The sequence below is a fragment of the Oenanthe melanoleuca genome, chromosome 5 (assembly GCF_029582105.1).
Source record: "Oenanthe melanoleuca isolate GR-GAL-2019-014 chromosome 5, OMel1.0, whole genome shotgun sequence".
NCBI classification, from domain to species: Eukaryota; Metazoa; Chordata; class Aves; order Passeriformes; family Muscicapidae; genus Oenanthe; species Oenanthe melanoleuca.
In genome coordinates, this window is record NC_079339.1 from 46,557,837 (window position 1) to 46,702,015 (window position 144,179).

General features: G+C 41.1%; 2 protein-coding genes and 1 long non-coding RNA gene across 6 annotated transcripts in view; all 3 read right to left on the reverse strand.

Annotated features, from left to right (window-relative positions):
• Positions 1 to 5,038: 5,038 nt before the first annotated feature.
• CLMN (calmin) lies at positions 5,039 to 79,193 on the reverse strand. The gene is made up of 13 exons (XM_056492291.1): positions 78,984 to 79,193; positions 30,468 to 30,529; positions 27,895 to 27,990; positions 26,330 to 26,413; positions 23,731 to 23,823; positions 22,294 to 22,481; positions 20,334 to 20,527; positions 19,289 to 19,371; positions 16,802 to 18,112; positions 15,425 to 15,687; positions 14,092 to 14,149; positions 13,014 to 13,075; positions 5,039 to 11,542 (listed from the first exon to the last, which is right to left on the reverse strand). The coding sequence occupies exons 1-13, from the start codon at positions 79,063 to 79,065 to the stop codon at positions 11,389 to 11,391; spliced, it is 2,730 nt and encodes a 909-aa protein (XP_056348266.1). The 5' UTR covers positions 79,066 to 79,193; the 3' UTR covers positions 5,039 to 11,388.
• A 22,850-nt stretch (positions 79,194 to 102,043) lies between these two features.
• LOC130254329 (uncharacterized) lies at positions 102,044 to 110,356 on the reverse strand. The gene is made up of 2 exons (XR_008840678.1): positions 103,037 to 110,356; positions 102,044 to 102,919 (listed from the first exon to the last, which is right to left on the reverse strand). It is a non-coding gene; the product is annotated as an uncharacterized LOC130254329 (long non-coding RNA).
• Positions 110,357 to 112,568: 2,212 nt separating this feature from the next.
• The window catches only part of SYNE3 (spectrin repeat containing nuclear envelope family member 3), a 61,644-nt gene continuing 30,033 nt past the window's right edge, over positions 112,569 to 144,179 (reverse strand). For all 4 annotated transcript variants that reach the window (XM_056492136.1, XM_056492138.1, XM_056492135.1 and 1 more), the window contains exons 6-18: positions 143,675 to 144,019; positions 142,399 to 142,535; positions 140,347 to 140,494; positions 139,447 to 139,629; positions 139,073 to 139,216; positions 137,984 to 138,118; positions 136,886 to 137,047; positions 136,024 to 136,187; positions 135,028 to 135,154; positions 134,711 to 134,866; positions 133,931 to 134,083; positions 132,658 to 132,696; positions 112,569 to 123,282 (exon numbers count right to left, since the gene is read on the reverse strand). In XM_056492136.1, the coding sequence (XP_056348111.1) occupies positions 123,085 to 123,282; positions 132,658 to 132,696; positions 133,931 to 134,083; positions 134,711 to 134,866; positions 135,028 to 135,154; positions 136,024 to 136,187; positions 136,886 to 137,047; positions 137,984 to 138,118; positions 139,073 to 139,216; positions 139,447 to 139,629; positions 140,347 to 140,494; positions 142,399 to 142,535; positions 143,675 to 144,019 (2,091 nt within the window). In that variant the 3' untranslated portion in view covers positions 112,569 to 123,084. The remainder of the gene's footprint in view (positions 123,283 to 132,657; positions 132,697 to 133,930; positions 134,084 to 134,710; positions 134,867 to 135,027; positions 135,155 to 136,023; positions 136,188 to 136,885; positions 137,048 to 137,983; positions 138,119 to 139,072; positions 139,217 to 139,446; positions 139,630 to 140,346; positions 140,495 to 142,398; positions 142,536 to 143,674; positions 144,020 to 144,179) is intronic.

Genomic DNA, 144,179 nt, shown 5'->3' on the forward strand with positions numbered 1-144,179 from the left:
ATAAACAATGCCACTTCTGGCCACCACTGCCCTTGTAAGCTGTGTGGAAGGCAGTGTGTTTTCAGTGGAAGATCTGTTGTTGGACATCCAGCTTCCTCCTTCCATCTGCTCTCTACCAGGGACTTGCCATTGTAACGCAACCGTGCCTACAAAATGAGTATGAAAAAGTAAAGCTGACTGGAGCCATCCTAGGGTTCATTTAAAACAACCGGAGTAAAATTCAGATTCAAAGTGATCTAGAGGCCGGGGATATTATCAAATTAAGTATTTTCTTGGCACAAACCTCTGCTGCTTTTTAGAGCACATCTTCTGTAATGCCTGCCATTATGTTGTTAAATGTTACAGTACTAGGTATTTTTATAGGATTGAAAGGGCATCCTTCTGTTTCTTTTATGGATGGAAGAATAATTATATCCCATGACAAAAGCTGAAGAAGAAGAGCAGCTGTTCAGTCTTATCCAGTGGGAACTGTCAGAGCATATGGGTCTATTTTTCCAATTTTAGCTGAAGTACTGAAGGAAATTGGCATTCTTGATTCATTCTAACATAAAATAGAGCAGAAAGAAACCCTCCTTAGTGCAGGCCATGGTTAAATAATGAATTTTATCCATTTCAAGTAGGTTCAAAGAGAAAGCAACAAGAATACTTAGAAAATAAAACAGACAAATGCCAGGAGAATTCTGGAAGTTATTTTCTTATAAAATCGGGTGTCTTTTTCCACAGCTATTTCCTCCTCCAGCCTGCCTGCTGACAGGAGTTTTTTATATAAAAGCACAGGATACAATCTGTGCAGTTCCTTACAATCCTTTCCCCACTACCCTCTCTCCATTCTATGAAACAGATATTTGATGTCATGTATTTGTGTAATCAGATCTAACCTTCAGAATTTAAGCCCAAATTAAAAATTTACTTTTATGTTGATTTCACAAATGCCTTACAAAGATTTTTAAAATGAGATTAAGTCATCAATGTGAGATACAACTGAAAAAATTCCACATATTTCAAACTGGTTGCCATTCAGAGTTTGGTAAAAAAGCCCACAACCAATCATAAAAACAAAGCAAACAGGCTGTGGGATGAAAAGGACATACTGCCTAACTATTAAAATCTGGAAAAGAATAAGTAACAATGTACCAGTAAGAGCCTTCCCTGTATCTTTGGTACTACAAACACTGATATTTATTTTTTGGGGTAACAGTTGTTAGACAGCATGAAAATAGAGATATTTATCTCAGTAACAGACGGAGAATCGAGGCTTTTCTTGTTTTTTTTCTATTGACTAAGATTAAAAAAATATTTTGTTTGGGTTAGAAAAGAGGGAAACTGGCATTAAAAATCACTTTGTCCCAATGAATTGTCTTTGCTCATGCTACAGAACTCTCTAATCACTCTGGTGGAAAGCAGGTGTTTTGGCTCCACTTGTCACATCAGGTTCTGAAAGGGGCTCAGAAGAGATTCCTTGCTGCGAGACAATGGTGAGCTGTGTTGTTCCCAGCTGTTGGTACCAGCCACGATGTCACTGGTTCAGTAGCGCACTTTGAGACAAGCTGGCACTTACTGAGGAAATCCTGCCCAAATGTTGCATTCTAGTTTCTGGCCAGGAAAGGATGTGTCCATTCTGCACTCCACTCGGGAAATTTTTCCTTGAGGCTTTCCTCTTAAGAAGTCCCTAATCTGGCTACCAGGTTTTCCAGCTGTGAAATCACTGCAGGAAAGAGCAGTTGCAAACATTTTAAACCACAGTGCTAATAATAACACCTGCAATGTATTATGGGAAAAAGAGAAGGAAGCTGGAAGAAAGAAAGAACCTTATTTGAACAAATTCCATTTCTAAAACTGAAGCTTAGATTTTAACAAGGTGTTAGGTTGCATGAATCTTTGTCTCACCCTAAAATGCATTAAAAAAAATAATTGGCATGCTTTCCCACTTCAATGACCCAGAGGATAATTCCGAGGATATTTTCCATAGTGCAAGAGAAATTTCAATGATTTTTTTTTTTTTTTACCTCTTTAAATTGCTGACATGAGGATATAAGCTGATGTAGTTTGGAAACTGACTCCTCTCTCTCCTGGCAACATTTCCCAGGAAAAGTTCCCTGCTTTTTCCTTGGATTTCTCCAGACTGATGACCTCCTCCATCATCTTCTACTTACAGTCTCTAGAGAGTCTCTATCACAGTGACATATCACTAAAGAAACTAAACAAATTTAAATCAATGGTAAGGAAGAAGGATGAAGAAAAATTAAAGTTATGTTAGGAAAGAAATCCCTTTTGGACCCACTATAACTACCAGTGGATAAAAAAAAAAAATGGGGAACAAAATTTATGTCAACCACAAGATTTTTATTCAACTCTGAACTTGTAATTGTGTTTCTGTTCTGGAATGTCTCACAGAGAGAGAATATTTTTAAACCAAAATTGGTTTCCAACTCCTCTAGAAATAATTTTTGGCTTATTTTGATGCCATCAAGCCTACAAAGGGTTTGGATGCTGTGAATAATTTTCCTATAAATTTAGAAATACGTGAAAAGCAGAAAGAGGAGGGAGTCACAAAAGACTTTGGTGTGGCTAAAAATATCTGAACATAGGCAGCAAGAAGGAAAAGTTCTGCTCAGGTTTACTGATGATGTCAGCCCTTGAAGAATTGAGCACTGCACTGTTTCCTTTCACGTTTGTGCCAGTAGGGAACCCAATGGGCAAAGGGGAAAGGCTCTTCCTTTCTACCTTTTCTAAAAATGGGTGCAAGGTTTCCCTTTTTCCAGTCACCTGGAACTTTACCTGATGGGTTTTTTTACTGAAAGAGGGGAACAATTTCACAATTAACTGCAATGGCACAGTGCAAAAGATCTGTCATACAACAGTTAAGGGAAGTTCCTAATGGCCTTGAGATATACCCTTGTTAATGCTCATTTATGCCTGAAAACCAAGAAATACCACTTTACAATGTATAAATCTATATTTATGTAGATTCTTGATAACATGTAGAAAATACATAACAGCAGAGCAACCATAAAAAAGAAATATAAAAATAATCAATTTGAAGTATTTACAGCAGATGGAGCTATACATTTTGTTTTGATCATATGTTATGTGATATTCCAAGATAAGGTATAGTTTGCCAAGGACTGTGGTAAGCCAGTGGTACTGTCTCACCAAGGAATGCAGGTAGTCACAGAAGGCATCTCATAAATTGCTGCAATTAGCTCTCCTGGAAATAATCCTTATAACATCAGTAGAAATAGCAGCTCAAGAAAAGATTACCACTGTGTATTGGTGTCTTAATGGAGATCACAGCTCAAGTCAAAGGCTTTGCTATATCTACTCACCAGTTTGAAGTTCTTCTGCTCCTGCTGGCTTTTCTTTACCAAGAGGTAAAATGAGCCCTGAAGAGAGGATGAAGGTTTTGGCTTACACTACCAACAGGACTATGTGTGATGGCCACAGGTATCCTAGGGAGGTCTGAGCTCCTGCACAGCCCAAGTGTAGGGCTCCTTATCTGAAATGAACCCTGTGCTCGTCTTTGTTCCTGCCAAGATCCAGATGGATCCAGGCTGTTTCCAGCACTGAATGTACATCATCTTCAAGCTACAAAAACTGTGATTACACAGCAAGGATAAGGGAGATTATTCTTGATTTTCTGTCAGACTTACATTTATCCCACAGTAGTTTAAAGAAAACCAGTCCTATGGTTCCTGTCTTACTATGTTTGAATTTGAACTGAAGTTTGGATCTCATACAATTATAAAAGTTTACTCTGCTTCCACACGCTGAAATGACCCACCTTGCCTATTTGAACTTCACATCCTCCCCAGTGCAATTGCAAGTTCCTAACTACAGTGTCAGCAGAAAAAAAAAAAAAAAAAAAAACCCATAAAAACCCAATTAAAGAAACAAAAAACAAACAAACAAACCAACCAACCAAACAAAAAACAAACAAACCCCCCCTCCCCCCAAAACAAACAAAACACGAAGCAAAGTGTATTTAGAGATTTTAAAATTTTGGTAATGAAAAATGGTAGATGCTCTATCCCTGGAAACATTTGGTCAGACTGTAAAGGTGTCTGAGCAACCTGATTTGGTGGAGGTGCTCATGGCAGATCAGTTAGACTGGATAATATTTAAAGATCTCCTCCAGCCCAAACCATTCTATGATTCTGGAAATCTGCAATGCTGACAGCACTGGACCCAAGTATCCCAAATTCTCAACAGCACCATGAATATTCTCTTGCTATGTATGCTTATCTATGTAGGAGGGTGGTCCAATAGGCAGGTATAGCTACTCAGGAGTGGTTAGAAACACTTTAAAAGCATGTGGGATGATTTGATTTCGTAGAAGGATTACAGGGATATTTACAAGTTCTAAAGCATGATACCTATGAAGCTTTTAGAGAAGAATCATTCCTATATCTTTCCCATAGGCTATTTCCTTTCTCTGTGTTTATCCAATTTAGATGTATTTTTCAGGACACACATCATGAAGCTGATTCTGAACTGTATTGCAGCTCTATTGTACTTTTTTTTTCCTCATATACTGCAAAGGGAATTAAAGTGTAGGGGGAAATACATAGTAACTATGAATTGGTACTGCAGCTAGTAATTTACTAATTCCCAAGTTTTAACATGTATATAGAAATAGTCCAGATAAACAAATTGCAAGAACAGTAAATAATTAAGCATAAATGTTTTTGTAAGCTTTCCCATGGCTTCCCTTTATAATGCCAATTTCTATGCATTAATAAATTAGTAATTATTCCCCTTTATAAAAATTTAAAACCCATTTGTTTGTTGACCAGAAAAAACTTTACATTCTTCCTCCAAAATGAAAAGTCACTTTTTGCATAAGTGGGAAAAAATGCACTTTCTGAGTTTGCAGTCTTTACTGAGGTCTTCTCTCCTAAAAAGTGCATTTATTTTCTGGGCATGAAAATGTGTAAATAGATAAAAATAATATATATAATAGGTACAATATTTAATAATAACAATTAATAAATTAAACCATTTGAATCCACAAGGACAAACCCACAGGTAACAGATTAGGTACAGGAAGCCTGTCCATTTATTTCAAAATTGGAGATTCTGTAAAATAAATTGGAGCTATTCACTAGTAAATACTGTTTTTATTACAGCATAACAGTTTCTAAAAACATTTTGTTTACCAGCTGTACAGAAGAATTGAGTTCTTTCTCACAAAAATTAGCTTTGATCAACTAGTGCAAACATCCAATACAAGCCCCTGACTGAGTGTTCAGAAGAAACGTATTTGAAAGTAAATGAAAATGCATTTCCTTCAGTATATCTGGATACCACTCAAATCTTCCCAGCATTTGTTCTCATTTTAAAAAATCATTATTCCTCACCACTTGCCAAAGAGAAGCATGTATTTTAAATATTACATTCCTTACTAAGAAATTATTTATTTAGGATGAAGTCCCTCATTACCTGTTTAACCATCTAGCACTTTACATTTTAAACTAGAGAACTTTAGCAAGAAAGGTAAACAAGTTTATTCAGCTTTTTACACAGCAGTATACAATAGCACAAGCTGGTATGCCTACTAAAATGTTTTGTTCAAGACAAAAGTACTAGTTAAATTTTTTATTACAGTAAAAATACTTCTATGAGTTGTGTAACTTATTTGGCATTAAAATGTGACTGCATTGTTTCTCTTAAGAACTCAGTAGCATATACATTGAAAGTTACTTGATTCACATCAGACCAGTCATTTTGAAATAAGAGTGATTTTCTGTTACAGTCTTAATAATGGCCATTGACCAGGGACCCACCCCCCTGTACAAACTGGTCCTTGGACACAGAAAATCTGTTCTGTGAATCAAAGAGATTCCAGAAAGGCCCAGTGAAAATAATGAAACTATTAGGGGAATAAGATATTACATGGCCTTAACATAGCAGCAATGACCAGAACTAGACTTTCTTGGAATGGTTAGTTTTAGTTGTTTCTTTTAGTTATTTTAGTTATTTAGTTATTTTTTTAGTTATTTCTTACTAAGGTAAAATAATTTTTAATTGGTCCTTCTAACCTTTTCATGAAGAAAAAAATGTATTAATCACTCAGGGGCCAATTTTATGTTCCAGAGACATAAACTTAGACATTTCTCCCACTATGGGGAGAAAATAACATGGGTCTCATTTTCCAGTAGCAGCAGTAGCAGCTGCTTGGAAAGAAATTGTCAAAGGTGCCACTGAGGTGGAAGGAGGTTTTCCATGTCTTACATTTAGTGGAGAAAATAAATACTTCGATGTTCCACAATTTCAGTTAAGATAACCCTGAAATGATTATGGCACTTGAAAAAATAAAGATTAATTTTTCCCCCTTTGTGAGCTCTGGAGTTGTATGAAGCAATGGACAGAGAAAGTGAGCTACTCCACAGGGAACATGACTTTTCCATATCATTTAATATGCATGTATCCCATTCTCCTGCATGAGTGGCTTCATGGGCTGGTATGGGTGAGGACAAGCCATACTGTGTGTCCTGTTTATATACAAACCTGGAACATGAACAATGGTAAGTTGGGCAGCTGTAAATTGGTGTTACCAGTGGTGTGCCAGGAGAAGTTGTTTGCCTGACAAAAACCTGCACAATGCAGAAATACAAAGGATTTAGTGGTTTTTACCTCCATTCAGATCTGTTACCTATAAGCTCAATGGAAACAGCAGGCAGCCTATTGTCAGAGTCTGAGCTTGCAACTGTAGCAGTTTGGGAACTTCCATGGCCATAGCCCACCCTGAAACCTCACTGTTTTCCAGTTATTTGTTCCCTGCTGCTGTTCTCTTAATTGAAGATAGAAGTAGATGTTAACTTCCTCTCTTTGGAGGGTTGATTCTGCAGGATTTAGGCACACAAATGCTGTGTATAAAATGTAGGTAACTGAAGTGAGTGGTGTATGGTTGGTGTAATTGGATTTGCATGGGCATTGCATAGGCTTCAGCAACTTCCTGGCCTATGCGGTTGGTGTTGATTGAAGTGCCCTCAGGGCCAGATCTTGTAGTGTGTGCTTAGCACACAGATGTGTTGCACTGACTTCCACAGAAGTAGAGGAACTGAACACATCACTGGATGCATTCATGTTTGTGTTTGGCAAGAAGGGACTCCCAAGTATTTAAAGCTAGTATAAGTGATAATGCACTATTATACTTATTTGTATGTTAGATGGCTGAATGTGATTAATCTCCTAAAGCTTGGATTCTTTGAGGATTAGTGCAGAGAACCCTAAAAACCCCCAGTGGATATGGCATGTACCCTTGTAAACTCAGCGGAGCACTACTTGAATAAAGAAGTTACAGTCATACTGAACAGGAGTAAACTGAGAGGGTCCAGAAAATATACGGGATTTAAGTGGGTTTAGACACCAAATATCAACATGTAGAAATTTCAGCCTTAGGAAGTTTTAATGGAAGAAAGTAGCTCGATCACTCAGTATATTTTGCCACTTTAGCTGAAAGTTTAACATCACAAAATGACATATTGCTATGCAGCTTTAAGAATCACACAAATGTATTCAATCATTTCCTCTGATTTTCAGATCTGCTGCTCATTAAAAGCTCTTTGCAGTTTCCAGTTTTCAAATGGATGACACAACCAACGCATAGCTTAATGTTCATTCTCATTAATCATAATTAATAAATAATCGTATCACATACATAGAATTTTACAAGTACTCTTAAAATGGTTTTACAGTTCTATTAAATATAGAGATAAAATAATCACTGCTATATAAAAAATCATTTTAAAACAGCTGAACTCTCAAGCTTTGCATAAAATTCTGTAGACACATTCATTACAATCTAGAAACTCAATAAAAATACATTTTAGAGCTCAATCTCTCAAAAATATTCATGGCACTGAAAATTGATTGTCGTTTTTTACTGTAGTCTGTGCTTGCCCTGCCTTTGCCTGATAATTTCCTACAATTTGGCAAAAGCTGTATTCTGGTCAGTTTGTAGGTTATGTGACAGTTTAACTCGGTTCCTCATCTCTAAGTCATCTGCCCCATAAATGTTTAGTGGGATTCTGTCTTTAATAGTGTATCATTCCTTGCACTTTCTATAAAATCACAATTAAACACTTTGCAGTTAAGTTACATGACTACAATGACATTGAACCATCCTATTACAGTTGCCACTCAGTCTTTAATGCTGCTTCTGTGAACACCAAACATCCTTTATCCAGTGATCCTCAAGGCACTTCCTGACACACTTCACAATGCTCTGCTACCCACATTTGCTCAAAACCAGGAGGTTTTAGAAAGAGTCTTAACAGATCAGTACCCCGGTGTATCTGAATTCAGCTGCTAAATCAATATACCAAATGTGGGCAGTTCAAGCTTAGCATTTTCAACCCAAGCAAAAGCTCAGCAAAAACTTCTGTATTGAGACAGTGCATATATCTGCTGGATAATGGGTAGACAATGGATTGCCCACCAGGGTTTAAACCCTCCACTATTGCCAGCCAGTCCTCTGGGCAGCAAGTTAAAATAGGCTTTGCCATAATAAATATTTCACAATCAGGCTTTCAGGCAGCAGCTCAGAATAAGCCACAAAGCCCAAAACCTAGCAGTGTTTTCAGAACAGGGCACTTGCATTAAGGAATTGGATCTTGTACTGTGGAAGAAGAGATGCAGGCTCACAAGTCAGTTTAACTGGGGGAAGCTGCTGCTTGTGCAGATGTCAGTCTTTACAGTTCCAGGTAAAGGCATAACTCTTGAAGAGTTCAGTCTTTTTTTTAAGCACAATTGACAACACCAGTATAATCATTCTTAGTGCTTCACCCTGGATCTTTTCACCCATGGAATGTCTGGGTAAGGTACACTGCTTCTGTTACAGCACACCCAACAAAAACCCAAAAATTAAAAGCAATGTAATACCAAGTATCATGGAATGGCTTAGTATTTTTTTTCATCTATTTTGGATGGAAGAAGCAATCTCTCTCAATGGGATAGGCTGGGAAAGCATACATCAATTGAAACATTGGCTGAGATGACCAATTGCAGGATGCTGTTTGACATTTAAACTGCTCATTTCAATGTATCAGTCACTGCTCATCAGTGGCAAAAATACTGTGTAATGACATTTCTGGCATCAGCACATTCCCGTTCACCTTTCCATTCTTCATGGATGTCAGTTGTTTAGCTAAGACATCCAAAGAGCTCCCTATCCTGATTAACTTTCTTATCAGGAAGAAAAGAAGAAGGGAGCATACTTGATTGAACTTTAAGAGCTGCAAAGCCCTCTAAAGAGACTATAATCCAACTCCAATTAGCCTCTGCTGAAGATTAATAAACATGGAAGAATCAGAGTAAAGATACAAAGGGTCAGAAAAAGTTATCATAAACCAAAGAAGCCTATGAAAAGTGGAACATATTGAAAAGCTGTCAACAGTTTTGCTCCAAACTTGCTGCTATTAAATAGATGCCATACCCTAGCCTGGTATTCTCTGGTTTTCAGGATAAGAGTAAAAGGTTTCTTATCTTTTATTCTTTCAGAGGAAAAGCACTAACCCTTCAACTTTCTATTTTAGCCTACTTCCAGAAAGCACCTGCAAAAATTCATATGTAGGTTTTCTTTTGGAAGAAAATATCACTCATCCACAACAAGCACAAACAGGTTCATGGATCACAAAATCAGTTGACTCAAAATCTTGACAGTTTTTGTGAACAAGATGAAAAAAATTTTTATTTTTCTTTTTTACTTAAGCTGATTTAAACCAAATTGAATTGAGACATTTGGATCTCTTCCTCAAAAAGAAAAATGGATCTTATTTCTAGGTTCATGGGGTGAGTCCAGCTCTAGTCAAGTGTCAGAACAGAATAGGAAAGATTTCAGCTTTGTTAAAAGGTGTTCAGAATTTTATCTCCAATGTTTAAGATCTGTCATTCCTTACTTCTCTTGAATTCTAACTGCAGCTCTGTTGCTATGTATTTTGATGTATCTTTATCCCAGGTGCTATTAGTTCAGCTGAAAACTTAGCCAGGGTAGGGATACACCTTATGCTACAACAGAATATGTAAAAGTTATAGCCATGTTATTTAATTTTCACTCAGAGTAAAATTACTCAGAGTAAAATTCATTTCAGGAAGCACACTGCAGTCAAGCTTCTGAATTTTCAGGTGAAAGCAGCAATGTGATGCAGTCTCATAAAGCATATGGAGAAACTAAAAATTTGCCAATGAGAAGTAGTGACTTCACTAAAAATCACATGAGAAAAGTTACTGCTATGAAATTGAAGACTTCTCTTTTGTCCTACAATACATGGATTACACGTTCTCTGGCAAAAATCCTATATCAAATATCCTAAAGTAATCATTGATGTGGATAAATATTACAAGAGGCAGAAGTAACTCAACTGTGCCCATGGATAAGCCACAGGAATCTCTTCAGTTGTGCTAATTGTCAGCATTTCTCTGTACTTAGTTTTACATCTGTCATTTCTTTCTCAATTAAATTGGACACTTAAAAGATATTTCTAATTCTTTTACCATGCCTTAGTGCCTTAACAGTAGCCTCAGCAAAGCTGGTTACCTATTATTTTTTGTATCTGCAAAAGACAGAAATCTTTATGCAATCTGTAAGTAAAAGCAGCAAAGAAATTGAAGCAGAAGCAGACTCAGAAGCACTGAGGTACTTTTAAAAAAACTTTAGTTTCTGGCCTGAGATTTCCCATGTAAATTCTCCTAAGAAGCAGTAGCATGTATGTTCTTCACCATACCCAGTTTATTCCTGCAAATTAAGAATACAAAAGGTGCAGGATAAAAATTACTTTAAATCCTAAAAAAAAAAAAAAAAAAAAAGCAAACTTCCCTACTCCAATATACCCTCAATCTCATTTTGTTGCTTCACTGGATTTGCTGTTGGAACTGTAAAAAATTCCTGGTGTGAGTTTCACTACCTGTAGCTCTGCTCTGCTTCCAACTCTTTCAAATGGAAAATGGGAAGAAGCATTTCTAGCCTTGCCCTTGCAAGTGGTCAGATCCAGAGGTAAGTCAACACCATCCCTCTTCCACAGCTATCAGGCCCTACATAAGAAAATGAAGCCAGAAGAATAATTTTTGAAGACTAGAGCTCTGAATTGTTCATACCTCTACTGATAATTATCTTGTTTTATTTAGCATCTTATAAAGCAAGGCACAAATGTACAAAATCGCATCTACTAAATCAGGTAATTTTTATATATATTTACACAATTACCATAATATAAAACGTGCTTTGACACTGTCATAGCACAACAGTAGCGGAATTGAGGCCAACCTGATAATAAACACAAATACCAGGTCCTGGATTTCTGTTTGTGCTTCACCTGAAGGAACATACTCGTTTGCAGATACACAAAGCAATCCAGCCACTATCCCTTTATTTTCCACACCTCACACAGATCAAACTTTGTTGCTAAGAAGCTGTGGAAGGAGTAAAAGGCAGTAGACCAGCACCCAGAAGAAAATGACAAAGTAGAATAGCTCTGGCTGCTCAAAAATCGTTATCTCATGAGTTGGTGCTGGAGTCTCTCTTGATTCCAAGTCCTTTTTCTTCCTGAAAACAGGAGAGAATTCAGTAAGAGGCAAGGAAAATAAGAAGAAACCTTCAGTGTTATTAATTACCGTGCAGATCAGAGGATGGACTAAAAGACTCCAGTTTAATGAACCTTTTCAGTCTAGTCAGTTGGAGTGCCCCAGCTAGACTAGGAGAGGCATACTGGGTGTTAGCAATGTGTTCATTCCAGAGTCAATATATGTAAGAATCAATCTTCTGAAAACTCCAGAAAAATTCGCAGGTAGTTTAAGTAAGTGGCATTACAGCACAGCCCTCTGATGTAAGGAGATTTCCACCTGTCAAAAAGATGCCCTTTTGTTTTCAGAACAGTAAATTGCACTGGGCAACACATCTCACACTTCCACAGTTTTGTTTATACATTGGATCTGACTTGATATATGTTCCCCAAATCATCTACTTTCAGAGCCCCTTGTGTTAGGCACTAGAATATTAAACAGAAAAAGTCCAAGACCTCCAATGAAGAAATCAACTAGCAGTTGGGGGTTTGCAGGACAACTCCAAAATTTCAACTTTACAAATTTCCGTCTGTGGTTCATAAGGGCAAAGCCTGATGGGTTCTCTCAGCACCACTGAGCTCTCACACAGACGAGAAAAGATCTTATTTTAAAAGGCACAAGATCGTACAATCATTTTCTAGTATTGTAAGAAAAACACTCCAGTAAACTGTTTTTAGTCTACTTTTGGAGAAAAATTGTGCTTTTCTGCTTGGGGCCTCCTACTGGATATATACCTGAGTATTACAAAAAATTCAATTAATATCAGCAAATTATACAACTGTAACAGCTATTTGTGTATTTTTTTTTTTTTTAACAGAGAGACAGGCCAGTGGATCCTGATAATATTTTGTGTGTTTTCTGCATCTAAATACAACAACCATTTTACCTAGTTCTGAGAGGTACTATTCAGTATCAACTAAAAGGCAAAACATGAAGTAATCCTTGTTTCTTATAGATATTTAGACCCTAATACCAAAGGGATGCACACTATGTGTTCATGACCCGTCACCCTAAGTCTAAAAATTATCAAAACTCATAGAAGCTCCAACAGAGGCCAGTCCTCCACTGAAGTAATTGACTTTCCCTGGCACGGATCTCACTAAAAATTGTTTCGACAGTCTTCCAAACCTGGAAAGACTCATCACTGCCGGAGTAACATCTGAAGTTCTCCCACTCTTCTATCAGCCTGGCATACCCACCACGTGGGGAAAATACTCAGAATCTTGCTTAGACAGCTGAATCTTTCAGGTCAAGAAAAAGCATTTTAGTCAAGTGACAGATTGAGCACGAGGGAAATTTTGTATTTTACACCTATGGGAAACAGGGACTCTGAGCCATTACAGAAGACAGTTGTTACCATTATAATTAATTTCCAGCTCCCTTTGTATCACTGCTAGTAGTACCTAGGAGTTATGGCTTGCTTGCAAAAGTCAGTCTGAATAAGAAACACTCACCCGATGATTAAAGGATTTTCACCCATATCTGTCATCTTCTGCTCATTTACACCATAGGTTTCCTTGAACAAACCAGGAATAGATTAGATAACAAAAATAAAATTCAGCATCTCACAAAGGTGGTAATTGTGTATTTTATTGTATCTAATTGTATTAATTGTATCTAATGTTTGCTCAAATAAAATGGAAAGTGTGCTTATAAACATATTTCCTGTTGGACATCCAGCACTGCAGTCTGTTGCACACACAGAAAAGGAAAAAAGTTGTGATATAAGGTTTTTTGCTTTCAACTGCTTTCATCAGCTGAATAAAACTCCCCTCATTCCTATGTATTTCTAGTAGCTCTGACAGCGTTGCAAAACTAAAGCATCTGTGTGAAACCACCCTTTCATTGAATACTGGTGGCAGCATTTTTTCAAAAATTTTAGGTTTTTGTTGAAAAAAAGCCATATTCCTGTCCTTGCTCAGCATGTCCAGATTGCTGATGCTGTCCCTTCCTTCTGACTTTAAAAATAAAAATCCAGACTTCAGCTGTATCATGTGCTCTCACAAAGCCAGTATGAATCATACCTGTCATTAGTTTCACATTACAACTAAAATTCTTTTAGGGTTAGCTGCTGCTACTGATAATATAATACACTGCTGCTGTGAGGAAAAGGGACAGGGCCAAATTTTTCAGAAACAATGCTCTTCAGGAGACACCCAGCATTTTTGCAGGATGGAGACCAACATCACACAGAGAATGCAAGAACAAAAAGAAACTGGGGCAGCAAACAAAAGCAGCTTCAAACAAGAAAATATTGCAGCTGTACAGGTATGATGAAGTAAGATTTAAAGTTACAATAGATTGTATTTGTGCATTTGTGAATTTGTTCAAGGTTCAGTAAAGTTTAGTATGTATTTTTGAAAGTTCAGTAAAACTTTGCAACTGTGCCTGGTTTTAGCACTTAATTATTATTTAATTAAAATTAGTAGAAGTAACAAGACTTTCATACTATCACAGGACTTTTTACAGTGTGTAAACTTCTGGAGTTTAAGAGAACCAGAGAAACAGCAATAAATAAATGTTCATGCTTACCTCCTCGGAAGCATTACGAGAAAACCTTTTTCGGAGATGAATGTCACTGTCACTGCTTCTGTATGTAAAAACAAAGTTTTTAAATTCATAAAGTTAAGTTAAAAAGAGACACTGCAAATGGACGTGACGGGTTTAAGCTACACAAAACCACAAATATGCACTGTTGCATGTATTAGAATATGGACTGGAATTTATCAGTAACATTAGAAAAATTACTTTGGGAAAATGTGACCCACAATAAAAAATTCATATGCTCAAAAAAGAAATCTTTTCTGAAAAATTGTATCTGAGAGCATTTTTGCACCTTTGACATCACTGACATTTGAGTGAGAGTGTACCCAAGTTTTATGGCCATTGATATAAAAAAAAATTGCACTGACAGGGAACAGAAAGCTTGAAGAGACAACAGGTTTTTCTATGCAAACTCTCAAATTCATTAGAGTTCTCCAGTGATAAGCATCAACAAATTACAGTTCATGTCCTGCTCAAATAGATTACCTAAAAATAAATTAGAACGTTTTAAAAGAAACAGAAGTAAATGGAGCAAAAACAGCTAACTGTCTCTGTACTGGGCCTGGCTGGGCTGCAGTTAAATTCCCTGGAGCAGTGGGCAGGGGTTGGGCCTGGCAGGGACACAGCCAGGGGAGGTGACCCAAACTGACCAAAGGGCAGTGACACAGACACACACACAGACACACACAGACACACAGAGACACACAGACACACACACACACAGACACACACACACACACACGTGTTCTTATATCTGTCTTCTGAAGCAGCCACTACACCCTGCTTCCCAGGAAGTGGCAGGACACTGCCATGCTGATGGGAAGTAGAGAATAAATAAATTATTTTGGGTCTTCTTCTAATTTGCTTCCACACATGACCTTTGCCTTTTCATTAAAATGTTTTTTACCTCCATCCATGAGTTATTAATTTTCTCTCCAACACCTCATTTACTTGTTCATAATCAGAAAAAAAAAATCCAAAAAGTATCTACTGAAATCAATGTGTCATGCTTCCACATAGTGTCACAATGTACATGGACTATTCCATCTGCATTACAAAATACTCTCTCTGTTAGAAAAGCAATTATAACACTTCCATGTTGAAAATGCACTGGGCTTCCACTTGGGTTTTGTGTGGCAAAGTTTGTAGCATTGTCAAATCAAGTCCCACTGAATCACTTGACATAGTTAAGAGAAACACAGGAAGAAGCCAATGAATCCCAATACTTCTTCTTAAAACAAGACTACAACAAACATCCAATGGACAGGGCAATTTCAAAAGACCAGTTAGCTGTATTTAAGACAAAATTAATGTGAAATACCTGGTAAATTCCTGGAATTCAGCATTTTCTTCCAGGTCATCTTGTGATAGAGTAGTAGTAGCAACTTCTGAGATCTGCAAATTTTCTTCAATCATATTTTTTTCTTCCTCCTCCCCATTACTATTTTTTTCAATCATATTTTTCTCTTCCTCCTCCCCATTACTATTTTCTCCAATCATATTTTTCTCTTCCTCCTCCCCATTACTATTTTCTTCTGGTGTCTTTATGGCTGTTGGTAAATCCTCTGGATGTTCTAGTATGGCCTGTTGAAATTACAAAAGTTTTGCTTTAGACAACAAGACTGATTCCCCACCCCTCCAAATATCCTAGTGGTGCAGCCTACTCAGACACTCAATTGCAGATAGTATGAGACTGAATGAAAGTCTCACTGAAGAGAATAAAAAAGCAATGAATTTCTTGAAAATGTTTTGGGATACAGGAAATCATCAGTTTAACACATATACATAAATACAGTTGGAAAGTCAGATCTTTCTGTTAAGAAGTCATGACATGAATCATTCCACTAGAGTTTTTTAAATCTACCCTCAATTAGTCCTTCAAGTTAACAGCAAACTGACTTCACTGCTGTAGTTAGAGTCAGGACCAAAATATGTTCAAGCAATGTGTCTAAGCAACATATAGAGCAGCATTAAATGGACACCCATTCCTGAAAAATGGTGTAAAAAATTACTGTGCTGGAAAACATGAAAGGCATTTCAAAACTGGTGTCTGCAAGAAGAGATGCAGGAGCAAACTGTCTAAACCAAATACCCCAAAGTACCCACTTCTTTCTCCTGTCCAGTGCAGACAAGCCTTCACTTTACCCATGTAATGTATACTACTCAAATTGTTTTTCTGAGGTTTTGTAGGCAAACTTACTTGGATAGAGAAAAAAAATATCATTGCCTGCATCCTTTCTTTAGAAGCAATATTAATTTCTATTCATCTCATTACAGATTATTAAAAATACCCTCTCTGGTAATCTGTTATACCTAAGGATTATACAGTATCTTCTAACTATTTTAAAACACAATAAAAATTCACATTTTTGCTGTACTTTTAGGTAATATTTTATGCTTAGGATTTTAGGGATTACAGAAGCCTCAAATTATTTTAAAACATAATATAAAATCACATTTTTGCAGTGCCATTAGTATAAGGACTTCTTTTCTATTTTAATGTTAGATCTTCTCAGGGATCTGCAATTCCATTCATTCCAGTAGGGGGCTGTGGCAAACAGTGTAATGGAACAGGAAACCAAGTACATTTTAAGTATTTCTCCCAAACATTGTAAAATGAAAGCAAATGAAAACCACTGGGTTCTGATGCTAAGCCCATGTATACACACAAAGAAATGCTGGTAATAGAATAAAATACCTCAGGATGTTGTGGAATAGCAGAATCTTCATGGTTGGTGGCCTTATTGCCATCTTCTTCTATTTCTAACTCTTCTACTATTAATGGCACTTCCTTTTCATCAGAAGAATTCACATGACTGCTTGTTTTTGTAGTTTCCTCCTCGCTGTTCTCAGTGTCTGTTTCTGATGGAGAGGTACCTAGCTTATTCTCCAAGTCTGGCTCTGGAGCATCTTCCTTGTGGTCCTGTTCTGGTAAGTTCTGGTCATGTAAAACATCTGTTACTGTTTCAGAAGAAGCTTTTTCATTTCCTGTATCATAAGCTTCAATACAAGGCTCGAGATAAGCATTCAGAACTGCTGATATGGGAACATTATAATGTGGATAATAAAAGAGATCATGGGGTATCACAGATACTTTCGAAGAACTGGGTATCACTTCAGCTGCAGACTCAATTTCATCACAGCTGTCCAGGTCCTCTGGAGTTTTAGGAACATCTGAGAGAGAGTCATCAGATGTTTCATGCTGTGTAGATAGTTCTTGGCTTTCGAGATTAGAACCGCTGGGTGAACAAGGGTTCGTTTCTATTGTCTCCAGGACAGGTGATTCCTTTGTATGTTCATCTTGTGGAAGTGTCTGTACTTCCTCATTTAGAAGGTGGAGAATGTACTTCTGTGTATCTTCTTGTTTTGATGTATCTTCTGGTAAAAGAATTGAAGACTGAGGTTTGCTTTCTTCGACTTTATTGATAGAATCATCTGTAAGTATACCTGAAGTCCAGGATAATGGACTCAAAGAAGAAGTATTGGCTGAAAGGCTCTTGGTTTCATTGTCATATTCAGTAGGTGTTTCCTTAGTTAATTCTTCAGAGTATTCTTCAAAAGAGTCAACAGAATTTTTCTGATCTGTCAGAACAGCTGGAGAAAGGTCATCATTCTGTTTCAGTGGATCATCAGAGATGCTGCCTTCACCTGGCATGAATTTATCATTTAGAACCTCCCAAGAGGAATTGGATTCAAAACTGACAGGTCCCGTAATTTTCAGTGAGGTAGGCCTTTGAGGCTCCTCTTCAGACATTCCCTGTAAATCATCTAACACTTGACTCAGTTTCCCATTACAATTTTCAGAAGTTTCTGATGGGATTCTCTCAGGGATGTCATGAATATGGACCTTTGGAGGAGCTGGATGGCTCCTCTCATGATTAACAGTATACGTGCTTTCTTCACTTTCACTTAAAATCAAGATTTTGCCTTCCTTTTCTGACGGTGTGTCTTTGATGTGGACGTAAGTGGACTCAATTGGAAGCTCCTTGTCAGGATCTGTAAAGTCTTCCTGTAAGTGATGATATACCATTAGAAGACAAATCCTAGCTCAGATACCATTTTACATTTCCCAACCACGGTGGAAAGAATAAATACCTAGTCTTTCAGTCCATTACCTCATGAATGGCCAATTAATGACTCACCTATTTTGAAAGTAGGAAAACTAATTTGGCAAGTCAAGTGCCTTGAACAAAGCTCAGCATCAAGGCAGTGGTACAGGAAGATCAGAATGCAGACAAGCCTACTCCTCAATTGTTAATGTATTTATCTCTCTCTGCTGCACCCATGGAGACAACTGACTTGGTTTTTTGACAAAATCCCAAACCCTGGGAATAACATAAACCTAACAACTCCAATAAAAAGTGAAATTTATTGATATACCAGATTATTTCCTTCCAACAGACTGTTAAAAGAAATAGAATAATAAAAGAAAGGTAGTTTTTAACTTTGTCCATTAAAATGCCAAGTCTTTATGTCAACCAATCTTATTGCTCATCTAATCTAATAATAATAATTAGAGTATTTTAATAATTTTAATTCCAATTACTTTAATAATGACCACCAATTTTATCAGCTACAAAATATATCCCAACTCTAGCCTTTAGTCAAGAAATGAGAGAAAATGCCTGTTTCTCCAAAAGGCCTTTCCCAGTTCTTGACACTGTCAGCCCTTGCTTAATCCTCAATTCTTTATTTTTGCATTCAAGCCCTGGTCATTTAAACTGCAGTTTACTTCATGCTTATAATGAGTGCTTTTTACCACTCTATTGACAAGATTCAGCTTTCGGTATCTTGTGTCTCATACCTGCTAAATTCAGATTGATCATGGCCCTCAAACTTGAAGTAAAAATTAAATTTGAAGTCAAATTAATCATTATAGATAAAGGAATAAATTTCAGCCTTATTTAAAATCAATATAGCAAAGCAGTAGAATCTTATGAAACCAGTTCTAATGTCTGAAAGTTACAATTTAAATTTAAATTTAAAAAAGCACTGTTCTACCTAGGCATTTTAGCAGTCATCAATGAAAGCCCATTTCACCCATTTAACAGAAATGTGAAAAATTAAATCCAGGTTTTTTGTTTATTTTAAATAGCTTAAGAAGAAACCTAGAAAATAAATCTGACTTTGTTACGTACACCAAGGCAAATTAAAGAAATGACATGACATAGCAGTAAACACATACCCCTTCCAGCTCTGGGAAGTGCTCCAGAAATTGTGCCACATATGTCACGATTGACTGTTCATCAGGTGACTCCACCATGATATCTGTGGAGACAGACACGAGGGGTTTGAGCACACACAGCTCTGAAACACTCTTGCTGAGGAACAGATTGTCAGACATTTATCCTGCCATTATGGTCACAGAAATAACAGCTACAAACACTTCTTTTTTTTTTTCTGACAGATAAGAGAGATGCTCTTCACTGCTGATGGCACTTGACAGCATTCTCAACATCCTATTCACGTTCATTTTTTCCTATTCCAAGCACATACTGAACCCTGATCAGAATTCCCTTTTCATTCAGTTTTATACTGCCATTTATGCTGTTGTCACTAGACAGTTGATGGTTGTTGAACGACAATACAGAGGTTTATTTTTAACAGGATGGCCCAGTCTTCTAACAGGTGACAAAAGTGCAATTGTGCTTTCAATCGTGTCACCAAGGCCTAGCACCAGTCTAGTAGGGCTCAGTAAAGGGAACGACAAGAAAACCACTTACCCATGTTTTATATACACATACACACTTAGGTTTATGTGTGTAAATCTTGTGTGTATATATGCACTGCAAAGGGAAAACTGGGAGATGCAGATGCATTTGAATGGGTATCTCTCCATTTGCCTGGTATGGCAGCCTCGCACAGTTCATCCCAGAGTGACATTTATTCTCTGCAGCACAGGACTTACAGAGCAGTGGTAATGCACTGAGACAGCCCTCAGCACAACAATTAATGTCCTCTAAGAATGCAGACGTCACAAAGCATCTTCAGCATGAACCAGGACTAGTGTACATAGCTAAAACTATGGTAAGATCTTTGACCTCAAGGAGCTTACGAATGTGACTGGAAGCATACAATTAACCCACTGACCATTTTTATTTTTCTTATCAGAAAGCTCAGCACACTGATCCCATCAGCAGCCTAATCACTGGGAGGTTTTTGGTATGTATCCCAGTGCAATATCCATGAATTCTTTGTAGTCTGTTACCCAACAAAGTTGATGTGTTTACCTTCTGGTTCGAGGAGCCGAGGGACACCCAGTTTATTCTGCGCTATGCTGAAAGCATCCTCCAGGTTTTCTCGTGCTGATTTCTCCAGTGCATGCTTCATGTCTACCAAAGTACAATCTATGGCTTTTATGACGGCTAAGAAAGCAAGGCCACTCCTCCAACTACTTGTAAAGTCCTGGACTGCAACGCCATACCTAAACAGAATTACATACATTTTACATGGGTGGTTTGTTACAAAATCCAAAGTAAAGGCATCATCATTTTCAGATTTCTGAAAGTTAAAACGTAAGGTTGCTGAGTAGCATTTGTCACGTTTGAGATATTTTTGGATTTAAAATCTAGAAATACATTTAGAAAACACATGGGTTCACAAACTGAATTGGTGTGGCTAACAGCTAACACCAACCTGCTTGTAGGAAGTAGTTAGTAAAAACAAAGCCCTTAAGAATTCAGCAACCACATTTAACATTCACAAAACCAAATGTCTCTGTGATTCTTGTTTCTGGTGCTCTCCAGCATTTTAATGTCATAGCTTGGGAAAACTTCCAAGATTTAAATATTTAAACACATAAGCATAAATGATTCACATTCCTGTGTACTTGGCCTTCTATAGCACATAATCTGCCAAATGAAAATGGTGTCAGCATATGCACAAACCACAAGAGTTTTAGATGCCCAAAGTTTTGGAGGAAAAACAGCCATCAAACTTGCAATGGAAGACAGCCCCAGAATAAAAAATTCTGCACAGATTATGGGATAACAGGATTATAATGATGCTATTATGTTTTAAATACTGCAGTTGCAGGAACAATTTTCTCTTATTAGATCTTTTCAATTTGCACTCTTTGACTGGGCTGAAAAGTCTTGGTGGCCTTTACTTCTCAGGTGGTCACTTTCTTTGTACCACCTATTAATGATGACATCAGCATTATTTTGGACTAAAACTGTCCTTCCTCTATGGTTTGTACTGGCAGCAGTGAACTACAGATCTCAAAGGGACAAGTTTATCTGCTCTACAGGCACCCTTAGCATCACTGGAGATAACCAAGGGATGATGCGGTCCACAGGACCGAGTATTCAAGATGTACATTTTTGTCCTCAACACTAGACACAGAAAATTTGTGTTCAAAGGCAAGATATAAATCCTGAGACAAAAATGCCAAATATTCAGTTAATACTCAACCAACCTGTATAAGCAACTTTTGACACATGCCCTCTTTAAAACTCTCTGCCAGTCACTACTCCAAATAGCAATTAATGTAAAATACACTCCAAGCATTTGCATGTGCATGAGACACCTTACACTACAGTTTTTTAATCTGACAGTAACTCTGCCAGGATAAAGCATTACTACACAAAATGCTTTGGTGAAAGCTTTTTTGTTAAAGAGGAGAGAGATGTGCAGTGGAAATGAACTCAAATGTTGTAAGTTCAAGAGAAGTTACTAAGTTTCACCCACTTCCTCTCTTCAATTGAGGAAGGATGGACTCTAGTAGGGGCTCTGTCCTTCAAGGCACTCTGCAGCACACAGAGTAGCTTTCTCTGGGCTACTGTTTTATTTAAAAGGCTGCTGATAAAGTCGTTCACACATTTATTTTTTCAGTTCACTCCTTGGTTATACCTAACCTTTAATCAGCAAAAGATGTCAGATAGACTGCATGAAAGCCAGGGTCTAGGGAGTACAGAATGATCCTGTTTTAAACAGCACCAAGCAGGTTAGTGCAAGTTAACATTTAACATTCAAACCATGAAGCCAGCAGCAGCCTGCAAGGTCAGATGGCTGCTGTAAACACATGGCCATAGTGAAACACCCCTCTGCAGAGACCCTGTGCTCCCAAACTGCAAAAGCAGAAGCCACAGCACATGGTAACACACCCATGGGGCAGGACAGAGAAAAGAGACTCAGCTTCAAAGGGGCAGGTGGCAAGACATTGTATTGTTCAAGGGTTTGTTAGCTTACTTTCTGGTTTTCCTCTGAACCCAGATTAGAAGGGCCCTGATGGCTTTCCGCTGATCCTTCACTGTAATGGACATGTTTCTCTCCACGCTGGGAGTGCTGGGGGATGTGTCTGATTCTGGACCACTGGGCCCAGAGGACAGGCTGGAGGAGGAGGAGTTCCTGTTGAGGTTGCCTGTAAGTTCCTTAATCTGTAATAAAAGGTGAAATACACAGTGTTCTGCTTTATCACTGGCTGCATCGTGTCCTTGTTTTCATGCAAACTTTAAAGACATCAGTGCCATAACTGAATTTTTAGTGATAATTATAAGCCTGTTCATTTTAACTCTCAACTTGTATTTTACAATCATGACAGCCAGCAGCACCCCAGGCAACAGAAAGGGCAAGCTACCAGTTCAGGCCAAACTGCTCAAATTAAACAAAAAGCAGAGAAACATGTCCTTGAAAGAAAAGTTAGTTTAACTGAAATTGTTCTCTTCGCAGGAATTGCTTGAGTGAAATATTTTTCATCAAGAAACGGTGACCTGCAGCAGCACTCCTGTCCTTGGTCTGCACTGACATTCGAGGCTCTGCTGCTTTTGGGCCCCTGTGCCCTCTGCTGCCAGGGTGACAGGTTCTGGTCACACCATCTTTGCTGTGAGTCTGCCTGGCCAAACTGGTTCTGTGCAGCACTGTTCAACCTAAGGAGCCCAGCCATGGAGAGAAGCCACAGTGCAATTTTGAGACCATTTTTTTAACCTTATAGCCATTTTTTAAATCAGACCAAGAGAATGAAAGGGCCTCACAGTCTTATGAGAGTTGCAGAACCCTCACTCCATCTCTCTCTGTCCGTTACAATTTGAGATTGTCTAGAAGGTAATTTTCAAACTATGTGTAGGTTAGGGAGCAGTTTTAATCTAAGCCTGGGATAAATCAATTTTCAGGCTCAAATATGTGTTATCAGTTCCAGGTCCTTTGAGATCTTTCATATGACCATGTATATCAGTTGCAAATTTTTGCCATGTTGAGTAAGTCTCCAGAGAGAAGTGATTCTAAATGGAATTTCCCACCACATTGGACCAAATCCAGTAAAGGTTATTGAAAATAAACTGTGACCTGGAACCATACCCAGGACATTGATTCAGATCCAGGGAATCTGGAACAGAACCCTGAAAAGGCACAGGAAAGAAGGGGAAGTAGTAATCTGAAGCTCTAGTTCAGGTCCAAGTTAAATGAGGGCTTAAATTGTCTCCAATTTACATTAAAATAGGTCCAATGAAGTAAAATGAAAGCAGCTGCAAGTATAAAATTAGTGTACATTAGGAGGGGAAAAGCTCAGGTTTAGCATGATTAATTATGTTCTTTAGGATTAAAAATCAATTTAAAAATCAGTGTTCAGCTGGAATAGATGGATACCATGAAGACTGATTACTTATGGTTAAAGTATTCAAATTCTATTACCTGAAAAAACAAGATAATATTCCATATTAGTCCAAGTACCAGAGAGGAATTTCCATCTGCTATTTCTGCTGCATCAATGCTAACAAGCTTTACCTGTAGAAGAGATCATAAATTCAGAGCCAAACTTAAAGCAGCAAGGTATACACAAAAAATGCACTGAGACTACTGGATATGTCCATACCACTGCTGCCACTAACAGGCCAGCAAAAAAACCAATACTGCAACCTTGTACTAATGAAAATTTGCCCTAATCACAATCACCCTTCTCCTGGAATTCCTCTCTGAGATCCCCAGCATAGCCTGCAGAACAGAAGTGAACTCACTTCTGCAATTTTGGGACTACAAATGCATTTCCTCCATACAAAAATGGAAGAAGATGGGACCTCCCTCCAGTGGCCCCACTCATAAATAGAAGGGAGTCATTTCTCATACAAAAATCTAAAACCCTAGTAAGATCTGCTTACTTCTTTTTTTCTGTGCATCTCCTTTCTCCTTCCTTATCCCACCTTAAACAGCTTGTCACAGAGCTCTGATTAAATCAGTTAGCAATGGATAGGGTTGCCTAATCCAAGCAAACTCTAGACTTTCCCACACTGAAGTTTTTTCCAGCTGATAACACCAGGATGTTATTCTCTTAGACAACTGAGACTCAGTTTTGGCAAAGGTCACGGAGGAGGGAGGAAGCAGGGAAGCTGTCAGTACTGCACATGGCCCAGGCTGAGTTAAAGCCCAGCAGCCCATTTATTTATCAGGGAGAAGTCCTGGACGCAGTGAATCACTCAGCAGGCTCCCAGTTCCACAGGAGCAGACTCTGTCGGGTTCCACCCACTGTGGTTTAATATCTAACCCTGGAGCTCTTGGCAGCCAAGGCATTTTGCCAACACTTTCATCATCACCCTTCACTAACCAGTTAGGTTAAGCTGAAAAAAAGAAAGCAAAATAACTTTTTTTTTATCTACTGGTTTGCACAACATTTTCAGTCTTAGCAAGAAGACACCTCTAGTTGTCAGATTTCAAGGATCAGATTTCTTGCTAGCTCCAAGGTATTTGGCATGGGAAAACCTTTAAGACTAAGTACATTGGAATAGCAGTTTCTCCAAAATGGGGAACAGGTTGCATTTATCATTTCAGTGCTCAGAGTGAGCTCTGTCCTCTTACTGCAGCTTATGTTTGTCACCCAGTCCAGCAGAGATACTCAGCTAGAAGATATTGACTCCTTACTCTTAAGGGAACAGGAAATCTTTAGGAAATTAAAAAGCCATCTGCATTCAAGGTTCCTCCTTCCTGGACTTGCTGACTGAGGACCTAGTAAGGTCCTGGCAACCAGATAAGCTTCAATTGCAGCTCTGCCAAGTGCTGGTATCAACAGAAAAAAATAATCTCATCTGCCAGTGGGCCTTAGCTGGATTTGGGTAAAAAACATCAACTGGGAAACTGTTAAGAAATACGTGAATATATATAATATTTCTTAGCAGTTCTACAGTGGGATGTGTAGATGTACACATTTAGGGCAAGATCAGCCCCTACTGATGGAGTTTCCATAGGGAGGCTGGAACACCTGGAAGTTACTGGAAGTTCTTGACCTTTCACATCCTCTCCTGGGGAAAGAGGCAAAGGATGTTAAACCTCCCACATCTACAATGGCATAAGAGATGTGCTAAGACCTCACATCATGCTCATCCCTACACTGGGGTTTGCAGCAACTCTCCTGTAGACAAGTGCTGCTGCTGGAGCAGGAGCTAAGCTCAGTGCAGGGCAGCAGCAAAGTGACACCAGGTGCTGTTGGAGCATCCCATACAAGGCAGGGTTTTGCACACACTGATCCCTCCTCACCCATAAAGTTTAACTTCACTGGAGTAATTTATAGGAAATAGCCCAATATCTGTTTTCTCTTTCTGGAAGATCTAGGTATTCCATGGATATGAATTGTTACATGGCTGGGGCTTCTTCTTGATCCCATTACTCTCAACAATGGAATAAACCCATCACAGGAAAAATAAAAAAAAAGAATGAATTGCTTCCAGCTACAGGGTCTGATCACACTTGGTCACTTAAAACCGTAGGAAGTGATGCTGTGGTAGTGCAACACTATGAGGGAAGTTATATCCCTGTAAGGCTTTGATTCCTGGAATTGTGCATTTATATCATGTTCCCAAATTTCACTTTCACTTGCTTTTGACTCATGATCAGCTGCTACAGCTATCAGTTTACCAGATAAATGATTAACATGATTTCTAATAGTGAAAATATTTCTGAGAAAAGAAAGTCATCTATCATCAGTGTAACTGAAGTAATGCCACTAAGACCCAGATCATAAAAATTACTTGCATTTCTTTTTATCTTCTTTTAATATTGGATTCCTGATCCTTTAATCCCATTGAACTTTACCATATAAAATGAACAAATAATCCTTGTTTTAGACTCTGTAGGTGTTCTTGTGCATTTTCATGTGGCTTTTCAGCCTTGCTGCTAAGGTAAGTCACAGCCTCTTGAGCAGTACACCTCTCTTGCATATATGCAGCACATCAGATTAGCAACGATTACAATTTGCAGCATACATCAAAAGAAAATATTAAGACCAGTCTTTGAAAATACTCACGTTACTGTCCTCCAGAAACTTAAGTGCTTTGGCTATGTTGTTCAAACGAAAAATGCGATGGGTTGAGGATTTGTATTCGTGCATCTAGAAAAAAGAAGTGCCACACTGTTTTTAAAACTGGTGGAAACACACACCACATCATTCAAAGCTTAAAACACTACAAGCACTGAGGCAAAATAAAACTAGGGAAATCTATTTATGAAAAATTGTTGCCATCTTTTGTGAGCAGTAAAATGCTTCAACTGCACGATTGTAGCAAAACAGGGCTAGCAACCAGCTCTCCTGCTCTCCAGATGTTATCACTCTCTTGGACCTGCCACATTGATTATTTATGTAATCACTCCCCAAGCATGTTCAGTCACAGGATCAGATTTGCCTGAAAATTCATAATAACAGATTTTCTTTTGTTTTGAATTAAATTAAATTGTCCTAATTAGGAAGCATGAGCACTTTTAATAGCAGGCACAGGCAGGTGGGAGGCAAAAACCTTCACTTTGGCAGAAATGAAAGATTTTGCATGTCTGTCTCCCTGCAATTCCACTTTGACACACTGTTTTTATCCCTTGTGTGCAGCAACAGCTAACAAGAAATTCAGCCTGCTGACCTTACCCCCTTCTCTCACCTCCTCCCTGACCTCCCAAAGCATAGCCTAGGGTTTACCATGATGTATCTCTCCCTTCAACTCATTTCAAGCCTGGCCCTCAATGTGTGAATGCACATAGAGACACTGCTCCCTCTGCTGCAGCTCTGCCAACCTTCAAGAATATTAAAAAATACTCTTGACTGTGAATGTGTGAGCACACATTAGGGGCCATTCCTGCTGCAGGGTGTGCAGGTGGTCAGTCACTACAGAGCATCACCAGGTATATCTGCAGTGATGAGACAGCTGCTCCTCCCACCCAAGTGTGATAGCCACACACAGGAGAGTTCTGATGACAAGATTGATGGAGAAAGAAAACACTAAAGTCAACTGGGCATTTATATTTGCATTGGGTGTTCCATTTCTGGTATGTGGAACTTTACACAGCTCTTACAAAGAAAGGAGGAGAGAAGAAGTTTCTGATTAGTAAAGCTTTGCCCTGCTGATTTAGAATGTATTAGTAAGACTAATAAAACCTGAGCCAGGATACCAGAATGAAACTCAGACCTACAGCAGGCATCAGAAGACCTACTGAATGTCATAATGATTTTAGACAAAATAGAAATAGAACTTAGGGATTAAAAAAATTATATAGCAAATATGTTTTCTTGGTAATGTGACTTGGGTAATCTCCAAATGGAATGTGTGAGCATTAAAGTATTACAGTCTTAAAAACCCTGAGGGGTAGGAGCATTAACAGTGATCACACACCATTTACACCTCATTGTTATATTTCCTTGAAATCTACATTATAGCTCAGGACACTGCCTGTAACACAAGGAAATTACAACAAAGTTGCTGAAATTCTTACTACATTATGCAAGACATGGGCCCAAATTCATCCTTATTCCTTGGATGTCCAGGCACTCTTGCTTGTAACATACTAAGCTCCCAGATATGGAGGTTCCTCCCTCTCTGTACATACCAGCTTTTGTCCTGATAGGACTTCCAGGAGCGCCATCAAGATTTTGCCATCTTGTATATCAATAAACAGGTCTTTCACTTTCAAAGGAGGCTTGCACTGTGAAGAAGAGAAACCAGGTAGTTTTTAAAGCACTGCTTTTTGATCACTGTGACTTCAGAGAGGTGGAAGGAGAATTTTACAAGACAGAGATACAAGAAGTAAATCATAGCCTGCTGTAATAAAGAGCTGATTGTTCTTCACATCGATGGCAATTCTGTCCTATGAATGTTGGAGCCAAGACTGAAATCAGACAAGAACTAATTCCAGATTTCCCATAACAGAATCTAATCCTAAATACTCTGCCTAAGAAATAACCACCCAGGGTTTGGGTGCTGATCCCTCAGACGAAGACATGTCCAGCAGAAGCTGGACTACTTTGTGCAGAGATAAGCCCATGATCCAGCCAGCCACAATGTCCCTCCTCATGTGAAAGACTTCTGGTGGTGCCATTCTGTCTCCCAGCATTTTCTAAGTACTTTAGAAAGCAACATCCTGTATTGTGTCTCTTTTCTTAGCAAACTCCTCCAAAGGGAACCATCTCCTCACTTCACTGCGGTGTTGGTAGATGTGTGCACTTCAAGGCACACAGCCAAGCCAGCTCAGCCCTTAGGGGTAGTCCCAGCTGCAGCAATTACACTCTGCTCAGGTGTCACTCATTCACGTGTCCCTAAAGAGCCCAATCTTTTCATCTTTGGTTGGGCAATGCACTTCTGTTCGATTCAGCACTGCTCCTGGCAAACTGGGACCACACATTTTCATTACTGGTCTTTAATCAAGCCAAGAGACTAAACAATGCTCCATGAAAGAAAGCAAAGTACTTTAATTTCAAAATTAAATAACTTCTCTGAAAGACTAAAACCCAAACACTCTCCATTCTTTCGGTACTTAAAGCAAGAACAAACAGAACTCAGAAATTCAGACTACTCCAAAGTATCCCATGACCAGCAGAGCCAGATCCTCTCAGGAGATGACCCAAGTGGGATCACACTAGAAGTTCCCTATAGAAGTACAAGAAGACTTCATTGCTGCCTCTGAAAAAAACCCCAGAAGTCAGTCTGCACTTTGAGGATAAAGGGAGAAGACACCTTTCTCAGTGAGTGTCCTCAGGGAATCACCTGTAATTAGAGATAGCTTTGGTGAAGCTCATTGTTTACATGCCACTTCCAGGAAAAAACATTAATAAAGCAGAAAGCTTTCACCCTTTCTCCAGAAAAGCATTTTTGTTTGTTGAATCTGAGAGGAAAAAAAATTTGTATGCACTCCAGAGAAAGCTGACCTGCCCACAAAGGTTCTAAGACTTCATATGCCTGGCACAGCAGAATTAACAGCACCCTACAGCCTTTTTTGTTATATAACTCCCTCTAAATCAAAGACCTTCTTTGCAGTCTCATATTTGACAACCCTTTCTGACAAGTTCCAAAACTGCAGTTAGTTTAAAGTCCTAGAGCCTGATTCACAAAGGCATCACGTAACACTGTCTTCGTTCTGAGAGGCCTTTGGGAGCAATTGCTAATCAAAACATTTCCAACTAGCCTTATTCTGATTTTCCAGTGAGATTTAAGAGGATCCCTTTATGCCTTCAAAAACACTCACTGCAGAGTAGTGGACTTAAACAAGTATATATGTATGCCTTTCTTCTAAAACCTTTACTTTACAGTGTCTGAAATGCAATCACTTCTCAAGAACTACTAAACTGCAAGTCAGCCCAAACCTAGTCCCAGTCTGTATTTTTTTAAATTTAGCCACACATACTAAAGCATTGTGGAGCTCAATCACCAGTCCAAGTTAGGGCTCCATCTAGATCAGGAACCTGATCTCATTCCTTTATCCTACACCAAGTATTGCTGCTGTCTCAGTAATACTGGGATTTTTTTTTCTTTTCAAACTCAACAGCAAAAAAACCCCACATTGTCTGCATGATAGACTACACAGGAGAGGTAGTATTTACCTATTATAAATAAGAACAGTCATTTAGGTTTAAGAGCTATATTTTGGTGTCATTAAGAAACAATTACAACTTAAAGATATAATATCTAAACATTAGCTCTCTGATGTAAGTGGGTATGTGAAGATCCCAACATGACTGACAAGGAATTATTTACTGTTTTCCATCTTCAGATCTGGGATGAAGACAGATTCTGAAGAACAGCTGTCTTTAGCCATGATTCTTCAAATGTTCAAACTTCCAGTTCAGGAAAGAACACAGACATCATCATCTCAGAGCCTCAACCATATTTAATTTTATGTGGGTGCATTCTATGGGAAAATTCTACCCATATGGTAACAGGCAATGGCATTAAAGATTTAAATGCACCTGAGATGATAAATGCCAGTCAAGTATTCATTGTGCCTAGAAATGAAATTTAATTAATCCAGAAACAGACTTTGACCTTCCACTTATTCTCCACCAAACATCCCTCTATGCACAGATGTCAGCTTTGTTTCCAAAGTTTAACTACTTTAGAGGAGTTTACTGCAATCTGTCTATGGCTATGTTCTTGTATCCCAGTATCAAGGCTGTTGGTCAGTCTTACCTTTCCCAAGTGCAGGTTTATCCATCTGGTAAAGGTCCTCTTCTGTACATTTTCGCGTTCGACTAGAAATATCAGAAACAAAAAACAGCACTTAACTTTCCAGAAAAGGGGAAAACTGGTAGTAAATTTCAGAAACTGATGCACAAAACAGTTAGAATTCATGAGAACATAAAACAAACATACTCTAAATCAGGAAGGTCCAGTTTCAGTGTTTTATTCAATTTCTTTGCCCAAGCATGAGCTATACATTTGTAGATGCATTTTAAAGGCAGGAGGAAGGAATTTCTTAGTTTTGCAGTCTTCAGTGTTCAGGTTCTGAGAGATGAACATTATGTGCTGTGCACAGCTCTCCAGTGTTGTCACCCTCTGAGCAGGCAGCCTGACCCTTCTATGTCAATTTATAGGATTATTGCTCTGACACCCTCATGCAGATTGGGCTGGCCTGGATTCCAATGTACTTGCATGCACAAGGAAACAGGACCAACACAACCATTTTGTCTTCATTCTTATGAATGGAAAAACCTCATGAAATCCCATCTTCCCAGTCTCCTAACTAGTGCATTTAGAATCAAAATTCCAATTCCCCAGACAGAAGAATCATTTTATTTATATTGCAGTAAGACTAGGAGTGCTTGTTCCTCGCCAGAAGTGCTGTGCACTGGGTGCTGTACAAACAGCTCTTGGGCCAGCTGAAGAGTTTTTAATCACATCTGCCATTTCCTGAATCCATTTCCATAGTGAAATATGGCAGGAGTGTAAGGGGAATCATATTACTGCCCAGCTTTCATTTACCTTCTAATATAAAAAAATAAACCATATATTTAATATAAATGAAGTAGACTGTCAAAGCAATATTTCACTTTAAAGACAATTATTCTCAAGTGGTTCTCAAGTTTCACTTGAATTAAGGAAATCTGGCAATTTATGAACAAAACCCATTAAAACTAGTTATATGCTAGTATTTCAATTTACTCATACAGCATATCAAATATATTTTAAAACCATTTTGTGTTTATTCAGCCCTACAAAAACAGCTAACCTATCTACTGGGAAATCACATTCTCAGAAAGTCTGGGCTGCTTTTACTGGTCAGACTGATTATAGGCCAAGCAGTAGCTTCTGTAAATCAAATTTTAATATTGTTCTTTTTGATCATTTTAACCAAAGGGTCAGCAGCTTCTAATCATATGTATAACTGTTTTCCTTATTTTGATGCATTGGAATAGAGCTTTTCAGCACAAAGTTCATCTGTCACTGATGTCCATTCAGGCCTTTTTAGTTGTCTTATTCCATAAAACCTGATTTTCTCCAAGATTGGTTAAAAGAAGTCATTACCATTTAAGTGCTTTAGAAAACATAGAAAATGCCAAACTAATTATTGCTGTTGGCTTTTCTTTTAAAATGTCTTAGAAGAATGTGCAAAGATTTGAAACAGCTCTCTAAAAATGAAACTGTAAATTATATTAGGACTCCAGAGTATCTGTAAAACACCCACAGCATTTACCACCTACAAATCCCAAAGTACAATAAACTGAGAGATGTGTCACATATTTCTTGGGCTTCGCTTTCTTCAGCACCTCAGTTCAGAACTGGGTTTCCATGCACTCACTCCCACAGCCACAGCTGAACAGCAGAAGTGCTGTGTGTCACCCAGGGTGTAACTTCAACAATCGAGCTGTTAAAATTAACCTTTGACAGTGGGTGGAGATTAAGCCAGAGTTGTTCCCAGATATACTTCTTTCTGTTCAAATACAGGTGTGGGTGCAAAGGGGAAGGCAGAGGAGCTAATAGCAGGCAACAGGGCTGACAATAACCCCCACAAGGGCCATCTATTAAACTTGTCTGAAATGCTCAGGAATGCTTGGATGGGCACCAGTGCCAGACTTCAGAAAATAAAAAGGAGACCTTATCAAACAGGCTGGATATACAGATTTCCAATGTCAACCAAAATCAAAAAGGAAACACAGAAAGGGTCACAGAAGCAAATAGAGTGTTTTCTGGTATCATCAGAGGCTTGGTTTCTTGTCATCAGTCACTTTGGCAACCTTCACTTTCAGTGTAAATAAGGATGCAAAAGAGAGCTGTGTTTATTTACAGATCATCCATAAAACTAAGCACACAGAGGCTCCTAATTTTGCTGCAGAAATTCTGCCATGATGCAAATCAGGAGTTGCACATATGCCTCAAAGGATGGGTGAGCCAAGCTGGTATTACTGCTTTGGGAAGCTCACACACCAAACATAAAAAAAAGCACATTCAGGAAAGCACTTGCATACATAGACAGGTTTCTGAGATGAATTTGTCTCTATAGCAAATAGCTTCTTTCCAGGAAGAGTGTTGACCCCAGAATGGGCACTATTTGATTCAGTAAAATTCTAAAGCAACAGTAACTGGAAGGGGAAGAGGAAAGGAGAGGAAATGTGTTTATAAAATCCCTAAGGCACACAAACCCCTAATGCAGTCCATATGCTCCATGGCAGAATTAATGGGAAAAGTTCAGCACAGGTATTTACTGATGTGTGCCTTTAACTGCTATTCTGCTCTGGCATTGTGGACCTCCCAGTTTCAGTACAGCCCCTCTTCTCCAAATTTTTTTCATTTAAGATGATTGTAGAAACTCTATAAACTTTATGCAGTTTCTATAAATTAAATTGAATTTTTTTTCTCCTTCACACCTAATATTATATAAAAGTGAAGAAAATCATTCAAGTCCAAAGTTCCTATACTTACGTATATAGTTTACTAAAACTGCACTGTGTTTACTGGGCAGCTAGAGAGCAATAACACCATTATAAAATAATAATTACACCCACCATATGGCTGGCCTGCACACAAATCCTATACTGGAGAAGAAGGATGCCTGCTGTGAGGGTTGAATTGAAAGATGTAATACCAGAAGGTAGTAAAAATTCAGGAATTGCCTTTTTGATTCAGCTCAGCTCAGACCTTGATGTAAGAGAAAAATTATAGAAACAAATTCTGACCACTTACAGAAGCTAGGTCTTCCACACTCTTCCAGTAAGCCCAACTACAACATGCTTTCACAGGAGGATGTAAGAGGCACAGTGTTTGTATCAAAGTGCATGGGTAGAGCACTGACAGGCATTAACTGAAATAATTTAGAGGGAAAGAAGCCACTGGAGAAGGAAAAGGTGTACTGTTAGGATTGGGTGTACCCTATTGTATAATCCACTCATTTCTCTGCCCCACAACTGTGTCCTAGAGGACAGAGGACAGAATTTGGCTCAGCCCCTGTAACTGCACCCCAGTCAGTATGCAATATTCACAAACATATACTGCTTTCTAAAATCTTATAGCAAAGGCATCTAATTCGTCAAAGAGTAAAACTAAGCTAGTTCAAAAACCATTTGGGCAAAATTCTAGGTTAAGCTACTAATGCACAAGGTACTTCAGCTGCTTTCCTGTGTGGCACAATTTCCTTCCCCATCAGTCTAGAAATTCCTCAGGCATTTGCTATTGCCATTTCTCCCCCTCCCAAATCTCCTCAAAGGTCACTACTGTTTGCATCACCTGCAGGAAGCTGATCCCTAAGAGCTTCTATGTTCAACAGCAAATTGGAGATAGCAAATATTGATTTGCTTCTAAATACTATTTATTCTGTTGTTGTAGAACCAGTTATGAATAATCCTCTGAGGCACACCACCATGGGGCTGGGCACTTCAAGGAACTATGAAACATGGAAGCTGATTTGAGTAGAATACTTGTCAGTGTGTAATTACATAGCTTCAGGAAATTACTTGATTTGCATGTATGGATATTACTCCCAAAGCAAAGCAGAAGGTCACTTAAATTTGCTTCCAAACCTATTAGCATTTCATCCAGGATATCATCATCAAATGACGTTAAAACCATCACAACAGGCCAAGCTGGCTTGTAGATCCAATTACACCTTACCTTCTGGACATCTTGCCAAGTTCCTGTTTTATAATAAGCACAAAATCCAGCTTCCTTCTTTCTACCACCAGCTCAACCTCTGTAGATACACTTGCCATTAACAAGAAGCAAGTCTTCAAGATGGAAATGCTGGTATTGGCCATCTAACTGTGACAGAGGGTGCTTTAACCACCCATGGCTTCAGAGGCAATAACTTGCCAGGATATTCCCCATATTCACTTCATAAGTACCCAGGGGCCACCACAGAACCAGTTCATAATGTGCATGGCTCTGGATGTATCCCAGCATTTGCCACAGTCTTTGATCTGGAGAAAATGACACTTCTTATTACACAATAAAAATATATGTGAAAATGTATGATAATTAAATACTACAGCCTAACTCCAAAGTGGAACATGGTTCAGACACCCTGAGTCTTGGGAAATACAAATTTCCATCCTTCTGCCTTCCTCACCCCCAAGCCCCCATTTATAGAATTAAGCAATCAAACAGTCTCTAATGAACATATATTGAACAATCCACTTTCGAACTCCAGGCCACTAAATAAAATGAGAACTGGATTTTAAACTGGGCTTCATGGTGTTCCTGCACTGTGACTCAGCTTAGGTATTTCTGATTACTAGGCATCATACTAACAAATCTGAATACTCCTTTCTCTTCAAACAGTGTTCACAAAGGAAGCCAGACCTACATCTCAGAACACGGATTTTACCTAAAATTGCTCATTTGAGATGATGATAGATGCAAGTAATCGCCTAAGGGCAAATAAATACCATGCCATTAGTTAGAGTAGGTGGTCAGGCACTAGATACAGGATGCTGATGATAGACTCTGGATACAGACAGCCCTAAGGAAGTACAGATCCTTGTCCAGGACACCTTCTGCTGTTCAAATACAATACATGGGACAAAGTTCAGGTGCACAGCCCAAGGACAGAGCACATGCAAGCAACACATCCAACATGGGAAGGATGATTAAAGGTGCACTGGAACAAAAGTAAAAGGGGGTGAGAAGGGAGATTGGGTGCGGGGGTAGCAACTGACAGCAAAAGAACTGGAGAGTTTAAGATGAAATGTGTAAAATAGGGCAGGGGAAAGTGCAATTAAATTTTGTACTTTTATTTCATCTCAACACAGAGTTACATTAAACACATTGAACTATGAATGGTCAGAGACATAATTTCTATTATATGTTTTCACAAGATGAAAAAATAGCTTACAGCATTCCTCTCGAGTATATGGTGCAGTTCAGCAACTGCTCTGTAAGCACTCAGTACTTGCACATAAAAATCTCCATATTTGTAGGAGTGTGAATTTTAAAGGCATAATTGAAATATAAGGAATAACTTTGGCCAAACTGCCCACAAAATTAATTTTATAAGCTTACGAATTCCTGTGAATTCTATATTTTCCTTGTGCTTAAGAAACCCCCAAACAGCTTAGAAGATTAATATAAATTTTCTGTTTGATCTATGCAGGGGTTGAAGGCTTTGTTGTGTACCATATGCCAATTTGATGTAATCTGGAGCACATGAAATATTAAATCTTAAAAACCTTGGTTTTCTAAAGGAAACATTAACTACACTATATAACATGAGTCTGGTCTCAAGTTACCTCTTATGAACAGGGCCTCTAAGCCCTCCAGATGAAGTTGTTAAGTTAATTGTTTGTTGAAACTGACCCATTTATTAGGGTCCTTATTAAATTTCTATGGCAGGTGTTGAAAGCTTGAGGCTTTTTCATTCCATCAAAGTTGCAGAGTCCAAGTCTTATTGGTTCAAAATTCTTTAAAACTTAGGTTGATGCTGCAGAACACAAACATTGTAAGATCCCGAGCATTATATTTTCATTAGCTGCAGCTAAACAGGTTTCTTTTGGACTTCAGTGTCTGGTTATAGCAAAATATTTACTACTGCAATTGGTATATTAAGATTACATGCACCAGACAAATATTATGAATATGAGAATATGAGATTTCTAAAAAACTCTTAGTGCTTCAATCCTCATAATGTCTGAGACAGATGTTTCTCTTTCCAAAGAATTAGATGAATTTACTTATAAATTCTGCTGGGCTTTGGAAGAGAAATCCTACATAAAATATTATTATTAGAGCTGATCAAAAAAGCTTCCAACAACAGGGATTTATATTTTCCCTTGAAAACTAATTTAGTAGATTTAATAGTGGCAGATGGTAAAGATTCCCCTCCATGTACCCTTCAATCACAGAGCAAACATCTTTTTTCAAATGACTCTTTATATACATGGGAAATGTTATTGAACAGATTAACAAAATTTCTCATTTACATACCAGGAATGTTATGAAATAAAATCTGACGAGGTTGAAAAAGAGGAATACAATTCTGTTCTGAACACTGAATGAAACAGATATCAGAGTTTACTGTGAAGATTGCTGGACCCAAATAAAGTATTAATTAGGTTAAATTCAGTGGGTTGAAATTGATCTAAAAAGTGACTTAAGTGTTGATCCAGCAAGGGGTTTTCAGGCTGTGCAGAACGCTTCTTGTGGTTTATTACACTCTGTTCAAGAACCATAACACCTCCTTCTGTGGAGAAGCAGGATTTGCTGTTCCCAGCAATTGCCATTAGGAGAAATGCAACAACAATCAATAACCTCTGTGGTTCAGGAGATGATCCTCGCCCAGAGCTCATGATGTCCAGTGCTGTCTGCTGCACTAGTTCTGGCTTCTCCAAATGGGAGTCCCTCCTGGGACTGCTGCTGTTTCTTGAAGCAACAGAGGCCCCTGCTCTGCAGTGGGCAAAATATCCCACTCCTGTCATTGCTGGCATATTGAACTCTGCTTTAAAGCACAATGCTTGACTTCAATTTCCACCTCTTGCACTTCTTCTACCTACTTGAGTACATTCGGTCAGATTCTCTGCACTTGCTCAAAAGTAAAATCAGGAGAGCCCTTCTGAAACTAACAAAGTCATAGCTGCTGTGTTCAGCCAGGTGCAGTTAGCCCTGTCTTCTTATCAGTTAGAGAAATGGCTTTTGCATGAAGTTCACATTGACACAGTTTTACTAGCACAGACCTTTCCCTCCCACATGGTGAAGTAGATCTCACAGCCATATCAGTATCTCTTCATATCTATGTATCACTTCTAAGAGATCCCTGGCAAGATCTCCACTCTTATCCTGTGACATCTAAAATGAAAAAGACATCATCCTCCAGAAACCATCCTACATCCAGTAAGTAAGGCCTAGTCACAGAGTCCAGTCCATTCCATCTCCACTTTGCATTTACCTTTACTTGTTATGGCAAACCTAGAAAGCTTAAACTGTCAAGCATTCCTAATTCTTCATATTCATTTCTACACAGGCAAAAAATCCTTTTGGCTGGTTAACTTTGTTAAGACATCAAAATCTGAAATGCAGTAAGATATTCTGCTACACATCAGATCTGACAACAGTGCTAAAGCCTGAATAATTTGAGATGAGCAAAGCCAAACAAAACCCACATTATGTGCCAGGGTTATTTCTTTACATTCAGAATCAGATGAGAACTAGAACATGCTCAGAGTACCACTGTTTCCTATATTTGTCAGTTAATGTTAACATTGCAGTTAGTGTTTAACTGTATTTTTATGTATTTGAAAGCATTGTAATTAAATCTGTGAGTAGAATGAAGAAAATGCAGGTGCAGGGGATTGGCAACATGTCTACTTTCCACAGAAGAGTCCCAGGCAGTTTCCTGAGCTTCTTTAGATAAATCAGTCTTTAACAGAAAATTTGAACTCTCCCTGTTATTAACCAGGATCTTTAAAGCACCACAGGATGGTATAGAAAGGCTGAGAAGACAACTGCCAGAGATGTATAATCTTCTTTGGAATTTGCCTTTACCTGAGGGAAACTTAAAAGACGGTAGCTTTATTTTCTAAAATCAGGTAAGGAAAGGCAACCACAAACATGTCACAGAACTACCTTGCAAAAGCCCTGAAATCACAAGGAATTGCTTGTTGGGGTGCTGGTGGCTTCTGGATTTCTCTTTTCTGCTTCCTCTACTATCCCCAAACAACTTGAGATTACCCAGCCAATACATTATCCAAACCAAGGAATGCTTACAAAGCCTTCTGGACACCACAGCACTAGAAGAGGTTCAGAAGGAAAACTTAATCACATATGTGCAGAACTGAAAGAGCAGTAATAAAAGCCAGAAAGAGTAACCCAATGCAGGGACCACCAAAACCTAGAGGTGTGCTCAAGAGATGGAGCAGCCTCAGATGGATATGCAGAATCCAGAGCCACACTGCCTTCTGCCTCTCTCCCACTTATTCTTCCTTTTAGTGTCTCTTACCAAAGCCAATAAGCAGCACAGAAGAAATAGAGTGAGAAGCATGGTAATCAGGTGAATATTAGAAACATGCAGAAATACATGCAACTCTAAGAGCAAAAGATTGAAGAGATTTATGGAGATTAATATTAACTAGAGGAAAATCCTCTGGCTTTGGAGGAATAACCAGATGCTTTGTTCATTGTGGGCGAGACACATGATCTGAAGTAGAGGGTACAAGACTTTTGGAGGGACAGAGAGGAACACAAAACCTAAAACAACGTAAGAGATGGGAGCTACACTATGTAAGGTGCTGTATTGCAGCACAAGGCAACCTCCATTCAAAAATGGATGAAGGCAACTGTAGGCTGCCAAAGTTAGATTAAAATGGATAAAAAGCTGAACCACAGTAGAAACCCTTTTTAAGATTCATTTTATAAAATGCAAGAGCCTAGCAGTGACCAGTACATACTCCTGAGAAGCTGCCATTAGACTTAAATGACCTGTTGGGAGGTATTCTAGGAGACTCCAAGAGAGTTACTCCTGCTTTTCTAGAAAGGATGGCTGACACAGAAGTTACAGGCAGACCAGGGATGGCAAAATTCTGAATGTTCAGTGAAGTCATCCATTAAGTCTCCCCCACAAAACCCCAAGCCTGGCCCCTCTAGCACTAACACAGGTTTTGTGGGCAGCACAGTAGAAGGCCTGGACCCCTCTGCACTCTGGTGAGCACTGCTTGAAGTAGCACAGGGAATTGTGAGCTGCAGGTCCTGGGTATTATTCTGGGTGATGCTATCCAGCTACAAGAAGTGAGTAGAGAACTTATTTTTCTGAAATCAGTAGTAGTCTCTCCTTTGCTCCAGCAGGCTCTAAGAACCAGATTATAATGTATGAACATAGTTCAGAAATAGTATTGGCACAGCTTACCAATTAGTCAAAACTAGAAGGTATCAGACAAAATCCTGGATTGGGTTTGGCTTAAGGCCTGAAGTAACATGCAAAATCCCAGTTTTTCCTGAGTCCCACAGAATGTGGAAATACAGTCCTCAAGTGACTGGCAGATGCTCTTGATGGAGCTCCACACTTTTAGCTATATGCCAGGATGAAAACCCAAGGAAGAGCAATGTGTGTATGAGCTCTCCTGTTCTGAGGATCCAACAGTTAAATAGTACCATTTTATGGCATTAAATCAATGTCATCAAAAACCACAGCACATGGAGCTGTGGACACTTCATGCATCTTCAACACTGACACTGCTATGCCTCCTCACTTCTTTATTAAATAGTTCACCTGTAGCTTCCAGGACAGGCACCACCTCTCTACCTTGCTATTTTTTGCAACTATTTTCCAAATTTCAAATGAGAACATGGCAGGAACCATGAAAATTCACACTCTATGTCCTTCATAGCCAACATAGAACATCAGAAGAAAAGGCAAATATAAAAGAATTTGGTTGTAACTGCCAAGTTATTATCTGTGTAGTTTATGGACATTTCCAAAGACAAAATTTACCAGAGATATTCCTCATGTATGGTATTACCCATAGCAAGAAAATCTTCTCTCAAAAAAAACCACATAATTGTACTCTGTGTTTGCACTGTACCTTCAACCTCATCAGCTCTGTCATCCTCCTTATCACACTTTTTCATCCCTGGGGACAAGACATCAGAGAAGACAAGCAGTGTCTTCTGTTACAAAGAAGCAAATAGAAGCAGCATGAACTTGAGGGACCAATTATCATGCAAGCAACAAGCCCTTCCTTGAATACAATCTGCAATGCTCATATGACATCATCCCATCTTTCCAAAAGCCAAATTTAAAAAAAAAAAAAAAAAAAAAAAACACAAAAAAACAGGTCATGGAAAGAAATTGTATTTTGTTGCTTTGAACTGTGTCCAGTATGCGTAACGATCCCTCCTGAGATGTGTTTAAGAGATAACACTTCAAAATGGGACACAAGCCATTTATTTGTTACATTAGCTTGCAGTCAGAAGTTAATCTGATATTTTAGAGAAAGGCAGACCTTCCAATATATGTCATAGTCCCTAACAGGAGGAATAAAGGCATTTTGGCATGAGAGGGAGGGAGCACAAGGGAGGGTGTCAAGCCACGTTTTGGCAGCAGAGCTGGCCTACCGTGTTCAGCAGCCCTTGGCCCAAGAGCACTTACAAATACAAACACAATCACATGAGCTCACTCTTGCTCCCCCTCTTGCACTGCCTTGCATCTCTCACCCCAAGCCCTAACGACAGGATGCTGGTTAGTGCATGTTCCTCCTGGTTTTTTATCCATTTGCCATATCAAATCAGGAATGTTGTGCAATGGGAGTAACGCAGAGCATGAGGGCTGACAGCATTCCTGCTGCTGTAGGAGTCAGAAGAGCTCTAATCAGTCAGCTTCTGTTCTGCCTCTTTATCCTCTCTCTGACAGGCACACCTGCCAATTTCAGCCCAGAGGAATGCTGGTATGTGCTGGGTATGGTTAATAGGTGATACCTCCACCTTCTTTAGGTCCCCAGTTGCCTTTAGAGCTGGAATATGCATAGAACAACAGGAAAAAAAATCAGTACCTTAGCCTTGATTTTTCTTCAACCACAGGAAATTGGATGGATGGATGGATGGATGGATGGATGGATGGATGGATGGATGGATGGACAGCAGAAGCAGACACCGCTGCTGTCAGGACTACACACTCCAGTTCCTTATGGCAATCCGTAAGGAGATGGACAATCCAGTAAAACAGGAAAAGACACCAAAAGCATAAGGAAGGCTGTGCTGCACACAGACTCTGATGGCTGAACACCTTGTCACCAACACCGAGATGAGGTGAGCTAGAACGAGCATGGTCATGGGCACTGCAGGTGAGTGGGATGACAAAATCTCCTCCCTCAGCCCCTGCCTATGCTCAGACCTAGAGATTTCAAAGCTGTTTTTAAACTGTTTGTATATGACTTGTACAAGCCCAGTATCTCACAGAGCTGTGTTAGAGCCAGGACAGAGCCATTCTGCCTTTGCATGATGCTTTCAGCTGAGAAGCTTTTGCAGATGTTCATGGTCCTGTGCAGCAGTGCCTTGGCTCATGCCATCCAGCAACTCCTTTGTTTTGAGAGCCTGGTTTTAAGTTGAGAAGCTTAACTCTTGTGTGGAGTTTCTACTCTTTACAGCTGTATGAAATGACTTAAAACAAACAAAACCTTTCAGAAATATGAGACATGACTCATGGGTTTTGAAAGCCAGAGTTCACATATCCCCATTGTATGTCATTTCAAGGCCATGGAAAGGCATTACTAACTATTCCAAGGACTCTGGCAGGCTTGAAGTGTGCATGGCAATAAGCACCATCAAAACACTTGCAACACCCATAGTACAAGCAAAGTCAGACCAGAGAATTGAGTAACCATGACTAAAACATGATCATACAATCAGCTCCCCTCAGTATTAGAAACACTATGAAATCTTCATAGAGAAAAAAAAATCAGGAATGCAAAATCTGACTGCAGCCTCTTGCATGTCAACAGGGAAACACCAAGTCTTTAAGCAAAAGATGCTAATTTGAAACTGAGGTATCATTAAAAAAAATAAAATTACTCTCAATGCAAAACAGCATTTAGACTCTGCTACAAAACACTGCTAGGAAGGTCATGGATACCAGAGTATGACCTCTATCAAAAATCCTACATAAAGTATGTCAAGGAGAAGGCTCAAAATCTTAAATGCCTGTGGGAATTCCTTTCAGGCCTTGGGTAAATTTTCATGCTCTGTGCTTCTCATCTGTAACAGTGCAATCATTTGAAGCCAACTTGAAATTGAACCCACAAACACTGACTGCAATGTCAGCCCCTAATGTTTAGAAAGTAAGGAATTCCTAAGATGATTTTCATGATTCATCTATCCAACAATACCAAAACTGCTGATCAATCATTTGCACAGCCAAGGAAGGAATGACAACAGGACTTGATACAATAGTGTGCCTCTCTTAGGCCAGTGCAGTAAAGCTGTAAAGACAAAAATACTTTTTACTTATTAACCCAGAAGTTGCTGATACTGGAAGTAACAGAGGAGAAAATGTTACACCTCAACTTCATCAGCAAGACATTCTCCCTTGCTCACCAACATGACATTCATAAGAAAGTCACCAGAAAAGTCAGGATGGGAAATTTTGTTTTAGTGTAACTTCACAGAGACTTTTCATGGTTATCCTTTAGTTTATTTTTGCCATTAATAATTATGACTGCAATTTAGCTGTAAAAATGGCTTTGAAAATATACCTTCTCTATTTCAATTTATTTCTACAGCTGCAGAATTACATTGTTTAACTTTTCTTTCTTAAGTGGATTTCCTTTGGCTTTGGCTCCCATTTAATAAAGTGACGAGTTTAGGGAAAATAGCCTTTGCAGTTTCAGTGGATTAGTAGGGTAAAGCCTAACTTGATTGAAAAACAACTTCTCTTCCTGTTGCTTTACTGCCAGTCAAATCACACTTGCTTACAGCTGCATCTGGCTGACAGGTCAGTAATTTCACTTTTTGTTTTCAAATGGTCAGCAACAGCAACACCAATAACATGAACACTCTTCATTTTCTGTGGTGTGTGCAAAGTAGGTGGGAATCCTCTAAGTGGAGACACATTGTCAGAAGAGAGCTTTGCTGCTCTGCTGGAAATCAGTAGTTGATAAAAATGAAGAAAGCATGTATGGACCAAAGACAGTAACATAATTACTTACAATTCCATGCCAGATGAAACATGTGGGCGGCAATTAAGTACAAAAAGCTTGTCAGAAATCCCTAAGCACATAATTTAATCTGGATTTGATGCTATGACACCACAAGATGCTGCACACCTCTTTAAGGTCTGCAGAGCCTGCATTCCTCACTCATCTCACATCCTGCAGTGTTCTGTGTCCCACAGAGGCTCTTCCTTGACAGCACCCACAGCTCAAGATAGGCATCAGGATTTAGCTTTTATTTGTCTGCTAAAACAAACAGATTTGATCTGTAGATCATTTCATTATAAATAAAATAATAAATAATAGTTACCCTGTTCATTCAACATTGAACAGATTTAATTTTATAGCTGTTTTTTGTAGGATGGCCACATTAAACTTCACATGTGCCGCAAAAAAAGACTCTGACATCAAGAGATGAGAAGAAAGAACCATGGGTCATTCAAATTCCATCTTGTCTGCCTCTCCTACCTTGGCCAGAAAATTAAAAAGGGAGATAACTGGTAACTTTTACAAATGCCAGTATTGGCTCATATCTCTCTGCTGGGAAAGCAACAATCAAAATTGATTTACTTTTGTGACCACTAAACACAGGATTTTAAAGTTTAATTATATAAATCCTTCCACTTAGACACTTCCAGACCAGTCTCTCCATTAAAAAAAAATTAAAATATATAATCAAATATAGAAGTACAATTATATAGCAAAGGACATAGTTTTGTCACAGATAACATGCAGAGAAATAAAAACTTTGAGTTTATGAACTGATTAAAATTTACAAAATAATGACAAAAGGCACTTAGACAAGTTCATAGTATTTACAATTTCAACAGTGATCTCCTTGAATAGGGAACATTAAATTTGCTCACTAAGTGAGATACAGCAGTCTTCTAGAGAACTTCTCTGGTAAAGAAGCTGCCGAGGGTTTAGGGCACAAAATCATCTGGTTTCAGAAGGAATTGCCAGTCTAAGGAAAAACTTTCTGCTAGTATAAACTGACCCTTTTCCTCTGGATTTTTAGACACTCATAAAATTGATCCATGCAATTGCAGGGTCAAACACAAGAAATTATCACTATCACTGATTTTACAAACAAGTTACATTTTATTGATTTGTCTGATGTCATACAGGAAACCAAGTTACATCTCAAACTTTGCTCTTTTAAATCACAGTTTGCATGGTATGCCAGGATATGCTTAGAAAGCACTGGATTTGAGTTGCTATGTAAGAGATGGATCTTTGAAATTCAGCTTGTGTGGGGCCTTTTCTTAATGAAATCCACTGAGATACTGAACTCCAGAGTTAAAATAGGTTCTACCATATAGGTTTGAAGCGAATGAATTTGGAGCAGAATGTACTTGCTATAAAAAGTAAGGGGAAAAAAAGTCTTCAAACTTAACATTTGTCCCAAGAGTCACATAAGATTTCATCTTTCAGGGTTGTCTTCCAGGGAAACTAATGTTTCCCTGGAAACATGTTTCTAAATACAGTTGCTCCACTCACATTTTGTACTAACAGTTTGTTCTTCAAGTACAGAGATGGGCTAATCAATGCTGAGTAAGTATCCCTGAAACTTGCCCACTCTAGTCAAATCCCACAATTTCTCAGGATCCACCTATTTTTAATAACTTAACATAACATTATGTAACAAACCTAACCTCTGGTTAAAGTTACTTGCAAAAGTCAATGCATGCAAGTCCTCATCTCATACTTTAGCAGTAGCCCTAAAACATTTTTAACCTCTGGCATAAAAATAGAGATGCACACTAATGACTCTTCAAGTCTGAGAGAGCTGGTGCTCAGCCAGGTACCAGAGGCATTCCAGGAAAGGGGCTATACCCTGACTTCATCTCATGCCTGGCACACTGGAGCACTAATCACTTCCAGAAGCAAGATCCAGAGCTGTACCAGCTAAGCTATGAGGAATTACACATTTCTGAGGAGCTCCTGGGAACTGCTGGAGGAAATCTGTGAAGTCACCATGGTGTGTGGTTTCAGGAGGAGGAAATCTATGAAGTCACCATGGTGTGTGGTTTCCCTCCTTACCCAGGCACTAATGTAGGCATTAGTCCCAGTTTCCTCATGGATAAAGCATAAATGCTGGTGAATATTTCACTTCTAAAGTGCAAGAAGAAGGAGCTGCATATTTCCAGCACTCCTTCTGGTTACCCTACATTGAACTTCTTGCCAATGTCCACCTACAACTAGGAGGCAGTGCTGGTCCTGGCATGTTTCCTAACAAGCTCTCCAAGTAGCAGTGGGTTTGGCAGAGTGTAATTGCTGTCTTGTGTCTCTGCCCTAGAGCTGGCTCTGAAAAAACGTCAGTGGGTGATACCAGCCTTTGCCCTGTCATCTTTATGCTTTACCAGAACAGAGGTGCTGGAACACATCATGCTAATCTCTTGTGACTACTTACCCAGCAGATGGATACTTTTGGTGACAAACAATTCTTTTATCTTCTGATACAAGAGTGGTAGCAAGAGTAAGATTGTTTGATCTGAAGAAAGAAAGACTTAGGATTTGACAGAATAATTTTTACTCTTTGTGTGAGGTGTCTCACGAGTGGCACTTAGAGATTAGTTTGCTGTCTTTCCCAGCAAAAGAACTAAGGAACATCAAATGAAAATACCAGGGCACAGGTTTAAAAACAAAACTAAGAGAATTGCCTCTTCACATCGCTGCACTGTTGAAGTCCTCACAGCCATACACTGAGGATTCAAAACATTTAGTGAGAGCTTAAGGGGAGGCACAGTCACAGAAGGAAAATTCACCCATGCTGCTGACCAGCAAATTCCCTCCTGGCTCTGGAAGTCCCTGTTTTGCAAATGGTTGCTGACTAGATGAGGAAACTGTGAAAACTCTTGCCCTTTTCTTATACTAACTAGGCATCCCCTTTGGCACTATCAGAGAGAGATACTTGGCTGGGCAAACCTTTGTGTGAGTACATGCCTCTAGCACATTCCCCTGTCAGCTACTGCAGTGGACCAGTCTCAGCTGTGGGACAGGTCAGAGAGAACTTGGGCTGAAGGCACACTGACATGTTCTAGGCTGAAGCAAAAGACCACTTTGGAAAAAAGGCCCTGGGAGGTAGAGAAAAAGTGAGAAACCTTTGCTTTTTCATGCTTGTATAGCAGTGGCAAGGCAAGAGGCTTGGGTTTGGGTTTCCTTTTTTCTCACATTAGGAAAACAGTAGGAAGATACAGCAGTATCTTCTCCCATTGCAGATAAGTACATGATCATTACCATACCTGACATCAATTTACAGTCTTCATTGCATGACCTTGTATGGTCCTACCCTTAGATGGACTGAAATATTAAAAAAAAAAAAATCAGGGAGAAGGAAGGACCTGAATAAAACAATCCTTTTGGCTTCCTGCTCCAAGAGCCTTTCACTCACTTTTACTGGTAAAAACTAACACACCTTGTTAAAGTCAACTGCTTCAACAAATTATTTTATTAATTTAAAATGTACTAACCTATTTATAAAACAGCTGGCCTTATTAAACCAGCTGCCTGTTAATAAAACAGCTGTGAAAAATTTCTGCAGTGCATGTATTGGACGGTGTAGGCATCACAGAGCCCAAGGGTGGGAGACAAGTATTGCCATCCCGAGCTGGACACTCAGAAAAACCCCTACAGTAAGCATAAGCACCAAAGTAAACAAATAGGTCTCCTGTCACACCCTGAAGGTTGCCACCACCCAGTGCTTGCCAAGGAAAGCACATTCCAGATACAGGGCCCTTCCTGACTGCCACAATTACTCCCAGAAACAGGTCTTACCCATCAGGCTCCAGATCTCTATGGGAAATCAAAAGCCAGAAATAAAGTCAGGAAAGTAACACAAAATTATTCTCAGACTCCACAGAGAATATTTTTAAACCAGAAACAGTCTGCTCAATGTGGACTAAAAGCAAAGAGCAGTTACTTTCTCTTACCCTCATAGTGAGCCCTATTTCACGTCCTCTGGAGATTTATTTCTCCATCCCCTTGCAGATCTGTTTATCTTAGCCTGACCCCTAATTCTTTCCTGGAGATCAGAAAATGACACTTCTGCCTGCTTTGCCTAGGGCTGTCCCTGCTTTCCCTTGGGCTGACAAGGGTTTCCCTGGGTTTTATGAACACCCCTCTTCTGTCCCTCCCTTCATCACAAGAGCATTTTGTAGTGAAGCAGGTTTGCTGAGCAGCTAGGGATAGAGAAAATGCTACTATTAAAGGTTTTCCTAACAATTCAACTGTTTGACAGACAAGGTCACCATTGTATTTACTTGCTTTAAGAAGGAAACTGAGTATTTGTACAGAAACCTGCTGCTTCCAGGCATGGCAGCACCTACTGTCCAGTGTTCTTGCCTTTGGCCTGTAAGAGCATCCTGGCACTTTTGGAATAAGCTCTGGGCAGAGAAGTTATCAGTCAAAGAAAGAATTTTAAGCAAAGAATTTGACTGATAAATTCTGCGGGTGTGGTGATATATGAGAATGTTCTTTCAATTCAAAGCATCTCGTTGCTGCCTCTGTTCTTTTCTGAGAGGGACAAAAAAGGTGTTTCTTAACTGGTATTTTTTTCAGGAATTGGACCTAGAGCAAAAGAGAATACTACAGTTATCAAAAAGGACTCTGTGTTCTTACTGAGGAAGCAGCTCAGTCCCCAGTGCTGTGACTACTCGTGACCTATGCACAAGGTGCATATCCAAGCTCTTTTCCCACACAGCCACCTGTGCTGCACTCTCAAGGACACACTCCCTCCTGACTGTCTGCCACCCCTGCAGTTCCTGGGCAGGACCTTCTCACACTGTACTCCTTAAGTCTCAAATGATCTGCACTGGTCTGAACACACTCATCAGCAGTTTCTTATGGCCTGGAGACTCTGAATTCACTTCAGACATAGAGGTGAGAAGGTCGAATTGGTTTGCATGAAGGAATGCTGTCAGCAGTCCAATTTTGGAGAAAACCTTTCTTTAAAAAGTTTATAGTTTCCCAAGTTGTAACATGGATCAATGAGAAATTGATGGCCAATTATGGCACACCTGAATTTTTGGTTTCAGTTTGGAAGCACCAACTCACGCCTTACCTTTAAATGCCCTTCTGGTTCTTGCTTGAAGTTGTACAAAAATGTCCTTGAAACCAAGTTACCCTGTCTGCAATTGTCTGTACTGAAGAGGTTCACAGGTGTTCTAGCTAGCTCTGCACACCACACTCATTCCAGTGAAACCCTCTGCCCTGAATGGAGTTGGGGGTATGACTAGTATCAGACATATCAGTCCCTGGAAATGGATAATTTTTGTCCTCTACTCTGCTGCTTTAGAGAAAGAAGAGTTCCTTCCTCGTTAGGAAGTTACAGGCCCAGTGAATCCTAATTCAAGCCCACACATCCTCTGGGTGCCCGTTTGCAGATGTAAGTCCTTGTGCTCCACACGGCTCCTGTCAGTGTCCCACATCACTGGCCCAGATTTGTACCCTCCTGCCAATTCTCAAAACTGCAGAGGAGCTCTCAGCCAACCCAGTTCTGTGGAACTGATCCCATTTGCTGAATGACCTGTGCAGCCAGAGGGGCTGAGCCATGGCAGGAGCCCCAAGCCCAGCACCCCAGAGCCTGCAGGCAGCAGGGCTGCCCCAGGGCTCTGCTGCCAGCCTGGGCCATGGGGATCTGCCCTCCCTTCCTCTCCTTTGCCCCAACCTGCAAGGAGGAGTTTTACTCCATACTTTGCGTGCTACTGCCCAACATATGCAGGCTGGATAAGAAGCTACTTTTTCTGTCTTTGTTAATCTCTTCGAGCTCCTTTAATTGCAGCCTGGTAGCTTTTTCCAGACTAGTGGCTGGCATTATTTTATCATTTCCCTGAAGAGTTCATCTGCCATTGCAATTTACAGGCATTTCTCTAGGGGTGAATTTCAATTTTTCCTGGGATGTGGAGTCACATGTTCCACAGATTATCCCACCATCCATCCTCCTTCTGCTCTTGAGTCAAGTCAGAAAAAAACCCAATATGCATACTTCTCTCTCCCCAAAAAGTACATTCTATCCCATTAAAAATTGATGCAGCATGTACTTTGAACAGCAGAAATAAATCCTGCAGATTCACCAGCTTGTCATTTGCTCCCCCATGCTACCACTAGACAATAATATTAAGTGAGGATTTTTAATACTTTTTTTCCTATTGTCCTCTCTGCATTCAGGCTCTATACTTTTTCCACGTGCAATCAAGCTTTATTTGCCAAGGAGCCCCTTTTCCCAGGTAGCTTCTGCTGTATGTACAGCTCTTCTAGTTTTGCTTTCCTGTTCTATTCTTTACTTGTTAAATTGATTATTCGATTCTATTACACATACCAAGTACCATAAAATATAATGTTTCAGCAAAGATCAGAAAAAGCTGGTTTCAGAAAAACCTCAGCTAATTCCAAGACCAGCTCGTCCTATGTCTCCCTAGGTGCACACAGACCCTTGTGGGGCTTTCCAAATTCCTGCCCTCTGTAACCTGAGTTTCTTCCCAAATCTGAATGCAAATTGCTTCATGTTGCTTTTGAGTGCTCGTGTTTCCTCATAAATGCACTACATCTCTGTCTCTTCTCCAGGTTTGATAATTTGACCTTCAGTGGGAACATTTTGAGGGGCAAGGAAAAAATATAGGTGCAAATCAGAGGCACTTTAATTTTTTCTTCATGCATATGAAAGGCAGACAGAAAAGCAAGCACAGCAGACCAATATTGTAAATAATTCAGGGACATGAAAGGTTCCTCTACAGAAGCATCATTATATTTTAAACTGCTTTCAGTTTAAATGTTTTCAACAATTAGGAAACAGCTGTGCAGACCACTTCCTTTTAAAAGCATCACTCTCATCAATAAGCACAGTGTTCCTCAGCTGACTAAATGCTATTTGTTAGGATTTCCAAAAAGATCACTGAGTCCTGTCACATAATTTGGGTACGACTCCTTAATAAGGCTAATCAGCAGCTCAGAGCTTGTGGGAGGTGTGCAAGGGTGATACATCAAAAAGAACCATGCAACTAGAGTGTGATGGAAAATAACACCTTCCATGCCACAAGGATTCTGGGTGAAAGGAAGGAAGAAAGAAAAGGAAGGATTTATGCACATTATTAAGTATTCAATTCAATTCATTGAAGCATAAAGCTTCTGTAAGTTTTGGTTAAAGTTACACTGAGCTGTCAATTGTTTTTTGAAAATGCAAAGTGTACTGAGTTTTACTGAATAATAATCCATTAAATCTGTTGATTTTTTGAACTAGTTCATTCTCTCCACATATCAGAATGAACTTTTTAATAAAAACCCCCCAAATCTAACACTGTTACATGCAAAATATCCTTAAACTGTGACTAGAGAGAAACCTGAGACCCCTCTCCTGGCACAGAAGCAGGAAAAGGATAAAGCTCCACAGGGAGACTGGTGGTACTCACAGGAAAGGACAGATATCCTGGTGCACCTCTGGAGCTTAAAACTTTATTTGAAGATTTCAGGTCACCTACATGTTAGGAGCCCAAGCAATGTATTTGTTGCCTAGCAAACCATTGAAATTACTCACTGGGTATTTCTTTAGTAAGCTGCCAGTGTTTTCTGGATGTGTTTATTTAATTTTTTTAAATAGGATTACTTTCATCATCTTCTATTTCTTTGTCAGTTTAGCTTTTACGCTGCATTCTGAAAAAGCTTAAGTACTTGCTTAAAGCTTTCAGGAAAATGCACTCCTACCCTTTCAAAAAATGTCATTTTTTAACATTTATTGATGTTCCAAGACTCATGACAAGAAACACAATTAGAGACACTGTGATTTTCCCCATATGCATTCAATTTCTCTATTCCCCATGGTAGCTTGGATCCCAAGTGTAGCTATGTAATTTTCCCAGAAAATCATTCAAAAATATACTCTTAATGTTGGGTTGAGGCTGTTTTCCCTAGCCAAGAATTTGCCTCCTAAAACCTTTGCAAAGCAAAGTCAATTTTTAGTTCATTTTCATTATCTTCAGAGATAAACATAATAACTTAATAACATAAGCAACAAAGAACAACACTGTAGTTCAACAGTACAGTAAATACATACTAAAGCTTTTTGGGACCTTTTTTTTTTTAAACCCACACCATATAAAATGAATATAATCTTAACCTAGCAGCTTTATTATGTAAAAGTTGGAAGTTAACTTCATATGTCCAAGTTTTGGATCATGTCAGTTACTGTTTGGTGTTCTGCAGCCAGCAATTCAGTGCAGAGCTGGCAACTCTTCATTGCACATTCTGGCAAATGCAGCAGAAAAGTAAATGTGAGCCCACGTGTGCTCTTGATTACCTCCACATTGTTTTCTTGCACAGTAACAACATATAATCAATATTAACAGCAATGGGCAAGGTAGTGTTAAAATAACTCCTGGTTTTAATGAGCTGGGGCAGTAGGATACACTTCCCTCATGAGTTAGGTTGTCACCCATCAGCCTGTGCATCACATCCTGGTACCCACAAAAAGGAGCGAAACACTTAATGACAAATCTGCTCTTGGCTCATCTTATATTTTAGCACAGCCAGTTGCAATCCAATCCAGGAGAGCCTCAAACTTCCTTTTCCGATGAGGGTCTGGAAGCAAAAAAGCCCTTATGCCTAGAAATAGGGTGGCTGTGCAATGCCTGGATCAGAGCTTATTTGCATGGGAAGGGATATTCTCACCATCTTCAAAAGCAAAAAAGGTTTTGTTTGCTTCTTTCAATGTGACTATCATGTTTGAATATGCTTATAACTCAATCATGTAATTTGTTACAGCCCATTCTTGGAAACAGAGGTTGTAACTGAAATATTCCTACTTCTTTAGCTTAGAAGTGTTCATGTAGTTGGATTCAAATCTCCATCCTAGGAAGCAATCAAAAGCAGAAACAGAGAAATGCCTGCCTAGAGCAGGCTTCATCAGCCACATAACATGTATCTCATGACAGAGCTGCCAGTCTGCAATACCCCATCAGGTAGGAAAGACCCACAATGACTATTTGCTTTCTTCTTCATCCTTTAGTGCTACATGACTAAATGTGACGTGTAGGGCCGTATCTGTTTTTCCCATCCTTTATCACAGATTCATGGTTTACATACCCAACGAGAGCATGCCAGCAACTCTTGTGCAAAGATTTGCCTAATATTCTGCATCAGCTCAAATGGCTGGGAGTGGGGGATGAGAGAGCTGTCTGAATCCTTCTGTTATTCTGTGGGAAACCAGATGCAGGATTTGATGCCAGCTAAAGTTAACCTGATGGACAAAAGGGTTTATTTTAACTTGGTCACTCGATCCAATTCACTGCACAGTCACACAAACACTTGTGCATGTATGAGCCAAGGGGGAAAAGGGTGTGTTATAGCTCTGCCTGTCTTGGCAGCAGCACTGGCTTATTTCTATTTAAACTGTATGTTAAAGTATGCCTTAACAGCCCTTGAGCCATTTTATTTAGTCTCTTGAGTCACACATACATCACACAGATTTTTGCTGCTGTCCAGACTGGAGACACTTCATAAACAAAGCATGAGTCCTCATACAGGAGGGAACATTATGGCATGTCTAACAAAATATTCAGTGATCCAATGGCTACATACAATGGCTGTATTTTCAGATGGAGTTGCAGTTTGGTAGTTAAAGCAAAGGATTGCTGAGGCATGCCACCAGCATGAGAGAAACAACCAAATGAATTTGTTTTCATGCCCCAGTCTTCCTACCTTCCATAAGCACTTTGTAAGGTCTCAGGATGAGAACTAACATTTTGATTGTGTGTCTATGTAAAAAACAGCTGACAGAACCTTTAGATTCCCAAAATTCTTAAAAGCATTCAAAAATGTAACACAGAGCTGTGATTAAAAACCAGGTATGTGTAATGTCTGTCAACAGGTTGACTGTCCTTTCTCTCTTGTGTATTTGCAGGGTCTGCACTACAAGAAAAGTTCTTAAGAGTTTCTTCATTTTCTCTCTCCTTAATACTTACCTGTACCTATCCAGTGACAAGCCACAGAAAAAAAGTACACATACTGTTGTTTTAAAATATTTAAATTACACATTTTGTAAGCTGCCCATCCCAATGATGTAAATGGAGGACTTTGTTTTGCACAAGTGGTTGGAGACATAACAATCAATAACTATCTTCCTCCTTGCCTGCTTTGCATGTATCATTCCTACCTCTGTTTTGCTGGTGCTGATTTCCCCATTCAGTCTTTGATCTTGGCTGTAATCTTGCCACACGATTATCTCTTCCTCTTCCCTTCCCTGTTCATTCTTTCCATCTCACAGCTGATAAAGTGGTGCAGCTCTATAGAGGTAGTTCCTTTCCTTATCAGAGAACAATTAGGAAAACCAGAGCAATCATAGCCCATTTCTGATGCTGCACTGCGATAGCTGTGGTTAGGGGCGCATTACACATACCTAGTCACTCCTGCTATAACATTTCAGACCAGCACAAAATGAACACAACACCCCTCAGGCATCTCTGCATTATGCTGCCCAAAGACAGCAGCTGATGCACATCTCAGGAGGCCTGAGAGCAGCATTCAGTCCTCACTCATGCATTAAATATCAGAATCACAAGGGGCTGCTACCTTTAAAATCCAGCTCACCATAAAAGGATTCTCTCTGTTGGTTATTTCATAGCTGAAGGAATGAATAATTAAAAGGCAGCAGGTATTCTTAACCAGGACTAAATCTTTAGTTAGGAGCAGAACAACATCTAGCAGATCCAGATTTTCATATATAAGAAAGAGTTTAGACAAGTCAAATGGACATATGCAGAGGCTGGCAGCAGAGGTCTGACACGTAGAGCTCACAGCCACTATCCTGAGACACTCTGGCTCTCAGCTGGGGAATGTGCTCATCACACAGGCATCCCTACCTTCTGCAGGACTCACACAACTGTCCTGTTTTCACTGTGCTGATAGCACTTCACAGGCAGATGAAGATTCCCTCCTTTTCAATTTAATTTTATAAGCTAATCCAGGATGAAATGTACCACCTGGTTAAACAAGAGCTGGGCTCAGGGTATGGGATTTGACTGGCATTAGCTTGAAGATGCCATATCAGTGGAAATGAAACAAACTCATCTTGCTCCAGTGACTTAATGCTGCACAAACAGAAGCTAGTTAAATATAGACCATGGCTGAAAAATCATTTTCCATAGGTGAAGCCGACTAAAATCCCTGCTCTCAGCAAAGCTGCAAAGCTTGCTGCTAGCTGATGTCCCTCTCAGGTTCTCCAAGGGGGCTTTGTGCTGCTAGCTATGCTGGGGCACAGTGGATGGACTGGGCACACCTACCCAGGTAGGATGGGAGGTGCACCAAGTGCTTCTCCAGTCCGGAAATCTGTGTTACAGCCCCACGATGGAGGCTGCCTGCAGACACGTGTGAGGTCTGTAGTAGAGCTGTCAGCTGCACTTTCCTCCTCAACAGCCTGACAGCCCTGAAGTGCCAGTTGGCACAGTCAGAAGTCCTCCTACCCTTATTAGTGCAGGAAAAGTACTATGGATATACCTCAGGCTGAGAGGCAGATCTATCACTTGAGGTAAGGATGTAAAAACAAGAAAAATAAGAGAACAACTTTTGATGATGAAGTCCCTTTTTGAATACTCAGCTTGCTAAACAGATGGCTTCACTTATTCACAGTCAAGGTGCATTGTTGCATTGCTTTCAACTTTCAGATCTCCTGGAACTTGTGGCATTCACAGTAATACCCATGTCCATATCAGCTGGACCACAAGTCACGCAGCTGCTTCCCAGCCTCTACCACTGCAAAGAGCTGGTCTCACCAAGGTGCAGACTGTTTTGCTTTCTGAACTCCATGAGCTTAATGTTGGCCTAGTCACCAAGTTTATCCCTGTGGATCTAGGCTCTCTCATTTGCCATTGCTATCCCTAATTTAGTGTCGTTCACACATCTGAGGAAGGCACACTCTGTGCTGATCAAAATGTCAAACAACAATGTGGACTCCAGCAGAGTACACTGCTCACTACTTGGTGCCAGCTGGATGTCAGCTCTTTGATCTCCTGGAGTCCAGCTCAAGGTGGTCCCAGCAGATTTCAATCCATCTAACAATCTGTTCCACCAGATTGTGACTGCAGTACCAGAAAGGCCATTTCCCACTGGCAGAATTTGGCAACTTTGAATCTTTCCTATATTGGCAAGGGTGAAAATATGCAGATGGAAAGAGAAGCCATGGTATCTCTGAATTAAATTTTTACAGTCCAAAACCATCTGAGACCTGGGATTGCAAAGGTCAGCATTGAACTGTACCACAAAGCACAAGATGCCTTTGTGGCCTTTAGCTTCTGAAAAAGGATGATGATGTTCACAGATGAAATTGAGATCCAGCACAAATCAAGTCCACATCATTTACAACTTGCAAGAACTGATTAATTCCAAATGTCAGTGACTGTGATTTAAGCATTCTTCCAAAACTAAAGAACATCTCTTTAGTGAGTCCTCCTTACCGGTTAACAAGATCATACTTTCCAGAAGATCACAGAACTTGTGAGAAGTGATCTTGTAGCTTTCAGCAAAGCCATTAAAAAGAAAGACTATCATACAATCCAAAACCCAAGTATAAAGTTAAAGCAAAAACACACTGATAGACTCCAGTGAGAACTGGGTGTTCAGATGAAGAGATTACCATTTTGGGTGTACATGCACAAATTAGCGATTAGGAGTAATTGCTTTCAGCTGCATTTTGCTGTTTAAAAAGTATTAATAACTTGCAATTAACATTAATTTAAAAACAGATGAAAGCCCATGTTGATGCTGAGAGTAGACACGCCTGACAGAAAACAGCTACCTCATTTGCAGTGCTGGTGGTTGTCAGCTAGAATATTTCTTGTGTGCTCCCAAACCAAAATTACAACAACAGCTTTAATCTCTCTCTTGTCAGGCACTTCCTGCCCACTAATCTCTCATTTTAACCATGGACAGATCTTCAACAAAAGTACCACAGAGGAAGAAACTCACTGTGCCCAGGCTGCCAGGTATCAATCAGCCATACACTGCTCCTTGGTGCCCACCCAGAGCCAGGCAGTGGCACCAGAGCTGCACCACCGAACTCCAAGAGCAGGTCTGTGCTCTTCTACCGCCACCTGAAGAGATAAACGTCGCCAAGATTTAAGACTAAAATGGGTCTGCTGGAAGATTTCCTCATAATTTGCCCCGACAGCGTTTCCTGCCTGTAAATAAAATCTGTCCAGCCCCAGGCAGCCCTGGTTGTGTTCCTCTGCACATCACCATGCAAGGCAAGCCCGTGCACAGGCAGCACCATGGGCAGGCAGCCCTTGGCCAGCCACGCCCAGGTGAACCTCTCCTTGTGCTTCCAGGGCAAACCTGTGAAGGGCCAGGGTGTTGCTGGGGAAGAAGTCACTTGGCCATCACAGAGGTGTGGCCCTATGGCTCCCCTGAGGTCACTGAGGAGATATATGGCACAAGGCACCCTGCCTGGTCAGCACTTCTACCAAAGGCAAGTCTGCCCCTCCCGTAAGTTATAACTCAAGAATGTAACTTTGAAGTCATATTTTCAAAAGTTTTCTTACTTCTGTACTTCACTCTGTAAAAGTACATGCCTGTTACAGGCTTAAATGCATCAGGCTTGTAGACTTGTCCCAAAGAATTTTGTTCTCAGCATCTGGTTACCCAGGCTACTAAACGTCTGTGCAGAGTGGTTTAGCACACACTTTTCAGAATGCTGGATCACACCTAAATGTCCATTTGACATTTATCATCTATCATTTGATCTTATCTGAGTCAAATGGAAGTGGACTTGGTGTCCTCAACAGTAGCCAATATCACATATTTGTCAATATACAGTTCAAAGGCCAACAGGGAGAGTTTCTCAGCTTAGCTACAGATTATAAAACTCTGGGCAAGACAAAAAACCCCAAACCTCAAGACAGTGACGTACCAGTCCTACATGACATGTCCACTTGCATTAACTATATTCCCTCCTGTTGACTACTGTTGAATTTCTAGGAATAAAACTAATTTTTCCCCTCCACACTCTAACCAGTAGTTCTGTTTGGTCAAATGGGCAGCCTTCAACCAACAGATGAGGATCATCGAGTCCAACTCTTATGTGAATGGCCTGAACAGGGATCAAATCTGTGACCTTGGCATTATTAGAACCATGCTCCAACCAAATGAGCTAATTCCAGGGTCAGGTACTGACCTTTTCCACTGGGGCTGGAGCTGTGACTACAGTTCATTGCCCAATTCCTGTCACCATTCCAGCACATCTCTGGGTTCACCACACATCACCTTCAGTGCTGGAGCTGAGCAGATTGAAGTCCCTGCAGCATAACTGCTTGTGTAAATGTCATGTGACTTTAAAAAAAAAAAGAGGCCCTAAAAATAATCATTATTATTATAAAGCCCCAGCCCGGTGTCCATTCTCCCAACAGTGGAGAAGCTCAGAGATCTCATTTCATCTCAATTTCCTGTAACTCCTATTTCTATAGTCTGAGGTCTGGGGTTCAGGAACCTTTTATCAATAAAAGGCTAGTTCCTTATAGTCACTCTGAGGGGCTCAAAAAGACTCAGAATAGAATTCAGTCACCTCTATCACCAAAAATTAACAGGAAACAGGTTTCACTGTAAACAGAATTGGCAATACACTATTCAGACATTTTTAAGGTTCTTCGACCACAGGATCGACCCCCACTTCTGACTGTGATTTTCAGTTTAGCTCTGGGAAAAACATTTAAACATTTCCACACTCCCTCTATTCTACTGATCTTGCAAGTAACACCTCCTTACCTGTTACAGAACATTAACAAAGTGCCCTTTTGGTGCTTCCTCACCCTCCCCCACAGCATTTGGAGAAATGCTGCCAAGCTGTGACCCTCCTCAGACTCCACTGCCTGTTGCCCAGGAGCTGGAGAAGGCAAAGAAGAAGGTGTCCTCTGAGCAGGGGTGCAAGAAAACAGGAATTTCCCTTTAGGGATCAGCTGCAGAGAATTACCTGGTTGCTTAGAAACATGAGATTAACTACAGCTCAGTTTCCCTTTCCTTCACACATGCACTAAAGGAGAGGCTGTAAATCAGCTTGGTGGGAGAGTCAGGATGGCTGGAGTGCGGGGTGAGACGCAGGGTCACTGTGCAGGGTCACTGTGCAGGGTCACCACTCGGGGCAGGGACAGACAGGGGGCAGGGCATGTGTTCTGCTCCCCTTCCCAGGCTGTGTGAGCTCCCTTTGCTTTGCAGAGAAAAGTGTCTCACTGCTGGGTTTCAGCCACCAGGATGAGAGTCAATCATGGAGATCAGCAACCATATCACCTGTGCCAGGATTTCAGCTTTGATGGCAATCAGTTCAGGGAATGCAGTTAGGGCAAAGCATCTGACAAGAAGAAGCAGATGAAATTTAAAGCAAATGATATTTTAAGCATAAACAAAAGTTAGGTTAATTCCTGCACCTCTGAGTAATATTTTCTATGTGAACTGCCAAAGCATCAGTGCCTGTTTGTATCCTTCATACCTCAAGGAATTGGACAGAAAGGGTGTTAACAACAGAGACCCAACTGCTGCTTTGCTTACCCACCATCACATAACACAGAAAAAGGAAAACAATCTAGATAAAACAGACGTGGACTTAATCTCATACAGTTTATGGTCAAACCAGTTTAACATGAAAAAGCACCACTGCTAACACAAACAGAGAGCACAGCCCACAGTGTGTGCTCAAGAGCTTTGATGAAGTCTCTGCAAGAACAATATTCTTCAAGCCTAACACAACAGGTCAAAGGACAGATGAACTGGTATCTGCCTATAAAGTATCAGAATTTGGAAAAAGATACTGGCAAGTGTGCCTAATTTAGACTCTTTCACAGTCATTCACATTCACAAACATCAGCTCCCAGACACAGATATGCTGTGCAGTACATACCCAATAACCTTGTGGACAGGAGCCAGGAGTGTGGTTATCATTGTGCTGGATAGTTACTACAAGCTGAGGGTTAATTATTAGCATAACTTAAAATCAAAGAGAGGTTGATCCAGACTGCATAGCTACACACACACACAAACACACACACACAAACACACACACACACAAAGCTTCTACCCTGAAGCACTTCCCATCTCTTTACAGACAAGCTCAGCATAGTTTAGACATGTCCAAGGTGGCACACCATGCCAAGGCAGCAGTGACAGGGAGACTGTAGCCAGGCAGCTCTTGAAGATCCAGCACCTACAGAAATGAGTGTTGGGGGGCTTTTCACTGATTTTTTTTTTTGTTTTGCAGTACCACTTCAATGGTTCTTTAAACACAGTTAGCATGACCACAACAAAGTTATGTTTTTGAGTATTGTTTGTAAGTTCTACACAGAAAAATTCTCTCCTTGACCTTGGAAATATTTTTTCAGGGAGAAAGGACTAGAGTTACCTTCTGCTCCACATTTGCATCCTTCACAATGAAAAGCAATGACCTCTCTGCAAGGGCAGGTTTGCAAATATCAGCACTTGGATTTTTAGAGATTATTCAGTGATATTTAATAGTGAATTCAAGCTGGTGGGGCGGGGAAGGCCAAGGGAATGAAGCAACAATCAAAAACTGCAATCACCTGACAAGTTTCTTTTGCAGATTAACAGAAACTCAGATTTGGTAGAGTTGTTCTTTTTCCACAGCAAAATGCTCTTTGGGCCTACACGAGCAATTATACTTAAGGGTTTTTTTCACCTAATTGTCCTGTTAATTCAGCATTAGCCTGATGGACTCAATTATAACAAATAGTTCTACCTGTGCATAAGCACTTGATATTCAATCTGCATTCAGTAGGAAAACCAGGATGTGGGTAAGCAGATCAGGTTAAGTTCAGAATACACAGTGACGGGGGGAATCTCCTCTTGCAGTCTTCACCTGGGATGGTGCAGATGTACAAACCTGGAGGTTTCTAAGGCAGACACAACAAGTAAGTACTACATGCAACAAATAGACAGAACACAGTCTTCTATCAACACCATAAAAGAATAAGAAAAGGAGTTTACCCTACCAAAATGAAATAAAAATGATGAGCCAAGCTGGCTAAACAAGGCAGTGTTTGTAAATGGCAGGGGGGGCTCAGCTGACAACACTGCTCTTTTATGTGCTCTCATACTGTGTTCAGTGCATAAACATGGGCTGATGTGACCAAGGGCTCCCCACGAGCCAACAGAGCAACTTTCCCCTGGCAGAGAAGGATTAGTGTTTGCTGACCCTGTCAAAAGGAAATCGGGGTGACCTCTGTCTCCCCCCTGCTGCTCCTGCCACCTCGGTAGCTGCAGGGCTTACACTGTAGTCTGCAGTGTTTTCATTGCTGGCCCCAAACCTTTCTCTGTGTCTGCAGAGTTACAGCAGAGGCTGAAATTGAGCCTAATTCTGTCTCACAGCAAATGAGAGTGCTTTCCCACCCTGGCATTCAGCATTTCACATTCTCATGTGCTGCAAACAACCATCAAACCAAGGGGAAGTCTACATGACCAGCTGAGAAGGTCTGAGAAGGACCAACTTCCAGGGCTTAAGAGAAATGCCACCCAGTGAGCCAAAACTGCAGAGAGGCCCAGGAGCCTTATGAGACAGGGCAGCTAAGTTCAGGGATCACATCCAGCCCCTGCAAAGTGCCACAACTCTGCTGTTAAGAGTCACAGCCCTGAGAAAGGCACAGCTTTAATGAGGGCTAAGTCAACAGGAGGGACCTTCCAGGTGTGTGTAATACCAGCAGCTACAGTGACTACAGACAGGAATAAACTGCACTGATCAAGGAAACATTTGCTGAAATAGTTTGGAAGTGAGCAGTTCAAACAATCTCCTTATTGTTCACACCAGTGTCCTTCCAGACATAGAAGAGACATTTTGTTAGTATCTCAAAGCTTGCTTTAGCAAATTGAAATATATTTCCACTTTGCTCTGCTAGCCATTGCAAGAACAGAAAAGGTGAATTTAATCCTAACACTGTTTTTGGGAATGAATGATCCCAGGATAATGTTAACAGCCTGGCAAGGGCTGAGGAAACACTCAGGCATCTCCCAGCTGGTGCCTCCTCCCTGAAGTACTCCTCAAGGATTTTCCATGCATAAATGAGCTAAGGTAGAATGAACTTTAAATAGGCCTCGCCCTACAGTGTCAAATAAACTAGGGAAAATATAATAGGGACTTATAATAGGGACTAGGGACTTGTAGTATTTGCATTTCAAGCAGTGAAACTTCTTGTTTTGATACATTATACATGCTAGGATTACCAGCAAGCTGCAGACTGGATAAATGTTTTGTGCTGGTTTTTACCATGAAGCACAGGTCGTTGAATTTGTTCAGGGACAGGGCATCACTGGGAAAACTCAGGTTACAGCAGTACAGCTAAACAGTCTTCTCTTGCTTACAGATGTAGTTTAATTTATCTATTTACTACCTCTCAAGGCCAAATTTCACATTTTGCATCTGCAGTCAGGCTGGGCCTTGGCTATGCTATTGGTTACTTGTCATTCTCAGTCAGTCACGGTTGTAATCTCACTTATTTGTAGCCAAACTCTTGAAAGTACAATGATGTACCTTCAAGAGATTATCCTGTATAAGTGAAAGAACTTAATTTTTTTTCTTAATGGTTACAAATTAGATTTAAAAAGCAATATAAGCAAGACAATAAATAAATTTGGTTTATACAAATTAACGTTGAATTTGTTTGTCTCATAGTCTTCAGTCTGGAAACACGACCACTTGCACTAGGCTAATGTCATTGATTTCTGTTGCTCAGATAAGCATGCCACCAAAAAAAGTCTGAGGTGAGGTGGGAGCTTTAATTAGGCCAACAAACAGGATCAGGAAAAACAACAAAGTAACTTATCAGCCATCCTAAAAAAAGGCATTACCTCTCCCTACAAGCCTTGCTTTGCTTATATCACGACACTAAATCCACTGCTCAAATATTTCCCATCCTAGCAATTAAATTCTACATTTACTAAAAGTCCAAGAGCAGCCTCAGTTTATAATTGATTTTGTTAACTAAACAAGATTTTCAGTGCAGAAGGGCAAAGAAAACATGAGAACACAGGTACTGGAAACACAGCTTGTGTAATTTGGCCAGCACTGGCTTGGAATCCGAGAGTTCCCCCACCCCCACATGCTGCAATCCCAGCATCCGTGGAGAATCCCCAGCAGCAAAAGGATGGGCCTTGGGACCAAATTACCTCCCAGCTGACACTGCCCAGAATTACCATCGCTAGAGTGGGCGGGTCTGCATCCCAAATAAGTGATTTGAGAGACAAGCTGGCTCCCTTGCAGACATGCAGGATTCCTTGGGGACTCTGAAGAGGCAGCAGCAAGCTCCTGAAGTAGCTGAAAGTCATCTTTCATTCCACACTCACTGCCACGGCACTGAATTAGGAGAGCATTTTCTGTGAGGCTGGAGGAATAATTGCATCCCATGGATCAGCAGATGAACAGGTAATGTATAGCCATGGGGCCATGTAGGCAATTTCCCTGAAGCATCCTCGAAGTCTGGAGAGGCTAATAAACTGCTTACAGGAACCACTATAGGTATATAGCTATTAAGGATATGACCCTGCTTTGTCAGCTGCAGAGTAAACATACCCACACTCGTGTGGTCACTTTCCAGCATCCTTGTTATTAACAGCAGCTCAGGCATGCCCAGTGAGCTCCTTGTTGAGACAGAAAAGCAGAAAAATACTCTTGAAATTAATTCCTAGTCTATTTTTGTTTGGAGTAGCCACATAACTTCTCCCTGCCTCAAGGCAATGTCAAAAGCAAAAACCGGAATTACAGACAAATGAGCCTCAGCCCCACTGCTCCAGCAGGACAGGGCTCTGTGCTCAGCCTTTCCAGCTAAACTGCTCCTCTGCCTGCTCCTCCCAGCTCAGCCTCCAGCAGCAGCAGCTGGGAAGGAGCCCAGCTCCACAGGTATGGATCCTGGTACAAAGCTCATCCAGCCCCAGATGTCTGGATTCAGGGTCCCCTCCTCTGTCACCCTCACTGCCTCCTCTGCACCCACTTCAGTTGTCAGGACTTGGGTTAATTTCAAGCATGCAATGGGAGATCAGCACAGCAAACACCTTGTCTCGTGTAGAATACCAGCAGAGGAAAAAAAGTATCCTTAATTCAGTTTCCATTTAAATATGAATAGCTGAGGCAGAGCCACCTTCATTCTTCATGGGAACCATTACACCAGCATGCAGACTGGCTTTCAGTAAAGTTAATTCTCATTAACTTTTGAGGGTACTCCTGTTGACACAGCCTATGTTATTCCTTAGCTGCACCAGACCAGAGTGCAGTGGCCACGTTTATGGCTCCACAGTACCGTAAATAAACATTAAACCTGTGTTTTAATGGTGGCAGGTGGGCAGCAGCTGTTGTTGCTGAGTGCCCAGCAGATTGGCATTGCTCTCAGAAGGGAAGGCACTGAATAGCCTAAAGATATCATTGGCTACAACAAGCATAAACACCACCTGAAAAAAGATCAACCAGCCAACCAACTAAAGACATTGTATGTTGGAAATAGATGATGAAAAGGCTTTCCTGTGCCCCTGCTCTGGGCACCAGGCTGTCAGATTTTATGGGAGGGGAAAATCAGACATTACATGATTGGAAAGAGCATGTTAGAGAAATGAAAGGCAGGATACAGAATAAAATGCATTATTCATGGCTGTAAAAGCCTTGAGGCAAGACCTTTCGGACTTGCTAATTGCTTTGCTGAGAAATAGGCCAGAAGCCATAAGAATGACTCCTACATGCAGGCAAATGAATGCATAAAGCATTGCAACACCCACCCAGGGGCTTCCGCATCACCACTCCTGCACAGGTGTGCTGCTGGCTCACCTGGCATCATGCCAAACAAGGACAAGTGCATGGGATATCAAGCTGATCTGAGGACCTAGATTTAATTCTGGTATGTAGTTCTGTACATTCAGATTTTTGAACTGCAGGCAGATACATTTATACAAACTGGCTGCAGACACACTGCAGTCCTTGGAGGACCCTCACTGTGTGCTCAGAACCTTAGTATGCAACTCTGTGCACGTGGGACAGGCAGAGATGAGCAGTTCCTCCACTGCAGTAGCCAGATTTAGCCTCACTGAGCTCAATGGCAAAAAATTCAGTGGGTGCAAGATCAGATCCCAGTTGCAGGCGAAGAAATTCATACGACAAGTAGGAAGGATGAAGTCAAGTTTAACATAGTTACTGAAGTTTGCACAAGTGTATGGTTTGGTGGATTTAAGTCATGAAAAAAGCATCAAAATCTTTTTGCTTCCTACAGTATAACTACCTCCTCCTCCATGTCCCCAGTGAGCAGCTTTGGACTTATTCATGCAGCAAGCAAAATCACAAGATTTTGTCTACTTACATGTTCAAGTCTCTCCTATTGACATTCTCTCATTTCAGAAAACCCTATTCCAGCCAATTCTCTGATAATATCCTGCTGACCACCACCAGCCATTGCTCTTCTTTGTTAAACCTAACCAGAATTTTGCCTTAACAAGCCTTAAGAAAGGCTTTGATATTTTGAATTTGTTACTGAATCCAGTAAGAGTCACCCACTGTGTCTGAAGAAAGATGGACTTGCCCCCAAAGACAGGGATCAGGCCCCTTCCTTCTCCACCAGACCATCCAGCTTCCAGCCCTTCAGTTCCCTTCCAGCCCCAGCATCCTCTTGCTATCCTGTTTTAACTGTCTTCCCCCACAGTGCCCTTAGAGAAGTCTAACACCTCAACTGATACTCTGAATCCATCAACAAAAAAATCCCTTTTAGAGCCCTTTCCTTCCCCTTTGGTATTATTTACTGGTGTATCAAAATTACCATAAAAACCCATTAATAAAGCACAGAAGTGTATCTTCCATAAAGCAGCTTATCTCCATGAGATTGCAGAAGTAAAACTTCTGAAAGTACAAGAAAATACCATCTGTCCCTTAATTGTACTTTGCTATTGATTAAATTTTTACTGCTAATATACTTATTGCATTACTTAAAGATGTTCCATCTATTTCTCAGTGTCAAGAGTATGAAAAAGAAGAACTTGACAGAGATGAAGAAAGAATAAGATGATCAAAGATCCCTGGGCTTGACAGGTTTCATGGAGAAATCATCAGTACCAGCTTGTGAGTATGAATGAAGCTATCAGCTAATATGATAGTGGCATAAAGTGTCAGAGCATATAAAACACTTTTTTGGTAATACTTCAGATTGCATAATGGTAAAAAGAAAGACTGCTTTGCAATACCTTCTAAATAAGAATCTTAACTATTATTCCAAAAATATAAAAGGAGTCACAATGAAGGTAGGAGAATTTAAACAGCAGTTCAGACATCAATGGGGAAGTACAGCAAAGCTGAGGATCCCCAGACCTAGATCAGACTAAAACACCATTCCTAGATCTACAGGCAAATGACCTCTGAACTACTTTACAACTGATGTGCAACATGATTCAAACCAAACTGCAACACACTCAATGGGCAACTCTCTCCTACACCTTTTTAAACCTGCCTGTGACATTTTACCTCAATGCTACTGTCTCTTAGGTTTTGACATGTACAAGGGGCATACAAGGAATTCACAGTTTTTCCAAGTCAGGAGGTTCCAACCCAAATAAGCCAATGAATGTCAAAGTATAAAGAAGTGAAAGTGGCAACAACAGAGAAATGTTGCTTATCTGTGAGTTCCACCTTTAATAAATGTTGGTACCTCCCACATTGGATGAGAGGTAAATAAGCATTTGCAATAAGTAGTGTTTGGTGTAGATTTATTTTGTTCTGTGACCTTTCCATTTTGTCCTAGAGAAGGCAATAAAAACAGAATGGGTCCATTGCAATCACAACACAAAGAACAGTCTTTCACTTCATGCAAAGAATACTAGCACAGATGGTGAATCCACATTTTGCAGGAAAATCCATGTGCTTCCACGTTAATGAGACATGGGTTAGAAGAACACAGTATTATACACTGTCGTCATTATGTCAGAAGTGATTTGTTGTCCAAGCTTAGGTATCCAGATGGTACCAAAAATACCCCAAACTTTCTATAAGCACAAAGCTTTCACTATAATTAAAAAACGGTTTCAGAAAATATATCACTTTCTCTGAGTATTTCTAATTCACTTTAACTACTGAACATGCCATGTATTTTGCTTACAGTACTTTAACAAGAAGGACATATATGCACTGGGAAACCTGAAAAGGCAGAGAGATGGGGAGTGATAGCACAGGAGAAGGGAAATGTTTGGGACCACCACATTCCAAAGTGCAGAAAAAAAGGAGCCAGGAAGCCAAGAGCTACATGGTGCTCCCTTGGTGGATGTACCAGTAAGGTCTTCAGAAAAGAACCAGTCTCTGGTCATGCAGGATGGCACAAAAGTGAAATTACAGAACTAAGTGTTTTACATTCAAACTGTTTAAATTAGCTCCAATGAAGATCAGGTTTAACCCCCTGTCCACAATGGTTTATCCATACTGGAACCAAAGCAGTTGGATTTCATAACTAAGCTCCATTATTAGCATGCTTTATTTTCTGATATGAGCCTCAAAAATCTTCATAAAAGCTTGCAGTGAAATAATTGTTTTATTTTCACTTCACTCTAGCTGACTCCCACAGGTTAGACTGTATTTTTTCTCTTCAAACTAAATTGTACAGCTTCTCTTAAAAAGCTCACCTTTGAAAAAACAGCCTAAAAAATACCAGGCTAAATTTGACAGTTTTTCCTTATGTTTCAAAGCCAGGGAAGGGTTTTTCTGGAACAAACTGACACCTTTTTTACTCAAGAAGACTGAAAATCTGCGGAAAAAAAAAAAAAAAAAGATGGAAAAAAATAAATAAACTGCCAGGAGAGTATGTGGGTGGCAGGATTCAGTCTTTAATCTGACAGGTGTATGTCAGCACTTCTTCACAAACATACCCATAAGGGATCTGATTGTTTTCCTCTTACTATTGTACTGTTTCCCAATGAAAGCCCTTGTTTTTTAGGTTAGCTTCCTGCCAGTCTCTTTGTCTGATGTCCAAAAAGTTAGCAGGTTAACAAAACAAAAAAAGCTGACGCCTTTAGTCATTGATGTATTTACTCTTCTAAGTGTCTCAAGCAAATTCATCTTGAAATTCAAAATCATGTTGTCAACCATGCAGTAGACAATGTGGTCCAAAGACAGATTTACAGACTGGTAACTAAGGAGCAGACAGAGGAGGTGGCTGCTCAGCTGATGGATATAAATAGTAAAATCCGAGTCAACAGGATATTATTGTTCTTTGGGGTTCCCAAAGAAGCCTTAAGTGATGGATCAGCTCCTACGCACATGCTGATCGCAAGCCACTGCCCGTGTGCAGTGGGAAGAACCTGCCAGGGGAGACTTGGGGCTATTTCAGGACTTACCAGGCCTCAGCACTTCCCATGCTCTGGTGGGAAGAAAGACTGAGAAGGTGGGGGGAAATGCCCAGCAAAGCACCTGTCATTTATTCATTCCTCTTATTATTAATAACTCATCTCTATGAATGAGACTAAACAGCAATGCTTTCCTCTGCTCATGCAATGAAACCAAGCCTAGATGGAGATGACCAAACAAACACGGAAGAGCTTGAGAAACTGGGAATGGAGAAAAAGAAGGAATCTTCCAGAAGCAGGTCAGAATGGCTTATTTATTAAGCTGTAACTCTTACAAGACACCAGCTTCAACTTGCCTCAAATCAAGGCCGCTTACGCTCTCAGATATCGCAGAGCTTCCATTATAAACCACATTTAAAGGTTAGGCAATTAATTGCCTCATTCCTCCATGACCTTTGCAGTAAGAAAACACAGAATCTGGTTGCTGTCCTATTTCTAATCTTGTTCTTATTAACTCTCTGATTTCTTTCTCTTGCAGAACATATTCCTATGATCATCCAGGGCAGACACACATCCTTCAATAGATATTTTCCTACATACACACAAATATGCCTCATCCATGCCCTTGGCAAGCTCTTCCTTGGTCTTTCTCTCTACCCCACTGAGCTCTTTCAGACCTGTGCACAAGGCAGACAGGGTTTCAAGAAAATGGATATAGTACTGCTCTCTGTTAAAATAACATTTGGATAGAGAGAACTGAAGAGCATGAATTGACAGCAAGTTCACGCTGGGATAAAATTTAATCTGATTCATTTATGCATGCAAGCAGAAAGCTTTTATTAGCATACAATTCTCAAAAAAAAAAAAGTTCCTGGAGATGTTCATCATTAATTACCCTCTTCCATCTAGCAGGAAGTTTTCTTCCTTCCACAGCTTCACTTTATCTTCTTTCTAGAAACACATACTCAAAACAAAACAAACAAACTTCTAACAAATTCAGAGAACTGAAAGCATAGTACAAAGAGCCAGAGGGACCATAGCTAATTTGGATCTTAACTGAGGTAACTCCAAAGCCCTTGAAGGAAAAAAGGACTTTCTGCCTGAAAATGATAACTAGTAACTCATAAAGATGATCAACATGAGACATCAAGAAAGACATCTTCACAAATGGAGAAAAAGTAGAACAAAGCAGGTTTATTTCATTCCATAAACATTTTCTTCTTCTTGCATTTAAAAAACCCCAAGTCAAGCCAAACTGAAATCTGATTGCAGTTAACATTTACACCAATTGGTGTGCATTGCACAGAACACCAACAAGCACACGCAGACCCAGAGGGGAACCACCTGCCACCAAACATGAGAATACCACATGCTGGGGTGAAAGACGGGTCTGTAGCCTCATGGTAATTATCAGCTTGTAAAGGTTTACTATGGACAAGACAGTATATATGTGTTAGAGTTCACATGGATTGTTGGGGGACATTTTTAGCTTTTGCTGTAACATAGTGAAGGAGAAAAGAAGATGTGAAGAAAGGAATTTGGTCAGGTAGTTCCAATGGTACCTTGAAAAGAGAATACCAAGATTCAAGGCCTGCTCCACCAAAATTGTCCATGTTCATACAGAGAAAAGCATGTCATTAGATTGCCTAGATAACTTTGAAATAAATCCTCTGGCTTTCATGTGTCTTTTATCCTCCAGCCTAACTTAAGGGTGTCATCTAGAGAAATACATTAAAACCATGAGACTCTCAAACACTAAAAAAATAGAAATAAATCCCTGCTAGAATGCAGTAAGAACACCTTTCAGTTCTAGTCAAGACAAACACAAAGCAGTAAGAAAAAAAGCCTATGGGCATCAATATTATCTGAGTACCAGAACTCAAGACCCTCTATGTAAAACCAGAATTCTTAAATGCTACTTCCACATCCATAATAGCCCCTTCATTCTTCTTTAAGGATGCTGCATGCAAGAACACACATGTGTAGCAGGACCAGAAAGCCAAGAAGAAGTGGGTAGTCCCCACCAATCTTTCTATCACGTGGCCATCACATTAGCACATTACACTGTATTTTCCATGCAGCTCCTACGTTTAGGCTCCAAAACTGATCATTAGTATGATAAATTAAATGAGTGGAAACTTTGGCTCAAAGAGCCCAAACTGCTGCAGCTCTTAAGTCACTCACTCTTCCTAAGCTTTGGTTCATTAGTGAAATGAGAATATAAGAGGTCAAGTGAACATTCAGTTCATAATTAAGTGCCTAAATGAGAAAGCTGTTTACTGGCTTGAGTCACGCAGCAAGGGGGTCTCATCAGCGCTTGCTGTGGGCATCCAGACTGCTTCTGCAACTGGCTTTCATAATCAGTCTCAGCATAAAAGCAAAGGACTCACTATGCATGAAAAAAGCTGAGATCCTGCATGAGAAAAAATTGCTCTAGAGTCATCTGTGAGATGGACAATGAAATCATGCTTCGACCTTTCCCAAAACTAAAGGGTGTTAAGAACTAAGTCAAGGGTCTCTTTAAAAGTACTAAGACCTGACCAGTTAAAACAGAATCTGAATATAACTTGCTGTATTAATAGTTTCCAAACAGTTTTGAGACAGATGGACATCAGCTTCCCAGAGCTCCTCAGCTCCACAGGGATCTCTCAGCACCTGAGAACGGCCCCTCTCAGCCATGCCTGGGTGTGGACAGGAAGCGTGCCCTGTCCTTCTCCTGCAGAAATGGGCTCCCATCTCCAGGGTCAAACCATCGACCACTTCCTGACTTCACAGGAGTCATACTGGTGCAACCTTCAAATTCTTAAATTAAAATAAACTCATGGTGACTGATACTGTCAGCTGCAGCTTAGACAAAGGATTTTACAGCATCCCTTAGCTGTGCTAGCAACCAGAACGTGGTGTTTCCTCTCTTCATATACAAAGTTGTTGAATGAAGATCTCCTATCTTCTTTAATCCTTCTGATGAGGATAAGGAAACACATAATGGTTTTCAAAGGTCAACACTAAATATGTCATAAAAGACTGTCTACCTTCACAATGCAGTTTAGCCAGTAAAAAATTCATACTCTGTCTTCTTTCTAATGTCAACAACCAAACTCCTGCAAGAAGACTGAGCACAAGTTCTTTTAAACAACATTAGGTCCCTTAATAACTTTTTTCTCTGTAATGGGAAGAAATAGCAAAACTCAGGAAGAGTCTAAAACTTCAAATCACCCCTTGTCCAGTATTCAGAGAGATCTTAAAAAAACCCAAACAAACAAAACCAAACAAACAACAACAAAACAAACAAACTCAAACAAACGACCCAAAAAAACAGAAAAAAAATAGAGCAACAGGAACTAAATGCTGTTCAGTGGCATTAATCATCAGGCCAGGGAGTCCCCTACACAGCCTGAAACCTGAGAACAAGGAGAGGGACCAAATGTTACCCAGATACTTATAACAGTTTCTCTTGGAATCACTCAGGTTTTGTACCAGAAACAGGCCTATGGAGTACCTTATCAAAAAGGGAGAGTCAATGGGAAAGATCATCATCTCAGTTGGGCAGGATTTTTATGTTTCACCATGTTTAAGTATGACATGCAAATGCTGGTCACAGTCCTTCCTGCACTATCGTGGTTTCTGAGCACCACATTCTTCCCCATGGGCCTGATTCTGTTTGCCTTGTTCCTCTCCCTGGGCAAACAGCCCAGGGAGATTTATGTTTCATTCCTTGTATTTAAGACAATAAGTCTGAAGGAGACATTTCATACTATGTTATTTATAAATGCTGTATCTTTATTAAGTTACAACTGCAGTTCATGTTTATCATGAAAATCAGTAAGAGCCAGAAAACTTTAATCATGTGTCCAGATGCAGTCATATGAAGGATCAGATTTTAAGTTATCTTCATTGGCATTGCTTTCATTTGTCACAGAGCCAGGTCTCTCTTGCCCTTCCCATTTCTCACTAAGCCAAGAGAAGCATAATCAGCCCTCAGTTGTGAACTAACCTGACTGCATACACCAATCGCCTTTGACATACACTAGGGGGTTCTTCAAAAGGACTGAAACAAAATGGTAAAGTACTTCTATCTGGCCATGAGTGCACAACAGAAAGACAGCCTGTGCATGTAACTGCTCCCTCTGCTTTGGCTGCAGTTCAGAGCTTCAGCTGGAGTCCTGTGAAATGGACACTTCAGGCTGTGATACGACTCTCACAACGTATGAATAACACATGGCTCCCAATAGTCGGGGGTTTAGTGCATCTCTTGAAGAAAACTTAGGAAAAACAGGCCACAAGAGTAAAAATGTATCTGGGCCATTCCATGGGTATGGGTAAAGCATCTCTGACCTTAGCAGGGCTCAAGGGGAACTCAGACATATGGAGCATCCAAACAGACATGTTTCCTGGTAATGGGCACTACGTACACTACACAATGGTACTCTCTACCATTGGACACTACAGTCTTAATTGTGATAAAATGAAGATCCAAAAGGATGAATGCACTAAATATAGCAAGGACTGGAATACAAACCTTTGTTTTTAAAATGAACCCTGTGACAACATATTTAATGAACATATATTTTGTAAACAACTGGAATTATACTACCAATTACACTACCAAAAAAGGAAAAACTGGATAATGAAGCAATAATGAAGCATATCAACACTAGATTTGCTAGAAAGTCTAGAAAGGTCTCATTTCTGACTGCTAACAGTAAGAGATGCTAATATTAAAAGTATAAAAAAAAGTAACTCATTCTTTACAAATATACTAGGTCTGAATTACATTGACCAACATTAGGAGTAGCTTCCAAGATACTATGGCATAAAATATGTTTTAATTTATGTCTTAAATTAATAAGTGGAAAATTAATAGAATCCCTCAAAGTATTACATTATTATAACAAATATGTCTTGAATCACAAATCAAATTAAGTAATGGGCACAGGATTAGACTTATCTTTTAAGTGTTTTTGATAACATCTATTCAGATTCAGTGGGATTTCTGGTTTTATAAAGAAATCTTCTGCTTAAAGCTTACAGGTCCATAGGCATTCACTCTGTAGATATCCAGGCTGCTGCTATTACAACCATCCCTAGAAGATACTGATTTAAACTTCTGTTCATGGCTATACAGCCTCAAACTACAGCTAAAATACAGCTCAGCTCTTTGCACAGAAATATGCAGCAATTATAATGAAGTAAAATTCACCCTGCAACCCTCCACCTACAGTCCCTGTATTTAACTGGTTGGGGAGATATAAAAATAGAATAACAGGTACAGAGACATGTAGAAAAAGGCACTTATTTCTTAGAAGGTGCTGTGATGCCCTTCACCACCCCAGCAATGACACACATCTCACTGCTTATCTGATAATTTCTACTCCTAAATACAATTTTGAGATCATTTTGACTTCTACATGACAAGACGGATATTTGGCTCTTTCTCTTTAGACATATGCCCTTAAGAATCATTCTGAAACAACAGTAAGGTTCAACAACTGAAGACATAAACAAACAATGTCCAAACAGACACTGACAAGCCAAAATGCCCAAGGCTGCTTCTTCTAGTCCAACAGAAGTCTGTCTTTAAAGGTGGAAAAGGAAATCAAGTAATCTCTTTGTAATATTTTCAAAATAAATGCTACACATACTTCAGAGGTCAAGTGACATAACCTTGAAATTGTCCTTAGGAAAAAGAAAATTGTTTGACTTTCTGGCCAAGTCAAGTGGGCAAAACAAAAAACAAGCAGGAGAACTGTGAAAAGCCCATTGTATTTTTAAATCATCACTAGTTTTAACACAGTATTTTGAAGAACTGTTGTTTTTAAACTATGACTTCAGGCAAGTGATATGATCTGAGGTCTCACCAGCTCTCCTAAAGTTGAGGCTGAAGTACAGCTCACCCAGGAAAGACAAAGTGACGTTGGTAAGTAACAGCACATCAACCCCATGCCTCGAGTCAGGTCCATGCAGTTGCCAGAATCTCTCTTAAGGCAAAGGGTCAGTACACAAGTGAGTTCAAGTGGCTGTGGAGCTACTGGGCATGATTTGAATTTGGTGTCATTTCATCCATTCAATGGGACAGAGCACAGACTTTTAATTTGTTAGAGAAATTAGGCATTAACCTTGTTAAAACTGCATGCTGAAACATGCAATCTGCACTTGGTCTCACCTCTTACTGCTCCTTTATTTCAGCCAGGGTTTCCTACATCTGGAGCAGGTAAGTTTTTCTTCCATTGCTGACAAATACTGCCAGGTAAGAGACTGCCCTTATGAAGATCACGCCCACTAGGACACTTGGGTTTCCAGCATTAACTTGGGCTTCTTATACCTGGATCTGAATATTTTGGGGTTCGCATTTATAATTCTCAGGCCCATTTAACATCACTTTTATATATCATACTTTGTAGTTGTACAGCACTTTGCCTAAGGTTCTCCACACAATTTAATCTTTCCAAACGTCACCTGAATCTACAAAGAACTCCACTAAATGAACATGCCTACAGGCAGAATGAAATCCTGCTGAGTATAGTGACAAGTTATAGAAGAGTTAAAGTAATGAACAGTTACAGCACCTTACTTTTGTCAGAATGAATGGATATATTAAAAAGGTTTCCTTCTATTTGTGAAATTTCCATGTATTTGAGAAGCATGTTGAACTATAGCAAACAAGTTGGATGCTGCTGTATCTTGTAATTAAAGGAAAATTATTACTCTCTGTAGTTAAGTGCAGAAGTCATTAAAAGTAGGCCTCCTATTAATAAAAAGAAAAGTACAGAGAGAAACATTTTCAAGACTGACTATAGCACCTGCCTTTGGTCATCCATCAGTGATGTTTAAGCCCCCACAAAGTAATGATGTATAGATACTCCCACAGCCAGAGTTAACTTCTGTGAGTTAAGCATTTGTATTACTTCTTGAGACAGGCTTCAGAATCTTTTATGTCATAAGATGCTGAGATTCATTTAGTGACAACTATAGTTACTGCTGTCCAAAGCTTAAAAAGTCTAGATCTCAAGGATCCAAACAGGAAGTTATGCAAAATCAGAGAGTGCTAGGACTTTATGACTAAGTAATCCACCCAAAGATATAAACTATGGCAAGGATGGGGAACCAATGGGGTTGATATCATTAAGATTATTTCTTCCAGTCTGTCATCCTTCTTTTTCTCCATTATTTCTGTCAATGCTACAATACACTCCTGTGTAGCCCTCCAAATACTTCTGAAGGCCATGTACCCCTCAGCAGAGCAAGAATAAGACTCAAGAAAATATTTAAATCTACAGAACCCAAGGAATAAACATGTACAGGTTTCCGTGACTTCTGAATCAAACCCTGAGTGAGTAGTGAAATAACAAGCAGCAGGACCTTGACCTGCCCTCTGATAGCAGAATGGTAGAGTTCTACCATCCCAGCCCATCTACTCTATTAGAAATATACAAAATGAACACTCAAACCATAATTGTTTCTAACTTGTGGTAGCAGCACTTTTTTGCCAGAGATGAACAATACATCTGACTGCACAATTATTCACCTCTACACGTTTCATTCCAAGGAATGTAAGGATATGCACTATTCAATACACATTTAGCCTATTGAAAAGCACACAACCAACATTTCATCTAAAAGAGGATGAAGATGTTGCTTCTTTCCAGCAAGTGCAGTTCACCACATAAGGAATTATATTTTTGATGATCCTAAATCAAGCTTCCAGTAGGAAAGATTTTAAAATATTCTTGTATTGTAACAAAATGTTCCCAATGGTGTTGAAAGAGAGAAAGAGGAAAAAAAAATCTCCTGGCAGGAAATTAATTATTGAGCATTCCCTTGCTTGATGATGTGCTTCTACATTCTGTGCAGGCTTTCCATTTTTCTCACTCAGTATGTGGAGAAATTCACTATGGAGAATATATAAACAGAACAAAGAGCAAGAGGGTATCAGTTTATTAAATGCATTTAGAAACCGAACAGACCAGGAGGGAGGAACTTGGTTTGTGCATCACCACACCTAGTGTTTATTCCTTCTTTATATTCCTCTCTCCTCTTCTCCATTAGATTGCCACTTCTGCTCCTGCTCTCTGAAATCATCTCTGTTGAGAATGGAAGAATTGTGCCTGGCTTTTAGCATCACTTAGCTGACACAGTTTTGAAATGTCACTTCCTCCCTTTAAAAAATAAAATAGAAAATCTCTTGATGGAAAGGGAAAATAGAAGCCCATCATTAAATGCCTAAATATCGAGATGTAATTCCATTTTTAAAATCATTCATTTTTTCCACCCCAAGTCCAGCCCATTTAGTAAATTTCACCCCTTGCTGTCAGTTTTAGTCTCCCTATGAAAAAGCTGAAAAACCCACAGAGGCCGTATTTCACCATTAGTTACATGACAGAACATATAGTTCCTGCTACTTCTGCAGCCAGCACATGAAACTACAACATCTTCTCAATTTTCTGGGATCATACCACTGCAAAAGCATCTTCATGAGAGCAAACACTTCCTATTAACTGGCATCTTGGAGTCTTCCTGGATGTGGAACAACCAAACTAGAGAGGGAAGATGCAACAGACTGAGACAACATATGCTATCTTCAAACAGAATTCTATGTCAGCAATGCTCTATAACTTAGCTAAGACACAATTAAGAAATTTTCAAGAGAAATAAACAATTTTCACTTTTAAAAACGGAGGCAGAAAGGGTATGGAAAACAACTATAGCAGATGTCTGTATGATTCCTGAAGAATCCTTAGTACCAGCGAGGCTGCTTGGGACCCTTTCTCACAGTCATCAGCACTTGGGCTCTTCCAAGCTGGGCAGGATGGCTTGGACACAGCATGGCTGTACTGCCTGGCCTCTATCTGCCTTGCACACCTCACATTTCTCTGGCTCTGTACATCAGCCCAGAAGTCTCCACCTGTTCATGCAGACATGTTTGCATGTGTTGTTCATATCTGCAAATATTTAGCTGCGGCCTCCCATCCTCTTCTTACTCCTTCTTGGGTCTATATTAACATGATGGGTTCCCCAGAGACCAGGAGGCACCTCCACACACGAGAAAATGCCCCACTGAATGGGAGCATTCTGGAATAAGACAAACCATCCTCTTCATACTCTGAACACAGCTGGTGTTACAAGAGGGCACTGCAGGAGCTGGAGATGTGGCAGCAGACAGGGACCTTCCCTGCATGAGGCCCTTCATGTGGGTCTGGGCAGCAGGGCCCTGTGGGGACTCTGATGGTCCTGATGGAAATGCTGTGTTGTCCTCATCCAGTTTTTCATCCTAAACTCTTGACTTTCTAGCACATCAAAGCTGTTATTGATTCTGCAACTGATAGACAATGATACCAGCAATGATTCAGATTGCATTGTTTTGAGAGGAAAGAATGAATTTTGAATTATAAAGCAGAAGCAAGTTTAATTACTACATATGAGCATAGAACATATGCTGCCATTTTACAAGAAACTGTTCTGAAGAGAAGCACCATACTCTGCCACCAAGCTCCCAAGCAACAAAAATCACACTCTTACAAGTATCAGACTCACCATCTGTAAAATGTTTTTAATCTCTAGAAGATAATGTGAGAATTATGTGTTACAAATCATGTCTTTTGTGACAGCTATTATCACTTGCTTTGGAACAGCACCTCAGAACAAATGTTTTTTCTGACCTATAAGAGCTCAGGTGAGGCATGAAACTTCTTAAAAACCTATTTAGTAGTGCAAGCAAGGTGATAATCAATATATTTTTCAAAATTTATCTTGGATGATGAGAACAGGAGGTTTTTTTCATGAACATAATGTCATCCAAAGGAATTTGCTCTGTAGGATGGCATTCTCCTACACAGCTACAGGAATTTTAGATAAGGCTGTGCATCTTTACACATGCATTTTAAGTTCCAGAAAGGGAAATTAACAATTCTCTCACAAATGACTGAGAGGCAAAGCCAAAAACATATTCCTCTTTCTAAGAACAGATTATTTTGTATTCCTTCTCAAAAATGTCCATGAATTAAGGATTAAACTTGGTTTAACAATGATAGTTTTGAGCAACAGAGATCAGAGGCAGGCCAGCCATGTCAACACAGAATCAAAAGGGACTGAGACAGAAGCCAGAAACATACAACTATAATGTAATGAGAGACAGTCAAAACCCAAGGGGAATACAAGCTGGAATCAACAGCCCTGACCGTACTCAAAATCTGAATTTCAGAGGTCAAAATGATGTGGAGTGACCCCATCAGCAGCTAACCACACTAATTCACCAGAGCTGAAAGAATGGCTAATTTGAGTCTCTTTTCTGATAAATTATATATCTTCCATAATCAATCCAAACTGAAACTAATTTCCAGCAATTGCACTGCTCTGCCGGTAGACAGTGCCTTAATACAATTATGTACAGACAGGAAGAGATAATGACCTCTGATTCGAGTCTATTATTTTTATGGAACATGAAGATATATCGCAGTATTTATTATGTGAGCTATTAAGATCAGTATGTTACATTAAACAAGTTGTTCTCCTATAAACCACTGCTGGTTTTTCCTCTTCCATCCGATCTTGTTATCCTTTCCAATCACGACGAGTTACCTGGTGAGGGGCAAACATAACTTTGGAGGAACTACTACTACTACCACGTTGATACCGATCTACATTCAGAGCCAGGTATTTGCATCCCTTCCGCCTGCTCAGCCTATGGCAGAATAAGAGAGCATCTCGTAGATGATTTACCCAAAATCCCTGTCCATGATTATTCAACAGTAGCCTGTTAGAAGATACATTAAAACGAGTCCTCTGATAGTCACCGGCTCCTCCTCAAACCGCGGCGGTGCGGACCGGAGCCGTGCCCTGACCCCAGGTGCGGGCGGGCTGTGCCCCGGCCCCCCGGGACCCCAGGGCAGGGCGAGCCCCGCCACCTCCCGGCCACCCACACCCTCCGGAGCCCAGCCGGAGCCCGCAACCCCCGCCCCGACGGTCCTCGGGGGAGGCCGTGGGTGGCAGCACCGCCCGGGGGGACCCGACAGTGCCACCCCCGCAGCATCCCCAGCGCCGCGGAGCCCCCGCGCCCCGGCCCTGCCCCGAGGCTCTCCGCGGCCGGACGGCCAGGCGCCGCGCTCGGGGGAAACTTTGGCCCCACCGACCCCTCTCCTCCTCCTCCGGCCCCGCAGCCGCCCCCGCTCCGCGGAGCTGCGGGAGCCCGCGCACGGCGGCCGGGCCGGGCGGGGAGCAGAGGGACAGGAGAGCAGAGGAGCGGGGAGCAGAGGGACAGGGGAGCGGGCGGCGCGGGGGCGGAGGGAGGGAGGGAGGGCTTTCTGCGGGGGTGTTGGTTTACCTTGGAGGTTCTGCACTCGGATGTCGCTGATGTGCCCGATGAGCTCCTCGCGCTGGAACCAGTCCCACTCCTGCCCGGCCATAGGGACGCGGGGCCGGGGCCAGGGGGGCGGCGGGAGCCGGCGGCACCGCCACCGCCGCCTTCACCGGCACCGACGGCGGGCGCGGAGCGGAGCGGGCGGGGGGCGGCCCCTCTCCGCGCCGGCTGCGCCCCGCCCCGCGTCCCTCCCTCGCTCCGCTCCTCTCACCGCCTCCTTCCCTCCTCCCTCCTCCCTCCGGCCGGGTGGCGGGGCGCTGGCCGGGGCGGAGCGGGCAGGGGTCCGGCGGGTGTGCGGCCGTGCCCGCCGCCCTGTCCTGCCCTCAGCCGCGCTATCTGGGCCCGCTCTCGCTCCGGCCGCCCCGTCCTGCCCTCAGCAGCGCTATCCGGGCCCGCTCCCGCCGCCCCGTCCTGCCCTCAGCCACCCCGGCGGGCTCGCTTTCGCCGCCCCGTCCTGCCCTCAGCCACCCTGTCCTGCCCTCAGCCGCGCTATCCGGGCTCGCTCCCGCTCCGGCCGCCCCGTCCTGCCCTCAGCCGCGCTAGTCGAGCCTTCTCCGGCCGCCCCGTCCTGCCCTCAGCCGCCCCCTCGGGAGCAGCGAGCGCCCGCGCCCTCCGCCGTGCCTGGGCACACCTGTCCCCAGAACAAGTGTCATGCACTCACGGCAGCAATGGAAGAACAAAAGTATGAGCGGCAGAGCTCATAGGGATGAAATCAGTGCCACTATACATTAAAAACACCAACAGTTGCATACTGATTTAGTTTGCTCTTGGGTAGTCTGTTTAGGCTCTCAAATTTCCTTTGAAGTGAATTCTCACATTGACTGTGTTCAGGTACACCGGTTTTTCATCCAGCTTGGACAGTAATTGTTACCGAAGCTCTTGGGTGTCACTGAGATCTGTTCTCTACAAACCTGATGAACAGCATGAGCATTTCATTTGCATGTGAGGCGTTTCATTGCAATATACCACTATTTGTACCTTCATGCCAGTAAACAGCAAATTTTGACATGATCCAGTCAGACCAGTATAGCATCAAGAGTTAGACTAGCAAAACACGTAAGCAAAATCTACAAAGTTAAATATAAACAAACTGGGATCTAGAAATTGTGGCTCTTTCAAGTCTGGAGTGTTTATGTGATCCCAAGCAAGCACTCCACACAACCAGTTGTTTCACCCAGCTCAGGAATGCAGCGCTCTTCCCACAGCCTGCTCTGGTGATTTTGCCTTTACAACTCAAAATCAGATGGAGATGGTAAGAAGGCAAAGTCATCCCTTAAGCATCTAATAAGGATTCGTCACCACTATAACATGCAGCAGTGAGCTATCCCAAAATGCAGTCTCCAAGAGTCTGAGGCAGTCTTCAGCTGTTTACAAATCAAGACTGGAAAGTTTTGCACAGGTGTAAGGACCTGAACATAAGGAGCAGAAAAAAACAGCCTGTGGAAAAGAAAAAACGTCTGAACTCAGATAGATTTGCACAAATCATAATGCCTGGCTTTGCCTTCGTTTTACACTGGGACGACCTGTTTTTCTTTTGCCATTATCCAAGTGGGCTGAATGTATCAGTACCACATTTAGAGGTGGAGCTGGAAACCGAGCAAGTGTGGCTGTGTGAAAAACAGGTGAATGACTTGACAGCATCAGTTTAAATACTGCCAGAGGTGGCTGGAGATCCCTAATCCACGCTGCAGCTCAGAGCAGGACTAGTTCCAGTACTGGATGGGAACAGCTGAGGCTTTGTCCCATTGTGTGTGAACATCCTCCAGGAGCTGGGGTGTCACGAGCTCCCTAAATAGCCTTTTCCATTCTGCACTGGCCTGCTTGTGAGACCTCTGAGTGGCCATTTGCTATGGTCAACACACCAGCTGGACAAAGGGAGGCAGTATGAGAGGCAGGCAAATGAATGAGGAGAAGCAAACCAACCTGCAACATTCAGCTGCAGAATCATAGACTCACAGATTTGGATTGGGATGGAAAAGACCTTCAAGATCATCAAACTAACGCTGTCAGGGCCACCACTAAGACATGTCCCTAAGTGGCACATCTACAAGTCTGTTAAATACCTCCAGGGATGGAGATTCCACCACTTCTCTGGGCAGCCTTTTCCAATGCTTGAAAACTCTTTCAGTAAAAAATTTTCCTGATATCTAATCTAAATGGCTCCTGGCACGACTTGGGACTATTTCCTCTTGTCTGTCACTTGTGTGAAGAGAACAGCCCTCACCTGGCTACAATCTCCTTTCAGATGGTTGTAGAGAGCAATAAAATCCTCCTTTTCCCTAGGCTAACTTTCCCAGCTCCCTCAGCAGCTCCTCACAAGGCTTGTGCTTGGCCTATTACCATCTTCTTTACCCTTGTCCGGATGTGCTCCAGCTCCACAATCACCTCAATGTCTTCCTTGCAATGAGGGCCCCCAAACTGAAAAGGATTCAAAGTGCAGCTGCAGCAGTACCAAGTACAGGAGGGCAGGCACTGCCCTCGTCCTGCTGGCCACACTCCTTCTGCTGTAACTCCTGCTGCCAGCCCCACCTGACCTGTGATGTTACAGCTGTGATTCACTGTTCTTGCAGATTTCCCTAGAACTAATTACTGCCTTCACCCCCCTCCTTATCCTCGTGCAAGAGCTGCCCAGCTCCACTCATGGTGGTTGAGGCTGCAGCCCTCGTCACTGACACCTCCAGGCCTGCCAGGTAGCTGCACTTGACCTGCACAGTCTGGGTCTCAGAGTCAGGCTGGGTTTAAGATGTAAATGATTAACACTGTGGGTACAGGGAAGTTAAAACTTCCGCTTAGAGAGAGGAGAAAGGCATTAAACCTTTCTTACCTGGAAAACACCTGCTCTCTGTTGCCCTGTACTCTGAAGGCACAATAGCAGAGGCTGGTGTGGTCAAGCAGCAGCCCAGGCTGGGGCTGCCAGTTCTTCCTGTGCCAGTGGAGGCAAAGCCATCATAGCAGCCTGCCCTTCTCTTGCCAGCAAGCCAGGCAGGACTTCAGCCTGGGGTTCAGCCTGTCTGCCACGTCTGATCCCTCCAGTTTCTAGCCCAGCACATTGATATAAACTGCATCAACCTTGTCTTACATTAACACCGTGGGCCATGAGGTGCTGTGAGTGAAAACCCTGGTCCAGTTTCACTTAGCAGGTGTGCAGCTGTGTGTGGGGAGGCAGCAGCCATGTCCCCTGTGTTTGTTCATATGACACTTTCAGATGGCTCTCCAGCACCTTCCCAAATCAGCTTTGTGGTTAGCAGAAGCTATCATATGTAGAAACTCCCTTGAGATATTTGTAAAAAATATTGCAATATATGCAGAACCAGGTGCTCCAAAATGGAAAGGTAAGCCTCTAAAGTTGTAAGGACATTTAAAAATGGTAAGATCAACAGGGCATCCTATAGAAAATATTTTTTTCTAAGGTTTTAAGTTCTTCCCTGCAACCTGGGGTTTGTGAATCAGCTCAGCAAGAAAGTATGAAATCTGAGATTCTCATATTAAGCTAGAACGCCAAATGTTATGTTAGTTGTTGTGAACTCTGTAAAGGCTTGTGGAAATTGCCTGTGAAAATACTATATGCCTTCTAAGAAGTAACTGATTGTATGCAGTGAGGAATAAAGAACTTCTCTTAAACAAAAAGTGATTTCGGATTTTATTAACAAAGTCCACTTGCCTTTTGATGTTAAAGGACTATTCTATAACTGAAAAAGCAGGTTAGATTTAATTAAGTCCCTTGGCTCAGACTTGTTACTTAGGGCAATGCTGTAAACACTTGGCAGAGGCTCTGAACTGTAATAGCTGGTTTATTAAAAAAAGAGTTTGGTCACATATGACAAGGCAGGGAGTCTGATAGGAAGTTCATGGGGAACCTACTACTCTTCTGCATAGCCTTTATCTTTTTTTATTAGTGTATGAAGAATAAAGATGTTAAAGTACTTTTTGTTTCCTATCCTTTGCCTATCTTACCTGTGAGTGATTTAATGAGTTGAATTCTCAGTTTGAGAAGAAAATTTACACTTGAAGATTGTGTAATAGTAGGGACAAAACCATCAAATTCTACAGCTCAGCTTTGTGCCTTTCCAGATGGAGGGGGGCTTGTGACTCCTGCTAAAATGGCAGGGGAAGGTATCTGACACAAAGGGAGCTATTCCTGAAATTAAGGAATATATTTATGCCATTGTAGCTAATTTGCTTTGCCTTTATAAACAGAGTTCTCCATATGAACAGTCGTTCTAGGAATGAATTTTTTCCTGCTTTTGTTTAAAGCGGTTCCAGACCAATGGTGACCATTAAAAAAGTGTTGTCTATCTTGCAATAGATGAAAATATCTTGCATTTCAACTGAAACCTCAGAGACGTGTAACTTCCTATCCAACCATTCTTCAGCCATCAATGGCTGTTCTGACCAAAGAGCTACAAAAACAACTTTCCACTGATCCTTTCTAGACCTCCCTCTACCTACATTCCCAAAACATCCTTGTTGAATGCCTCAGGTCAGTGAGGTGTTTCTCTACCCATGATCGATTGTTTCAGGAAATGTGGTGGGCATTTGGGTCCTGCCCCTGCAGACTGGCATGGTCCTTGAGTCTTTGCATGTGCTTCTGGCTTGTTAAAGGGGCTGTAGAATATGTGAGGATCTCACTCAATTTTTAACTCTTTTTCTGAAGTCTTAAAGGAAGAGAACTGAAAATGGATGCTGTCTTACCCTATAGCAGAATGAGAAAAAAGGAGGAAATTTAAAGTCTGTAACATAGGAAAGTAATCCACATTCTTGTTTAACTCTTGTGTTTTACAGATACATTACAACATGACTTGAGTGGTCACTCCATTTTAAAGCAATAATCATGCCACTGTATGTCTTATCAACATTTTATTTTCTTTGCTTAGCCCATATCCGAAATACTGAGGAAGGCCAGCCTGGAGAAAAGACTCATTAGCTCTCCCAGATGAATAGGTAAGTGAAGATTTATTTTCTGTCTGACAGCAGCCACCCCATAGTCTGGCTCCTCTGCCCACACACATGTAAACAATGGGAGGGGTACCATCCATGTAAAACAGACTTTCAAAGCAACACACAAAAAAAGTCAGGAGAGAAAAAGACAGTCTAATTCAACCAAGCCAAGAGGAGACACTGGGAAAAATGTAATAAGAGGATTAAAAAACTGGAGGAAGTAAGGTCACGTGCAAAAAAACCAACATATTAAATATGTGCTTTATGACTTCTTTAAAGGAAAGGGAGTATACACTAAAATGTGTGGTATACTTGTCCAACCAAAGTGTGATAACTAGCTATGAATTAATTTATAAAATGTGTATAATCAATAAAATTAATACCAGCTTAGAAATAGGAGTGTTGTGCTCCACTGGACCCATCTTCCTCTTAGTCCCTTCCAGATGGTAAGGGGAGAAGAGGGGAGATGACTCTTGGCCCTGCCTCAGTGTCCCACTGAGTATATTTACAAACTCTGGATGTTGAGCAGCCTCCCTCTGCTGTGTCTCCTCCCTCCCTCACTCCCAGAAGTCCACCACGTATGATGAACCACACTGAACCACAGTGATTCACAACAACTGTTGCCACATACTGGCAATAAATAGACTATGGAAATTGCTGGAAAGTCTTTATGTGCTATGTGTAAGTTTCATCACACAGTACATTAATAAGGCCAGGAGTTACAGTAGCTTCTAACTTGGAAGGTAAATTTGTTTTATTTGCTTGCTACCAAGGTAAAGTTTGATTGGATCAACTTAGTAACAAAATGCACTTGGGTACTTTCAAGTCTGGATCTTTCGGGGTGATGGGGTGGGATCACAGGGACAGCTTTCATGTGCTAGAGCTGCAGAGGTGAGTTCCTTTTGATTCTTCATCAGGACAGCTGGTGTGGTGGGACCAGGGTTGTGTGGGTCACTCTCAGTCCTCCCTCTGTTGGTTTTTCATTTTCTTTGGTAAGTGTGGTTTATTTTAAGGTGTGATTTATTAAGAACATGTGTGCTTTATTTAACAGAAGCAGTGGGAAAGACTGTTCTCTGGCCTTCAGGCTGGTTTTCTTATATTCAGATTGGTTTTCTGCCATTCTTTCATGCAGATGAAAGTTGGAAGAAAAGGAGAGTAGTTATGTAAAACTCATTTGAATATTATGTACTTGTGGAGCTGATTTCTTTCTGTTGCCATGAGCCTTTCCTTTAAAATCTCCCATACTAGGGCAAAACCCTTCCTTGATTCAGAAAGAACTTGACACAGAAAAAGTTTCATCCAGTTTTTGGAAACTTGTTTGTTATTTTTTCCCCTTATTCTGCTTCTATTTTCCTTCTGTTTCTGATGGATGCAGGATGGAGTTGTCTCATCCATGTGACAGTATTGTGTAATTCTGCCCCTTTGAGCCTGACTTGCTCTCACTCGTCTGTGACCAGCTGAATTCAGGACCTTCAGATTCCCTTCTGTGTGCTCCAGCACACTATGAAGATTTGTTTCCCCAGTAGATGCTGAACAAAGGTTGCAATGTTTACCAGCAAAGGGATCACTTTTCCAGCTCTAGATGTTGTGTAGCACCCTGAAGGCCAGGAAAAAGACCACAGAAGCAAAGCTTTCACCTTGAGAGCATCTGAGCATCTCCTAGGAGTTTCCATCTCTTTAGAATCTGCTCCCTTAACATGAGTTTCATGGTTTCATTCTGTCTGGTCTCCATGTAAAGATAGAGATGCCAGCCTGGTGCCAGCAGTGCCTTAAACAGTAACCCAGGAAACAGAGGGGCCAACTCTTGTCAGGGCTTCCAGCATGGAAGGAGAAAGGGACAACAAGCAGTGTCTTGGTGTGTGGATGTCTCTGCAGAGGATGCTGGTGGCTGCAGGGTCCTGCAGAGTGGTGTAAGCTGTGCAGGAAGAAGCAATCCAGCTGAATGCTGCTCAGAGCTGGCCATCCCTGCACAGTGTTCAGCTTCAAGGCACCCTGGCTGGCCTGGTTACCTTCTTCTGCCTGAATTATCTTGATTAGAGAAACCCGTGGTGCATTCATTGTATACCCCAGAGATACAAGTCAAGGCCTCTGCAATAGTACTTGCTGGCAAAGACTATTTCTGGACATAACTACAAATATTTAATATGGGGTAAATTATAAATCAGCCTTCTCCAACACCAACCAGAAATGAAAGCTTCAAGTGAAAATGGAGATTGCCTGGTCTGTTTTTTACCCCATGAATATAAGGATTGGAGGCAGGACAGCAGGTAATTATTAGTGTTGAAGCACTGCAGTTGCATTTGCTGTATAAACAATGCTAATATTGCTGACTTTTATACACAGCTTTCCATCTGCAGATTTCAAATCTCTTATATATTACAATTTTCTGTAATTTCCTGGCTTAACGTGTCTGAAACAAAAGCTACAAGCCCTGAAATAATATTTGATATTACAAAAAGCAACCAGTATATTTTTGCAATAAAATGTTTGTGGAGGAATGAATTATGTGGGATCTATTGTGCGTACTTCACCATAGTAACAAAATGAATTGGTTTCTTAGAAGCCAGCAAGCAAGAAGGCTTCTTTTGAACTGCCTGACCTCTTTCACAGCACTGGAGATGTCAAATATTCTTCAAATGCAACATTCAGCTAAACTGCCTGTCAATGCAGCACCCTTCTGAAGCAATTCAACCTTTTCCTATTTTGTTTCTGCTTAAAGAAGGGGTTTCAGTTTTACATCCAATGTCAGCCAGTCTGATTGTGAAAGAGAAGTGAGAAGACCTTCCTTCCCTGACCTTTCCAAACAATATTAGCTTGGAAAGTAACAAAAATATATAAATGCTTCAAGTTGAGGGGCTGTATCCTGTAGCTGATAAATAAACTGATAATTTTTTGAGGTAAGAAATGGATGACTCTGATGCACAACCTGCCAGACGGAGGCTTTTGCAGTATGAGATGCACTCAGTAATGATTCCAAGCTCTTTCAGAGCAGGCATTTTCAAACCTTACTTCTATTTCACTGAATATTTAATGCCACAGTTCTGCCAGAAGCCTCTGAAAATAAGGAGAATTAAAACCCATCAGTCATTCCTTAGCAGAAGTAAGTTGATGATTTAGAAAGTTTCTCTTTATCATGTTTCAAAGTGTGACCTTGAGGAGTGCTAGGAATGTCCTTGTGGTGCCTGCAGAGGCAGTTTAGAAGTCATGGTTGGTGATATTTCACCTGAGCACAGTTAACTGCAAGCATGTTAGGTTTGTCTTCCTCTAACCAATATGCCCTTAAAGACTAATCACCTTGAAAGTCATGTTAGAGATCACAACACACAGAGGAGCCTTTACTTAAGCAGGTTTTGATGTCCTTGCTTTGCTGTGGTCAGCAGGGCCCTCAGTGCTGGTTTGGAGAGCAGCACCCCAGCCAGCAAGTGCTTCCATCTGATCAATTCTTGACCTCTTTTCCAAATGTGTTTTCCAAATCAAGCTCTGGATTTCAAACCCATCCTTTAAACAGAAAAATCTGGAATCTGGAGAGAAAACAACAGCAATATTTTGTGGGTGTGGAGTGCCAAAAAGAACTTTCTCTGCTCAGTTTGTAGGTGTTGGTGTGTATGACCACAGAATGCAGGCTGAAATGACAACTTGCCTGTGGTTCAGTATGGGGATTTCATTAATGTTGCCTTTCCCCATGTCCAGCTTCCCTCTGCATCACCCAGTCCCTCCTGTATCACAGAGCTGGGTTGAGGGGATAAAAAAGGGATGGATTTGTATGTATTTATGCATTGCTTTCCCTGTTATAATAACTTCTTTGCAAAAATGAACAACAGTTAAAGAGGAAAGCAAAAGTATGAGGCATCCTCACTTAAGTCATCTTTGATGGAAATGTTTGTACTTTACTTCTGGAAGAGGCTTAGGAATACATCTATTTATGTTGCAGCTCCCTTGACTTGAACTGGCAGATGATCATAGATATCACAGTACAAAATTCAGCTGGTCTAATTTGAGAAGGAATTTTGGAGATTGAAAATACCTTTTAATTCTCTCCTTCAAAGAGCCCAGAAAAGGCATTTGTTGCAATCTCCTACCTCTTAAAACCAACACAGTTGCAAGTAATGGGTCTGAATGGAAGTCCCAACTGCAATATTTATCTACAGTACTGCAGAGATGTTGAGATAAATATCTGACAAAATCTGATAAAAATTTCCCAGTTTTGCTAAGTTCTAGTAAGACTGTCAAAAGATGCAAAACTTGAAAATCAAAGATTTTCTCATGTTTTTATACAAGTCAATGGCTTATCCCAATAACTTTCATGGGAGCATTTTGATATTCCAGGATAAGGTAAAAGTGTGACCACATGTAGGCATGCTGGAGAGCTCTGCCTTTTGTATTCAGTGATTTTTACAGCATTTGCAAATCTTGTTGCATTTTAGTGCACAACTGATTTTAAAATATGTGTATGTCCAGGAGCACTTTCTTATGATCATTGGTGAGAAACATCCCTGAAGTGTTTGATGAAGAGGCAAGCTGTTCAGAGCTCTTCACACACACAGTTAATTTCCCTCTTAAGAAGAAAACATCAGACCTCAAGAGGTTTTTTAATACACTGAGGACAAGAAAGACAAAAACCAATGGCCAGAAGCCGAAACCAAGATGAATCTAAATGAGGAGATTTTAATAGTGAGTCAGTCATCCAGAGAAATGATGATTTGCCAACCCTTAATGTCTTCAGAGAGAGAGCGTGCCTGTCTAGAAGATGTGCCATACTAACAGTACAGTTTATTTGAAAGTGGGTTAATTGTGTGAAGTATAATGACTTGTAAAATAAAAGCTGTATCAGAGGATCTGCCTAATGGTCCTTTGCCTTTAGTTTTGTGAGGTTTATCTTAAAAGGGTATTGCTTTTCTTTTTGTTTTTCCAGCTCTTGCACAGACTAGGTCAAATTATTTTAATTCCATTCCCTACCGATTTCTACCTTGGAAAATGAAGCCATTAAGCAAAGCAAAAGTCATAACAGCAACTGTGAAGTGATAACAGTTTGCAGTTAGTGCTTAGCCAGTGGGAACTAATTCACTCATTCACAAAGCTACAAAGCTGCCGTCAGACGGCATTTTTTTTGTCGCTATCAAACAGATTGTGTTTAGATCCACTGACAAAGGTGAATGGTTTGATAGTCATAATTTAATCCTCTTCTATCAATTCAGCAGGACAGTCACTAAATCACACAGTCCACTTTTGCAAGTTTATCCTGAATTTGTAGTCAATGCCATGTTGCTAGATGGTTGTTATAGCACAGTTCATACCCGTGTGTATACCAAACCTGAATGGCCTCTCTGCCAAACATGTGTATAAAAGTGTTGTGTGTGTATCTGTATATACATGTATGGAGTTAATAAATATGGGAGTAAGCTGGAGTGTTGTTGGTGGAACATGAGCATGTGAATGTCTGGTTTATTCAGCACTATTTCAGGAGTCACACACCTCTGCACAAGAAGCTATTGCCTCCTGTTCCTCTTATGTAACTTCATAAAGACTCATAACATTGATGTGGTATCTGCAAAGAGAGGCTCAGCTAGTCAGTGGGTGCCCTGTTACCAGGTGATACTTGTCAAGAGCTCATCTTTCCCGTTCAGATATGTTCTAAGAGTTAAAACACAAATAATGATACACCTACAGAATGTTATCAGCATCATTCATTCAATTCAGAGCACCTGAATCTGAAAAGTCTGGATATTAGTTTAGATTTGGCTGTGGCTTAGGGTATACATGATCATATATAAATCACTTAATTTCTCTGAATTCATATTATCTTTTTTATAGGACTGGATGCTCTTGATTTACTATGCCTTATTCTCCCAGCTCTTGTGAACTGCTACACTCATGTGTCTTCTTGTGAAGGTAGTTTCAGGAAAGCTATGTGGTTTCATTATTGCCTGCATAAACAGAAAGCAGTGCCTGTATTTTGGCTGGTAAAAGTGAAGCAACAGTGAACAGAGTTTTTATTTGTGCATGTTTTAAGGTAGGGTATCAGATATACCCATGTTCAGTTCTCTTTTATGTCTTCTTTTCAAGTATATCAGTTGGTACTGCATGTGCTTAAGCCCTCTTTGATCACCAGAAATGGTTCCAAAGTTCTTAACCTAAGGCTGTCAGTGCAGGGAAATGGTGTAATCTCCCCAGATTATGGAAAGGGTTACAAGCCTAGTACCAGAAATTCTCAGATTTCTTCTCACTGCTGTTGCAAAAGATAATTGCTTAAAAGTCTCTTTCCGCCAGGAAGAAAATTTGGGGGAGAGATGAATAATGGTTTTGCTCCAGCAGTACTGGAAGAAACCTAAGAAAACATGCTCCACTTGTGTCCTAGGGGTGAAAGGGCCAAACAAACAAACAAACAAACAAAGTAGTGCTTATTACTTTAAGACATCTCAGTTTCTGAGCTGATTTCAATTATTTTTGAACAGCTGCAGGCACAGGGATGCTCTGCCTTTCCTGAACAGATGATATATCAGTTTTAAATCAGTTCCCAGCTAATAGGGAAAGGATTACAATCTGCTTAATAGTGCCATTGCTGCAGACAAGTAGAAGTCATTTCTGAAGGAAAAATATTGGGAACACTGCTGTTTCCTGAGACCAAAGGAGATAGGCCTGAAGCCATTGGCTGTATCTGGGAACACCATGTCGTGTGTGCAGATTTAACCCCCAAGAGCAGCCTTGAGACAGACACAGCCAATGTCAGCTCTCACATCATGCATTTTATGTGCTGTGAAAGCCACGGCTTTATTCCCACCCTGGTCCTCGACTGCTGCCAGTGAGTGCCTCTTTCTCGGAAAGCTGGGGCAGCAGCACACAATGCACAATTTAACACCTCTCTCCCTGCTTCTTCCCACAGACCAGCCATTGAGCATGGTCAGGAGCCATTAGCACCCAGTTCAAACAATGTAAATTCTATGAGAGCTCATTGTTTTTGTAAAGATCGCATGCAATCTGTTGCCAAGCAGCCTACACAAATATTTAAAGCCTGCCTCTTTCTTCACACAGTTTTAAAAAAAACAAAACAAAACAAAACAAAAATAACAAGAGCTTTTACTTTGTAAAGGCTGAGGCGGAATTAACCTCTTCCTGCACAAGTACCAGACACTGACATAATGGAATTATTGACATGTGCATAAATTCCATGGGGATGATGCTGGAGAGGACTTGACTTGGAGGCTGGCTATGTATTTATATATGTATTTATTTATTTTGCCAGCACGAGATAAGTCTTTCCAATTCCCTCTTTTCTTGAGAGGTAACGCTTATCTGGCTAACCCTATTGTAACTACCCGATTTCTAAGGATCATCTCCTCATCCCAAATATCCCCAGGGTCCAGAGCCACCTAGGAAGAATAGCCACATTTGATCATGTTTTTCTCTCTCCCACTTCTCCCACCATCGTTCATATCTCACACATGTTCAGCTGCTTTGCTGAAATCATCAGAGAGGAACAATGTCTATTCTGTAAAAATGTTATAGGAGCGCCAGCTCTAGATTTCTGTGTAGAAACATGTTTAAAAATACTTGTTATTATTTTTACTCCTATCACACTTCAGTCTCACCAATATGGATTATCAGGCTAGGTTTTTCAGTCTCTGGGAACAGTGTCCAGGCACAGAGCTGTCTAGTCAGGCAAGAATTATCATCAGTATCACACTGGATAGACTTCGTGAAAAAACAGACCAAGTACAAACATAAGCAATGGCTCGAATCCCAGCAGCACTTTTCCATAGGAGCAGGCCTTCATACAGTATGTACCTTTGTGTGTGCAACTGCAATACTCAGAACAAGTCATTTCCCAGCCAAATGAAGCCTTTATCAGTGACTCCAGGGTCTGATTGCCAAGGAGACATTTATGATCTGTGAGGAGTCAGGATTATGAAGGTAATTAACATGCCCCTAAGATCTGCCTCAGAATTTTGCCATTCATTCGTGCCATATGTACCTATCCCATAAGAAAAAGGCTGTTTTCAAGGCATTTTTGTCCACCCTTTCTTGCATTTGATTTCTGAGGTTCACTTATTATTCTGCTTTCTGAAACCAAAGTTGCATGTTTAGGGCAGAATCACATAAATGTGATCTGAGCTTCCTGAAGTTTCATGATACATCTCACATAACTTCTAAATCAATTCCTCCAAACTGATTTCAGAACTGCCTGAAATACCACTTAGTATGGCCTGACCTATTTTTGCTAGATAAACTTTAAACTGGGTGGAAAGTATCCCAATTTTAGCAATGACCTTGTTATTTATAACCAGGTCATGATCCTATAATACCTATTAATTAGAATAATTTTCCTCAAAATGTCATTTATCCACATGTTCATAAGGACATAAAATCCTGCAACTTGTCTAACTGAGATAGAACTGAAAGACCTTATTGTGGCTTCTCATTGTGACTTTCTATAAAAATGCAAATACCTACAGCTAATGTGCCATGATGGGATTATCAGGATGGTAACATTAATTATATGCATAACAGTTTTCTGCATTGAGACATGAATGTGTAGAGCACAAAAAATTTTCAAGATTTATCTTATTTTAAAATGTATTTACTGACTGATTTACTATATTCTGCTTTGATAACCACAGACCAGTATACAAGCTTTTTTATTGTTGCCAGTTTGCTTCATCTCTGGTTCTCATGCATTGTCAATGAGATCTGCAGTACAAACAAATGAAAAGGATCATTTAAACTCAGTAGAAGCAACTGAAAGTAACCAAGTAAGAGCTATTTAGAATAATTTGGGTTGGAAGTTGGACTAGCATCTAGTCCAAACTCTCTGCAATGACCAAAGACAACTTCAACTAGATCAGGTTGCTCAGAGTCTAGTCCAATTTAGCCTTGAATGTTTCCAGGAATAGGGCATCCACCCACCTCTCTGGGCAGCATGTGCCGGTGTTTCATCACACACATTGTAAAAAATTTCTTCCTTATAACTAGCCTAAATCTACCTTCTTTTAGTTTGAAACCATTACTCCCTGTCCTATTGCAATAGGCCCTACTAAAAATGTTGTGTCTGCCCATGAAGGTCCTTTCTGGCTTTGAAACCCGCATCCCCTTAAGAAATGGCTTGCAATGCAGTCGGGGGATGGAGGAACAATTCCTGTGTGTCTGGCGGCCGGTGTACCGTCACGGGCAGCATGAACCGCAGCAAAGCAGCACACCTGAGCCCCAATGGCTGCGACAGAAAATCTCCTTGGCTGCCCTCCGTGATCCGGGGGCTCCGCGGAGCCGCCTGCGGAGCGCGCTGGGCGGGGAGCGCCGAGCAGCGCTGGGCACCGGGCAGCGCCGGGTACCGGGGAGAGCCGAGCCCCGGGCAGAGCCGAGCGCCGGGCAGCGCTGGGCACCGGGGAGAGCCGAGCCCCGGGCAGCGCCGGGTACCGGGGAGAGCCGAGCCCCGGACAGCGCCGGGTACCGGGGAGAGCCGAGCCCCGGGCAGCGCCGGGTACCGGGGAGAGCCGAGCCCCGGACAGCGCCGGGTACCGGGCAGCGCCGGGCACCGGGGAGAGCCGAGCCCCGGACAGCGCCGAGCCCCGGGCAGCGCCGGGTACCGGGGAGAGCCGAGCCCCGGGCAGCGCTGGGTACCGGGGAGAGCCGAGCCCCGGGCAGCGCTGGGTACCGGGGAGAGCCGAGCCCCGGGCAGCGCCGGGTACCGGGGAGAGCCGAGCTCCGGGCAGCGCCGGGTACCGGGGAGAGCCGAGCTCCGGGCAGCGCCGGGCACCGGGCACCGCTGGGTACCGGGGAGAGCCGAGCCCCGGGCAGCGCTGGGCACCGGGCAGCGCCGGGCACCGGGCAGCGCCGGGAACCGGGGAGAGCCGAGCCCCGAGCAGCGCTGGGTACCGGGCACCGCCGATCCCCGGGCATTGCCGATCCCCGGGAACCGCCGATCCCCGGGCACCGCCGATCCCTGGGCATTGCCGTTCCCGGGCACCGCCGATCCCCGGGCACTGCCGATCCCCGGGCACTGCCGTTCCCGGGGCATTGCCGATCCCTGGGCATTGCCGATCCCGGGCACCGCCGATCCCTGGGCACCGCTGCCCTCTCCTGGCGCCCGCCCGCATCTCGGGATGGGAGCGAGCCTGAAGCCGCACCGCAGGTGCAGAACGGAGTGAGGTTTCCTGGATATAACCCAATTTACAGGCAACTACAAGGGGGTGTGAAACACTAAAGATGGTTTCAGTGCTTCCCTGCCTTAGGGGAGCAGTCCCAGCCCTGCTCCCCTCCCCAGCGGGACATGCCGGGGTGCCTGCAGCCTGCTGTCCTGCACCGAGGAAGGCACTAAATGGGAGAGCTTTTCATTAGTTAGAGCCCCTAATTCGGGGATTGTGTAAAGCTTATTCCCATTCCTCTAGTTAACCTTAAACCTCTAACACGTGTGCTGCCAGTCTCAGTGGAAAACAAATCAAATGCTGAGTGTTGCAACGCTCCACAGAGACATCAGGGAGAATTTGTCAGCCCTGGACCCTAGAGATACACAGGGCCTTTTTATTATTTCAACTTTGAGCAGTCATTTGTGACTGAGTCAAGAGAGAATAAAACTGCCACTTTTTCCAGGCACTTTGCATAGGTGCCTTTGCCTGTATGAGATGTGGGGAGCTCAGAGCAGGGTGCTGCAGATCAGTCCCTGCTGCTCATCCTCTGAAGAGCAGGACTTCAATTTTATCACATCTTTTTTATCACATCTCTCCCTTTTCTCATCTGTCTCCATTCCTGGGGAACTCCTGAGGGTACAAGAATGCTGCACACCTGCAAAACACTCATTGACTCTTTCTCCAACAAAAGGCCTTGTTCAAGGTTCCTGCCCTGGCTGGGGCAACTTTCCCTTGCAATACAGGGAATAAAACAAAGAGAGAGAAAAGTTCTTCAAGCCTTTCTCTGGCTGGGGGTGGGGGAGGACTACAGGAGAGAGAGCAGCCTGAGCATTCAAGAAAGATCAGAGGAGAAAGGGAGAAAAATTCCAAATGTGGTACATAGCTCTTGTGAGCACCTCACAGCCCTAACCTGCTGAGTGGTAAAAGAAATGTTCTCCATTCCCTCTGTTTTTATTTTCCTTCTCAGGGAACTTAGCATAGCTGGAGGAGGAAAAGAGAAATAACTGTCTTAGATATTTTTTCAGTACTTTAATTTCTGTTTCAAAGAATCCAATTTATTAGCAGCAGTACCTGAGATTATACTCACCAAACAAATTCTCAAAGGAAGCCTCACCATCTAGGTGTATTTTTCATTATACAATAAACTCTGAACTCCACCAAAGGTGTTTTCTCGTAATGTTAAACTCAGTGCCTGACAATTATTGTCCAGCTCCATTTGGTGCCAGAAGTGCATTCAGTGGAGAAGTAATAAATCCTTTCATGCTGTTTAATAAAACGAGAAAATGTGTTGCTCACACTTGGATGCTAGACTTTATTACACAAACACAGCTAAAAAAATAAATGGAGTATTTCCTGTTTAGAAGTGCTTACAAGTCACATGATGTTGATTTTCTCCAGGTGTTGCAACTCTAAATGAAATTTTCACTTAAGTTATTCTTAAAGAAGTGAGTTATTTCAAAATGCAATAATCAACATGTTGTTAAAGGTGCAAAAACCATTGTAAAAACCCCCAGAACATTCAATGTGCTGTAATGAAATTAGATGTGGAATGTTGCGGTTGCCAAATTATTCAAGATATTTGTGAGACACTTTGCCATTCACTTGAGTGCTTTTCTGAGTTTCTACTGAGTGGAAAAAAAAAAAAAAAAAAAAAAGTAAGGAAAAATCCTATGAGGTCTGAGAAACCCTTTCAGCTCCTCCTGGTTTTATCTCTTTGTAGGGAGCTGGGGTTATTCTCTGCTCCGGTGGACTGGTCTTGGTTAGAGGGGCTGCTGCCATTGTAAAGTAAATGCCTGATATAAATAAATATCTTCATCAAGACTAAGTGAAAATCACTCCTCAAGTAGCATTGTCTGTTCCTTCATTCCCACTGATTTAAATGAAAGAAAAAGCCACATATTGTATTTTAATAGATGAATCCTTTGGTCTTGGATGTGTTCCATACTGCTAGTACTTGCACAATCCATGTAAACCTCATCCAGTGATGCTTTGAAGAACATGATGAATATCTGTCATGCATGCCTTATTCCTGCTCCCTCTTGCCTTCCATTTACAGGCTTGTGTGGGTGAGTCTCTCCCCTTTGGGGACTTGGTGGGGGGCAATTAGAGGTGCTCAATAGTCATTTCTGTGGGAGATGTGGAGCAAGAAGCACTGAGCATTAGGATCTAACATCTTGCTGAAGTTCCACCCACAGCTTCTGAACAGCCACCAGAGTGGAGGCCCCTGCCCAGAATAATTTCATGCACAGTGTTAAGTTCCCTGCACATCTGAGAAAAATGGATCTCACCCCAAAACTTCAGAGACATCTAAAAGAATTCTGAGCCCCAACCATCTGTTATTCCCACCCATGATAATTTTTTTATATTCCATCATATGAACTTAGCAGTGCCTCTTTTGTATTTAATAGCTGAAGTTGTATCTCCCTTCTGTTAAACTCTTGCTCAAATCTTTCTGATTAAAATTTAAAATAGCTAAGCACACTTACACCACTGGGGTTAATTACTCCTGTTGGTGTTTCTTACAGAAAGAAGCAGATCTCAATCATTGAGTGGCTCACACCTTTTCTGTAGACTAACCTGAATATCCATAACAGGCACTGACACTGCACCTCTATAAATGTCAAAGAACAACATCTCTTAGATATCATCCAAAAGACTCTTGTACCTGAAAGAATGACTCCAACTCAAATCAAGCCATGATTTCATGCACAATAAAACAGGTCAGAAGTGACTGCAAACACTTCCCAAATGGCAGGAACTTTGCAGCAGACCCTCAGAGCACACAGTTTCCTTACCAGCTTGACCAGCTGATGGCTCTGCAGCCACCAGAAGAGGTGGGATCGCCCTGTTCTCCCACCCCTCTGTTTTCTGGGACAGCACCTGCAGTCATATGAGTCAAGGAACACACCTATCTGGAAATGACTGGGCTTTTTGGAGGATTGTTCTTTGTCTAGATCAGTTTGCTGATGCAGTTGGCCAAACAACGTGGTTGGTTGCTGTGCTGGGGTAGCATGGCAGGAAGAAGAGGTGGGACATGCCTTTTTAATAGTCATAGTCATTAGAAGGCTGGAAGGGCTTGTGAAACCATCTCATAGAGTTTTGCAAGCCCAGTGTGGTGTGCATCTCCCTGGGGTCCTTTTTTCCCAGAGGTCCCAGTTCAACACTGCAGTTAAGTGACTGAATTTCAAGCTCATGAGTAGTTCCCAAGGCATTTAATATTTAATTTCAATTTAATTGTATTCTTAACTTAGAATTAATGATAAGCATAGATTTACTGGTATGTGCAGAGCTAGGTATGTGTCCATGTCCTTCTCAGGAGGAATATCACAATTGTGTGTATGGAAAGTAATTGATTTTTCCTAATGGGTAATTCCAGTTATGAATTTATTTGGCTCATTAGTTGAGAGCTGATTTATTCACTCTTTTTCTGTACTGACAGCAGCAAGTTTCCTTCCACCTGGGTGTAACTCCAGCACTCAGAACTTTCCACTTAACTCCCTCTGCAGATTTAGCCAAACTCTCTCTTATCAGAGTTGGCCTTACAAGAGGGTTTTTGTTGCTTAAAAATTTCCAAACTCAGCAGGATCAGATGTAGGCTTTTAAATCTGCATTTGAGCTTCTCCATACACTTTGGGGGCTGTGAGCTTCCCATGTCATCTCCAATGAGAGATAAAAAAGAAAACTTCTGACTCTGTGGGAACCAGAAGGACCAATTTGGAGCAGTCCTTTATCCTGCTGGGCACAATGCAGAGAACATCTCTGTAACCTTGTGAGGTCAGATGAGCACAAGTGACGTGGGGAACAGTGACAGTAATAGAAAAAGAAAGGTGAAAATAGCTGGGATTTAAAAAGGATTTCAAAGACACTCCAGGAATACTAAATATTGGTATTACACAATTAAGTGAAACCTTCTGCTGGTCTAAAATATATATTAAAAAAAATCGGTCTGTCTGAGTTGAAGTGTGATGCCATGCTGCTTACATTATATATGAATAGTAATTGGAAACAGGACATCTGCAGAAATTAACCATTAGCTGTTGAGCACTAAAATCTCTAATTGAGTTTGTAAGCCCTTAATGGCACAGTTAACCTTAAACATAGCTCAGTGCACACACTACCTGGTTAACACTGGTTAATAACTCTAACAGCTGATAATATTTCACACCCATGAGAGCACCAGATTAGCAAGAGACTTGATGGAATGAGCTCAGCTCTCTGCTCTTTTGGACCACAGACATAACAGCTTAACCTTTCTGCTGTGACTGGTCTTTTTGGGCTTTCTCCCTTCCAGCGTGATGAGAGCACCCCTGCACGTGTGGCTTGGTGAACTGCAGACACTGTGTCCTTGGAGCACTTTGGGCCATAGCAGCAGATGGAAGCTGCTTGGATATGATGGATAAATCCACCTCAGGGAGCTGGAAGAAGTGTCTACAACTTGAAGTGTCCTTGAAAGGGAGCAACACTGTAAATTACACAAGAAGGGCAAATTCTACCCCAAAGTATCGGAGGGAGCTGGAGAGATCAAAGCTGTGAGGGACAGCTCACTGCATGCTTGGCTGGGGATTCATTCATAAATCCTAATCTCACATCTCTCACCATTAAACCCTGTGCCCAGGAAACCCTAGGACTGTGCAGCCCAGGCAGATCAGCTCAGGAAGGACAATTTCAAAAGTGTGGGTGGTTTAAAGTCATTGGTGCAAGGGGCAGAGTTCACAAGCAGGTGGAAGAAGTGTTGTTCAAAAAGCACATAATTCTTTGTCAGCAATGAAAAGTAAACTCGACAAGTGGATCCAAAGGACTATCAGCTTTTAATGTCCTAATTCAGAGACTTGTTAAAAAAAACACCAAAAACTTTGTTACTGCCAACTTCCAGCACATATCTAAGCATATTAATTATGCAGCTGTTCCAGAAGAAGCATATGTATGTAGATAGATATAGATAGATATAGATATAGATATAGATATAGATATAGATATAGATATAGATATAGATATAGATATAGATATAGATAGATATAGATATAGATATAGATATAGATATAGATATAGATATAGATAGATATAGATATAGATATATTTTTTAAGAAGCAAACCCCCTAAATGTGGACTGAATAAATGTTTGAAGAGACACACAAATCTCTGCTGCAGACCTGTATTATTATGCGTGCCACAGCTCCTCTGAGGCTGGAGAAAACCAGGTGAAGTCTGCACCCTGCAGGTCCTGAGAGCATCCCTGCAGAGCCCAGGCAGAAGTGTCCAATGCTGCCCTGGCCCACTGATGGCAGAAGGAGGGGCAGTGCAGAAAAGCACAGAAAAGCAAATATGCAGATCTGTCCCTCCGCAGCGGGGTGCGCGAGATTGTCAGCAGCTGAGCGGGCAGCCCTGTCCTGCCCTGTCCTGCCCTGCCCTGCCCTGTCCTGTCCTGCCCTGCCCTGTCCTGCCCTCTCCTGCCCTGTCCTGTACTGTCCTGTCCTGTCCTGCCCTATCCTGTCCTGTCCTGCCCTGCCCTGTCCTGTCCTGTCCTGCCCTCTCCTGCCCTGCCCTGTCCTGTCCTGTCCTGCCCTCTCCTGCCCTGCCCTGTCCTGTCCCATCCTCTCCTGTCCCATCCTGTGTTGTCCTGTCCTGTCCCTTGTGCTCCCAAGGTCCCAGCTCTTCCTTCACCTTTCCACACCAACTGCTCTTTTATGGCTGTGACCTGCAGCATGGGGCTGAAGCCAGGAAATTAAAATCTCCTTCTTTTCTCAATTTACTCACTTGCCTTACAAAAATCGTGCTTGCTCTGATGAACCCCTCTTTTATATAATTTTCATTAACAGTACTTAACATGACAATGACTTTGACGATAATTGCCCGTTTTTCTTTTGTGGTACATGAAAATTCACAATAAGCAGGTACAGATCGAACCTTTGAGCTAGCAGATGTCTCCAAAAACAATTTTTCCTGTGCACTTATGATAGAAATTCTCCAGCATTTTTTGTACTCACCAAAAAAGTTTTGCTGACCAAGATAAATACAACAAAACCCCCAGCTCCATGCAATGTGGGGTTTGGATTTAAAGTAAATCTTTCTCCCATGCAGAGATTTAGCCCCTCTGAGGCTGCTGTTTTGTCACCTTTTACAGCCCTGTCTCCTAGGCACCCTCAGAGTTTACTGCAGCTGACTTGGCTTCCTGTGCACTTTCGCCTACACATGCCCTTAGGTACCTGCAGGAGTTGATCACTTTGCAGCCATTACCCTTTTCCTATTTTCCCATGTGTTTTTAAGGCAACTTGTGGTGATTTTCTAGACTAGCTGGGGTATCTGGGGCTTCTTTGTGCCTTTGTTAGATGTTTTGTTTTTCTTTCTTTTTCCCCAATGGCAGTTATTTTATTACATCCCAGCCTGTGTCTCCAGGCCTCATGCTCTGGGATTCTTGTTTGGTTTTCTCATGGAGCAGCCCTTTTCCCTTACCATTTCCCTGATGCCTTGTATTGCATTTTTATTACAGCAGAGGCTGTGTCTACAGGTCCTTCAGGCTATTTGTTCTGAGACTTTTATTGGATTCTCAATAAATATGTTTGCCATTGGGGGTCCTTAGCTGGTTTCCTTACCTATTTTTATTGAAGCTGTGCTTCCAGACAAAATGTTAACCAGCTATTTCAACAGCAATCTGGTTTCTCTTCTGAGCCCTTGCAGAGTTTCTTACATGTTTGCATTGGCTGAGCTACATGTCCTGCTTTTTTTTTTTTTTTTTTTTTTTGATATTTCCCTCATGTTTAAGACCTTTTGTTGATGCAGTCTGGGTGCTTTTCTGCAGCCGTCTCCATTTTACCTGGCAGCACAACTACACTTTTGTGGCAGGCAGCAGGTGGAATGAGAATGGTGCTCTGCAAAGCTGAGAAATCCTAGGATTTGGGTAAACAAAGACAAGCAGGTCACATTCCTGCAAAAAGCTGCTGTTTGCTAAATTGACCTGATGGCTTTTGCTTGGGTAATCTTTGCTTCACTGAGGCATCAGAGTGCATCATCTTCATTAGGAGAGATGGATTTGGGGCCTTGCAGGATGGTGGGTTTATTATCCTGGGGAAGGACTGACAAGCCCTTGCAGGCATGTCACCAAAGTCCTAAAGCTGGAGGCTCCCAGTGGATCCTGCTGTGAGGATTTAGATCCAAATTTTCACAGAAATTCCAACCTGAGTCTTGGTTCAGTCCCATTTCCATGGTTATTTGTGATGTCAATATGTATAACTTGAGGGGCAGTGGCATTCCCTGGAGAGAGTCTGTGGAAAGGATGATGTGGCAGCCTAGAAACAGGGGCAGGACTGGCAGCTTTTCTTCCCCAAAACAACAGTTGTACCCCTGTCCTATTCCTGTTGGGAATGGGGTTGTGGTACAAGTGCCTGGTGTCCCCATCAGAGAAACTGCTGCCAGGGCTGGTGGGTTACCCTGCACCCCATCAACATGCTGAGCCCAGACAGCAAAACACTGATGGGTAATACTGGAGAGGGGGAAAGAAGCCTCTCTCCAGCCTAAGCCTTCATCTTTTAAAGTAGTTTTTGTGTATTTCATTGGTTTTCTATTTTTAACTTGGTGAAAAGGCCCATGTGATCAAGGTGTGTCTGTGTTTGTGCATCTCTAACTGCTCTTCTCATAGTAACTTTTGAACTCATGGACCAGTTTCAACCAGATTTCACTGAGGAGAAATCACAAAGATAGGATGCTCCTGAAAATTCTTTCTTAAATAAACAGCTGGGAAGAGGAGAGAGTATCAAAGAATCCACACAGGAAAGAGCCATTCTAAATACTTAGGGAAAGTTTAGATCACAGTTAATGCTTTATTAGACATAAAAATCCACCAATCATTCAAGTTGTCTTTGCTGGATAAAGACCATATCCTGTGTGTAGTAAAAGGTAATTCTGATTGAGCTTTTTCTGGTGCTATAGACTTTTGTAAAGTCTTTCACAAACACATGCTGCAGATTTACCCTATATTTATTTAGCAGAGGTTGGAGCTGGGAAGAGCCACGAACTTCATCCTGGTGATGACACTTAGGCCAACAAAAGTCTGAAACATCTAAAGTGAGGACATGCAAAGCTCAGCTTCCTTTGTGTCAGAATATGGAGAAACCACAAAATGCCAGCAGTAACACAACTCTCTCTGGGAGCATGGTGCATTAATGATCCTGGTGTGAATGTGGGACAGTATTTCAGCAAGCTGAAGAGGTGATTTTAACTCACAATTCCCAGCAAGAAACATCTCTTTAAAAAATCAGAATATTTTCTTGCATTTCTTGCATTTCTTGGACTCTTTTATTGCAAACTCTGTTTCTTTTTTTTTTTTTTTTTTTAATTTTCTTTTGTTGCAAACCTGCAATTGTCTGATGGAAAATGCACCATACATGGATGGTTGGTGTTCCATTCATGGGACTGAAATGCCTGAATGTTTTACAGCAACAATAAAAACTTGAGTACCATTATGACTGAATAAAATTTGGGACACAATAACAGTAGCAATTTTAAGTTTTTCTTAAATGAAAGCAAGTAGCTGTATTATTAAGGGCACAACTCCAATTTATGAGTTATTTTGAGCAAACAAAAGGCTCACTCTCTTAGCTAAAATAGTGGATACTTGCTCACTCTTAACAAAACCATAATCTTCTATTATTATATCACTAAATGTATCACAAAGAAAAGCCCTCAAATCCAGGTTCTGACATCAGAGGCCAACACACTTAGCTGAATTTGGGGTTCTGAGATGCATTTATAGTGTCCTTTTTGCAGTGACCATTCCCACTGCATGCTCATGTGCATGGATAACCTGTTGGGATGGTCCATGGCCTGACTGTAGGTGATGCCAACCAGCATCTTGTAGCTGGGCTAGAGGGAGGACTGGTCACAGCTGTCCCCAAAGGCACTGGGGTGCAGCCTCCCCATTCCAGATTGCTTCTAGCATTTGGGGGGTTATTGTTTATCAGGAATTACTCTTGTCTGATTCCAGCCTAAAGTCATTCCCTATCAAAGACCCAGATTTCATGCTCTACAGTACAGATGGCCAGGAGGACCTGAGCTATGATGAACTTTTAAATTAGTTTCTACCTTTTTGAAGTGCTTGTCCCAAAAGTTTATTTTCTTTTCACTGTTGATTCCTTTAAAAAGACACTTCAGATGGTGTGAATTAAAATGCTCTGGGGAGACTTAGGCTCAAAAACTACTGTCTCATGCCTTCATGGCCTCCATGAAATCAACAGCAAAGCTCAAATGTATTTTAGTGAGAGAAGGAGCAAGCCTAAAGCTTCCCTCACTGGGGAACAGAAAAGCAATTCTGAAAGAACTCTAAGTTTTGCTTACTGAAGTAAATTTGACATGAACTACTGAATAAGCAGAGTCCTATGACTAAAGGCATCCTGAAATGTGATAAGGGAGACAGAAGAGAACTTACTGCTTTTCAAAAGAGCACACTGGAACTACACAAGCAGAAAATGTATTACTTGATAATGGACATGCTTTTTGGCAGGAATATCTCATGAGTCTACAAGGTCATTTATGTTCTGCAATAGTTGCTTTATAACGAAGAGAGGGAAGAAAAGAGTAATTAGATCCCCATGCTTCAGGAAGGCAACAGATCCCTCTTTACTGGCAGATTTCAGATTCTTTTATCCTCCTGTGAGTGCCTAATATCCTCACATTTCTTTTATATTAAGATTCTTCTCCTCATCCCTTCCACCTTTTTTTTACTGGGCAATGCACACAGAACTTTTATCTGCTTTTGTCTGAGCTAAGCAACTTGATTTCATTTTTCTGTACTACTGACAGCTGTGCGTGACACTCCATGGTTTTGGAGTGCATGGAAAATGAGGACTCCATCCCACAGATTATCTGTGACACTCTCAAGAATTAAAGTAAACACTGTTTTGCTTTGCTATTTCAAACAAAGGAAGAAATAGCAGCTGGCTTTGGCTGGTTGAAACAGAAGAGGTTTTTTCACGATGTAATGGAATTTAAACACAAATGTTTCAGGCTGTGGTACAAAAGGGGCAAGGAAATGGAGTCTGCCACCTTCCCTTGGGAAGCATGCACACACATGTGCCCCAAAAGAGTTTCCCATAGCAACAGTGCAAATTAGAGATATAAACTAAGGAGCTCAGTGGAATCCAAGGTCAGCACATGGGGCCTTCAAGGAGGCTCCTACAGTCCTCCAAACAAAAACCCTTAAAAAATCAGATCATCCCTTATTCTGCAGATCACAGTCCATTCCCAGCTGCTCTCATTTGGCAGCCTTTACTCTGGGGTTACACCTCTCTGGAAGGGATCTGGGCTCAGCACACTGACCCCAGGGATTCTCTGCTTGTGAAGCTGCCTGGCTTTCCTCCCTGCTGCCTGCCCACCAGGCTCCTCACTGAGGTGTGACACAAATGGTTTAAAACCAGAAGGGATCCCTTTTCTGCCAGCTGCTGGCACTCCTACTGCACCCATCTGAGCAGGGAGTGAGCAGCATGGCATGCATGTCTGGCTGTGATTTTTGTTAGATTTTAGAGTTGGTTTAGGTGCCAGGAGGTAACTTCTGGCTTTCTTCTCTCTCCAGGATCAATAAATTTGCACAAATGCAAGAGCTGTCTTTTCTCTAACACAATGACTGTCCATTTTTATGGAACCCAAGTTTTTTTTCAAATAGGCAAAGAAATCCAGACAGCAATAACATGACACCTGTATTCATGGCAGCTACCTTGAGTTACCAGCTTGATCCAACACAGCTCTCCAGGATGCTGACTTCCATTTTCCAAGGCTAGGAAGAAAGTGGTACCAAAGAAAATGCTCACATTCATCCTCCTGCTCATCACAAATCCTTTCCTCCTGACCCTGTTTCTGTCACAACAAATGAAGCCCTTATTGCTGTCCTGGAGGAATCACCAGCAATGCACACATTAGCCATTCCCCTCCTGCATGACCCATCTGCCAGCTCACAGGTCATGCACTCTGCCATGTGAGGTGAGTATGGGACAGCAGTGCCAAACACACCACTAAATATTGTTGCACTGTGTCTGGTTCTTTCTAATTGCTGCATTTAGTTCTTCCCACAGCAAAACCAAGGTGATTGACTAGTGGTTAAAATGCTGTAAAAATAACTCAGACAAGGCATTGCTTTTATCAAGGACAAATACAAACCATTTGTCACTGTCTGAAAGGGCATTGCACTCAAGAGCAAGAATAGCTCTTCTCAAATTCTGACCCCAGCTGTGGCCAAGATCACTCATTCTGGGATGAAACCTTGTGTTTTGGGACTGCCCTGAAGCCAAAGGAGATACCCAGATCCCCCAGCTGCCCTTCCAGCACAGCAGGCAGGCACTAGCAGTGGTTAACTCCATTCATACAGAAATTTACCCTTATCTCCATCAAACCTTTCCCTCTAGCTTTCCTGAGGCTTTGCCAGGTGCCCTGTGGAAGGGCTGTGCTGCTGGCAGGCAGCTGTGCTGTAGCAGTCCAGTGTGTCACAAGGTTGTGCCTGAGTCTGAGCCTTTACTCCAGCCCTGCCTCTCATGGTCTCCTGCAGGTCAGGCACCCACAGCTGGTCATGGAAAACATCAGGTTTCCCCCAGTTCCTCTCCACTTATTTAAAGCCAGATTCTCAAAGTGCAGAATTGCCATTGCACTGTGAAATGAAGGAAAACCAAGGGGAGTTGTGGCAGTGACTTCCTGGGGACAGGAGGATGTGCCCCTGGTTCCCCCCAGGACCAGAAGACACCCATGGCCCAGCTGGAGCACAACAGGAACCCCAGGTCTGTCCAGTGCCAACACAAGGGGTGTGCTGTGTCTCCAGGCTGCCACCTCTGTGTCCCCTCCCACTGGACCAGCCCTGTGCTCAGAGCCATGTGCAGCCCTACCCTTCCTGCCCATTCCCACTCCCTACCAGGTCCTTCCTCTTCCCCCTGGAGCAGCATTTTCATCTGCAGCTCCCCCCACTTTACTCTTTTTTAGAAAACTGCCACTTCATTTGTCATATATGGTTTTTTGTATATAAATGATATAATTCTTTGCTTTTAACCTTACTGCTGCATCTTTCCTTTATTTCTATTTTCTTGTTTAGCCTTGGAAATTTGGGTTCTAAATGATTTTTAGTTTTTCTTGAATTTGATTTTAGTTTTCTGTCAGCAAATTACCACCCTGTGTAAATTAACCAATAATGCCAAAGCAATCAGTCACATTCCTCACCATCATCTCATTTTTTGAAGAGCAGAAAGAAGGGCTGAGAGGAGCCTACATTGGTTTTACTTACTAACCTCTTGCATAGGGTCTGCATTCACCATGAGAAGCCTGGCACTACAAATTTTGGTGATCATGAGTATCATTATGTATATACAAAAATGTATGCAAAAAAAGCTTGTTGCATAGACATAGCAGCAGTAATAAAACCACATTTATGCCAAAATCTTAGTTCTCCCCTTGAAAAAGGAATTGTTGAAAAGATACAGCTCTGCTGGTGTGTACCAAGTCCTGTCACTGAATGTTTTGCCAGTATTGTATAAAAAAAATTACACTCAGCATTGTGGGCACTCTGCAAGGTATTTTATCTGCCATAGATGAGAAGGTGTGAGCAAAAAAGAGCTAGAATTGTCATTTACTTCATCTCTAGTGAGCTGTGATGGGCAAGTTGAAAGCAGCAATGGGGCTCTGTTAGCAGTACTTGACTCAGTTCCTAGGCAGGCACACTTTCATGCCTTGCACAGCTGAGGAGCTGTGGCTCCTTCTGCAGAGGTGGAAGCTGCACTGTTGATGCTCAGCCCTCCCCAGCCCCTGCTCTGTTCAGGCCCCACAGTGACCATATGTGTCAGGCAAGGTGAGAGCATTTGCCATCCTTTGAAGGAGAGGGAAAAGAAAGTGGTTGTGTGTGTCTTCTTCACTTCTGCCCTGGCTCAAAAGAGAGATATTGGAGGGCCTGAAGCATTAGGAGGAAAAAGTTGCTGCTGGTTCCTACAGGTGCTGCAGGTAAAGGGCTTAGTGCAGCACTTTCCATTGATTTCAGACTTTGGCAAGGTAAGCTTCTCCTCCAGAGCCTTGCTCCTTCTCTTGCCTTCTTTTCACTTCTCTCTGCTCCAGCAGAGCCCCCTAATTACTGCACAGAGAACATTTTCCTCCCACTGCCAGAACTCTTGATCTGATGGCTACAGAATATAATTTTTAGAAGTTTGCAGCATTTCCCTCTTCTTCACTTTATGAACACACAACCTGGTGCAGAATGAAAACCCTTCAGAGGGTCCCAGCATGAACTTCAGAGTAAACATGAGCCCTGCCAGCTGCCATGGACCAAATCCATCCCTGCTGCAGCTTCAGTGACATCCTTGGAATTACTCAGGGAGGAAATCTTGCTTACAGCCACATAAGCAAATGGCTGTTCATGAGGATGTGTTGCTAATTACAATTACTGAATGTTAACAGCACTACAGAAATATTGAGAGTGCCCTATATAAAAAAATATTTTTGTAGCAGCTAAAGTCGTAAATGAATGTACTAATTTCAATTTAAAAGCAGAAGCCAAGGGTCTGTAAGTTTGCCCAGAGGCCTCTTGTGGTCTAACACAGATGAAGTAGGGGCTGCTGGCACCTGGAAAATAACAGATGAAGAAGAAAGGTAATTGCTAGTCCTGACCTGTCAGAGCTGCTCCTTTGTGCACCAAGTCCAGCTTCCCCTTACACTTCCAAGTTATCTACAGCAAATTTTCTTCCAAACTAAACAAAATCAGAGGCTTTTAGGAACTTAGAAAATGTCTGCTTAATTTCAGTGTCGATAAGCCCCTGCTCCAACTCATTCTTAATGTATCAAAATTAAATGTTTTGAACATATTTATCTAGTTGCTATGGCTTTTCCTGGTGTGTCAGACACTTTATCCATCAAATATGACAACTGAATAATATTTTTACTTTTAGATATGGATCACAGATCCTTCTCATCATACTATTCCCTTCCCCCCTTTCCCGAGTTTTGAACTCACTGGAAAATCTGTTCCATAATACAGAGGGTAAATGAATTACAGTTACAGATGGCCTCTGGAGATTTCATACATGCTGCAATTCATTTATTCAGGAATGGAGAAAAAAAAAGAGACCCTTGTCTTATGAGGGTATTATCAGAGACAGCAGATCAGACACTGTAATACTGCCTTGCACTCTGCATTTGACCCACTTCCTAAGCTTTTATGACTCGGCATTTACTATTCCTGGATTTGAAATTTTTTAAGATGAACGTCAAAATCCTCAATGAAAATGATAAAATGCCAGGAGCTGTGGCTGATACAATTTATTTGTAAAGTCCTGAGTGAAGCTATTGTATGCTGTCGTGGAGAGATGCTCAAGGACAGCAGTCTTCTGGCAATAGTATTTCAGCAAAAAGAACTTAATGCACAGATGACTGTTGAGAATTAGTCAAACCTTGCAGTGAGCCTTGAGATCCTCATAAGAAAAGTGCTAGAAGAATAAGAAATATAATATAGAAACCAGTATATAATGTTACAGCTTGGGTGTCTTGCTCAGCATAAGTCATAAAGCCTGTTTGCAGGCAAGCATTGGGGTCAGGCCCCCAGACTCACTTCTGCCTCTGAAATCAGGCCAGCGATTATGGGAGAAAGGGATGGGGTGGTTGAAGCATCAGCCATCAGGGAAAAATTAATCCTGCAATAAATGCAAAGAATTTGCCTCAAGAGTGGATCAGAAAACTCATTTCTGTTTGTGCAATGACATAAAAGTACTACTATGTGGTCAAATGTAGCATGGTGATTTAACCATCTGCACTGCCAGTGCCACTCCACTGCAGGGTCAGGCTGAAAGAAGGGACCATTTATCTCTTCTTGAAATTTGCTCTCCTGAGACCCCACCTGCAGTCCTGTGCCCACTCTGGGGCCCCAGCATGCAGAACTTCTGGGGTGAGTCCAGAGGAGGGACACCAAGATGATCTGAGGGCTGGAGCACCTCTCCCATGGAGACAGGCTGACAGAGATGGGGCTGTTCAGCCTGGGGAAGAGAAGCTCCAGGGAGGCCTTTTGGCACTTTCCAGTACCTAAAGGGGGCTTAGGGAAAAGGGACTTTTTATATGGACAGATAGCAATAGAATAAAATGTAATGTTTTTAAGTGAATGAGGGCAGATTAGATATTAGGAAGAAATTCTTTAGTCTGGAACAGGTTTCCCAAAGAAGTTGTGGATGCCCATCCCTGGAAGTATTCAAGGCCAGGCCAGGTGGGGTTTTGAGAGACCTGGTCTAGTGAAGCTGTGCCTGCTTGTGGCAGGAGCAGGGGCTGGATTGAGATGGTCTTTAAAAGTTCCTTCCAACCCAAACCATCCTATGACCCTATGAGTACCTAGCTCTTTCTGAGGGACAGTTCACACTTTCATCTCACCCTGAAACTAGGCCTCACAGCTGACACAGCCCACTGGGTGCTCTAATGAAGATATTTGTCCAAATGCCAGATAAACCAGCCAACACTGGCACTCGAGAGAACAGCATCGGCCAAGAGGCCTCACTCAGTGCTTTGGGTTGGAAAGAAACTGCTCAAACCCTTTTCCAGCATGGCCACAGGCCTCAGGAACATCCCAGGGGATCTCCTGACCCCACCTCTGCCCTGGGGATGAAGGTGCTGTGTGGAGCTGGGTCACCTACAGCCATCCCACTAGGGCAGAGCAGCACCTGCTGCTGGGGATGCAGGAATGCCTTCACCCATCCCCTTCAGTGGGAGTTTAGGGAACCAGGGGGTTAAAATGTCAGCTGAATCCTCCCAGGGCTGCCATCCCCCTCTTGTAAAGAAGCAGCAATTTAACAGAACTGTTGCCCTGGGGTTTAATGGATGGCTCTGACTGCAGGGGGACCCTCTGACAGGGCACTGTGAAAGGGCAAAGGGGGACTAATAGCTGCTGTGTTCTCCAGCCAGAGATAGCTCTGTATGCAGCTGACAAGCAGTCAACGTCTGCTCCCTGTCTCTGTTTGCACTTCATCGAGTTATCTCCTTGCAAGCAAAGAAATCCCAGCTGATTGAACAGCACATTCATCATCTGGATTTTCCCCCATATCTTTTCCTGTATCAATGGTGCCATAAAAAGCCCACCAGAAAAGTCGACGGAAATCTGCTCTATCTTCCACTAAAAGCTTTTGCAGAGATCTGAAGTAAGGAAAAAAAATCAAAACAAACCCCAAACTTTTTTTCCTCCCTGAAACGTCAATCAACGAACATTAAACAAAAAGATTAGTTCTGCTCTTATTTGTTTGTGAAACCAAAAGCATGAAATATTTAGCAGCATTGTAATGAAAAGCAGATGGAATAAAGCTGCCTTTCAAGGCCGCTGGTAACCACCTCCTTTTCATGCCGTGGCAGCAGCAGGACGAGGCAGGCAGCCCATTAGGACAATTTATGAACTGGACTTCCACAGAGGGAGTTCTAGCAAGAGGTCCACAGCTCGTACAGAGCAACCCTGATAACATCTGTTAGGGTTATTCATTGAAGAGGATTATATTACAATCCCTCTTAATACTGCGAGTGCTACAGTAAAACCGGATGAGCCTTCAGTTTCATTTGCTCCAGCAATATGTGTTTATCAGAGCATTTTTCTGAAGTTGGAAACCTGGGCTGCACTCATGGTATGTCACAGAATGAAGTTTAGAAAGCTTGAAATATTAGCCTAGAAAAAAACCCCAGTCCCTGCTTTTATTCTCTCATGGCTGCAGTGCTCAGCTTCTATTGCAGCATCAACACACCATCAGCCTTTTTCCATAGAAAGCCATTCCCCATTAACTCTGCAGGGCTGAGATTGATTTTATTTAAACAGTTCTCACTCGCTAACCTTGCTCCATCCTTTATTTAAGACTTTGCTAATGATGTATTTTTTTCCCCTTATTTTACCTAAGCATATAATGAACGCTCACATCCGAAATGACCTCATTATACCAGCAAGGACTTTGTGGATACGATTTAGTGCACAGACATAAGGCAGAGAACTCTCTAAATGGAGAGTTTTTAAACAGTCTGTAAAATCCCTGTTGACTGCAAGCCAGAGTCTTTCTGCTGTAAATTGACTTAGTTCCAACAGCTTCAATGAAGCTACACTGATTTACTCCACTTGAGGGTCTTACCCTATTATTCTTATTTATTGAACTTGCCACCTTTTGCTGCTACAACCTAAACTTCTATCCTCTACAGCAGGGTTGCTATCTAAAACAGGTGTTTCTGCAGTAATATACGACTTAAGAGATTTAAAACTACCTGGAGTATTTAATTGTCTTCTAGAAGTGTTTATAATAATTCTTGCTGACTGTCCCAACTCCCACCAATAGCTGTAGTGTTATTTGCAGACTGAACCTGATCAACAAAATATTCATTCCCCATACAAGCATGAGCTGTTTTATCTGTTCACAGGCACTTCTCCTCCCTGCTGGACAAAGGCCTTTCCTGGTCTCTGTACAGTGTCTGGGACAAAATGAAGCCCCAAGTTTTTTTGCTGGTTCCAGAAGAACAGGCCTGCTGTACACCAAGCAGGTCACTCTCTGGCTCCACAAAAAACAAACTGCAAGGTGAAAAAATTCCATTGCAAATGAAAAAACAAAAACCTGTAAAACCAGAAATTTCTTTTGTGCACCAACTGTAGCCCTAATGGGAATGTGACTGTCCCACCACAACAGTCTGTTGTTCCTACAGCCCTGGGCCTGTTTTAACCCATTCTCTCCTGGGAGGAATTTGGGCTGCTGCTGTAATCTTGACACAGCTATGATCAGCAGAGGTGTCTGCATTTGTACTTCTGGGGGCTTAGCAGGAGACAGCTCATAGGAAGGCACAAGATCACACAGTTCAAATGCCTGAGAGAAGTCAAAGACCTGCATAAAGCCCCATGTGTTCATAAAAGCAACAGGGAACTGGCCCACATGGTCATCAAAAAATTGTGGTGGTTTACTACTTGTCCAGAAATAACTGCCTGTGGAGCCCTTTGATATCAGGGATACTGGCAGACTTTGTCTCAAAGACTAAGGAAAGAAACCAGCAATTGCCTGGATGCTAATGAGAGCTGTGCATCTACACACACACACACTGCAGTCATGGCTCTTCAGAGAGATCTGCAGTGGTTACACTAATAAACTCACTACATGTGATTGGTGTTAACTCCAAACCCCAGGTTCACAAAAAACCCTCTTTGTCTCACCAGGTTTGGGATTGAGGAGAATCCCACAGAGAGGGTCAGGGGCCAATGCCATAAGAAATAATTTTGAATCATAATACAATTTAATTCACATTTTCCTCAGGTCCAGTAGAATTCTATTTAAATAACTTACAGAAAAGCTGATATTTTCTGTTAAAGGACCAGAATGAAGTAGCTACATTTAGCACAGCCATCTTCCAGTGATACTTGAGCAAAGAGGCAGGCAGCAGAAAATTTTATCCTTGCTTCACTTGTTTTGATTGTTATTAGATCAGCCCAAATACTCTGACAGTATGAAACAAGCACAGTAAAAATGTGTAACCACCACCCAAAATAATTTAAAAGTCCTTAAAAAGAAATGCACATGTTTATTTACTGCACTGTAACTGCAACATCAAATACAGCTATATTTTCATTTCAAAAAAGGACACATGCAATAAAATACTCTGGTTTTATAATCCAATTCAACACAGTTCATTGGTAACAGTGGAGCATCACAGAACAGGCAAGGGCTTGGGATGATGAATTTCCAGTCTCTTGATCCTACTTGCAAACAGCAAAGTCACATCATATTTTATTTGTCATTGAGGGATAAACTTTTGGAATAATGTGGCTGGATACAGAAGGTTCCAGCTGCCCCTGAACTCCCCTATGAGTCTTGAAGAATCAGATTTTTTTTACTTGGGAAATATTATGCTTTGACAAGGATGAGGAATAGACAGTATTTTCCAAGCAGAGAGCAGAAATCCTTCCATGTTATACCACAGCTGAGGTACAAAACAAGGGCCTCTGCTTCACAGGTGCAAAGAAGCCAAGGCTGTGAGTTACTTTAACTATTGCTCTGAAGAATGAAATCAGGTCATTTTCTGCAATATTTCACTGCAGCTTCCTAGTATGTTCATCTCCACATGGGGCTTCAATCAATTTAATCTGGCATTTCAGCTATGGAATAAATCCACAATACACAGGAGGAATTCACAGCCCCGAAAAGAAGACAAAAAGTTGTCCTGAAATACTCAAATCATATCCTCTTAACTACTTAAAAGGCCCTGTTCTTCATTAGAAAAGATTCTTATTGCATCATAGCTATTCAAACACCACAGCATCTTATTTTAAATATTCACCATGAAGTTTCATGGGACTAATTTTGAAATGAGGTTCTAAACAGTGTAAAAAACACCACAGACTGAGGGCCTAAAATGGTACCATTTCTAGCATAAACTCTCCTGACTTTCACCTGGGAGTTTTTAGTGACATGACACTGCCCAGCCTTTCCAAACAATGACCTGATTTCTTTTTGTACATCTTGAGTGGCATAACACTAAGGATGATTCAGCTCTAACAATTTACATAAAACATAAAGTCAGTCATTTGATGCAGCTGCATTTTTATAGAATTTCACAGAGTCTGTATACAGAAGCTTACACCTTTTTGAGCTAGTTCTAGCAAATAGGAGGATTTATCTAAGAAAACAAAGAGTTCCAAAAGTACAAGGAAATCTGTAGAGCAAAATATATATCTCTATATAATTTCCCAACACAAGCAATAGGCAGTTTAGAAAAATATGATTGTTACAGTCTTTCTGAACCAGAAAAGAAAGGATTTAAAAAATAAGTTCAGCTTTTCACAAAGCCATATTTTTAATAAGAAAATAGAGTGGTCCACATTTCCCTGAATAAGCCTGAAAGGTTAAAGAAAGGTCCAAGCAAAGCAAGGAGTCTGACTTGGACTTGATATCAGCTGTGATAACATGCACATGTACAGAGACAGCTGCTTGGCTCCAGTATTGTTTACCTTAGAAATGAGCCTAATTTATCACAATTGTATTCAAAAATCATAAATAACATGACAAAAGTGGAACTGGTCCCCGCAAGGCAAATAATTATATTCACACAAGCAACAAGTGGCATCAATCCAGTCATTTTCTTGTGACAGTTAAAAGGTATTTTGTACCCAACTGTGACACTGTACAGCACATGTATAAACACAGATTATTATTGCAGACTTTGCTATCAGCTACTATACATAAACAAGAAGAGATGTTCATGCTGTAATTGCCTCTAAGGTTTTTGTTCTACTTGAATATTAACATTTACAAAAGCTGAGGTGGAGACCTGAATTCAGGCCAGGATTTCAACATGCAAAATGACAGGGTTCACAGGAAGGTTTTGCATCCTCCCCATTACTGACATTTGGAAGTGGATAGGAGCTCTGAAGAACTTTAAAACCATTCATAATATGAGTTTCTCTTGTGAACAGCCTTTGGTTTTCCCTGTGCCCACAGGCAGGTGATCTAACACAGGACATGCTGGTGAAGTTTAGATTCACATCAATAAACCTCCTTGTAAGGAAACTCATATTTTAGTTTCAGGTCACTTCTAAAAGAAGGTGGCAAAATGTACCTCAGTATTTGCTGATTTTTAGATTAAAAGCAGAGAACAGTTTGATTGCAGAAACTTTGCTCCAGGCTGTTCTTAATAACTATTTAATTTATCAGTCAGAACTTCTTATTAATTCTGTTCCATGTGAGAGCAAATCCCTTCATTTTGTTGCAATTTCTGTGAAATATATGGGATATTTACTCACCCTATACGGGAGTCTTAGCACATTTCTTAAAACTTTCTTCTAGCTTGAAACTAAACAAAAGCACAAAAACTGATGGAAGCAAGATTGATGGAGTGTTGGAGAAGGGATCCAAAACTGTTAAAAATTCAGGCTTATGAATTAAATTGGGCCTGAGACAGCCCACTGCTCTGAGGAGTGAGGACCTCTGTAGGGTTATACTGGGTTATATATGGGTTATATATGGGTTATAAATGGGTCATATATGGGTTATATATGGGTTATATTGCCAGTAAACAACAATGCTGGGTCTCCTACCACTTGTCAGTGTCAATGGAGAGTTATGTCTCACGAAAAGCAATGACAAAGAAATGCAACACCTGCATTATTGCTTGTGTAATTGCTTCACAGTGGTCCAGTAGAGTCAAGTAAACAAATGAGAAGGTGGCATGCTGCTGAAAGGGAAGATCTGAGGCTGGGCAGATGGAGTGTGCCCTCCAGGAATCACCCAATAAACACAGTTAACACAAAGTAAAAGGGAAAAGAAGTTGAAAGAGTCACACTGATCAAAGGGAAAAAAAACATCTTCTGAGGCAAAAATTACCATCAAGGTCTTGGAGCAAGACAAAGGTGTTTCTTTTGCCTTCCAGTCAAGCCCATGTATAAAATGGAGGCTGGAGTTTGAGGACAGACCCACATGTAGCACATGCAACCCCAAACACCTTCAGGAACAGCCAGTGTTTAAGCAATGCCTCCCAGGTTAAATTCTAACAGGGTTTAACCTCGTAATGTGATGGAAAAATCATCTTTAGGGTGCTTTTCACCCTAAAGACTAAAACCCAAACTCAAAGCTTATTAAATCTCATCAAAAATCATTAAAACATGTACCTCTAAACTCTTCCAGCTTCCCTTTAAGAAATGGTGCACCTAAAAGCTGCACCTAAAAGTTACATTGAAGTGGAATGTCACCTTTCTTTAAGTGGAATAATGATTATGCTCCCCATTACATACATATATATATATATATATATATATACACACACACATACATATACACACATATATCTATATTTCCTGGCAATGGAAAATACCATACAGAGGCATTCAGTCTCTTTGCAGTGAAACAAAGTCTGTGGTGTGCAATGCTTATGAGACTTGACAAAGGAAATAATCTGATTTTGAAGGTGGGAATCACTTCAGGAGAAATAACAGCTCCTACCCCTGAGTTCCAGTGGGATTCCTCCTAGCAAAGTGCTGTGGCACAGCTCTCCAAACTCACCTCTCCCTTTTAACACACAGCTTTTCATGGAGCAAAAAGGAGCTAAAATAAATGGCTTGCTATAGGGCTTGATAAATGAGTTGTGAAATCAGTTTGTTAAAAGCGATCATTTTAGTTTTCTTTTATTTTTTTTTTTTTTTTTTTTTTTTTCCCTGCAGGTCAGAAGGAAAGGGTTCTGTCTTATTTAGGGTGTATAACAATGAAAGTGGAACACTCCTGGCAGCTCAAGGGCTGCCTGAGCAGCACCTGGGAGCCCAGCAGTGACCAAGAGAGGGCAACTGAGCTGCAGCTGAACCAGCCCTCTGTGCTGACTGAGGGGCAACTTTCTGCACGCAGTAACTGGATTACACATCAAAACCTGCTCAGAGAGGAGAAGAGAAAAGGCTCTGGGCAGGCTATGAACAATGCTAATAGAGAGACTTCCATTATTAATAGCTGTTTGTTAAGTGACACCCTCACTCCTGCCTGCAGATGTGACTATTAAGAGCAGTCCTTGAGCCAAAACTGAACGCAGATGAGGGCAGGACATGGCCAGGAGACTTGGAAGAGATGGTGGCCAGGACTAGAGTCCCCCTAGGTAGTGGTGAAGACTGGTTTGACACAGGGGACAGCAGAAACACACAGAGCATCTGCAGGAGGAACTGCAGTGGGGGAAGAAATGACTGGATTTTAAACTTATTGAAACTGGACCTGATTTTTTGCTCTAGTATTGAGGAACAACAGCCACTGGAAACAATTAATGTGATAAGAATGACCTAGGCTGTGGAAGAACTGCAACAGGAAAGGAATAATAAAAATCTGGGACAATTTGCTTTGGAAAGGGAGCAAAGGCAAATCTCCTCAGCTCTCATAAAAGAAAGACAAAACATGGCCTGGAAAGGGTAGTGCTGGTCTTTCTGATTCCTGCAATTTAAAACAAAATGGCCAAAAGAAGGAAAATCAAATCATCCCCACTAGCCAAACAAAAAGTTTCTGATCCAAAACCAGTTTAGAGGAATATCTTTTTCACACAACTTGGAATAATGTAGAACTTGTTGATATAAATGGCTCTGAAGCCAGAGAGCCACTAGCATTCAGTAAGGCACTGAATAGGCTTGCTCCCAAAATCCAGAAGACTAAAGACAACACCTGACATTTACTTGAAAAGGAACAGAAAACTCCCACTTCAGTTCTACAGTGCATTTCTGCCTCCTGAGGATTGAACAGAGACCATCATGACTAGCTTTCCATCTATAATGGGATTTGCTGTATCTTTTCCTGGAGCATCAGCACCCACCACCTACCATTAACCTGTCACAGAGGGGTGTTAATTTAGCAGTTTCTTCTGTATTTAATGAAAAGAAAAAAAAAGAACAAAAAGTATTTCCAGGGCTCAAATCTCAGCTTGAGTGAATCCCCCTGAGGGGAGCCTCAGTCAGGGACATGAAACTGAACTGTTCTGATGGCTGCTGTCTAAATTTTCTCTGGCAGAGCAGGATGGCAAGCCCTTGCTCCTGTGTCATTAGTCCTGCACTGCTCTCATTATGCCAGACCTACATGCTCCTCTCTTGCATCAGGATATCAGGCTGCCTTTGGAAGAATTAATGTCTCCTGCTGCTTCCACTGGGGTGCTGCACCTTAAGCTGAGCAGTTTCACCTTACCCACACTTCACTAGGAGGAGAGTTGTCATCTCATAGGTGCATGGAGGTAAAATCTGGCTTGTGCTGAAGCAGTTAGGAAACAGAGGTGCCATTTAGGCTACAATTTGAGCTGGTATATTCCTTGTTTTCCAGATCTATTGATAACTCTCTGGTAGACACATATTCATATTTGAAATTGAATAGAAAAGAGATAATAAAAAAAAAACCAACTATGTGACAGATTATTCCACCCTGCTTTGTTTTTTCTTTTTTTTTTTTTTTTAATTCAAGGATCTTTGTTTTGTTTTACCATTTAACAAGTGTAACATGATCCCACAATTTTTAAATAGACATGTACAAGTCAAAATGCCTTGTGCCTAAAACATCCTGCAGTTACCCAACACCTTCAACTAACCTGTTTCTATTCCAGTATAACCAACAGATATCTTGTCTTAAATATGGCAAAAGTAATAAGATTGACAAACATGTTTTCAGCTGCAGCCTAGCAAATGCATGGTGTAGTAAAGTCTCCAAAAGCAGCTCTTGCAGCCAGCTGGGTACATAATCTATGATTTGAAAGACATCCATGATACCTGACAAAGAAATGTTTGTTGGGGGTTTTATATCAGCATTTCTTGAAAGGCAAAACTGTTTTTCCAGTTTCCTATGGTGGATAATTTAGTTTCAGTCTGTAATCTTTGGTTATTCCAAAAGGCTTTGTTTGGTCTGGGAATCTGTCACACAGCAGTTTTGGTTGGTTTTTTTCCCTGAGGAAAAGAGGACAATGTACTCTCTTGTCAACACAAGTTAAAAGAATTATTGTACATGAACTCACTCTTCAAATCTCTTTAGTGCTAATGAGATGTGTATGCACACACATGAAAGTAAAACATTCCCTATTTAATATTGAAAAGGAGATCAGATGTAGCAAAACTCCTGAGGTCTAGAGCAACTAAAGAGAAAATACTATTTCTTCTGATGTGCAGAGATCACCATCTGTCTATCTAGGAATGGCCATTTTTTGGAGACATTTCTTTTCTCCACTGTCTACAAACACTCTGACAAAAGGGATTAAGGACAAGCATAAAGCCATTCTAAAAGCTGTCCAAATTATTCAGTGATCACTAGGTGGTTTTGTTACTTAGCCTAGTAGCTTTATTTACAGCCTCAAATGTTTGAGTTTTCTCAGTCAGTACAAATAAAGTAGCACTTGGAAGAAATCATGACTGCTCTGGAGATTGAGGGCTAGCAGAGGAATACAACATTTTGAATGGATGTGCTTAGAACTGAAGATGTTTTTCATACAGAGATTTCTGGAGAGGGCATATATAAATAATATTTAATACCATTTAAATTGCTGGCTGGAATCAGAGAAAGGGCTGTTAATAGACATGGGGCACAATAGCAATTTTCTACTCAATATATTGCTGCCATGGAAAATTCTCTGGAAAGCATCAGGCTTCAAAATCAATTACAGTTTACAAATGAGGCTTGCTTTCATGCCAAAGGTTGGGTTTGAAGTGTGCCTTTGGGTAATGTCTTACTGTAATGCACGGCAATGGAGTGCAGGATTTTGCCTTCAGCACTGAGGGTCATTAATGTGGTCAAGCCACTCCTGGGTCCAACAGTGCAGGCAAGAGCTTGGACAGAGCTCTGTGCACAGGCTGGGTGTCTGCATGGAGTGCAGGCCAGGTGCACAAACCACTCACAGCCCCAGACATATTCAGTGTGTTTTAGAGGGCTTTAGCACCCTCTGACTGTGGCTGCACCTGGACTGGGGCAGAACAGTGGAAGCCCTCAGCTGCAGGCACACCCAGGGCTCTGTGCATCCCATGTTTTGGCAAGGCAAGGCTTCAGGCAGTGGCCCCAGTCTGAACCTGAGCTGTAACACATCTCAGTTACATCTGGATGTCAGAGATGAATGAGCTGGGGATTTTATAGGCACAAAAGTGAGCATATAACCACCAAATCATCTGTGAGCAAAGATGAGGAACTGTGCTCAAGATTTTAAGGACTGTTTTGGAAAGCATGATTTAGTTTGTGTTTTGAGGAATTGGAGCTTTGTACAGTTTCCTGGAAGCTGGACTGGGCAGTTTGTTTTCATTATTACAATTACTAACTTGATTAATATTTACACACACTTCCAGGAATAAGTATTGCAAGCTTTCAGAAAAGAAAAAAAAAAAAACACAAGAGAATAAAAAAGAAATTAAATTGTAAATTTCTTATTTACATCTCAAACTTACTCTTGTGATTTTTTTTCTTTCTTTCTTTGCCAGAAAAATCCCACACCTGCCTTGGACAGGTGAGGTAAATGACATTATGGAAGCCTTAAATTTTTTCAGTGATAGGAACAATAAAGTCCTGTGCTTTGGGTAGTTTTCATTGCAAAGAAGTAGAAATATTCATAACTTCTGTGAGATATTCAGATTATTTAAGTTAATGAGAATGGATTGACTGAGATTTAAAGCAAAACCTTCCAAGATTACAGACAGGGGACTTAAAGAATAAACTGATTGCAAACCCAGCAGCAAAAGTGTGTTCCTAATTTAGTTGTTTGGTTTTTTTCCCAAACCTGCCACAACAGTGAAACATCAAGGTGATGGTGCAGTTGTTCTTGTAAGATCCTCTGTGCAGAATATTTTTCTCCCTGTTACACACTCCCACGGTGTCAAATGCATTTGTGAACCCATACAAATCACTCAGATCAGAAAGGTTCAGCAGAAATAAATCTGATGTGAGATTTTGTGCTTTTGTGGAAAAAAAATTTTCTATCTCCCTACTGATTTCTATTTGCAGCTTTATTATTCCTCATTATTTTTACTCTCTCACTGGTATTTTACTTTCATCACCTGGAACAGCTCAGCAAAACCCAGAGAACTCAATGTAGCTATGTCACAGAAAAGTGTGTGCACACCTGCACACAACCACAAAGAGCAGGTTTTGTTACTGCCCCTCTTCCCCCACACTTCTTTTCTAAAGGAAGATTTAATTTGACATGGAGATGTGTCTGATGATTGACTCCTTGCTGGGCAGCCACAGAGGTTTCTTCCCCCAGGGCTGGCAGCAATTTTTAGAGGAATGTGCATGGCAGTTGCACAGCTGATCAGGAGGGGAGGAGGTATGACCTTGCCAGCAGAAAGAATGGTTGCAAAGAAGGAATTAACATGCCTCATTCTCTGACAAGTTATATCTCCTCTCCATCTGGCTTCTTCATGAAAGAAATCACAGGCCTTCCTTTGCTTCCTAAAGTGAAAGTCTTATTGCTCAGCATACATGGACTCTCCTCACCTTGCAGCTTCCAGTCCCTTCTGCTTGCTCTCAGAGCTCTTCTGCTCCTGACAGCCAGGTTTTTAACCCACATCAGCTCAGCTCTGCTCCAGGCTCCCCTTGCACTTTGATACCTTCATCATCCCTGCTCTCTCATTTAATTTCCACTCTTCTTTACACTTTTAGAAGACTTTTGGCATATTAATCCAACACGAGCAAACACAGTGTAGTCAGAAACATTATTAGGAACATGGTGAAGAGTCCTGGTGCTGAAGAGTCTCCTCAGAACACTGACAGAAGCCCTGTGACTCACCCCATTTTAAACCTTGAAAACTGTTTAATATGCAATAGTATATGCAATAGTACCAATACTGTAGCAGGGAGGGGGAACCAAAAAGATTCTGAGATTTTTTTCCTCGGTAGAGCCTGTACCCTTGTCCTCTGTGTTAACTGTGACCCCTTTTCTAAGGCTTTACAAATTGATGGACACTTCTCCTCTCCACGTTTAGCTGCCCTTCTTCCACACTGCCTGCTTTCCTAATTCTGTGCCTAAATTGAGATCTCTCTGTTATGCCTCCTGATTCTACACAAGTTTGCTTCTTTAACAGAACTTTAATGTTTTTGCTAAGTAAGTGCCTTCCTCCTGCAGTCTGTCAGCTATGATATCATTTTAGACCTTAAGCAGGAAACACCACCAAGGACCCCATACTGATATGCAGAAGAGACATTCTTTCTGAAACATAGCCAAGAGAGGGAAAGTAACTGTTTCCTCTGTTAATTTTTTTTTCATGATTACTACTGTGGCTAAAACTATGAGACAGTAAGGGATAGCTCTCAAAAATAGCATGCATTTTTAGAAAATACCTTTTCTCTCAGAAATCAATTAGGTAGAATCGAAGAAAGGCTTCATCACTCTGAAGTGAGAATTGCTTTTACATTAAAAGGCAATGTTAAAATATACATTCAAAAATTTGATAACTCAGGCATAGGGTTAGGTAAATAAATGACAATAATTTCAGATTACATAGAAATCTATGCTTGACTGTCTTTTATACAATCAGTTTACATAATTTCAATAAACCATTAATACAAAAGAATACTAGGTAGGAATCTTGTTTCCAGGGTGGTATTAAAATACTTCCACAACTTTTGCTTTACTGACACTGAGCCAGGCTGCATCCCACTGTTTAGGCTTTATAATCTGTTACCAAATGCCTCTTTATAAAGTAAATAACCCCACAAACCAAACCACAAAATCCCACAAACAAAAACAAAAAACCCACTATTTTTTTTATAGACAAGATTGGTGATACAAGGTTTTTTTCAGTGCTCACAAATTTGTTCAGAAAATTATGTCCTGATTTTAAAAGTTCTTCTGCTAAAAAAATATATTCTTTTTTTTTTTTTTTTTTTTTTTTTTTTTTCCCCTAGCTTTCTTCCCACTGTATTCCACCTCTCCTGATTCAGGTGGGCTGGAAAATACAGTAATTGGAAAAGAAATCTGGTAAAAAATAAGAACAAGAGGAGGTCCACCCCCACTCCTACTGAAGTCAGTAGAAACATTTCTATTAGCTTCTGCAATCCCTGTATCCAGATACCAATTAACCAGCTCAAGATTTCAAAGAGAATTGTCCAAATCTTCCTTGGGCTGAATGTCAACCACTCTATTCAAACATGATTCTACTGTGCCTGCTCTCCAGTTTACACTCTGGTGCATGATTCTCATACTTGCTCTGACTTATGTTGTAAACAAGAGTGTGATGGGAAAAATCCCACAACACCATCCTTCAGTATTGCTTGCTGAAAGATGGCAGAAACATTGCAGAATTATCCTTAAACAGTGGATGAGTGGATGATGGTTGTTAGTTTGATTACAGATATGCATTTATACACATATATGTACATACATACACATACACAATCTCTATATACACATTATAAATATAACAATAAAAAATTGTAAAAATATTAATTTTGCTCAAATACCTGATTAAAGTGGGTTAATCTTACATTGCAGTTATGTGATCTATCCAGTTACAGGATGGCTGTGATAAACCCCTAGAATCTACAACAGCTGCAATCCGAACCACAGAGCCTGCCCTTGTGCCGGTCACCTCGTACCATGCCGAGAGGTTACGTGGGAGGCGGGCCGTCGTATCTCAGCATCAGCTTGAAGGAGCGGGCGAAGTTGTTGGCCAGGGAGCAGCTGTGCGTGTCCCGTGCCAGCGGCAGGAGGAAGGCGAGCAGCAGCAGCAGCAGCAGCAGCAGCTGCAGGGGCAGCGCTGCCCGGCACGCACGGCGCAGGTACCGGCACCCGCCTCCCGAGCGCTTCTGCAAGACAAACCGGACAGCAGCTCACAAACACAGCCCGGCTCAAACACAGCCCCTGCTTTTCTTGGCCTAAGATCCAGCCGGGGTGCTGGGCACGCTGAAGCTCACTGAAGTTAAATCATGTCTTTTAGGAGAATTCACTGCTTAGGAGAATTTCACTACTTTCAAGAATTCCCTGCTGGAAACTGTTGCTTTCTAGAAGGAAACACTGCTGACCTTCTAGAAGAAAATGACTGCTGCCAAGCCCATTTTCCAGTTACAAAGTGGTGGTTACACATGCTCATGCCCAACTTGCCATCTGGTCCCTTCAAAGCCACTATACAGCACAGAGGGTCTGTGTTTGCTGCTCTCCAGTCAGTAAAACGAGAGTGCTGGTGCCTGGAAGAGAGGAACAGCTTCTGCTCTCTGTCAGCACAAAGGAACTTCATTTGCAGCTCATCCAGCTCCTAGTCATCTGCCCTGCAGCACCATGCATTGGCTTTGGGGTCTACAAGCCTGGAGGTCAGAAATAAGGTCCCACAGTGCAGCCTGGCTCAGTATACCTTATACCTTACCAGGCCCAGCTTGAAACTTTATGTGATGCAGAAGAATGAGAAAAACACATCACTGATAGTGAAGGAGATGTTAAAGCCACATCTATTTCTGTGCAGCCCTGGGGAACACACACAAAGGAGTCCTATTACACCTTTCTTTATGCTGGTGCAAACCTAGAGTAGGTCAGTTAACCTCATAAATTTCATCTGGTTTAGCATGACCAGGAGAGAATAAATCTATGGCTACAGAATTCAGAAAAGATTAATTAGGAAGGGAGATTTCCACTGGCAAGATCCCTGGGTAACTCCTACCAATGAGCTGAACTGTGCAAGTTTCAAAAAAAAAAAAAAAAAAAAAAAAAAAAAAAAAAAAAAAAAAAAATCAACTCTCTTGAAAAGAAATAAAAAGGGCTCAATAACCCCCTTATTTCATCAAACAAGGATTTATACAATGAGCATAAATGCAGTGCTTAATCAGCTACATTAGGTACCAGCCTACATCATAAATGTCAGCACAGAACATCCACTGAAGTGGGACCCATGTTTTCCACAAAAGGAAATTAATTTATTGTGTTGAAGTCATAGGCAATGTCAGTCCTGCAGCAAAATTAGAGCTTCCGTCCACTACAGGGTGTTTAACAGGCAATGTCTTTGTACTATTATAGCACTGTTGCCTTTTTCCCACACTGGAAATGAAACTTGAGATAATTTTGGTAAGAAGGTAATATAATGAACATAAATCGTCCATGGGAAACATCAGCAGAGAAGATATGGAGGAGATTGATGGCAGAAGAAAGTAATTATGCCTTTGCTATTTTTAATGATCTCTTCCACTGCTTTCTAAATTACTCAGTCCCTTGTAGCTCCATGAAAATGCTTACAGAATTAATTACAAAGGTAAATATACAGCTGCAGTTGCACATCACCAGACAGTTGTGCTGCAAAATCCTTCTGTTGTAGTTGGTTTGCTTCCATTATATTGAATAGCTGATGAGATTTAATTATTGTGTCAGGCAGATGTAGAGGCAGCAGAGCAGCAGCTGCTTGCTCTGTCATTTCTGGCCCACAGTATCTGGGTTGTAATTTGCTCACTGAGGCCAAGGAAAACTCAGATCCCTGAACACTGGAACTGTCAGTGGATAAAGTGTACATGCCAGGGTGTCAGTGGGACTGACTTTGAGCACCCTGGGTAAGTTCTCTGGTGATTATTTACCCATGAAATCAAAGCTTCACCAACCTGGCTGCCTTGCAGATGTCATCTGCTCCTACTGTGATCTGTTCTCAAAGTACAAGGCATAAGTAGCTGTACTAATGAGACTTTCCCTTCTCTAGTCCAGACCTGAAATCCTTCTCCCCTCCTGGATATCATCTGCCTATGGGCTGAACAAAACCTGGAGGGTTCTGTATTTACAATTACTGCTAAATTGACTATGCACAGGAGCAGCAGCCACAACTCTTGTTGGGAGCTCTCTGGGTTTGTCTCTGTAGTGCCATGAAACAGCCACTTCTTGGTGAGTTCAGTGTAACCAGTGCACTGTCATCCACAGCTTGGTTTTACTGACAAGATTTCCCATTCTTAATTCTTCATTGCATCCATAATATGCAGCAATATGACAAATACATTTATCAGAGTGCCAATCTATAAGGACAAAGACCCTTGCCAGGTTCCAGAATATAAAAGCAAGTTTGTTTGTAGATATAAACAGGTGGAGTTCTGTCAGTGGAAGATCCAATTTGAGTTAATTCTGTATTGGGACAATTCAAACCATGCTCTTTATCCTACCACTAAGGCACAGTAAGTCTTAATGTGATGCTGTAGGGTTGGATCCTGAGAGTGACTGTTCAATAGTTCATTACAAATGGAATCCTCAAAAATGTTCTCACAAACTCTAACTGGGACTTAGAAGTCCATCTCTCACTGACACAGTTGTGAGGACCACCAGTTTTCCTAGCAAAAAAAAACTTAAAATAAAACCCTAAAACTTTTGTTTTACTGCTGTCAATCCTTTAGAATTGGTTTAGAAAGCTCCTTCAATCTGAAACTATTCTTTCATTGCCAGGCCAGCTGTAACACATCTCTTCCCTGTTACATCTTTCTGCCCATGAACTGGTGGGAAATGTGAGTGTTTGCAGTTGTGCCTTGTCTCTGTTCCTGTCACAGCCCAGGGAGCAGATATCTTATCTGTCACTGGTTTCCTATGATGACCACACTGCCAGTTAGCCACTAATGTTTTTCCTGCCCTGATTCTTCTACCAATCCAGCATTTGATTCAGAGCAGTTCACTGACTCTGCCTTGGTTTCTATAGCAAGGACTATTCATGTAACTCAAATAACATTTCAATCTCAGCCCATTTCTCAAAGTTCCTTGCTTTTAGATATACTGCAAGAAGCTGTAAAATAGTATTGCTTTTCACAGCTCATCCTCCTCAAAGAATTAATGCAAAATGAATTTATTAACAAGCTCTCATTTGCTCTCCTTGGAGCTTTCTGCAGAGGAGGATACTCAGGCTAACCATAGCAGATCCTAGGATTAGAAAAATCTGTGGAGGGACAGGTACCTTGGGGCAGACCTTCAGAGAAGAAGAAATATTTTGTCTTTTATCTCCTGCTTCTCTCCCACCTGCTTGCTGGGTTTATAGGTATTTGTGTTCAATGAACTTTTGTCTTCCATGCCCAGCTTCTCTGTTTTGTTTGATCACACAGCAAGGTCAGAATCTTGTATTTTAGACTCCATTTGTTGTCATGGGAATGACTCAGCTATAGCAAACATGGTATTATGATGCCTCTGCAGGACTGAAAATGAGGCCCACAGGAGCTGTGAGGGTTTGGTGTTTTCAGCAAATTTGCAATGATAAACCCTTAATAAATGAGGGCCTCAACCTGCACACACTGAAATCCACAGGAGATTTATCATTAATTTCAGTGTCTGCAGTGGGATTATGCACAGGAACATCTAAATACAGTCAGGATCAGGAACTACTTGCCTTTGGAGGTCAGCAGGTATCTTACAAATGTATTCATTAGTTATATATCCAAGTTGTTGTGACATGAAACTTACATCAGTTCCATTGCTTTGTGCTTTCTGGAACAATCAGTGCCTTTTTTTTTTTGTGGTAGTACTATGAGAAGTGTTAAAGGATAAAGAAATTTGAAAGGAGACATTGTAGATTTTAATAGGAAAGATGATACCTTTGGAAAAAGCATGGAAAATTTGGGGCACTGACTCCCTTTCTGAGTATGAAAAACACAGCATTTCAATTTTACTAAGTCAAGATATTGTTTTAGATCTGTGATGTGAGAACGAGATGCTTTCAGGATGTGGTGACCTGAGACCATGGCACCAACAGGAAATTCAGGATGCCAGGATTCAAACCTCTGCTCCACTGAACTCAAAGTGATCAGCATCCTGGAGTCAGGACACACTTCCAACCCTTCAGCACATCATTCAGGGTTGGAAAAGACAGCCTAGCATAGTTCCACCTTTGCAAGAGACAGTGTGAATATATCATTTCCATATGAGATGGAAGGTTGACGATGAGAAAGATGAGAAGGTTGGAACCACAGCTCTTGCTACACAGTGGAATTTCCCTTTCCCAATCACTCCAGCTCCTGGCATCAGTACAGCTACCACCCAGCACCCACAGTGCCTGCAGTGCATGTGTCAGATATAGCTCCACTAAATATTCTGAAATCAAATCTTCCTCTAAGAAAGACTGGCAAAGCTCCAGTGAAGTCAACAGAATTTTAATTTCCACCATCTTAGAATAACAGCTGGAATATCTGGGTATTGAGCCAAGTGTCAGAGACATTTTTGAAATGCACATGGAAAAGGAATAGGTTGGCATTTAAAAAGAAAATATACTTTTAAAGTTCACCATCAAGAATAAATGTCCTCCCCCTTCCCTTTCAAAATGCCAGGACAAGCAAGGACTGTCAAGGGCTGTGTTTTGTGTAATGCTAAATGCATGCTTGTTCCAAATGAACTGCACTGGCTGTGAACATTCACATTTGTACTTGATTCATGTTGGGGCGTTTGAATGACAAGCATTGGTTTAGATCTAGGGAGTCCTCAGAACTTAAATCTGTTTGCAGTTAATAACTCCTTACCAAAAGCACCGTGAAAAATCACTTGGATGGGAAACAGCAGCAAAGCACTTTAGAACTTGCTACATAATATTCCTGTGTAAATTGCTGAAGTGTTTTACTAAAAATCTGTGTCCCCCCTCGGTTTGCTATTGACCACATTCCAGTATATAAGAAAACACACAGTTAATCTAGCTGTTTGAGAGAGCAGAGCAATACAGCATCTTACACCAGCCTCATTAGCAGGGTTTTGCTGCTGCTTGTATGTCACCAGCGTGCCTGACAAAAATCATACCTGCACCACTGAGTCAGTGATCCAGCAGAGAAAAAATATTTAGTCTGGATTTATTCCTCTTACCTCAGAGTATTTCCTGATAAATGCACTGCTGCCTGAAAACTCCTGCTCTGCCTAGGGGTAAAGAGACCAATGCCTTAGTGTCCTACAGACACTGCACACAGACACCAGCAGCCATTCCACCTTGTGCCAGGGCTGTACCCAGCCCAAGTATCCTCTGTTCTACAGCAGTTGGCACAGATGCATAGGTAGTAAGGCAAGCATAAATAATTTCTCCTTAATATTCTCAGCCTCCAGCTACTTTCAGTTCAGGCAGTTTCCTGAGCCTGACAGGGCTTGTTCATCTGTTTAACATTCAGGGAGTTTTTCTTCCAGATACTTGTGCAATTTTGCCTTAAACCTACATAAACTATACAGAGTCCTCAATATTCTTTAGCAAGGAGCTCCAGCTGGCATGAAGAACACATCCTTTGTGTTAGCTTTGAATGTGGCTCCTAGTCCATTGTACAAGAAGAGATGGAGAATCAACCATCATCTACACTCTCAGCACAATTCATGATGGTGTGAAACCCTAAGTTAAATGCCCAGGCAGGATGAATCCAGGCATACTTCCACAGTCCCTACATCTTGGGCTTAAACTGCAGCAATGGGGACAGAGGAAGAACTTCTTAAGGAAGAACAGACAGGCCTTGGAAAGGATCACCTACATAGGTAAGGATTCTACCACTTCATTATTCCTCTGAGAACAGAGCTGCCAGGAAGGCTGAAACAAGAGCTTGGCATACATTCCTTTCACATTCCTTTCATCCTGGATAGGAGCATGCCAGGATAGGAGTATTAAGCACCACTTGTTTTGGAGAAGCATTTTGCCTCTGAGAGGCCCTGTGCTTCTGCCACTCGAGATCCCACCAGGTACTTACTCAGCTGTCACTCACAGAGGCAGGTTATTGACAACAAGAAGAGAACAGTTACAGGGGGATCACAGGCTGATCTCTCAAACCAAATTGGTTTTTTATATCAGTGTGAGATAGTTTGGAGCTGGGCTTCTCATCAGTTCTCAATGCAGAGCCATGAGTGTCCCTCTCCCAAGATAAACAATACATTGCAAATCACAGCTGGCCTTCTCAAGAGGGAAATTAGGGGAGTTGGATAGTACTATCACCACAGAACTGAGATCTTGGGCAAAGCATAATGCTATAAACCACAGCAGGAACTAAGATCAGCCTCTGCTGATTAGAGGTTATGTGGCCTCTGCAAAAGGACAGTGAGACACTGAGTTCAGAACTGTGCTTTTCTGCATGAGGAACCCCCATCATATCTGCACTTGGGCAGAGCAGACCACACTACTGTTTTCTTCCTGGCAAGCTGTGGCAGCTCTTGCTTTGCAGTTTCCTGAATGACTGCATTAATTTGATTGACTCCAGATCAATGGTGTCTCTAAATAAGATTAAATTACATGTTCCTTCTGTCTGTATGTTACAGGAGATTACTCTTAGCAGAATCTCAAAGGAAGCAATTAGCTGACCACTGATGTAATGAATTCTAATTATTTTGTTTGTACAAACAATAAAGCCAGATCATTTGTTTAGCAAGGAAGTGTAATTACTCTGAGCACCTGAGAAAATAAATCAAACAGTGCTACCTAGACCTGTAAGTAATGAGCCTTCGACTTCCTATTTATGCTAAGAATGCTCATGGAATATTTTCAGGTAGCTGGGAGCCAACCTTTGAAAGTAACATTTATCATAGTTATTATTGAGCACTTGATTATGTTCTTGAGTGTGCTAGGTACCCTGCAGAAATATCCATCTACATTGGCTGTCACTGGCACCTGCTAAAAATTCACTGCAGCCAGTGCAATTTCCTGCAACTGTTTTTTGTTAATCAACAAGAAGTTGCTCACATCACAATCATTAGGCTGTTCTGCTCCTAAGGGCACCAGTGGCAGGGGCATGTCCTCAGCAATGGATGAATGATCAGAAAAAAAAGCACATTACTATACGTGGAGCAGGCTCTACTCTGCCCAACATTTGGCCATGCAGAAATGGAATAGAATCAGAAGGCAATCGAATGAGAATGGCTGCAGCTGGGTCTTCCCTTTCTCCATGTTGATCTGCTGCTGCTGCAAAATATTCACAGCTCAAACAGGAGAGACAAGCAGAGTCACTGGGGACCTTGTGCTGCAAAAAGCAGAGATCAGTCCAAAAATACCTCAACTTCTGCCACTTCTGCTGATTTTGTGTAACTCAAGAGCATGAGGGACCTGGCAAATTAGAGATAACCTGATCCTATTTTATGCAAACTCACTGGATGTTGCAAGCACAGTGATGCAGCCATCTGCACTTCCTGCAGATACCAACTCCTGAGATCAGCCATTCTCTTCAAGGTAGTTGGCTTCCTTTACCATAGCTTTGAAAAGATATTCATGCACACAAAAATATTTTGCTTAATCTTTCTTTAGTTTCTACCCAAATTTTAGGTCTTAAATCAGAATTTACAGTAAACTGCTTAGCTTAGAACTCTGCTGCTGGCCTGGTTTTCTTCTTTTCTTAGGCCAAACATGAAACACCCAAAAGGGATCGACATTATTTTCTGGCTCTCTTAAGTGGTGCTCAAAAAATCTTATAGCAACACTGTTTCCCATCCTGATAAAACCTGAATGAAAAAAAAAACAAAAACAAAACCAAACCAGAAGATACTTCTGCTTCCAGCTCTTGGATTCTTGTTGTAGTGATATTGCTTAAATAGAGAATGAAAGCCCAGAGGTCAGCAAAATCTCACTGAAGTGAGCAGGGTGTAAGTTACAGCAACATCTGTACTGGCTGAAGGGAAACTGCAAATCACTTGTTAGTGCAATGGGAGCCATTTCCCTCATGCTTATGAGGGGAATTTCATTCTTCAGTCCTTTCCACCCTGAGCTACTTCTCTTTGTGTTCAGTAGCTACTAAAAACTCACAGAGTGGAGGTTTTTTGTGCTCTTGCTGTAGGCCTAATTGACAAATGTTTGCTGCCTGCCATTATATGTTAAGCCAGTATCTTTGAAAATTAACTGAAGACTTTAGCCTAATTTGCAGAGTTTAAAGATGAATAAATACCATGTACCCCAAGGCAGGTGAGGCAGATTAATTAAAAATGGCATCTAACTGTACAGGACACATACTTATGCCTAAGGCTTTTGTTTTGTTTTTCCTTACAACCAAACAACATGAAGTCAGAGAATTCCTTGGCCAGTCTTCTGGAATATCCCTGTGAGCCTCTTCTAGGGAAAAGAAGCACTACTAAATGTTTGGCTGCCTCTACACCAAGTATTATGTTTTTCCAGCCTGAAAAATTCTGGTGACTTTACTGGATAAACAATTAATGCTGAGCCAGACAGGCAAGAACAGAAAGTCTTTGGGTGTCTTCAGGGAGGCTGAACTGCAGCCAGAACTATGGAGGAAAGTGTGAAAACTCCCTTAAAATTGATCAGTACTTTGCTGGGTAAAAAATATTGGAGCTGCTACTTCACATTTGAGTATTAGAGGAAATCTCATCAGAATGAGGACAGTCTTGATTTCTGGCTATGCTTGAAGTGCTTGGTACTGCACCCTTTAAATATCTTCTACAGAGGTGTTGCAACAGGAGAAATCAAGGGTTTGATATACCTTAAAATGACTATGTGACTATGATCCTGCAACACATTATTCATCCCATCCCCTTTGTGTTGGGCAAATAAAGCCTTATTCCATTCCTTCTAAAAACAAATGGAAAGTGAGATGACAGTACAAAGCAGAACAGTGTCTATAAACAAAGCAGACTGTGACAGAATAATCTGCTGACTTTATGAAAATGGGATCAGAAGAAGTGTTGCTTGGTTTAATAAGAAACTGGCAGTATTTTGTTTTCTTTTAGCTTCTCCTTATCATCTCCTGTACTGCTTCTGTTTCTTATGTCATCACTTCAAAAAGAAAATCCATTACAGGAATTCTGCTGCTTAGAATAAGGATTTAGTCTAATAGCATTAGATAAATCTCTTGACTTTCCTTGGCTTTCTGCATTAGAAAGAAGGTGGGCTGATTGATCCATAGCATTTTTTTTCACAAGTGTCTAAAGAATTAGAAGTCCCATTTTCAAAATTATTTTAGGCACTTAACCACTAAATCCTTTAGAGAGAGATATTCTGGCTCTTCCTTAGTCTCTTTTGAAAAATAAATTAAATTCATATAGCATGTAGATATATAAAAACTGAGTTTCCCTCCTCTCCCAGGAGATAGATATTTAGCTTCTAGAGGTACAGTAAGCCTAGTTCAAGAGTAAAAACTCTGTAACATTTTTCCATTTTAAAATCTGGAGAAAATCAACAAATTCTGTAAGAGTGATGCTTAATAAACAAATTGATTTCAGGAATCTTTAGAAAAAGTTAAAATAATTTTCTACACAATGTCTGGTGAAACATTTTTTCAGCTTAATAATAAGAAACTTGCCTTTCTGAATCTGTCTGGTTCCTCCAAAGATCCAGAAGTCTGTTTAAAAGAAAAAAAAGAAAAGAAAAAGAAAGAAGCATGAAGTTAAGATCCCAGAGGAGCTGTAAATGAGTATTCACCACACAGGGGATGTTTCTTTCAAATTCATGGTCACCTGGACAGAGTGAACCAGCAGGAGGTTTTTTAATGGCTTTTTAACAACATTAGGCAGAAAGATGACATGTTTTCAGGTTCTTGTGTATTTGAATCAGATGAGCAGTTCTCCCAGCAATAGCTTTGACTGTACTGACACCTATTGACTATGTTAATGCTTACAGAGGTTTTGGTTAACAAAGCATGAGTCATTACAACCACAGAAGACACAGAAATATGCTCTTTATCAATAAAACCATGCTTAGCTTCCATACATGTTAAAGGATTCATATTCTAAATAAGCTTTGGATTTCAAGACAAGGTTTCCCAAGGCAGAAAATTTTAAAATTCTTCAAATTTTAGGTGCTTAAGATTAGATATCTTTGAAAGCACCCATATACAGAAAGTACTAAATACAAACTTTTACACTCTAATCCTTTGATTATGGTATCTTGAAGCTGCTCAGATAATGTGAGTAGTTAAGTTAGAAAAATATTAATTAATAATAACATATGTTTATGCTAAGAACATGGAAATATCTTTAGCATGACCTGGAATATCTTACATATGATCATGAATTCTGCCATCCTTAACATGTCTTATATAAGAACTCAGTAGCTTCTTTAATAATTTGATTTTTGCATTAAAATGCTTCCTCTTAATTTAGTTCAAAATCATTAGCCTATAAAGACTGTTTCAAAAGGAACTAGAGGTCCTTCTGTGCACACTTTGAATCAGTTCAGTCAGTGACTATTCTGTCTCATAGCAGGAGACACAAGAAATGAACACTGAATACATTCTTACTGCAGGAACTGTCAAAAAATAACTCTATGGAGAATGTTGTGTGGAGAAAGGGCAAAAAATAGAAATCCATGTGCCCAGAACCAGGCATATATCCAAAGTATTCACACACACAAACACCCCTCAGTCCCCAGCTGCATACCTCTTTGCCATTTATTATTCTGGTTTGAAACTTCTATCCTAAGAAATATTTTGAGCATAGCTTACAAAGGAGAAAAAGCACAAAACTCTTAATCAAGCAGACACACATATATCCTGTTGAAGTGAGACTAGCAATGTGAAGCAAGCTGAAAGAGAAATGGCAGAGCTCAGCAGCTGTGGACTGTGTGTGGTCACCTACCTCAGGTGAACTCAGGGACTCTCTCAGCTTGGATTTGTAGAGCATCCATCGGTAGCGCAGGTCCTCCAGCTCCTCCAAATTTCCAATGACAGGATGAAGATGAAGGAGGTCCTCAAAGAGATGCTGACCATGAGGCACATGAGACTGCAGCTCCTAAAGGCAAAGACAAGAGTCAGCAGGATTTAGGAAAGCCCCACTTTTAAAATCAGCATTTGAAAAACCAGTGGTTACTGTTACTGCAATATAGTATATTTATTTTTGTTACTGCTTTTCTGGCCTGAAATGATTTGAAACACCTGCAGGACTCCTGTAGCCTCGGATATTTCTGTGTTTAGTTTCTAACAATCCAACAAATCTAACAAATTGCCATGGCATTTGGCCATACTCAACAGGAAGAGTGAGACCAAATAGTGATTTGACACTGATTTTAATCAGCTTCTTTTAATGAACATCTTTGCCATACCACACTGGAAATGTCCAGCCTAACAGCTAAATGCCAGACATTGCCTTCCCTTCCACTCTGGCAGACCATTCTTAGTAAAAAGGATGAAATTAGTCCAAAATTCCTGAGCTTCATCTACTCTAGAGTCTCATAAAGCAGAGACCATAGTGTTTGAATTTTTTTTGTCTATTTGTTCTTAAGGATTTTTTGGGGATATTTGGTGATGGGTTTTTGGTTGGTAGGTGGTTTTGGGTTTTGTTTTTGTTTGGGTTTTTTTAATTCTGAAAGAATTTGCACTTATTGCAATATTTTTCTCCATTCACACCCTGAAAACAAACCTCAAGTTTGCTCTGGCGTGCCTTTATTTCCTCTGCAGAAGATGGAGTCCCAGCAAGAATTTTGGTCAGTTTGGTGTTTTCGCCTCGTAGCCACTCTTCAAACTCCTGTAGGAGCTTCAAGTGGCTGCTTGCACTTTGCCCTTCTCCCATCTTCTCCTAGGATACAGAGCAACAGGAACAAAAAAGCCTTTACTGTTATGTCAAATGTTTCCTCTGAATGCCTGATTGTGAAATCTTAACCTCCACAATATCAAATAAAGGCAATGAAACTCTTCTCGTGAAGCTGATTTGAAGGCAGACGCACTGCCCCATCTCACCTGCTTATGGCTGGGATCAGCATCAAAAAGGTGGAAAGCAGGTCTAGACATCCATCTGCTGTCCACAAATGCTCTTTTCTTCTTCTTGTCACCCACTGGTCTACTTAACTGCCACTTTTTGAGGAGGCTTGAAAACACAAAACCAGAGATATCAGTGCAGTGGACATCCACATGTTGACTGGGGCTTTGGGAGACAGCTCTGGGAAAACAGCACTATTGTTGTTATTATTATATCATTACTAATACTAATAAGACTATTACTATTGAAGTTATTCCCAACTGGACTGTCTCACAGCTGCACCAGGACTCTAGCTCTAACATTTTTAAGTGTTTTGTTTTCTTCTCTTTGGGGGACTAAAAATATTACCTTGGTAATATAGCTTTCTTTCTGGTTACAGAAGGCAGTACAGTCAAGCCTTCCTCGATTTTGTAATTTAATTTTTGTGCCTATTCTGACAGTATGTATGAATACAATCATCTATGCAGTACATCATTAAATATTAATACAGACTAGCAAATATAAGCAGCATTTCAACATTGCACAGTGGAGGCAAAATAAATTAAGTCCTCGTTTCCCAGCTAAAGAGAAGATTTTTAGCTCTGCTTATACTTCTGCAGGTTGGCAAAAGGCACAAATCCCACTGCAGATACACCCTCCTTGGAGGCATCTCCAAGGAGAGCAGGAACATAAGACAGAACAGCACAAGTCACCCAGTCTATGCCAAATTTCCTCTGACACAGACTGGCAGTACAAGAGTGAGCCCTACTCTGACAAGAGGTAAAGGAAGACTCACAGACATTGAGGTTCACAGAGTCTTAAAAAGGTATTCTTAAAAGTAACAATTTTCAGTTTACAAACAAATGAAATCCCATCTTGCTTCTAGCATTATGGTATGGCTGCTCACTTTCACAGCACAGAGCATAAAGCCTCAAGTGTGCCTGTTCTTATTGCAGTAAAGAGAACCTTGCTGAAGGAAGACCTACATGAACACTTACCCAGTTGCCATCTCCTTCAGTGATTTCCATGACTCCTTCACCTGATCCAGCTCTGCCTGGACATGGGCTGTCTCCTCTGGAGAAGAATTCTCCATGACCAACTGGCCATGAGCTTCCACAAGGTGCAGCTGGATCTCCTTATCTGGAAACTCAGCTAGCAGTCTCTGAAATGCAAAGCCCTGACAATTACTCTGAGGTATCCTGGGTAAAGCAGAGGCTGTCAGACTGAAGGCCATGTTCCAGGACTAGGCTGGTTTTGCTGGCACTAGCTAGAACATACCTAGTGGGAAAAAATATGCTGTGGATGCTTCCAAAGAGCCAACAGGTCAAAGAGCTGATAGGAAAACTTTGAGGGTGCAAGCTGTCCACACACCTCCTTCTGTAGCCTTCCCATGAAAGATTTTGGTCTCCCATATGAAGGCAATGTCTGCCAGCTGAAGTATCACACCAGAGTGAATTTAGGATGCAAAGTACTGCTACCTAGGGAAAAGCTGGCAGCTTTGGAACAGTTCAACAAGTAGAGGGCCAGCTAAAATGGCAGGAATGTTCAATGCATTGATGAGTACACACAGGAAAGGCAGGTATTGTTCAGAGAGATCACCCTGACAGGAACAGACCACCAATCCTTGGATAATACTTTATCCATCTCTACACTTACTCATTTTCACTGCTCTTGTCTGTTATATGGCCTCAGATACCACAACACAAGGCAAAGGAGAAAGGCAAGAGCAACCAACAGTTACTGAAGGAGAAACACATCATTACTCTCCCAAACCAGGAAATCCTCACTAGAAACCCCCACTCAATGTCTGAATGCTGCAAAGTGAATAATTAACATCTCAAACTAAGATGCTTTTCTCACCTCCAGGTCTTCCAGCCTGCCCTCCATGTTTTGCTCTCCATCAGCATCCTGGCAGGAGTCAATCTTCTCCCTGGTTACTGAGATCCACTGCTGGAGGTCAGACAGTTTGTCATTATATGCCCAATGCTTCTGAACGTGGTCTTCACTCTGCTGTATCATCATCTACAAAAGATAAAAATTTGTCAGCAACCAAAGACAGACAAAAACCCCTTTCTTTACAGGCTCTAACACTATGATGGGCACAGAACCTCATGGGCAAAAAGGAAAAAACAGTTATTAATGAAAGACAAAAACTCTATCCTTTTAGCATCAGTGGTGTGGAAAACACCTCCAAGCTCCTGCAGGCCTGAATTCAACCACACGAGGGGGTTTAAGAACTAGAATAGCTCCCTTCCTTCTCAGCTAAAAGGGAACAGAGAATATACATACCTGGGGTTTTTCTACCCCAGTCAATATCAAATACATCTTACACTCCCTGAATCAGAATTGACTGTACAGACTCATTTGGCAAAAGTTCAGTTCAGTGATAAATGGAATGATTGAAACTAGAATTCCACAGTGCACATTCAGGTAACACTTTAACACATGTAATTTTATAGTGAACTACACAGCTAAGGTAACTTTATGAGCTCTTCTTCTGAGATTGCTCTGGAGGTCATATTACAGGTATGTTTGCAAGCTACAAAATGCCTCAGGACAAAGCAATCACAGCACTTTTCTCTCACTAACTTTTAGGTCACAAAGCCATAAAAAACACCTTGGTACAAACCCCCTCTCCCATAATAAAGTGAAGTGCAAGCATCACTATGATAATATGAATTCTTTTGGTCAGAAATCTCAGGCCCTCTCCAGAAATAGTTTATACAGACAAAAAAATCTGTGTGATGGCATCCTATCCCCAAGGGAAATCACATTAGAGATAATCAGAGAATCCTGGAAGAGTTATCAAAATCATAAGAATTCAGTGCCTTCTTACCCTGAAATGAAAATATCTGTCACCCAAAGCATGTAATGTCATATGCCCAAAGATTTTTTAAAATATTTTTAAATAGAAGCAACTGACAACTCCCCAGGCAACTAAAAGTTTCCTTATGTTACCTCCAGTGATCTCTTCAGGGCCTGAGAGTCAGATGAAAGTTGGTTCATTTCATGCCTGTGTGTGGTATTTGACTGAACAAGTTTCTCCACCTCCTCCATGTGAATTGCAAGCTCTGCCAAATCATCTTGGATCATCTGCAGAGAAAAAGATTCCATATGTGCAGTGTGCTAGGTATGGCACAAACTTTCACAAAACATACACCAAAGGTAGCTTTGTTTGAAAGTGTGAGGACAAAAAAACCCAGCAACAACCACTGTCATTAAGAAAATTAATTATTTTGATGCCTAGGAGTAAATGTTTCTAAAAAAAATAGTTGGATGTCCTTTACATGTTACCAGGAGATAACAAAGAAGATAAGCTGCTGAGAAGTGCTAAAGGAGCCACAGTATAACCAGCAAAGAACTGTGGTGATAACAGCCCTGTGGTCACCAAGGATGAAGTGCCACAGTGCAGCTGAACTGTCATAGCTCACCATGGCAGAGCCACATCCCCTCTCTCTTTTCCTCCTGCTCTTCTCTCTCCTCTCCCAGGTATGTAATCCCACTGCCTGCCTTGAACAGGCTCTACTGTATGTTGGACCCTTTGCTGAACCAGTTCAAAACACCAGCCAAAAAATTATCATCTTTTTCTGTTAATTTTTTTTTTTTCTTATCTTGGACAGCTGAATCAGCTTGTGCAGTAAATCCAGCATGTGTCACAGCTGAATGACAAGGTAAAGAGCAGAAAGAGGAGGATACAAAAGGAACAGTGGAAACTCTTCTGAAGAAGTTAATCTGAACTAATCTATCTTGTGCAGTTTCACTGCCAGTGGGAAGTGCCAGGATACATTTTCTTTAGCAATTAAACTAGCCCATAAAGGTGTATCACCAACAGCTTCCAGCTGCTTCTTCCTTCCCTCAAGCTCAGTTTGCCAGTGCTTCATCTGCACTGCTTTAATTTCATTCCCCCATGCTATAAACTGGACCAAATGAAATTATCTAACACACAATCAAGGAGAAAGGTATTGAATTCCCAATGCTCATAAAATATGAACAAACAGGAACCACAGTTAGCTGAGGATAACATGGCCTAACAACACTGTAATGTACCTGGAGTCTCTGGAGTTGTGTCTTTTTACCCAAGAGGTCAGGCCGTGGCTCCTTCTCCAGATCTAATTTGGCTTTGATGGCAGATAATTTCTTCTGCAATGGTGCAAAACCAGCATCAAAGTTCTTATGTTGCAATATCAAATTCTGGATGGAGAAATAAAAAAACAGGCCCAACATTCAACATCTTTTGTCAATATCTGCTTCATATTCAGAACACTGAGCTACATTATGCAGCAGACCACAAATTTATTTGAATATTTGATCAACCTAGGAAAAGGGATTAGCACTAAATTTATATGTATAAAACTGGCTTAGTAAAGACTTGATCCTTGTCTTTATCAAGGCAAAGACAGAATATGGGTTTTGTAGTTCACCTGGAGTTTGCTCTTGCTTTGCAGCAGACTTTTGTGTATAATTTCTCTCTCCTTTGAAGCTTCAGCAACTTCTTGAAGAAAAGATTCTGCTTTTTCTTCACCAAGGAAATTGTTTAGCATGTCTTTCTTTAGCTGTAATGTCATCAACTTCTCCTTGAACTGGGAGCTTTCAGCTAAAGCAGCCTGAAAGAGAAAAGCTCTTCCAGTGAGTTCATACAAAAAAAAATAAAAATCATATAACAGTATTATTGTGACACAAGTCACACAACCAAAGCAGTATGATGAAGTCAGGTAAAAACAGCATGCTGAGCCAACAAGGGGTAAAGAAGGTACCTGGACAGTGCCCAGTTAAAGGAAAAATCTTCCTGATAATGTTAAAGGCACCAGGGCTGCATCAATTTTGTGAACAGAAAGAGAGGTAAGCTGTACTATGGCAAGAGTTGTCTGTGCAGAGGAGAGGTCTAAACAACCAACAGAAAGGAGAGTTTGAATGCTCATCCTGAGGATAAATTCCATCCCTGTTCACAGACACATTTATTCTGGAGATCACAGGGATGACAAAGTAACAAACACACCTTGCTGGGCACAAGCACAAATTGTGCATATTAATTCTTTTACAGAGTCCACAAACTTCCCATCCAGGGAGATCAGGGCTAATGCCAAACAATATTTGTTAAAGATTGTTAAAGATTTCCTTTATGCAGCCTATTCAGCTGACAACTCCAGTTAACCAAATGGAGGGCAAAAAATAAGACAATGGCTACAGCTGGAGCTAAGTAAAGACCTCAATCCCTACTGTGGGTTTTCCCACACTGGCAGGACCTTCCAGCTGCTGCTGCCTGGCAGATGTATGCAGGCTTGGTCAAACCCACATTTCTGAACTTAGCAACACTTTGCTACCTCGATGTGAGCCAGTTCTGGCTCTGGAGTCTCCAGGAGCATCTGGACCGATGGCTTCCACTGTTCAAAACTTTGCAGGGGATTTTGGATGAGTCTCCTCAGTTTGGTTTCTGTATCAGTGCTCATTTTAGAAGTCTTGCCTCTAACACTGTAAGGATAAAGTGACAACCAAGAGAAGGATTATGAAGAAATCCAAGCCCAAACATTCTACTCTTCAAGGCATGAATTAACACAATACTGGGGTGTAAACCACATACAACACAAAAGCCTCAGTCTGTTGTACTGCCTGAGCCTGGTGTTGCACACCAACAGCTGCTCTGTCAGTCACAGACATCTGACAAAACTTTATTTAGATGCTGTTATTTAGGACACATTTGTCTTTTGTGCAACTGTGTATCAGGAGCTACTGTGCTTTTCTAGAAGCCAGCAGTCTCCCCGTATATGTGATCTTTCTTGGCTGCAGTCACCAGTGTGATTTAACAAATCATATCATCAGAGCAGTCTCACTGACTGACAGGAGGAACAAGTCATGAGTGTCTAGAATGCAACTGCAGTTGCCTGTAAAAAACAAGGTTTTGTCTTTAAAAAATTACATTAAAAAGTCTTTGATAACCTCATTTTAACACAAGAAGTGAAAAATACAATTTTACATACAATTCTTTTAAATTTTGCAGAACCAGTCAAATTTATATTAGTATATAGAGGTGATTCTGATAAATGCTTCGTATTTATGTATATGTACCCACATGCATACACAGCTCTATTATTGAAAAAAAAAAAAAAAAATCAGCAAATCTTCAATGGATATCCAGGCTTCTCTTAAAAGGGTTTATCCCAAACACAGCCGAGTGCAAGGCCCAGCAGTGACACACCCCATGCAGCTGCCTCCTGTTTTTCTCAGCTTGCCTGATCTCCCTGTTTGCAGAATCCTGCCTGGTATGGCAAAATGCAGCCCACACTTTATGTTCATAGGGGAACATACCTTGCACACTTACAAGACAGGCAGGTGAGGGCAATGCCAACCAGGATGAATACTGCCTTTCTATACAAACAGAAACAACAACCTTACCTGTGTCACTGGGCCGTGACGGGGCTAAACAAAGGCAAGTTTGCAGAGGCCAAAAGCTCTGCAAATAGAAAGTTCTGACTTGACACGTCCTCTGCCATTCGCTCTGCTGCCCCTGCCAGGCTCAGTGGGAAGCTGCCAGACTTCCCAAAGAAGCTGTGGAGAGAAGCTGGCAAAGGAGCAGCTGCCATTTTCTACTCAGAGCAAGTCCCCTGCCTTCTTTGCTCCTCTTTCAGCATTGTTTACTTGCTAGCTTAAAAACTGAAATCCTTTCCCACAATGACCTATAACCCTTTCAGCAGGACAGCATACTGTGCACAGAGGGAAATAAGCTGGGATACAGGAAAAGAACTGACCTTCTTTTCTCCCTTAAAAAATATGATCCTTTCTTCTAGTTTGCAAAATTTGCTGCAGCTTCTTTACTTCCTGATTCCAGGCAGCCTGGAAACGGAAACACTGAAGTCTGGGAGAGGCTAAACTTTCAGAGTTTCCAACCCAAGGCAAGTTGAAAACAGGAACATGCATATAGGCTGCCAGGAGAAGGGGAATAAACTCTGCCAAATAATTGCTAAGGCTGGTGAGTCACCGCAACAAACTCAACAAGGGAGGGCCATAATTCTTCTGAACCGTTTACTACCACAGCTCCTGTCCTGATTTTCTAGTTGCTGGCATGAAAGGCAAGCAAAATACATAAATTATTATTACAAAATGCTAATTAGATCAAATTAGCTGCCAACAATCTAATTTTCTTCAAACCATACACAACATGAATGATGTAAGATCACTGCTTGAGAATGACCAGGAGCCTCCAGCTCCTAGCAAATGGCCAAAATTACAGCCTGACTGAAACATAGAGGCGGATGTAATTAGAAAAAGCTTTTTTTTTTTCTACCCATCACCTACATATTACTTTTTTCTTAGGCCCCTGACAATCCTTTAAGACAATATTCCCCCCACCTGCCCACCATAATCAGACTTCCCAGTACCTTTGATAGTGGTGTATTGCAGAGACAACACTCTCAGCATGTGGCTGCACATCTTGGGAAAACCGTAGCAGTTCCTTAAGCTGAGACTTCAGCCTCTCAATCTTTGACTCTTCTGCAGCCAGAGCTGCTCTTGTTGCCTTAATTATAAAAATAATTAACAGATCACACCTTATGTAGTATCTGGCATATGAAATGAAGAACTTAGGCTGTGTCTCAGAGTAAGCACAAATCCCCTTTCAGTGGTTTCTTTCTTGGTTATAAGGAATATGGTCTTTGCTAAGACAGAAAACATTTTCAGCAACAGTTTTTCTCCAGCAGGCACTCCCTCCTCCCCTCACACTGCCCAGTCTCTGCATCTGATCTGCAGGGCTCACTGTTTGAATACAGTGAATCACACACAGGCCTAGTTTCACTTCACTGATTGCAGTATTTAACATGAGCTGCATTTTTGGAGCAGCCTTAACAGCATCTGTTTGCCTGAACAGATCTTTCTCAGAGACTCACATATAGAAAATGTTAATTCTAGGGTGACTCAGGGAAACAAAAACAACTAAAAACCCATGCAAATGTAGCTGGATTGAACCACTCTAAATTTTTTGGATCCTTTTTGCATAAACTTTTCCCAGTTAGTCCTGCATAGCTCTAGACACACAAACAGCAATGAAAGGCATTTTTTGAAAGCAGCAAAACCAGACCTCGAGAGGAAACGCATAGTAAAGATTCTTATCTACTTTATATGTGACAAATTTTTTGCACTCATTTTTGCAGCAGATTGGTTTTGGTGTAAATACTGGATTGTTACAATCTTGGGACTTCTTAGTACTGATGATGTGTCTGCAAGTAAAGGAAGAGAGGTACCTATCTTGCAGAGATAAAGGATATTATACAGCAATGGTCTTACCAAATACCTCAGAAATATATGTACTCGGGTCTGTGTATTTATATATACAGTGAGGCATTAATTTCCTGCTTCTTTTTAAGTGGAGCAAATTGTGTTGTTTGCTCTGTATTGTGCTCTTTTTGCATATAATCCCTTTGAACTCTAGGCACAAATTCCAGCACATCCTCCAACCCTTCTCCTTCTGTGCAGTGCAAGATGAAGGCTGGGCCAGTTGATTCCATTGCTGGCACTCACATTTTCCTCAGTGTGTCTCACACACAGTCATACTCTTTTCCTCATCATCTCTAGCCAATGGGATAGGCATCTGTTGGATGTTACTATGCATGCTCAGTCTCTGGCTGCACTTGATCCTCCACACAAAGGGTAACAACTTACATTGCATTTTTTCCATAGAATAACAAACTCATCTTCAGTCTTTTCCCCTTCCCCAGGGTCCAGATCATTTTCTAGTCTCTGTAAATCTTTTCTCAACTTCTGGATGTCTGCTTCTAATTGTCTGGCTTGGGACTCATAGGCACTTTCAGACTGTTGGATCTTGAGCAATCTCTCCTCCTCCTGACTACTCAGAAGTTTCAACTTCTCCAAGGCTTTTCTTAGCTCTTCAAGTTCATCCTTCAGTCTTGCAGATCCAAGTGGAGAGGTATTCTGAATCACCTCTGCACACTGATTTTCAAGGTGCTTCCATTTTTTTCCACCACTCCTAATGTCTTTGGCAATTTCCTGCAAAAAGAAGTTAAATAAAGATTATCTGCAGGAATGGGAAGCTAGGGAAAAAGCTGAAATCATAGGAAAAAAGACCACCTCTCCTAGTTGTATGTATTTTGGTTTTCACTTCTTATTTCAAAATACGTCTTTTTTCAAGTGATCAGAAGCCAGGGTT

Excerpts from the sequence above, each read along its gene's own strand:
- CLMN (XM_056492291.1), bottom strand. The coding sequence starts at position 79,065 with ATGGCCGGGCAGGAGTGGGACTGGTTCCAGCGCGAGGAGCTCATCGGG. Across the intron at positions 30,530-78,983 it reads CCGAGTGCAGAACCTCCAAG|TCGAACGCGAAAATGTACAG; the intron begins GTAAACCAACAC and ends TGATATTTCTAG. Across the intron at positions 11,543-13,013 it reads GAAAATCCTTTAATCATCGG|GAAGAAAAAGGACTTGGAAT; the intron begins GTGAGTGTTTCT and ends TCCTGTTTTCAG.